Source organism: Petromyzon marinus, chromosome 12, assembly GCF_048934315.1.
Source record: "Petromyzon marinus isolate PM22_M1 ecotype Great Lakes invasive population chromosome 12, UKy_Petmar_22M1.pri1.0, whole genome shotgun sequence".
In the NCBI taxonomy this organism is placed as follows: Eukaryota; Metazoa; Chordata; class Hyperoartia; order Petromyzontiformes; family Petromyzontidae; genus Petromyzon; species Petromyzon marinus.
Window position 1 is genome coordinate 8,048,749 of NC_133678.1, and position 144,179 is coordinate 8,192,927.

Here is a 144,179-nt window from a genome sequence, read left to right on the forward strand (position 1 = left end):
TGTTTTATACACCTTAATCACATCACTATTTAAAAGTTATATACATCCACTTTTATCACAGCTTATTCCATTCTCAGTTATATATATAGGTATATTTTTTGCCCAAGAATATTCAGGTCCGTAACTTAAAATTGTTCCATAAAATGTAGGAATACAGTTCACAAAATGACAAACTCATTATGGGTGGACCACAGTGAGTCTATGTTATGTTACAATCCTGGCTGAGGAGAATGGAAACTTGAGTACACCTCTGATTGTAAGTTGGCATACGGTCCACATGACATCACCCGTAATAATGACAGCTCCACCCACGCATTACATCGGGTTTTAAGAATTGCTTGGACTTGTCCAGACGGTTTCACTTGCTTCTCAATTACCGTAATGCATGAATTGTCTGTACATGTACTCAGAATTTAGCACAATTGGCTAATCATGCGTGACACATTCTTTGTTCTAAAATGAAACATTTAAGACAAGCAATAAGTAGCTCAATTTCAGAATGGAACGGATCACAGCTAAAATAGCATGTAAAGCGACTCTATCTCGTCGAAAGAATGTGCACACATAAATACATGTGTTTTTGCTAACTGTTGGATGGCCACATTTTAAATGGCTTATCATGGTCATAAGCAATGACTGGACATTCACATTCAGTCGTATAACCCCAAAATGATTACACAGATTATTTCTAAAATTCTGCCTGCCATAATTACCTTCCATTGCTTTTTCCAACACCATATTGCACATACAGCCCATTACAGGATTGTACTTTCCCATTACCTCTTTGTAAATTTGGGCAGGGCCATAATTTTGGCACAACTGGTGAAAAAAGTTGCTTAATCTTTAAGAAAATGTCATGTCTAATTATCAGCGAACTGGTGTCACAATACTACTGTTCACATTAACTTTAGTTTTATGTACCCCATTAAGTCGCTGGGCGGGTAGAGCAGTGTGCACACTATCCACATGGCCAGCGAGCAGAGAGTTCTAACGGTTGGAGTCCCACGCAACTGCTAATGGAAGAGCCTCGTCCTCGAGGGCCTGCGCTGGTATGGTGTTGGGGGACCCCTCTGCATTGTTTTACCACTACACATGTCCTGATGCCAAACGCTTCATTGTTATTTACGTTAGTTGTTTGGGTTCTGCTTTTTATAAAATGTGGCGTACGTATTTAAATGCTAAGTTATAGTTAAAACGAACACAACTTTTAATCTTTGCGCATATAACGTATAGCAAAATATATTGATGCCCTTTCATTAGAGAAGTGTCTATAACTGTGGGATATCAATGCTCCATTATTGAGTCATGTATTATACAGAAGCTATTGCAAGACAGTTTATATATATGTACTTGGGGAGCCACAGGCTTCACCCAGTGTCTCTGCGTTAATCCCACCCCGAGCATGACATTTCCTTTGTGAAGGTATTAGTGCCATCAGACAAATACACTTCATAATCCTTCTCTACTGCTGAACTTTGCAAATGTTATGCATAATCTCAGAATGTGATATTTCATGCTTAGATGCACTTTGGCCACCACTATCTCCCCCATCGCCAAAATAGATTCCTGTGATCGTTTCGTTCGATTGTTTTTTTTTTCAAATACGCAATTAAAGGAAATTATTGTTTTAATGCGCATGGAAAGTATCAACGCATGCTCTCTATAAGTATCGTCTTATCAGAAATCGTACTGCATAACGCGCAAGCTCACACTCCCCTGTTAGCTGCTGCACACTACGAGCACAAACAGACACACGATTTTGTAATTATCAGCACACGCTTGTCACGCACATTACTTGAAGTTTAACAGCATTCTGTAACATGCCGTACACATTTCCAGAGACCTAAGGCTTGTGTCATAATGTCAAAGGTTGCAGTGTGTGTATTCAATAGAGCTCATCATTGCTAAAATAATTCACGGCATCACTTCTTTCCATCTGGTCTGGAGAATACAGTGTGATACATTTATATAAACCCCACTGATATCCAATGACCCACTTTATTTCTCAACAGGCGATTGCATATGGCGATATTGATGGCTCTATATCTTACAGAGGAGATTGTTAAGATATTTAATAAGTGTGTGGGGCGCCAAGGGGATGAGACGTTACCTCGCTTGCCTGACACGCAAGAGCTTGTGGGTTCAATCCTGACCTTGATGTCTGTATGTTTGAAGTGTTCACGTTCCTTCTCCCCGTGTTCGCATAGCTTTTTGTCTTGTCCGGGTCCTCCGGGTTTGTTCTCCACTTTAGAAACATGTTTTTAGAATAGTCGGCTGCTACCATGAATTCCAACATATTATGATGATGATGATAAGCCACTTCGATGAGCTATCATGTGTGGCCTGGTCGTCTCTCAGTAGAAAAAAAAATACCTGTTAATAATATAGGTGATTTTTTTTAGTGCAGTGTTAAGATTTGTGGGAGACGTGCAAGAGGCTTTGAATCGTGCTTCTGGGATTAAAACCACATTCTGTTAGGGAGCCAATACGGAGAGAGAAATCGTCGCGCGGCGGAATATTCACCGCAGAGCACACCCTGCGATTAGACGCGGCTAAGCCGATCAAACATTGAGACGGACAGGCCTGGCCGTGCCTGAGTTAACCCAGAGCAAAACTCACGTGGCTTACGACAGCCCTGTGGCTGGAATAAGCCTTAAAACAGTCGGTTCGTGCGTTGTGAATTTGAACACAGCGCGACGTCGCATATCCGACTCGCGGAGGACCGAGATATGCAGGTCGATCTGCGTGTAGGTCGGATAAGTGAACATCGATATGTGAACATCAGCACAATAACGATCCGTTCGTGTGCAGGTACTAGACGGAGTGCCACGTCGCATGATTGTGGAAGATGGTCGCGGCTTAGGGAGGTCTTCATCCAACAGTGGCTTTACCTTTGCTGACAACAACTATTACATCACAAACAATGACCATGAAACCGTGCACAAGTGCTGTACTGGTAGTTGGCGGTTCATTGGTCACGGCAGATATAATGATGGTCGGATGGGCGATCGCTGTTCTGTAAAGGTTGTGGATTTTATTAACACGGGTCTTAGCTGCTACTACTACAATAGCCAAGACCTCCGATTAGCACGGTTGGCTACGTACGGTGCAAAAGAAGTTCAATATACATTTTAAAAAAATCTTCTTCTGCATCTACTTCTTTATGACTGATCAGTGAGCACTGAACGCACGGTTACTAATTTTCAAGATGAATTAAACAGAGGAACTGTATGTTATGCGACTACAGTACTACCAGTGTTACTCATGCATCTTGTTCGGCCCCTTTGGCAATCCACTGCTGGATGTGAAGCTCCCCTCCCCCCATACGGCGTGTCGATCATTCTCCACTCTGCTGGTCATTGTTATTTGACTTGGGGGGAGGTAGGCAGGGAGTTTCCTGGAAGCCGTTCAGGATATCGCTCGCCACTGACGTTAGCCGTGATCGAAAATCGTCGAACTCAAGTCGCCAAGTTCAGAGCGCAGTACGCAAACACGATGGACCACTACTCCGTTGAACTAAGTACTTCAGCGAACGCTGTAATTTGTAATACAGCCGTATTATTAACAATTAAAACATATATACGTTGAGTAACACATACGTATCGAAAAATATGACTTTGTTTCTAAGATATCACTTTGTAAAAAACAATGGAATATTTACAGGGGATGAGTTTCAGCGTAATCTGTCATTGTATTCCTTGCCCCGAGAGTAATTACCCTGATGGAACCTAGTGGAGCGGTGTAGGTGTAAGCCGTGCGATGTACGTATGTGTATATCTTGAACTTCTTTCGCACCGTACGTAGCCGACCGTGCTAATCGGAGGTTGTGGATGGGAAGGGGTCTCAGAAGCGGACAAGCTCTCCCGAGAGAGCACGCTCGAACTCGACGGGTTGTCGGGGTTCGCTAGACGGGACGCAAGGGAACGCAAACACATTCATCACGAAAAGCCCCTGCCACATACGGCACGTGGGCTCGGAATGTCGCGAGGTGTAGAGAGAAGAGATGGATTTATTAGTGCCGGGAAGAAAAGAAAGAAAGCGCCCGGTGTGAACTGTTAAAATAGTCGTGGAGCTACAGTGAGGGTAAAAAAGTATTTGATCCCCTGCTGATTTTGTACGTTTTGCCCACTGACAAAGAAATGATCAGTCTAGAATTTTAATGGTAGGTTTATTTGAACAGCGAGAGACAGAATAACAAAAACAAATTTCAGAAAAACGCATGTCAAAAATGTTATAAATTGATTTGCATTTTAATGAGGGAAATAAGTATTTGACCCCCTCTCAATCAGAAAGATTTCTGGCTCCCAGGTGTCTTTTATACAGGTAACGAGCTGAGATTAGGAGCACACTCTTAAAGGGAGTGATCCTAATCTCAGCTTGTTACCTGTATAAAAGACACCTGTCCACAGAAGCAATCAATCAATCAGATTCTAAACTCTCCACCATGACCAAGACCAAAGAGCTCTCCAAGGATGTCAGGGACAAGATTGTAGACCTACACAAGGCTGGAATGGGCTACAAGACCATTACCAAGCAGCTTGGTGAGAAGGTGACAACAGTTGGTACGATTATTCGCAAATGGAAGAAACACAAAAGAACTGTCAATCTCATGAGAACGGTGAGGAATCAGCCCAGAGCTACACGGGAGGATTTTGTCAATGAGTTCAAGGCAGCTGGGACCATAGTCACCAAGAAAACAATTGGTAACACACTTAATGACTTGGAGAAGATCTGCAAAGAGGAGTGGGACAAAATCCCTCCTGAGATGTGTGCAAACCTGGTGGCCAACTACAAGAAACGTCTGACCTCTGTGATTGCCAACAAGGGTTTTGCCACCAAGTACTAAGTCATGTTTCGCAGAGGGGTCAAATACTTATTTCCCTCATTAAAATGCAAATCAATTCATAACATTTTTGACATGCGTTTTTCTGGATTTTTGTTGTTGTTATTCTGTCTCTCACTGTTCAAATAAACCTAACATTAAAATTATAGACTGATAATTTCTTTGTCAGTGGGCAAACGTACAAAATCAGCAGGGGATCAAATACTTTTTTCCCTCACTGTTAAAGAGGACAAACGAAATCTGGATGCGCGTTCGTAACAAAAATTACAGCTGCCTTAGGTTGTAGGTACGTGTGGGTTTTTGTTGTTGTTTATTGACGGCACGCAATGCAGATTGTTACCTTTAATCTTGCTAACACTGTGAGTTGTATCGTCACAATCTGTTTCGTGTTTGTCGAGTTGTTTTTCGGCGTCGGCTTTAAACCCCGCTGGCACTTTGCTCTTCTCTCAAAACTTTCACCTCGGCCGCCAACGTTCCGCCCGTGGTCAATGTTGTCATCGCCACATTAGGGGGGGTATCCTGCAAACAGGGAGTTGTCTCTCGTTTAATCTCGATTCTCTGTGCGTAGCTCGCCCCCCCCCCCTCCCCCGTGTCCATGAGTCAGTGTCTGTGCCGTGCCTGCCCGCAAACTGGTGGAGGCACACCTCGTGGATGGGATTCGTGAGGGCCCCCGCACTCTCCACGTCTCTCACCGACCCCACCCACACCCCATGTGTGGCATGACTTCACGAGCTTGTGGCAGCAACATCATCATCAGCAGCACCTCAGTGGATTTCATCCGCGAGTTTTTAAATAAATAAAATAACCCCCTCTCCCCCCCCCCTCTCCCCCTCCAACGTAAAGGGCCGGACTTGGCTCCACAGCACAAAGTGGGAGGAGAGGTAAAGACAGCGATTCTTGACGGCTGCCCCTATCTGCATCCCCCCCCCACCCCCCATATCATTCTGTGCTCACCTTTAGCTCAGTGCGTTTGCGGGGTTTTTTTTTTGCTTTTCTTCTCATTATTATTGGCACATCTGCAAGGCGAGTTGTTAAAAGGGTTTACAAATCGTCCCCTTCAGTGCGGGCAAGGGAGAGAGGAGGTTGGGTTCACTTGGCCTCGCTGGCCCTCTGCGACGATGACTATGAACCGGCTGGAAGAGTTTGCCTTTAGGCAGCACCTGGTGGCCATGCGCAGTGGCACGCTGACCACTCAAGATCGCTCCGTGTCCAGCAGTCGCATGGAGGCGCTGGGGAACGGCACGAGGAGCAAGGGCGAATGTGTCCAGCAGCAGCAGAGCAACGGCAGTTCTCTCCGGCAAGTCTCGTTCAACTCGGCACGATTATGTCTGTCTCCGAGTGTCAGCTTTGTAAAGTGTTGCGTTTGCTACAGCTTACACACACACACATACACGCCTTGGCACAGGCAGTGAAAAATGCTGTGTTCCTAGTGACAGCTTTGTAAAGTGTTGCGTTTGCTACACCTTAGACACACACACATGCCTCGGCACAGCCAGTGGAAAATGTTGTGTTCCTTGTGTTAGGATAATAGGGATTTCCCCTTTCTAGTAATAAAACAGATGTTAAGATATTCTTGGTTCTTTCGGTAAAGTCACATAGAAGGGAAACAATAAAATAATACAAATAAAAAACAATAAAATTCTCACGACTGCAACACAAGCAATCATCATCAGGTGTGAAAACCACAGCAAAAAATATTTTTTTCAAATTTTCTTGCTGTTGTTTTCACACCTGATGATGATTGCTTGTGTTGCAGTCGAAACGTCGTGATAATTTTATTGTTTTATATTTTTATTATTTTATTATTTCCCTTCTACATGACTTTACCGAAAGAACCAAGAATATGAATCCCTGCAGTCACGAAAGCTTTAAATCAAAATTTAGATGTCAAGATGTTAAAACACCAAACTGAAACCTTTGCAAGGAATCATGTCTGCATTAACCACATACACATGTGGTGAAAATGCAAACAAAACAACATTATCTGACAGAATGTGCATTGTCTTTGAAACAGATTCCTTGTGTTCGCTTTGTAAAGTGTTGCGTTTGCTACACCTCAGACACAAACGCGCCTCGGCACAGCCAGTGGACAAGGTTGTCTTCCTCGTGACAGCTTTGTAAAGTGTTGCGTTTGCTACACCTTAGACACAAACGCGCCTCGGCACAGCCAGTGGACAAGGTTGTCTTCCTCGTGACAGCTTTGTAAAGTGTTGCGTTTGCTACACGTCACACACACGAGCACACCAAGTCACGCGGTGTTGTGGATCGGCATTTGTTCAACGCTGCCTCTGCTGATGAGACCCAAGGGGGTTGAAACTGACCCAGAGCTTTGCTTGCTCGAACAAATGCTGTGGGAAAATATTGGTCTCGAAAATTCGATGTTTAGCCCCTGGGCTAAACATATATTTTATTCATATTGTGGAGACAAAGAACAGATGTCAGCTTATATATAGCATTTAAATGTTCGTCTATTGTTATTCCATCCAACCCTCTAGGCTGCCACTTCTACTGATATATTATTCATTTGTTTGTGGTTCATGTTTTGTTCGTGACTAGCATTTCAAAAGTAGATGTAATCTTTAAAGAATGAGAAATGCAGAAACAGTTTCAAAAGAATAGGCACTGGCGTTATTTTCTTTAAACTGTACTTTAAAATAAAACACTCCAATAGCCTTTTTATTCATTCACTGCTCAAAGAAGCCATCCCATGCGTGTTTGTTTGACCATACTTCACCACGCTGATCACTGCGGGCTGGTGAAGAGGGGGGTTCTAAATACAGCACTGGTTCAGATATCACTCGCCACTGATGTTAGCCGTGGGCGCGAGTACACAACTCAGGTCGCTCGGTTTTTAGCGCATTACGCTAACTGCTGTGCCACCTCTCACTCTCTCGTAAGCATTTTAAAATACTCTCAAGAAATTAAATGATTGCTGTGAATGTCATATTCCAGTGTTCACTCATTTTCAGAGGGAGGCCACTTTCGTCGATAAGGCATCATCAGTGTGAGGGCCGCCACACACATTTGACACCATTGGGGGTTTGCCAACACGACGATGGGGGTGGTAAAAACTAGATTCGAAGCTTTCGTGACTGCAGGAATTATTACTCTTTGGTTCTTTCGGTAAAGTCACGTAGAAAGAAATTAAATTAAATAATAATAGAATACGACGTTTCGATTGCATTATAATATAAAACGACGTTTCGATTGCATTATATTTCAAAGTTCACTCTGTTTTCTCATTCATTTGTACCTGATGATGATTGCTCGTGTTGCAATCGAAACGTCGTATTATATTAATATTTATTTATTTTATTTCTACGTGACTTTACCGAAAGAACCAAAGAGTGATGGGGGGGGGGATGGTGTTTTCACTTTTTGTTTATTATCGGGGGCCGCACGCCAGGGGCCCACTAGAGGCCAGCAGGGGCCACAGTGACCCGCGGACCTTGCGACGAAGAACGCCGCAATTCAATGAACATTGAATCGCGGTGGTTGAACATCCACACTGGTATCGGACACTAACGCTATTCCGTGTTGACATGGAAGGCTGCGAAGAGTTAATTTAGCAGCCACTCCCAAATTACACTTATTACTGTGAGACATTTTTTTAGATCAACATTTTTTTTTTAACGTGGCTTGCCAGCCTAACTCTTTGGTAATTTCACAAGTCAGATTTGAGCATGTGGTTTATCAGCCGCGTAAAGTGTATGGTAAACGCCTGTAACGTACCTCGCAACAATAGACCGTGACGCACACATTTTCCAATCAAATGCCACCGACCAATATCTCCTTAGTTGTGCCCGATCTCATCCAGTCTTGGAAACTACGCAGGCTTGTGGCCTGGGGAGTGTCTCGGAGTTGGAGTCGTGGGCTGAAAAGTGGGCAGTAAATGGTCGTACAAAAATGTATAGAATCAACATGTCCAAATATGTTAGTGTCACTTCCTCTCAATTGCATGGCCATTCTCTGACGATTCTGGTTTCCAGCCACAGGCAGCCACTCATTAATGGAATCGGTCAAACATCCCAACGCGGGACTCTCGTGCAAATCAGTCTTGAGAGTCGGTAAAGCTCTCCCAGATACATTAAGGGCAGGGCTATTATAAGCAGTAAAGTACTATAATTAATTTAGAAAAAGCAAAAAAACTGGTTTTAATAATATCATTAGACCTTTGCCAGTACCAAAACGTAATAATAGGGTTTTTCCCCTTTTTTCTGGCAACAAACCTGAAACATTTTTACAAGGATTCATGTCTGCATTAACCACAATACCTGCAGTCAAACTGCAAACAAAAAACATACTATGATAATATATTATGGTTTTAATAAGTTGCGGAACTGTCTGATACATCTTTCGCTGTGTTTTTATGTCCATTGTTTTGTGGAACGATTTGGTCAAAATTATAAACTGAAAGCTACATTTAAAAAAAAAACAATATTTGATTAGCATTATTATAGGTGCAAATTACTGCGTTCATTTAGGATTAACGAATTCACCTTTAGTCTCGTGCAGTGTACCGATCAGATCCCATATTACTTATTAATCCAAAATGTGGGTGGGTCATACAAGTCTCACCGGTACCGTAATTAATTCAAGGTAAATGGCTTACCGCTTCCATCGGGGTGTGAACGAATTGTGGCCATGCGGCACGCGATAATGACAATGGGGGAGGGGGGGGTGTCAACAACAAACTAGTAGTCGCGAGATCAGATGCCACATTACAAGTCTGCATGTGAGTGGTGACTCAAGTTTCCCCCGATGCCGTCATTGTCAAAGTTGAATGCCACTGTCGGTGGTGCCACGACCGATGTTCATTGCCCTCGCCGTTCGCAACACGCGACCGCTCGATGCCGAGGCTGCGTGAATTGCGCGGTATTTGTCGGTGTTCTCCGGCGAGCGAGCGTCTCCGTGCGTGTCCGTGCGCGTAAAGCAGGCAGGATTCTCTGGAGGCGTGTACCAGCCTGCTTCAGCACGAAGTCCAGCGCTGCGAGGACCTACTCAAGCGCGCTGACACGTACCTACAGGCTGTGAGTCACGCACGTCACGATCGGTATCTTCGATTAGCACGTCTAGGCGAACAGCCTTCGTCCATGGAGAATGGGACATTTCGTGGAGAGTCTGCATGGTGCCGTGCCACGCGCACGTTATAAAGGTGCAGCACTGCAAATAGTTTGCTCGCGCCTCTACTAGATGGGACCTCTAGAGAGGGGAGTTTGGCCTACTCTTCCACGAGGTTGGAGTTCCCACACTTTACCCAATCACACCCAACTTGCAAATTGTCCAATTGTGTCGTACACATGTATACTGCCGGGTGTTCTATTTTATTCCAATATTGCTGTTCGCACCATCAAGTGAGAAAAATCACCCTTTCAGAAGACTTTCAGAGTGCTGGATAACCTATTTGTCTGAGGACTAACGGAAGCAGATATCAAAGGACTACTTCTTAGATCCCTGCAAGTGACACCTTTTATCCACGCACTAGGGGATGCAGGATTCTTTGCGATGCAATGATATTTGTCGCATGGCAGCCAAACCGATGTCTTTTAAACTATCGGAGTTGGATTTTTCAAAATTAAACGACATTTAACAAAGAAATAAATAGAAACGACTGCTTTTTTATGCGAGTGAAGTCATCGGATATTGGGCTGAGGCCGTCACCTCGCAACACTTATAAACTTACTTTAATCACAAATGACTAACTGGGTTTGAGCCTGGGATCGCAGCAGTGCTAGGCTCAGTGTTCTTCACGCCTAAGCCACCTTTGCGACCTCAAAACCAATAAAGTCTTAAAATGGGGCATTACGTAAGCAGCTGCAAGCCCACTGACTCGCCCGTGTCTCAGTGCATTCTATTGGAACTGTCTCACCTGCTTTAAAACCAGGGGTGTAACCCTCCATCAATTCACTCACATCGCTGCCCATACATGCCTGGAGGCTAGTCACTGGCCACAGGTGCATAGAAGCGGGTTATAGATAGGTTTGACGCGATATACAACTTTAATTACAGTATCCACTCTTGTATTGTGTAGTTTTTGTGATTTGCTGTGCACCCAGTTCAAATAAAGGTTACTTAAACGTTCATAAACTGCAGTTCACTTCACATATACCTGTTATATGTCTTATGTTGAAGTCCGTTACGCTTGCAATTGCACGTACTACTAATAAATTAACTCTGAAAACGTATTGAACCAAGCACTTTTTTTCAGGAATAATAGCTATTTACATCATTCATTCGAGATTCTTTGGTTCTTTCGGTAAAGTCACGTAGAATGAGAAGAAAATAATAAAATGAAACAATAACATTCTCACGACGTTTCGGCCACAACACAAGTAGCCTTCTTCAGGTGGAGGAACAAAACTGTCGGGACGACAGAGGTTTAATGAACGTTGCTAAGATTCGTGGCGTCTTTTTAAGCTGGTTGAGAGAAGTGAGGCACCTTGACAAAGGGGTTTACGTGTCAAACAGGAGAATTTATCATTGAAATAGCTGGGGGATTAGCTTGTGACTGGTCACAGAAATGGCTATGTTAAAGTCAAAGCCTACACATCCACAGAGGCACCTAGTACAAATCAAACATGAGAATTTAGCATTGAAATAACTGAGGGATTAGCTTGTGACTGGTCAACGAAATAGCTATGTTAAAGTCAAAGCCTACACATCTACAGAGGCACCTAGTACAAATCAAACAGGAGAATTTAGCATTGAAATAGCTGAGTGGTTAGCTTGTGACTGGTCACAGAAATGGCTATGTTAAAGTCAAAGCCTACACATCCACAGAGGCACCTTGTATAAATCAAACATGAGAATTTAGCATTGAAATAACTGAGGGATTAGCTTGTGACTTGTCATAGAAATAGCTATGTTAAAGTCAAAGCCTACACATCCACAGAGGCACCTAGTACAAATCAAACAGGAGAATTTAGCATTGAAATAACTGAGGGATTAGCTTGTGACTTGTCATGGAAATAGCTATGTTAAAGTCAAAGCCTACACATCCACAGATGCACCTAGTACATGGACGCCAAAGGGGGCTGCAACCACTCGACTATCATATAGTAAACCGATGTGAAAAACCCAAGTCTTAATTACATCAATATAATAAATGTACTCAATATATTCTTCAATAAGCAGAGCTATTAACGGCAACTGGGTATACACTACACTATATAATGAATACCATATAGTAAACAGATAAAAAAAAATATATAAACGACCTCAATGTTATCAATAAACTCTATATTCTCCAATCAGCTGAGCTACCAACAATAAGTCGTTATATATCACGATGCTATATGGCGAAAAAATGGGTGGATTCTTACCCTCCACGTCAGCACCACCGACAGCTACGAGCCCCGTTCAGACGGACGAGTCCATCCATGGTCGGAACAGAGGAGGGAGGAGAGAAACAGCTGCGAGGCGCTGTTATAATCATGTTATAAACCATACCATTAACCGTGGTGTGATAAGTATTAAGAGTCAATGCCAGCGAAAGAACTGCGGTCTGAAGGTCACGATAAAACACAATTAATTAAGAACCGAAATGGTTTAAAACATCTTTCCAATGGTTACTAAGCCAGAATCCATCCTCTCGGTTGAAATTGTCTCTGTGCTTGTATATGTGGATGGCCTCATGAACGAATCTCTCATGGTAGCCGGTTGGCTTGCAAAGAACCTCTGTCTTGGATAAGTCTATGTCACGTGAGCCCACTGAATTATAACAGTGATCTGCCACGGCAGAGGAGTTCATTCTACCGTGTTTCAAGTCTGCTTTATGTTCGCGGATGCGGTCCGAGATATGTGGTTTGGTTTCTCCAATGTAGCTACTACCACAGAGGCACTTTAGTTTGTAAATGCCCGGGTACTGTATGTCTGGAACAGCATCTTTTACAGATGGAACCAGATCACGGATTTTATGTACTGTGTTGAATCGGACCTGGATCTTGTGTTTATTCAGGATTTTGGAGATCTTTTTAGTGACCCCTGCAATGTCGGGTAAGGTGATGGTTTTGAGTGGCTCCACAAGAGGATCCTTCTTCATGACTGGAGTGATGGCTTTGCGGATTGTGTAGTCGGAGTAACCATTAGCCCTGAGAGCCTGGTGTACGTGTTTGAGTTCACTGGTAATGTGTTCCTGGTCGGAAATGCATTGGGCTCGATGGTATAGAGTCTTGATGAGGGAGTTCTTCTGGGATGGATGGTGGTGGGAATCCGGTTTCAAGTAAGCATCTGTATGGGTAGCTTAACTGTAGACAGAGTGGCTCTTTGAAGCATCAGGTCTCCTTTTGATTAAGACATCCAAAAAGGGTAGCTTGCCATCTCTTTCGACCTCCATGGTAAATCTGATGGCTGGGTGTATGGAATTGATGTGGTCGCGGAATTGGCCTAGAGCAGGCTGGCCATGTGGCCAGATGACAAAAGTGTCACCCACGTACCTCTTCCATAAGGTCGGGCGTAAGGTGGCAGTCTGGATGGCGTCAGTTTCAAATTTTTCCATGAATACGTTGACTACAACCGGAGACAGGGGGGAGCCCATTGGGGTGCCCTCAGTCTGTTTGTAGAAAGTTCCATTCCAGATGAAGTATGTGTTGGTTAAGCAATGTCTCACCAGGGGGGGGTACATCAGTATGCAGTCCTTGATGAACCAGGTCTTCAATGATAGCGATGGTGTCAGGTACTGGAACTTTGGTGAACAAGGACACCACATCAATTCCATACACCCAGCCATCAGATTTACTATGGATGTCGAAAAAGATGGCAAGCTAACCTTTTTTGGATGTCTTAATCAAAAGGAGACCTGATGGTTCAATGAGCCACTCTGTCTACAGGAAAGCTACCCATACAGATGCTTACTTGAAACCGGATTCCCACTACCATCCATCCCAGAAGAACTCCCTCATCAAGACTCTATACCATCGAGCCCAATACATTTCCGACCAGGAACACATTACCAGTGAACTCAACCACGTACACCAGGCTCTCAGGGCTAAAGGTTACTCCGACTACACAATCCGCAAAGCCATCACTCCAGTCATGAAGAAGGATCCTCTTGTGGAGCCACTCAAAACCATCACCTTACCCTACATTGCAGGGGTCACTAAAAAGATCTCCAAAATCCTGAATAAACACAAGATCCAGGTCCGATTCAACACAGTACATAAAATCCGTGATCTGGTACCATCTGTAAAAGATGCTGTTCCAGACATACAGTACCCAGGCGTTTACAAACTAAAGTGCCTCTGTGGTAGTAGCTACATTGGAGAAACCAAACCACATATTTCGGACCGCATCCGCGAACATAAAACAGACTTGAAACACGGTAGAACGAACTCCTCTGCCGTGGCAGATCACTGTTATAATTCAGTGGGCTCACATGACATTGACTTCTCCAAGACGGAGGTTCTTTGCAAGCCAACCGGCTACCATGAGAGATTCGTTCATGAGGCCATCCACATATAAAAGCACAGAGACAATTTCAACCGAGAGGAGGGATTCTGGCTTAGTAACCATTGGAAAGATGTTTTAAACCATTTCGGTTCTTAATTAATTGTATTTTATGGTGACCTTCAGACCGCAGCTCTTTCGCTGGCATTGACTCTTAATACTTCTCACACCACGGTTAATGGTATGGTTTATAACATGATTATAACAGCGCCTCGCAGCTGTTTCTCTCCTCCCTCCTCTGTTCCGACCATGGATGGACTCGTCCGTCTGAACGAGGCTTGTAGCTGTCCGTGGTGCTGACGTGGAGGGTAAGAATCCACCCATTTTTTTCGCCATATAGCATCGTGATATATAACGACTTGTTGTTGGTAGCTCAGCTGATTGGAGAATATATAGAGTTTATTGATAGCATTGAGGTAGTTTATATATTTTTTTTATCTGTTTACGATATGGTATTCATTATATAGTGTAGTGTATACCCAGTTGCTGTTAATAGCTCTGCTTATTGAAGAATATATTGAGTACATTTATTATATTGATGTAATTTAGACTCAGGTTTTTTTCACATCGGTTTACTGTATGATATTTGAGTTGTTGCAACGCCCTTTTGGCATCCATGCACTAGGTGCCTCTGTGGATGTGTAGGCTTTGACTTTAACATAGCTATTTCGTTGACCAGTCACAAGCTAATCCCTCAGTTATTTCAATGCTAAATTCTCATGTTTGATTTGTACTAGGTGCCTCTGTGGATGTGTAGGTTTTAACTTTAACATAGCTATCTCTGTGACCAGTCACAAGCTAATCCCCCAGCTATTTCAATGATAAATTATCCTGTTTGATATGTAAACCCCTTTGTCAAGGTGCCTCACTTCTCTCAACCAGCTAAAAAAAGGCGCTACGAATCTTAGCAGCGTTCATTAAAGCTCTGTCGTCCCGACAGTTTTGTTCCTTCACCTGAAGAAGGCTACTTGTGTTGTGGCCGAAACGTCGTGAGAATTGTATTGTTTTATTTTATTATTTTATTCTCATTCTACGTGACTTTACCGAAAGAACCAAAGAAGATGAATCCTTGCAGTCACGAAAGCTTCAAATCAAAATTCATTCGAGAGTTTATTATTTCATCCACATTATGCGGGGAAATACGATAATTAAGAAAAAAATATATAAATGAGCAAAACAACTTACGGGTGCCAAAATAAGCACGGAGATGCACGCTCAGAATTACATTGAGAGACATAACAAGGGGAACACGTGGATGAGAGGACGTACGCAAGTTCATGACGTCAATTCAAGTTTGTAAGTTGACCTGGAACAGGGCGCGTCGCTCGTTGGGATGGTGGTCGATGGTGAAGAATATTTGTAGTGTTTATAAAGACGAATAAACTTCTTAGGAGGTTGAATAAAGGTGTCAGTTTTTTGTACCAGTTAAAAGGGTAAAACCTATTACTATGTCTTGTTACTGGCAAAAGGAGGTCTCATAATGTAAATGCTCACCCCGAGCCCTCAATACTCTGATAGTGCACTGTTTTTGAGTTGTACGCCTTTTTGCGTTTTCTGGTCCAACACCAGTGGAGACTAGGCTCTAAAGAAAGCCGTCTCGGGTGTGGACCAATCAAATTCAAGGACAGTGCATATTATTATCAGAGTTGTCTTTTTGTTTGCATTTTGACTGCTTGTGTTGTGGTTATTGCAGACATGATGCCTTGAATAAAGGTGTCAGTTTTTTGTACCAGTTAAAAGGGTAAAACCTATTACTATATCTTGTTACTGGCAAAGGAGGTCTCATAATGTAAATGCTCACCCCGAGCCCTCAATACTCTGATAGTGTGCTGTTTTTTGAGTTGCACGCCTTTTGGCTTCTTCTGGTCCAACACCAATGGAGACTAAAGGGCTCTAAAGAAAACTGTCTCGGGTGTGGACCAATCAAATTCAAGGACAGTGCATATTATTATCAGAGTTGTCTTTTTTGTTTGCATTTTGACTGCTTGTGTTGCGGTTATTGCAGACATGATGCCTTGAATAAAGGTGTCAGTTTTTTGTGCCAGTTAAAAGGGTAAAACCTATTACTATAGGTTACACTCTGTTTATTGTAATTCTTTCCTTATACAGTCCTCAACACACAGAGGGGAATCCGCTCCCCTCACCCGATACCCTAAGGAGGTACAGCCTCCGGACTCAGCGTAACCTACACACAGGTCTCCTTGATACCTAAGGAGGTACAGCCTCCTACCTTGGCGGGACTTACACGTCTACCGCTATTCTAGCCTAAGGAGGTACAGCCTCCTACCTTGGCTGGACTTACACGTCTACCGCTATCCTAACCTAAGGAGGTACAGCCTCCCATATTGGCGGGACTTACACGTCTACCGCTATTCTAGCCTAAGGAGGTACAGCCTCCTACCTTGGCGGGACTTACACGTCTACCGCTATCCTAGCCTAAGGAGGTACAGACTCCTATATTGGCGGGACTTACACGTCTACCGCTATCCTAGCCTAAGGAGGTACAGCCTCCTATATTGGCGGGACTTACACGTCTACCGCTATCCTAGCCTAAGGAGGTACAGACTCCTATATTGGCGGGACTTACACGTCTACCGCTATCCTAGCCTAAGGAGGTACAGCCTCCTATATTGGCGGGACTTACACGTCTACCGCTATTCTAGAGTCCTCCGGCTGGGACCTAGGGGAGGCTATCTGACCCACCGCTGGCCCGGTGGGCCCTGACCACTGGATACCCGAGCCTTAGCCCTCAGAAGGGCTGGACGGCTGGTCCAGGGTCCTAGCTAGTCTTCAGCCCGGGCTTCGGTCTTCGTGTAGGGAGAGAACTCCCCGAGCTCTGCGCGGTCACCCTGCTTATACTCGTTTGTGGCCAGGTGTAACCAATCCCACATTCCCACGTGGAACTGTGTGATTGGTTCTTACCAAACCGTGGCTACGATCCACTTCACCTCGTCTGACCCCAACCGTTATGTACCCAGAGGTAACGCTGCACTGCCCCTTTTATACCTGGTGGCAATGCAGGTTATCGAACAGTGCGTAGTTAACACCTCTACATATTGATGGGAGTAGAAAAGCCCCCCAAAAGAAATTGGCCACACGTTCCAGTCGGACGAACCCAACAAGGAGATTTGATGCGAGAAGATCAGCTGAGGTGCAGGCGCTCTCTGAATTAATGATTACATCACGGGATTGTTTGGAGGCCTTCATCCAGCAGGGCGTTGACCATGGCTGACGATGACGGTTGTGAAAATGAGCAATTACCACGTAAAAAAATATTGTTGCTAAACGGACATTACAATGATGAAGAATAGGCGTTAACCTTTCTGGCAATCAAACAGGAGGCGGTAAGATGTTCAAACACCAAACAGATACCTGTTTCGATGTAAAGCTTTCGTGACTGCAGGGATTCATCTTCTTTGGTTATTTCGGTAAAGTCACGTAGAATGAGAATAAAATAATAAATTAATAAAATAAAATAACAATTAAATTATCACGACGTTTCGGCCACAACACAAAGTGGCCTTCATCAGGTGAAGGGACGAGACTGTCTCGAGGACAGCGCTGGAGCGAACACAGCGCTGTCCTCCAGACAGTCTCGTCCCTTCACCTGATGAAGGCCACTTGTGTTGTGGCCGAAACTGTGTTCGCTCCAGCGCTGTCCTCGAGACAGTCTCGTCCCTTCACCTGATGAAGGCCACTTGTGTTGTGGCCGAAATGTCGTGAGAATTTTATTGTGTTATTTTATTTGATTATTTTTTTATTTTATTCTCATTCTACGTGACTTTACCGAAAGAACCAAAGAAGATAGATACCTGTTGCATAGCATTACGCCTGCATTAAACACACCGTACTTGCGGCAAGCACATGCAAATAAACATGGTCTGATTATAAAATCTTCACACCTGTTGTTTTGCCAGAAAGGGCAAATAAAGCCGATTCTTCTCTTTTCATCATTTCCACCACTGGCAAAAAGGTCCCACAAGATATTACAATTGCCACGCGCCGTTCACCGTAGCGACACATCACAATGTCTCGTGACCCCTCCGAGCCGCGTGGTAACGCCCACGTGTTTTTCTCGCCCGCGGTGTTTTCCGCTGTCGGCGTGCGTGCAGGACATTCGGCGCATGGAGACGGGCCACCAGCCGTGGCACATGGCCGAGACGGACGAGTGCCTCTGGGAGGCGGAGCAGCTCGTGCAGAGCCTCTACCAGGAGGCGCACGTGCTCACCGAACGGCAGCACCCGCACTCCGAGTGCCTGAAGGCCAGGTAGCGGCCAGCCGGGCGCACTCTTGCCACTCCGGCACATTCGCACTCTATCTCTCTCTCTCTCTCATCACACACAGACCGTTGGGGCAAGTGCTGTTAGCGAGTAGCACCTATGAAGGCCGGCCGGCACCACGCCCGGCCTCTTTTGTCCCCATAGTGGCGATGTTTATACACCGCACCAGGTGCTCATTTGAGGCCAAGTCGACCACCGGGGAGGCCCATGACCGGTTCAGATAATAGTCAGAGGCGTTGGCCTTGAGCAGGAATCGAACTCGGGACGTCGGGTATGTAGCGCAGCGCGCAAACCGCTGCGGGGACGCTCTCTCACACGCACGTGTGATCACGTACGTGCCCTCGCAGCCGCACGCACGTCCATGCAAGCGCACAATTACGACAGCAGCCACAATTTACCACCAAGTCACTGCCTTTTCACCACAATGCTTGCGACAGGCTGCGCGCCCTTTTGAGGCCACGTGAAGTGTTGAAGGCTCGCTGGCAGATGCATCACGTTGTGCTCCCCACTGTGCCAGTGGCGTGCACGTGTTGGTTTTTCATGCAGTCATTGTTGACTGGGCTGGCTTCATCAAATCACTGCGCTTAAAATCTCACGGTGGTGAGAGGTTATGAGTGCTTGAGTTCGATTCCGACCCTGATACCTGCATATTCGGAATTTTGCATGTTTTCCCCGTGGTCACGTGGATTTTTCTCCAGGTCCTCCGGTTTTTCCCTCCACATTCAGAAACGTGCGTTTAGACTATTTGGCTGCTATGAATTTCCACATTTCCTATATTTTTAACCTGATGACGATTGCTTGTGTTGCGATCGAAACGTCATGATATTGTTATTTTTTATTATTATTTGTTCTGTCTACGTGGCTTTACCGAAAGACCCAAAGAATATGAATTTCCACATGATAAACCACTTCGCGGAGCTATTTGTGGCCAGGTCGATTCTGAAAAATAGCAAAAAGCTCAGAGGGCTTTACCTGGTAACATACGTACAAGGTGCTTCAAAAAAACTGTTAACACTTACATGCGACTATCGTTTGTAATGGAAAAAAAGAACGGATAATACTACACTGTAACATGATAACAAATGTAATGTTAATAGTTTCTAAAAAGTCAAAGAGTCTCCCACTTGCTCGCCACCGTTGCCAACGCGTGGCCTGGAATCTCCTCCATGTGACCTCCAGAGCCCCCCGAGGCAGCAGCACATTTCACGTGGTATCCTTGCAACATTCTCAGAAGCGCCATTGGAAACCTCATTTGCCAGTAACAAAATATGGCAAATGAGGTTTCCAATGGTGTAAATGCTTACCCCGAGCTCTCATACTCTGATGGTGCGTTGCCTTTGAGTTGTGCGCCGTTTAGCGTCTTCTGGTCCAACACCACGTGAGACGAGGCTCTAAAGAAAGCTGTCTCGGGTGTGGACCAATCAATTTCAAGGACAGTGCATACATACATACATTATCAGAGTTGTTGTTTTTTGCTTCCGTTCCGACCGCAGGTATTGTGGTCAATGTAAACATGACTCCTTGTAAAAAAAAAAGGTGTCAGTTTTGTTGCCAGATAAAAGGGTAAAAAAAAACCAATTCTCATATTCTCAGAAGCGGTTTTAAAAAAACTAAATTCGACGCGTCTCAAGCCGGTTGCCCGCCGGGCGCTCTGACCCTCCGATCCGCACCAAGCCGCGGCGTGCGAACTCCCGCGTGCGCCCGCAGGATCGCCAGCCTGCGTGGAGAGCTGCAGGTGCTGCAGGAGCACCGCGCGCGCCTGCAGCCCCAGAACGGCGCGCGGAGCCCCATGAAGCAGCGCGAGGCCATCCTGTACACGGGGCAGCGTTTCAAGGGCAAGGGCGGGCAGCGGGTGGCGGGCGAGTCAGAAACCATGCAGTTCATCACGGAGCTGCTCGCCTGGGTGGAGCGCAGCGAGGTGACCGCCTGCAGCACGCCGTGTTCGGCCAGCCGGGTTTCTGTTACATTGCATTTATGGCTTTTATTTTGGTGATTTCTAAAACGTTTTTTTTTTGGTATGGCCATGTTTTTGTTTATTGTAGTACGGAGTTAGACTGATGGCCTGAATCTAAGTTTTATTGTTGTTGTTGTTGACGTTTGAGTTGCATCCCGCTGGGATTTTTGCACACAGCGTTGGTGTGCGGTGCTATTTCAGGAATATTTTGATGTTTTTTTTCCTGGATTTTCTGTTTGCACAGTCACGCATAGTCACTTTAAGATGTTTTCTTGTTCATGTTTTTTTGTTTGTTTGTTTTTTTGCGATTGCACCCGATTCAAGAGCCGAATGGCTCACAGGGCTATACCAAAATAAATGAAACTATGAACTTGTTTGTTTGTTCGAGACGGGAGACGAAGGCAGCGCCGTTTCCACGATTTGACAAACTTTTGTGTTTAAAACTTTTTTTTGCCATATCCCGTTAACACTGAGAACTCCATGACAAAACCGTCTGTCCATTAGGGAGCCGGTGGAGCTACGCACTTTTTTAAATCTTGATTGAAAACTCATTTCTTTGTTATTGCTTTTTGTGTGTGTTTAGTTTGTTGTCCTTCCTCCGCACCTGCGATTAGCACGGTTGGCTGCGTACGGTGTGAAAAAAAGTTCAACATACACACACGCGTTGTTATTTTTACGCTTGTTTACGCATGAGAGCCTGGCTGCGTGTCAAGACCATTTTTAAAGAGAGCCCAGCCCAGTTGTTTATATTTTTGTTTTGCATGAGAGGGTGGTGAAGTTGTCGCTATGTTTAATTGAGTAATTTACAAGTAATATGTCAGCATTGGGACACTTGAACCTTATGGCGCTACCCCGGGATGCCATAGTACCCCGGCTCTCGCATAATGTCCGTGATGCAGTCATGTTTAGTCTGTTGATGGTCGGCGATGCGGCAATCGACTCATCTCGACGAGCCGTACACGATGCACCACCACGGTGCGTACGAGCGTTCGCGGTTTCAGCACAATCGTCCTCGCTGCGTTTCGACATCGCGGAGTAGCACCACCGATTTCGGATCGGTGGTGCTAACTCCCCAGTCGAGGAGTTAAGTAACACCCCTGGGAAAAAAATAGTGTCCCAGAAATAAAATATTTAATTTGCCACGGCCAGTTTGTATTATTCGGTACCCCGCCATATAGGATAATTTGTCCGATACTGGGTTACGGGGGGGGGGGGGGGTGGTGGAGGGTTTGTTGGAGAGAAATCAAACTCCACACAGGAAGGGGCCCGAATTTCGGGTCGAAGCGAGAGCCGCGAGTGTCCCCACTGTGAACTCTGCTGCCTCACGTGGTCATAAAGTGCCATCACGTTGATTATTTGTGTGCAAACAAGTCCCCCCCCCGTACCCACCGGTACCCACCTCCCCTTCCTTCAGGAGAGGCATTGCACCTGTGGAAATCCATCGAATTTATGACCTGAAGCCTCATTAAGCGTTGTCCTCCACCATCTAGTCATTTTTGACCTTATCCATGTCACCGAATTCTCCTGATGACGATTGCTTGCATTGCGATCGAAACGTCGTAATTTGTTTTATTTTCTTTGAACCTATCTACGTGACTTTACCGAAAGACCCAAGAATATAATGAAAGATACATTGCAAATCTAAGCAGTAGCAATGTATGCTACCCTAGTATTGGCCACTGTTTTGTTTGACTCGGTTGAAGATGATAAGTTGTAAATAAATAATTATCAAACCTTCTTCCCCTTGTTATTTCTGGTCAGCATACGCGCTCACCTAACGCTATATGACGCATCTATCTCAGATGCTGTGACGGATTGACAGACAGGGCTGACAAATGGAAGTTTCACATATATAGAAGGATTATTTTCACCCTTGCAGTCCACACGTCGTCCGATTGGCTGAGCATTCTGGTGGTGTGTCTGTGATGTGTGCAGGTTCACATTGAGAATATCAGGTGGGGGGATAGCAAGGCAACTGTGGAATCTCAGTTCCAGAGCCACACGGATCTGCACAATATGATCGAAGTCATCGGAGAGCGGGTGGAGGAAGCCAAACTTCTCGAGGTACGGTTTGAATGTTGTATCCCAACTCTACAACCAGTTACTGACAGCAACCCCACCTATGCATCTGGGAGAAAAAAAAAAGCATTGCTTCAACTTTCTGAGTATTCTCAGACTTGCGAGGGTTTATGTATGATATGAAAAACAATGGAATTTGACCTTGCTTATTTTATTCAGGCCCAGCACACAAAAGCAAGAATATTTTTTTGTTTCTTTGAACTGCCCGTTTTATGCCAATCCTGTCTGTGACCTTGGAACAATGTTCACGTCCACTAAAACAGCTGAAACATGTCATCTGCCATGGGGCCGTCCATAAATGACGTCACGCGATTTTGGACGATTTTTGACCCCCCCCCCTCCCGTCACACGGCGTCACAAAAAGTCAGACCCCCCCCTCAAATATGACGTCACAAAGCTCTGCCCCCCCCAAAAAAAATATAAAACATGCTTCAAATCGCTTTAAACTATTGTCATTGTAGTGCGTATTTAATGTGGCGCTGCACTCTGATGTTGCAGGAGAAAACATTTATTAAAAGGTATATTTAATTAAGTAGAACGTGTTGTCTATATTTATTTAAAGTTGCGCATTTTGATGTGACGTCACATTTCTCAACCCCCACCCCCTCGTCACACATCGTCACAAATGTCTGACCCCACCCCCCACCCCAGGTGTGTGACGTCATTTATGGACTAAGACAATTGGTTTAAAAATGTGAACGCTTGCAAACTATTAGAAAAAAGCGGAAATGTGTCCAAATGTATGCAGAGGTTTGTACTTTGAATTACACTGATAGGCACAACGATGCAATAGAGGTTTCTTTGGGGGTTAGATCACATAGCGCAAGAGCGCAAAAGCGTGCTCACCACATCCACGCCTCTATATAAGGAACGGAACAGTTAGACTTCTCCACAAATCTGGCTGTCGCCTGATGAAGCTAGTTGTAATCACTGGCGAAGCGTCGTACTCAGTTTGTAAATGTTGTGGCTTGGCTCTCCAACACACCGGTTAGTGCTGTACTAGTGACGAATTGGCCACGTTCTGTTTACGTGACAACCCTTACTAGTTGGCCGTGTCGGGTGGTGGCGGGTTTTAACGACACACTTATATATTTACACGATTTAACCGGAAAAAAACCCTCTATTACGGATGATATTGGTCGCGAAAGCCTACATGTTAAAAAGATGCAAAGTTGGATCAATGAGCCAATGCAGTAAGAGACTTCAGAATGACTCCAGGCAAGAGTCATCGCTCAAAGATATTGTGTTCAGTGGCCAAGATCAGTAATGGAACGGCAGTCATTGACGAGAATTGTACTTGAGAGGATGACCACTACAAAGAGAGAGCAAATAAGATCGACACACGCACGGGAGTGAGATGGATTGTGGCATCTCGAGGTTGTGAGAGACAATTACAGTGTTTGGAGGTCGTCATCCAGCAGTGGATAAACAATGGTTGATTATGGAAATGATATTTATATAAAAAAAACTGCCCATCAGGCCCTTTGCATATGTCATAGATGGTCACCCACTACTTTGTGAACTAACAAGTCATCGAGTTTCTGGGTAGTAGCTAAAGTGGTGCGTGTGTGCAGCGGTAGTGGAGTTGGTTAGCACGCCGCGCTACGAACCCGGCGACCCGAGTTCGATTCTCGCTCACGGCCGATAACAGTGACGATTATCCGAATTGGTCCTGGGCTTCCCCTAGGTCGACTCAGCCTCAAGTGAGTACCTAGTGCGGTGTGTAAACATCACCACTGGGGAGACAAAGGCGTCCAGGCGTGGTGCTGGCCACCCACCCCCTCGTTTGCCGTGCCAGCCTTCATAGGTGCTCGCTAACAGGACTTGCCCCAACAGTCTGTTACAGGCTACACGGGGGATCTTTGTCTTTGTTTGTCCGTTATCTGTTGTTTCAGGCATCTGTGCCCCAGTCTTACAGACGCAAGTACCAAGAGGCACTCCAGGCACTGATCTCCAAATACTCCAGCTTGACGGTGGGACCTCTTCATGTGTTTTCATTTCTGTTGAGCTGACGCTCACACCTTCTTTGTGTTTTATTTTATTGGGTGCAATTGTGAACAAGAGCCGTATCATCTAAACGGCATAAATGTTGGGTTCACTGCAGCTCAATGACTGGGTCCTGCATGGCGCGTGGTGTCCGTTTTGATCCGTACGGTAGAACGAACACCACCTGGGTCCTTGTTTCTTGGTAGCAATTGAGAGTAGGGTTCAAGTGTTGCTGGCCCGTTGACCCCCCTCCACCAGGCGCACTTGAGCAGTGCGATGGAGGTGTAACGCTGCACATGACCTCATCTGAAAGCATCCGAAAACTCAGAACAGATCGTGCTCAGGCGTGAGCCACTCGGCCAAGGGTGGGGTGACCAGCGTTTTTGTTCTACCTCCCACTACGCCCTGCCTTACATCTCTGTCGTGTCATCACCTATCGCTCTCATAAAGGGTTGCGATATCACGCAGAGCGATGTTTTGCAGTCATGCAGAAGTACTGCACTCTGCACTGGAATCTCAATGAACCGATATTATTACAATTGTACTTAAAATGACAGTTTATGCAGTGTGATACTGTACTATTTTGGATAGACAAAACATCAAAGACATGTTTTATGTGGTTCATTAATGTATTAAGTACACTTAAACGGTGCAATTTCAGATTTAGTGAAAATTGACTCATAACAAGAGACAATTATACCCACTTTGACTTATGAAGAAAAAGAGCTTAGCTTCTTGTTGAGAGTGCTTTCACCAGGTGTGACTGATATGTTTCCATGGAAATTAATCTGCGTTTAAAGATGATGAACTGGTGACACCCGAACACTTTTACATTCAAAACATTGGCTCTGTCTTTAGCTACGCGGTTTTGCTTTCTGGAAGAATATATGCAATTAATAAGGTGTGGCCCTGCCTCATTAAGTAAATTAAAATTCAATTTCCAAGTGCAATGGTCTTTCTTTGTACTCGTTGGTAATTCACGATACAGAATTTGATGTCGATATTGGTTATCCAACTGAACATTGCAACATTTTTTTCCATGTTTGCTGTTAAGGAGACCGAACAGTAGAACGAAACAAATCGTTGCATCCCACAAATGTCTCCAATCAGATTTCCCGGGCATGCGCCCGATCTAGTCAGCCACCCATCCGAGCCAGCACAGTGCTTGCATGGGTGACTCTCATGCACAGGAGGTTACCATCGGCTGCTGCAGGACCCTTTGGTGGGGTGCAGAGGTCACAGTGCGCCCAAATCCCCTGTCAGCGTTGGACAACTATGGTCCCGTGTCTATGCTCCCCGCCGTAACCAACCCGCGGTGACGAGCGTGCTGAAGTATGGTCATTTAAAACAGGGGTCCCCAACCGCCGGGCCACGGACCGGTACCGGTCCGTGGCCTGTTAGGAACCGGGCCGCACTGCAGCAGGAGGTGAGAGCGGTGAGTCCGCACGTGGTCCGCCCCATTATTTTATTATTTACCACTTCCGTCCGCGCCTCTTTCCCGCACTGCGCACTCGTCTCAGTCACAGTGTTGGCATAAAGCCCACAAGCTCTAACCCCTAGTAGCCAAGATGAGTAAAAAACAAACGTCGCTGGAGAGCTTCTTTGAAAAGGGGGAAAGACCCAATGATGGTCCGTGAAAAAATTGTCTTCCACGAAACCGTTCGCTGGTGCCAAAAAGGTTGGGGACCGCTGATTTAAAATAATAGCCCCCGCCGTGACCTGCGTAGCTTTGGGAGGCCCTCATCCGGCAGCGGCCGTGCATGCACCACCAGGCGACAGCAAAGTTGCGCAATGACTCACCTCTGGTGCCGTAACGAGCCGCCTGCATTTTTGCAGGACATCTCAACGAGCTACATGAAGGATGTGAGCAAGCTGAACGACTTCGTCGGCCGCGCCACCGCCGAGCTGATCTGGCTCAACCAACACGAGGAGCGCGAGATCGCCTATGACTGGAGCGACCACAGCCTGCCCAATCTCGCTGCCAAGAAGGACTCCCACTCTGTGAGTGGCCCCGATGCGCGCGGCATCGTGGTTGTCCTGGGTGTAGAGCCGTGATGGGGGCAACTTGTGGCCCACGGAGACCCTCGCGGTGGCTTGTTTTAAGTGTGTGTGTCGAACTTCTTTCGCGCCGTGCGCAGCCAGCCCTGCTAATCGGAGATGCGGAGGAAGGACGACAAACTAAAAACTAAAAAGCATTTCTAAAGAAATTAATTTTTTATCTAGATTTTAAAGCGCATAGGTCCAGTGGCTTTCTAATATCAGAAGGAAGAGCATTCGACACTTTAATATATTTGCGCAATCTAACAAAAAAAACCCCTCTATTATGGATAAAAATATATTGTTAGATATTTGTCAATGACGCATCGGGTTCCCTCATCCGTGTTACTGCTTCAACGGCGTTGTGCATATTGTGTTGAACTTCTTTCGCGCCGCACGTCGCCAGCCGTGCCGATCGGGAGGTGTGCGGAGTTGACGCTGTGATGTGCGTATCGAACCCGGTTAGGAGCTGCTCAAGGAGATGGAGAGGAAGGAGATAACCATCAACCGCATCCAGGGTCTGGGCAACCAGATGCTGCAGAACAACCACCCTGCCGTAGACAGCATCGAGGTGCCGCCATCTACCACCACCACTCGCCCAGCCTCCGCTGCACTGCAGCCACCACACACACACACAAAGACAAAGATCCCCCGTGTAGCCTTAACAGACTGTAGGGGCAAGTGCTGTTAGCGAGCACCTATGAAGGCCGGAACGGTACACGAGGGGGTGGGTGGCCAGCACCACGCCCGACCGCCTTTGTCTCCCCAGTGGCAATGTTTACACACCGCACCAGGTACTCATTTGAGGCTGAGTCGACCTAGGGGAGGCCCGGGACCGGTTCAGATAATCGTCACTGGTGTTGGCCGTGAGCGGGAATCGAACCCGGGTCGCCAGGTTCATAGCGCAGCGTAGCGCTAACCGCTACACTACCGCTCCCCACAACACCAGACACACACACACAGACAGACACACAGACAGACACACACACACAGATACACACAGACAGCCTGAACCACGGCACGGCCCTGTAGCGTGACCTGGTTTAAAAGGAGAGAGGGGGGGATACAAACACTTTGGGGACACACGACACAGTCAACGTCAACGACGCTTCAACTTAATGTTAAACACTGAACGGAATCGGCAATGCTGTGATCTGCTTTATTCTATAGTGGTGTGTATTTTGCCCTAGCTCGCACCCCCTGGGTGCATGAGGAACGGGTGTACGTGGTCACGGGTATTGGCTGAACTGGCGAACCTTGATGGAAAAACCCACCGTTGGTGTTTATATTGTAGCAGCAGTTTTGACCTGACTCTGAGAATTGAGAATGGCGGCCGAACCTTCATGAGGAGGGTGGGAGGTGGGGGAGGTGAGGGGGGTAGCTCTCCCCTCTCCAGCCCCCCCCCCCCCCAGAACCCCCCAGGGCTGCCACTGCGTGAATGGAGGGGATGCATGTAGAGTAAGGCTAACCATCTGGGTGCACGTGATCAACCTGCCGTCCTTTGGTGGGGCAATTTCCCGAAACTCATGGACAATAGAGAACCGCATCGATGGGCGGTTGAAGCCCAATTTGTGGATTGAGCTCGAAAGTTTGACGCAGGCAAGGCAAATGCCGGACACCGATATTTTATCATTCACTCGGTGACCGATGTGGTTGCAAATATCTGAGATTGGTCCGATTGACCTGTAGGAGGCACAGACCATGCGCTCCTGTCGATGCCATAGCCCACTCACGTGGCCTGGAGGTTCGCTGTGATCAGTGTTGTGGCCGGTGGTGTGTGTGCGGCCGTGCGTACGCGATGTGCTGCTGGTCAATGTTGTAAGCAGCGCAACCAAGGGGAACACTTTCGTATTAGCACGCTGCGACACCCGGCGAACCGAGTTCGGTTCCCGTTCATGGCCAACACCAGTGACGATTATATCACTCGGTCCTGGGCCTGGCTGAGGTCCAACTCAGCCTTAAATGAGTTCCTGGTGCTGTGCGGAAACATCGCCACTGGGGAGACAGAGGTGGCTGGGTGTGGTGTTGGCCACCCACCCCCTCGTGCGCCGTTGCCGGCCTTCATAGGTGCTCGCTAACAGCACTTGCCCCAACAGTCTGCTCAGGCTATACGGGGTTGGGGGGGGGTGTCTTTGCTGTTATGTGTCAGTATATATTTGTGTGTGTGGTTGTGCAGGCGTTCATGGGCGCTCTTCAGACCCAGTGGAGTTGGCTGTTGCAGCTCAGGCAATGTATCGAGGTGCATCTTCAAGAGAACACGACATATCAGCAGGTAAGAGCCAGCATCGAAGTGTGCCATTGTAACAGTAAAAATACGTAGAATAACAGTGTTCATTTAGTCCAATTCTGGATGAAGGCATCGTCATGCCGAATCGATCCTGAGGATTATTTGACCATACTTCACCACACTGGTCAGTGCGGGTTGGTGGTAGGGCAGGGAGGGAAGCTCATGATGAGATCATGTGTCACTCACGACTGATGTTAGCCATGCCCAGCAATCAATTACGTAATTTTAGATACCCGATTTACATAACTGTAATTGGGTATCTTAAATGCACGAATTCAAGCATCAGTTGTTTTTGAATGATGTTACTGAGCAGCGTCCACTTTTGAGTTCACGTCTCTCTGCTGAATCAGCTCTTTCACGCGAAAGCCAAGTACGTGCCTTCTGTTTAGTTGTGCGTGGCTAATGAAGCAGTGGCTAATGCACTCTGCACTATGAACCCAGTCACATGGGCACCATTTCCAGCCACGGCGAACATCAGTGGCGGGCGATATCTCAAACGGTTCTGACCCATGCCTCACCACTCTTCACCAACCACCCATTGACCCCCCCCCCCCCCCCCATGACTAACACACAAAGAGGAGGTTTTCATCCAGCAGTGGATCTACAAAGGCTGTAAATAATTAATTATCATACTGCACATTATAGACGACTAACACATTGCTTATTCTTTGGGTCTTTCGTTAAAGCCACGTAGATATAAAAAAATATAAAAAATATAAATAATTGTTATTTTTATTATTTTATAAAAATAATCATTATTATTTTTTCTATCTACGTGGCTTTACCGAAAGACCCAAAGAATATTCATTCCTGCAGTCACGAAAGCTTCAAGTCAAGGTTTACATTGCTTTCTTATTAACAGAGAAGCAATCTGCACACAAATGACAATTATTATACACTATTTGGGCTTAGTTCCTACAATTGTCACACTTACTGAACGCAAAGCCACGTGTGCATTCTCATTTGCGTACCAGGCGTACTGAAATGTACCGAGTGGATAACTCTCCATGCCCGAGCGGAGTTGAATGAAAACCCAACGGCCTGTGCTTGACAAGGCTATGTATGACCTCCGGTCGCTCCAACGATTTTCGTTTAGGAAATAATATTCATGCCGTTCATCGGATGGGCTCTTACCACCTTGTCATTACAATAGTGCTCCCGTGTGTGCTGCTGATCCTGCCTTGGGATGGCAGTTCTTTAGCGATGCCAAGGAAGCAGAGCTGTTCCTCAAGAGGCAGCACGAGGTCATTCGCCAGAAGTACACGTGCGACAAGCACGCAAGCCTGGAGCACGTGGAGCAGCTGCTGCAGAATCTGGCGGTGAGAGCAAGAGCAGCAGAGAGACATTTTTCACGACACAAATTCACATCGAGCGACACGAAAAGGGCCGCTTGCTGACAGAACAAGCCGCGGAAAAAAATGTTTTCGTTCGTTTTTGTTCCCCCAGTTACATTTCAATGGACCCACAACTACATAGGGTGCCGTGGTGGCAAGATGTTAACTCCCTCCCCTCGTATGCAGGAGGTCGTGCGTTTGATCCCCACCCGGACGCCTGTATTTTTGGAGTTTGCGTGTTCTCCCTGTGGTCGTGTGCTAAAGATTTACACATTATATGCCACTTTTCTTGAGCTATCATTTGTGGTCAAGTCAATTCTGAAAAAAAGAGCTATATAGCTCAGTGAGCCTTACCTAGTAAAAAAATATATATTTACCGTTGTTTAGTAAATTGCCCAGATTGCGCTGACTCACGTCAGTGCCCCGATATCAAGCATTTCGTGTGGGTAATGGGGGTGAGACGACCATACTTCACCACGATGACCAGGGAGGGCTGGTTAAGGCAATGAGCATATCTGTTAGAGAACAGCACGGTACGAAGCAATCTCTTTTGCTTCACTAACCCTCCGCTACACACAAAGTGACCCTTGCAGCCACCTCTACCACCTGGTAGTACAGCGCGGCGGCCACCCATCCCTAAGCGGCAACGCAGCAATCGACCCTTCACAGCTGCTGAGATCTGCCGAGGGACTCATTCCGTGGCGCTTCGTTCGCAGGCTCGCTGCTCACGTGCAGTTTGGCCGGCCCCCTCTTCCACGTCGCGGAGCCTCTCGCGTTCTGCTGTTGTTTGTTTGTCGCCACAGGAGGAGAGAGACTCCTACATGAATTACAGACAAACGGTGGCCAACGTCGCCGGCCGAGCCAAAACCATCGTCCAGCTGAAGCCGCGTCACCCAGACCACCCCGTGCACAGCGCCCTGCCCATCAAGGCCCTGTGCGAATACAAACTCGACGAGGTAGGGGTGAGGGGGTGGGGACTCATCCTCTGGCCACGTTTTTTCCCACCTGAATAAGCCGTGAAGCTACACGGTGGGGGGGGGGGGGGGGGGGGTTCCCTCGCTGTCCAGCGGGGGCGGGCCCGTGTACGTTCACGTAATAAATCCCTGACACGTATGTCTCTGTGAGTTTATATTCGATGTGAATTCGAGATCGCGAGCGCTGAGGTTGCAACTTCTGTTGGTCGTGCGGACGCCATGCGGTTCCGCAACTTTGGCCAAGTATGAAACGGTGTGGAACTGTGTGTGTGTGAAACTAGAAGGGAGAAAGAAGGGAAGGCAGGTGAGGATGGGTGGCTGGGGGGGGAGTCGGGAGCGGGGGGGGGGTCCCGAAGATGCTCCCAGCTCATCACAATTGGTATTGAAAGAGACCAGCCATCTGATACCAGACCAGAAAGAGTGTACGTATGTATGCGTATAGATTCAAGCAAATGAACATTGATTGTGCTCATCATGCAATATAGGCTCAGAGGAGCATTTTGCGCAATTTCATCACCGTAGCTGCGTATACAGGGGCTCATCATTGTACTGGCTACAGTTGTTGGGTTCAAAGCGGAATGATGGACAAACACATTTAATTCGATCATTATTGCAGTATAATTATAATGCTTTGAAAAAAACACATTGCAATTCAGCCGTCTGTCGCTTAATTACTCGGGGTCAGGTCATGCTCTTTCAAAAAGCAAACCTGCATGTTGAGGAGGATACAGCGCGCCCTCTATTTGCGTTGTTTCACTGCAACATCGCCAACGCATTCGGGAACGTAAATCGATTTACAAGGCGTTGATTCGCATACACCGTTGTTTTGGGAGATTTAAAGGAGAGATCGCAGTACAGTCGAACTCGCGCTTAACGCGAATTTACGTAACGCGAATTTGAAAGAGCGTGTTAGATTACCGTATTTTCCCGCATATAACCCGCGGGGTATACCACTTTTTACAAAGAAAACAAGACCCTGCGGGGTATATAGAGGTGCGGGCTATCTGAAATTTGTTTTACACAAAACGCAATTTTGGCGGGGTATATGCGTAGGCGGGCTATATACGGGGAAAATACGGAAATTTACAGTTATTGATGGCATGCGCGCGCTATTGTTAAAATAACGGGGCCCCAGCGCGTTGACCCTGGTGTACGGAACGCGCTTGCGAGCTCATCGTTAGTCAGGCGGCAAAGTTGGGTGGCGATGCCTGAGCTGCAGTACAACCAACACAAGCGCGGCCAGCAGCAGCATCCACTTCTCGCGCCCCATTTTGAAGATCTTGCCCGCGTGAACTTTGTCTTGTGCACACGTTGTGCCGACTGATATGTCCGGTAAGCATCTGAAATAGGCTATTTAGTAAAGGTTTGTCACGTGAACAAAACATGCCAATTAGTTATGACTTCAGCGCATCGGTGCGATGGCGAGCAAACCCACAATGTTTACGATCGAGTGTGACGTTCCGTCGGCGATTACAACCAGCTTCATCAGTGTGCGATCGGCTTCAAATTGTTATTACTATCCGCTTATTGTTGTTTGTTGTTGTTTACATTGCTTCAGATGATGATTGCCCCCGGCGATCAGTGCATTCTGATGGACAACTCTCGCCGCGTCACCTGGAGGGTGATCGGGCCGGGCGGTCGCGAGATCTCGCCCCTGTCACTGTGCTTCATGATCCCGCCCATCAACAAGGATGCTCTGGAGATGGCGAACAGGTACAGGAAGCTACAAAGATTTCACCCCCCCCCCCCCCCCCTCCGTGTAGCCTGAGACTGTAGGGGGCAAGCGCTTTTAGCGAGCATCTGTGAAGGTCGGCACGGCACGCGAGGGGGTGGGTGGCCTGCACCACGAGTGGCGATGTTTACACCTTTGACCAGCTACTCATTTGAGGCCGAGTCAGAATCAGAACCTTTATATTTAGACTGCAAGGAATCCGATGACTTATGATGCTCTTTTTCACAGATGTCCAGTAGGGGCTCCTTGAACTCTTGTGGGCTGCTTGCAATAGCAAGCATTGTGCAAACAAAAGCAACAGTCCTGCTGCAGTGTACTGTTGAAGATCACTCAAGTTGCATGCTTAAAAAAGAGTACAAGGAATATATTACCATAATTACCCCACAGTTACAATTATTTAGTAATGGATGATACCATTATTGACGCACGATTGAAGTTCATTGACATTTTATAAAGCTCCGTGGCACATTATTGATTTGAAGCTTTCGTGACTGCAGGAATCCATACTCTTTGGTTCACGTAGGTAGAAAAATATATATCACGACGTTTCAATCTTCATGCGGAAAAAATAATCCAGCAGTGGAACTGCTGAACCAGGAAGAGCATAGCGAGAGAGCTGTTACAACAAGAAGTTATATATGTTGGTGAAAGGCAAGCAGGCGGGGTCTGAGCTGGAAAGGAATTCCATCCCCGCACGCAAGCACGTCAGTTGTGTTAATGGGGGAGATTAAGGAAAGAGAGATTAGGGAGAGAGGCACATTGCAATAATACCTTATAATGACATCTCATCAAGGTGCTGTTATTACACAGCTGGATTGTGAGAGACAGTGCCAGCTTGCGACACAACCGCACTCTACAATAACTGGCGCCAAACTGTGCCACGCCCTCCCGCATGGCCTTGTGGGAGCCTCGGTACCAATATAGTTATTTTATTTTTTCTTACAATTCCTTTCCGATGAAGCAAGTGTACGATGACGCACACGTACGTCATCAGAACGGGAAAGGGTTAATCATAATTCTATGTCTGAGCAAACCCTCTTTGTCGATTGATTAAATTGTATTGTGCAGGATTGACCACCTCTACGAAGGCATCCTCACTCTGTGGTGCCAAGTAACCATCAGCCTCAAGTGTCTGCTGTACTGGCGCTACATGCTGAGAGACATGGGCAAGATCTACTCGTGGAGCGTGCAGAAGGTGCGTTCACAGTTCCCTCTCAGGGGCTTTGACCTCACAGTGGACAGTAAAGATGCTGTGACGTCATTCACAAGGGTAGGCCGTTATGCGTCAGAATCGTGGTTCAAACTTTGCCAGGTTGGGATTCTACGCAGCAATCATCAAAACTTGGTAGGACCCTCCTAAAACAGAATATTGAAATTTCCCTGGGTAAAAAGCCTTATAATAATCATTAAACAAAAACAGTAAATACGTTTCATTCACGTCGACAGCCTTGAATTCGCGTGAGTGTTGCTTGCTTGTTTTTTATACTTTGCACTCCTATCGTGTTTTTGAATTGTCTGTGGTAACTTTCTGACCTCCTGCCCCCTACTGGACATCCCGGAAAAAGAGCGTCATAGCTCATCGGGTTCTTCCTCTAGTATAAATAAATAATCTGATTCCGGTTTCTGTTACGCATCTCGACCGCAGATGCCGTCGCACAACGAGTACTGCCAGCTCATCGCGAGCCTCGAGTCGCACTACGAGAACTTCGTCAAGTTCAGCCAGGACGCCCAGATGTTTGACATCAACGACATCAACCAGATCAAGGTGGAGTTCGGTCAGGCGCTCAAGTACGCGAGCGACGTGGACCCGCAGACGTGCGTGTCGCAGACGGCGCAGCGCCAAACGGTGCCAGGTGCGTCCATGCTCGCCTTCGTGTCGTCGTCACGGTGGAGCTCCGCGTTATCCTCGCAGCGGATTTTGGCTGCTCGCCATCGGGCAAAGGCCGTCGCCGCGTCGCGCGCTTTCAGATGCGCTTCTGCGGCCGTCTGGAACGCTCTTCCTTCTGATATTAGGAAGATGCTGTAGCAATGCACATTTAAATCTAGATTGAAAACTAATTTCTTTATTTGAACTGTTTGTTGCGTTTAGTCCGTTGTCCTTCCCTCGCGCCTCTGATTAGCACGGTTGGCTACGTACGGTGTGAAAGAAGTTCAACATGCACACACACACACACGTTTCGTCGCAGGTTTACAACACTTTATATATTTAAATGTGGAGACAACGTGTAAATGCTCCCCAACAATGCATGATGAGTTTGTACACAAATATTGCTTTTTTTGCGTAGAAAATTGCCCCATTGCTTAGGTGGAGTGTGCTTGCCAATAACACTGGGTGATCCACAATACAGGTTTTATGGGTTAGATCACGTAAATAACCCAAAGAAACCTGTATTATGGATATTGGTCGCGAAAGCGTAGGTGTTAAACTAACATTGGGTTTCTCGGCAGCATTCGTTTAAGAAATCTGGCTCCGCTGATGGGATTCAAAATGTCAAACTGGTCAAGAATTTGCTTGCTTCAACCGACGCTGCTGGTTAATATTGGTTTGGAAAGCTAATTGGCTGACGGGCTAAAAGTGCTTCAATCCAGCAACTCTAAATGACTGACACAACACAGGGAGGCCTTCAGCCAGCAGTGGATTCATTTAGAGCATGTTGACCAAATAGGGGGGAGGGGGGGTGGGTGGTGGAACTGGGGGGGGGGGGGTGTTAGGGCTGGACAGATATCACTTGCCACCTATGTTAGTCCCAGCCAGGAATCAAACTCAGGTCACCAGCAGAGAACCTGCACCACCGTCTTCCACTGTGGATTGTCTCCTGGCACTCATCTTCCCACATGACATACACTCACGAATGGAGTTGGCCAAATTTACCAAAGTGCAGGACCCTCCTGAAAATGAGTCTGGGGACTCAGAGAGACCTTTCTGGTTAAATAAATAATTAAACTGTAAACGGTAAAGGTGCAACCCCGAAATTACTTGCTCACACCGCCGCTGGCGGAAGGGCCTTCTTTAGTGGGCGCTCTAGACAGCCCCTCCAGGAGATGTTTGGCCTTCTCTTCCACGCTGACCAGATGTTTTGGAAGAGGTGTAAGCCCAAACTTCACGCCACCACACACGACCTGCAGATCGACCAACTGTCACGTACCCATTTCTACTGCTGCATGGGCAGAGGCAGGGAGATTTAAGAAACTTGCCCCTATTATTTAAACTAGCCCGCCGGGATATCCAATCAAACCAGCAACCTCTGGCTTGCAAGTCCCATGTGCTGACCATTACATCGTGGCACCATCCCTTGTATAAATGGTATTGTGTTATAAGAATTATTATTGAAGATGAAGGTCTAAGAGGTAGGAGTATTCCATGACCGTTGAGCCATCTCTGCTTGCAGTGCTGGTGACGGAGCCAACCAATACTCTGCCACCGCCACCTCCTCCGGCACCCCTGCGTGACATCGTCCCGGAGGTGCAGCTCCTGCTGCAGCATTTGCAGCGCATAGAGGAGACGGTCGGACAGCTGTCGAGCACGCCGCTGCCTGGCTACAACCTCTCCCGCGAGGTCGACGACAAGATGTCCCAGTACCAGGTTTGCCACCTCCCTGTCGATCGTCGCTCCGACTGCCCGTCCACTCCTCATCGGGCCCTGCCTCCTGCTTGAACTGCGTAAACAGGGCAACCATTTGGTCTTGTTACATGGCAAAAGCTTGGGCCAATTTTGATTCCTCTCGCCATTGACCATCTGGAAATCTAACAGGGTTCGTTTCGCAAAGATGCTACCACAGGTTACCAACTAGTAGATTGTGCAAGGATGGCAACACTGATCGTGTAATAGAACAGATCAATAGACCTCAAATGTTGTCTTGTTCATGTTAACAAATACTGCTGGGCTGCCACATGTTATTGGTGAGTGTTCTTCCTCATACAGTAACTAACCTGCGATCAAAACCGATCCGGATTTAGCTTGTGCAAACAAATGCTGCTGGATAATATTGGCTTGGAAAGGGTGTACGCTTATGGCCGAAGAAAATGTCATTCATATTTATTTATTTTGTAAGAAGTCGAGAACTGACACTTCCCAACATCCGTTGCTTCGGACATTTGTGAAAAAACTACTGGACGTCTGTAAAAAAAAAAAAAACGGGTACAAATACATATTCTGATTCTTATTTGTTTCGCGCCAGAACGTGTGCTCCGAGGTGGAGGTGGCGCGCTCCAGGCTGGAGCGCCTGTACCAGTACCCGCCCGACTCGCTGGGCTATTCAGAGCTCAGCAGTGCCAGCCAGAGGCTGGAACAGTTGATGCGCCTTCTGGAGAAATGCCACCAGCAGTGGGTGTCACTTCGCACGTCGCGCGAGTCCACACGCACACACGCGGGCCACGGGGCGGCAGGGGCCCGGCTAGAGTGGGGCAATTGCTGCAAAAAACCTGAGCCAGTGCCGATTTAAAGCTTTTCGTGACTGCAAGGATTCATCTCACTTTGGTTCTTTCGGTAAAAGTCACATTGAAGCTCTGTCGTCCCGACAGTTTTGTTCCTTCACCTGAAGAAGGCTACTTGTGTTGTGGCCGAAACGTCGTGAGAATTTTATTGTCTTTTTTATTTTATTATTTTATTCTCATTTTTCTACGTGACTTTTCCGAAAGAACCAAAGAACTGAGCCAGTGCCGAATGTGATTACTAAGGCTATCATTTTGCTGTGGTAATTTTTAGTAAAATTCACGGCCGAGGAGCAGGAAAAACCCCATCAGGGAAAGGTCACGGAGGGACCCCCACCCCCACCCCAATACACGGCATTTTAGATAGGGGGGGGGGCGAGGAAGCGCCATCTCCACGATTTCACAAACTTTCTTTAAATTTACCTTACGCGTTAACACCGTGACCTCCATGTCACAATCGCCTGCCCATTAGAAGCCACTGGATCTATGCAATTTTAAATCGTTATTGAAAACTGATTTCTTTGGAACTGCTTTTTGGTGTTTAGTTTGCTGTCCTTTCCACGCACCTCTGATTAGCACGGTTGGCTACGTACAGCTCAAAAGAAGTTTGACATACATATATACATACATATATACATACATACATATGGCCATCAGCATTTATATGATGCCATGGTGACGAGGTGTCAACTACCTCTCCTGGTATACAGGCGATTGTGGGTTCGATCCCGATTCTGACACCTGTAAGTTTGGAGTTTCCATGTTCTCCTCGTGGTCGTGTGGATTTTGCACCCGGTCCTCCGCTTTTTTCCCTGCACGTTTAGAAACGTGTTTGGAATCGTGCACAGATGTCACATAGGTAGGTTTATATCAGCATGTGTGTCTGACACGTGCGCGCGTGATGCGGTACTGTGTTCTTACGCCAGACTCAAGGGACTGGAGGGGCTGGTTCGCTGCCTGGGGGAGGTGGAATCGCAGGTGGAGCTGTTTGAAGGCCGCCTTGTGGAGAGCGTCTGTGTCCCCGTCAGCCACCCCGGCATTCAGTCGCACGTCACCCTGCTCAAGGTGCCGCCACTGGCCCCGGGCTTTCCCCTCTGATGCGTACTCACGGCGACAACAAAAACAACAACCCACCGCACGCGTCAGTAGAGCTGCCGTTTGTCACAGAGATGTATAATTTGCCTGCCGCTTCTGGAAGTGGCCCTTCTTCAGAGCAAACGAGAGAAAGCGGAGAGATTCGACTGGGAAGTGCTACCCTCCGCCCGCGTGTATGTTCAACAATCACTTGATGATTATTTCAGAAGCAGTTTTATGATGTCTTCTTCTGCGGGTCGTTCCCGAATGGTGGTGGAAGCAATTGCTCTCATGATGTGATGCCAATAGCACAATCGGTTGGGGGGGGGGGGGGGGTGGAAATAAATACAAATAAATGCCAATGTTCTGAAATAAAAAAAAAACAGTGATGTTTCTTCACGACGACGGAGACAGAGCAGCCTTTTTTTCCAATGCTATGACAACCACCAGAGAAATGCCGCGTTACAGTCGAGACGCACGAAACACGCAGAGCACTGCGGACTCACGCGTGATGACAGACGCACCCACCCACGGGCGTTTCTCCCGCGCGCAGCAATGGGTCTCCGAGGTGGAGCAGAAGGGCTGGCTGCTGCAGCGCCTGCAGGAGGAGCTGCAGAAGGCCGGGGACTTGTTGGGCGGCGGCGGCGGCGGCGGCGGCGGCTGCGGGTGGCCTTCTAAGCAGGGCTCGCACCGCGGTGGCCAGGAGCTGGGCCGACACGTGCGCAGGGCCGAAGAGCTGACCCAACGTTGGCACATGCTCCACGAGCAGATGGGAGTCAGGTGAGGCCACGCCAACCAACATTGGAGGTGGCTCGCAGCTGGCTGTCAGCGTAAGGCGGAGTTTGGTGGGGGGGGGGAGGGGAATTTCCCTACCCGCCTCCAACCCCCCCCCCGCCTCCAACCCCCACCCCCCCAAACTGGACACCTTCATGATTTTTTTCAGTAGTTTACAATTAAGATTAAAAAAAATTGCATTAATTGTATTCACCCGCGATTGCGAATGTGAGGCACAAAGCGAACCCCCTGCCACCCTGCCCAAGTATTGAAGTCAAACTCCGCCTATGGCTATCAGGGGAAAACGCATTTGCGTAACTAGTCGCTTTTGCTCTGGTTTGTATCTCCAAGTGTTAGGGAGCCCTTGTAACAATTGGATAGTTTTAAATGGGTTGTATCCAGGGCCGGATCAAGGCGTGGGGGCTTTAGGGGCTGTAGCCCAGGGGTCTCCGCCAGCTTGGAGGGCCTCCAGAGATGAAGTGAAAAGTTTTTTCATTTGTGAATGCTGAATTTTATTTGTTGTTAGCCTTGTAAAAAAGAAATAAATTGTATTTTTCTTTGACTTTGTTTTCCTTTTTACAAATATAACTGGGGGTCTCACAGTACCCCTGGGTGTGTCTCATGGGGTGTGTCCTGCATGGCAACGCAGCATTACCCCGCAAAGTTGGTTAACATTGGGTAATCTTTGTGAGATTCGTAGCGCCCCCTCGTTGCGGACAGATGGATTGATGGACAGACAGAGCTAATGCATGGACGCTTTCAACCTTAGATGAAAAAACATAAAAAAATGCACTGCTGATGAAAATAACGCCTCTTACCTGATAGCCGAATAGAAAAATTACTTGAGTTATTAATTCCACGATCAGAAATTCGAACGACTGTCATATTGTAAAAAAAAAATAGCAGCGACCATTCAATTGACAGAAAACAACAATGTGTTCGCTCAAACACGGGGAAACTCTCCGCATAAGCGGTCCGCGATAAACAAAAACAAACTCTTTGGTTATTTCGGTAAAGTCACGTAGGTAGAAAAATGTAACGAAACAATGAATAATACATCACGACGTTTCGATCGCAACACAAGCGGTCGTCCTCAGGCGCGACAAAAATAACCCAGCAGTGGAACTGCTGAACCAGCGCAAATCACAAAACATATTTTTTCCGGACGCCTAAAAAAACCCCACTTTGCCGCACCACCAAATTCGGCAAAACCTCGTCGCGAAATCTCCCTCCGCCTCTCCCCAGGCTGCGGGACATGGAGCGCCTGAGCGCGCGGCTCCTGCCCACCTTCCAGGACAGGCAGCGCTCGCTGAGCCGCTGGCTCGACGATGCGTCGGCCCGCAGCGACCGCCTGCAGCTGCCGGCCGCTGCGAGCGACGCGGCCTCGCTGGACGAGCGCATCCGGCAGCAGACGGTAGGAGCGGCGGGGGAAGCGTTCGCTGGAGGGGAGGGAAGGTGTGGGGACCGACCCCACCAGTTGACCCCACCAGTTGACCCCACCACCCCGTCCCGCCCCCCCCCCCCCTACGCCGAGCGTCGGTGGCGGCGCTCGGTGTGACTTAGGGCCCCCAATCGGCTCAAGGGGTCCCGGATTAATGGCAGAAGATAGGGGGGGGGGGGTGGGGGGTGGGGTGGGCCCATCAAATATCAGCTTTATGTTACAGTCCTTATAAACGTAGCAAGATAATTAACTTAAACGAGGCCATTAATCTCTCTCATCTCTCACGTGTCCCCAGCTCTGTTCTCTCATGCCATGTCTCCATTGTGATCTACATTTTCACGCACCTCACAACATCTACTTTCTCTCGCCTCTGTATGTATTTTTGTTTCCGCCGTCTTTCTACGGTTTTTGTAAATTGAAAAGGGGGCGGCCTCCAAAATCTATCTTGCTCGAGGTCCTCACTGCTCCAGCACCACCGCTGTGTGCCGCGTGGAAGGTAACCTTCGTACCCAGTCAACATTCCGTCGCCGATGACCAAGCCGCTCGGAATGCACCCCAATCTCATCGGCATGTCGGAAGCTGAGCGGGATCGAGCTCGCTCGGTGCTTCGATGGGTGACCACCGTGCTAACAAGAGGTTGTTGCAGGCCGCCGCGTGGCTATTTGGCGCTCAGCAGCAGCCAGTGCAACAAAATGCATTGTTGTACTGTACTCTCTATGCTCCCGCGTCTAAGCTTCCTCGCTGTATTAAATCGGCACTGACCACGTGGAGAAGTGTGGTTAAATAATCCCCACGACCTGCACAGCGTAAGTACATAGGCACTCATCCAGCAGTGGATTAACAAATGGATTGTACGATTAGAATTCAACGTAAACTCACGGTTCTATTTGCTGACGATTTGTAATAGTTACAGCACATGCGCTGAGTGAACAACCAATGGTGCTTTGAGAGGTGAGGGTTCACGCTGACAAAATAGCGTGTAAGCGTTTGATTTAGAACTCGAGGTTTCGTGAAGAAGTCACAGTCGTCGATTTGTGTTGGTATCCTTCTGCTGCGTTGACGCGTGGCGTGTTAACGGAACGACGCGAATGTTCCCCCGTCAGGCGCTGGTGAGTGATCTGGAACGCAACAAAGCCAAAGTGGATGAATTGCACACGTTCTCAGAAGACTGCATCAAGTCTATCAAGGTAATGCATCCCGTTTTTGTGTTGCATTCGAATCGTTAAGAGCGCCCAACCCGCGGTCGATTTCATCGTTCAATTTGGCCGCTCTGCACGTAATCGTTACGTTTTACTTTGCCACACCAACTATTTCGTTGATAACATTTCAATAAATGTTCTACGACTATAAGAAAAGTGTAATCACAACCATTGCTGCAGTTATCGTGGTGTTATCAGTAGTTATTCTTTAAAATTATTATGAATGTATGCAATGATTGTACACGAATCACAGCAGGATGCTGAATTGCTGAGATTTTTTATATGGTGTGATAAATTTATTATTTTTGCTGCTCGCCTTGAATGAGGGCTTTGTGGCGTGCTATTTCCTTAAAATCTGGGTTTAGTTTAACGTAGCAAAGAGTGCGGCAAATTGCTTCACGTAATGGCAAAGAGCTCAAGTTAATGCCGTGCCTGGACCATCCTCACGGCTGCTATCCACTGATTCGTCGCGGATTTGGTCACGAGTCATTACAAGCCCCCAGTACGCACTGGGATTGCTCACACTGTCCTTCTATGGATGTAATAAAAGAACTGACGTATTTATTTGACCATTCAATGACAGTCCGTTCTCCTATAATGTCACGTGTTTTCATAAGGCGAATTGGCTATAACTCAAACGAATGTATATGGGAACATTTTATAACACGGGTGCGAATTGGATATAACGCAATCGAGCAAACGTCACTACGTCGCGCGAGTAGGAATAAGCGGTTGCACGGCTGCCTGAGCATAGCATTGCACAAGGCGGGATGCTGCTGGATGCTTCTCGATGTTGCCCACGCCCCTCAGTCTCTGTTCAACCTGCATACGCATCTCACGCGCTATCGGGGACTGTGCTTTATCCTGTATTATATATTTTTCATTCATTATAACGCGATTTTTTCCATTGGGAACGCAACTACCGCGTTATAGGAGAACAGGCTGCGTTTTCTAAATGCACGACATGATTTAGCGAGCCTGGCGCAATTTTCGCGCGGCGCCTGGGTTCTCACCGACGCGTCTTCGGGGCTGCGCCGGCCCGGCGTGCCGCTCCGAGTGCAGGAGTATGAAGGCCACCTGGCCGCCTACCGTAACGTCGTGCAGAAGTTCCAGAACAAACACCTGGAGAAGCAGCACGAGTGCATGGCTGACACCATCGAGAAGGAGGTGGGACACCGATCGCATCTGATTTGCTATTTGTTGCCCCTTCCACCCCCCCACCCCACCACCAAATTCCATGGCTGTTGTGCAATTGAGAGTGTTTTTTGGGACTCTTGTTGTTGTTTTGCTGCCTTGCCCAAGCTTGCATTAATTTTATTTGGGTCTTTCGGTAAAGTAGATAGTGGTGTTGCGATCGAAACGTCGTAGTTTTTTGTTATTTTATTTGAACCTATCTACGTGACTTTACCGAAAAACCCAAAGAATACGAAATCCTGCAGTCACGAAAGCTTTAAGTCAAGATTCTTGCATTAATTGTTGAAAAATTGTCCGGAATTGATAAACGCTGGCAATTTGTACTTAGATACTTTTGTTTTTCAATGTTAGTGACTTGCTTACCTTCCCTATACTTTTGCACTCCCTATCGGTTTTTTGTGTATTGTGTTTGTTGTTGTTGTTGTAACTTTCTGACCACCGTGCCCCTCCTGCTGGACATCTGTGGGGGAAAAAACTCCGTAGCTCATTGGATTCCTCCTGCAGTCTAAAATAGAGATTCTCACTCTGATTGTGATGTGGGAAGAGATGATGGAGCAGTCTAAATCGAGATTCTCACTCTGATTGTGATGTGGGAAGAGATGATGGAGCAGTCTAAATAGAGATTCTCATTCTGATTGTGATGTGGGAAGAGATGATGGAGCAGTCTAAATCGAGATTCTCACTCTGATTGTGATGTGGGAAGAGATGATGGAGCAGTCTAAATGGAGATTTTCATTCTGATTGTGATGTGGGAAGAGATGATGGAGCAGTCTAAATAGAGATTCTCACTCTGATTGTGATGTGGGAAGAGATGATGGAGCAGTCTAAATAGAGATTCTCACTCTGATTGTGATGTGGGAAGAGATGATGGAGCAGTCTAAATCGAGATTCTCATTCTGATTGTGATGTGGGAAGAGATGATGGAGCAGTCTAAATCGAGATTCTCATTCTGATTGTGATGTGGGAAGAGATGATGGAGCAGTCTAAATAGAGATTCTCATTCTGATTGTGATGTGGGAAGAGATGATGGAGCAGTCTAAATGGAGATTCTCACTCTGATTGTGATGTGGGAAGAGATAATGGAGCAGTCTAAATAGAGATTCTCACTCTGATTGTGATGTGGGAAGAGATGATGAAGCAGTCTAAATAGAGATTCTCACTCTGATTGTGATGTGGGAAGAGATGATGGAGCAGGCCCATAATGTCGGGGTTGGGTTGGATGGAGGGGGCAGGACCCCCCCCCCACCTTTCCATCTTCCAAATTTTTTTAGCGTTGCAATTGTATTGTGCACTCCCCCCGTGCTATTGTATGCCCCCCTCCCTCGCCCCTTTCTAAACAGTATTGTGAACATGTCACATCAGTGAATTTTGACGAATCAGTTTTGGGGAGGAAATGTTCCTTTTGTTTCAGTGATCCAACATGTGTATTCATATCCTGTATGTATGCATGTTGAACTTCTTTGGCACAGTACGTAGCCAACCGTGCTAATCGGAGGTGCGGGGGGAAGGACAACAATCTAAACATAAAAAGCAGTTATAAAGAAATTCGTTTTCTATCTAGATTATTTTAAAGTGCATAGCTCCAGTGGTGTCCTAATGTCGGAAGGAAGAGCGTTCCAGACGGCAGCAGAAGCGCATTTGAAAGTTGGTCAAAAATAATATCCTATACTTGTATATGGCAGCAATATGTTCAGGAGCTAAATGCCAATGTCGAGGTCTGCTTGCCACAATGAGAGGGCTTCATGAAAGAGTTTGTGTCGTGTTGCTGTTCCTCCCCCTCCTCCTCCGTTGAAGCAGCGCAGACTATAGTGGTTTAATATACGGTCGATAATTTGGGTTAAGTGGCCACAATCACACTACTGTGGCTTGTGTCTTTAATTTTCCATTCATGAAGGAGATGTGGACTCTGGATGTTCTGATGTAGCCGATGGTTCCGCCATTGTGTTCTGGGACAAATGCCAAAGCCAGGAGGTGTGATGATATGGGTGACGCAGTAGCGCATGGCAAAATCTCGAGAGAAGAAAAGCCCAACAAGCAGGCGAGCCTGGAAAAGCACACTTGGATTCCCTCTCCATTCTCTCTGCTCGTGCGATGAATATCCGGCGTGCCGTCTTGTTACCTCCCTGCCCCCTTCTCCCACCTCTTCCCGACGACAGTACAAGGACATATTCAATCGCTATAATGAGCTGCTCAACGCCAGTGCTCAGCAGCTGCTGGTTACTCGGAGGAAGATCAACGAGACCGACCAGGAGGTGAGGAGCAGCCGTCCATTGCTCACATTTCCCTTTTAACCCTTTCCCCTTCCGAGACGTCTGCAAGTTGAAGGGTCTGTGTGTGTGTCCCGTTTACCGCTGAATCTCGGAACGCGCAAGCGGCTCGCGTGAATTGTATTTAGAGCGCCATGGCGCCATTGTTTTTAAAGGGCATCAAACCCACCGCGGAGAACTGTAGTGACACGACCGCGCTCTACGATAGCTGCTGCCAAACTGTAACACACGCCCTCCCGCATAGCCTTGTGGGAGCCTCGGTATGTCTTCAAACCTGAAGACGTACCGATAAAGTTATTACGTCCCATGAACGTCATCAGAACGGAATCGGAAGAAAAACTGATGATGTACTCGTACGTCATGAGAATGGGAAAGAGTTAAGTGCACAGCTCTTCGCCATCGTTATGTGAATGATGGCGTAGCTGGCCATCGCGACACTGCTGTAGAGCTATGACAATAGCAGTTGGTCTAATTTTCACTCTTAACAATGTCGTATTCTCATATTATGAAATCTGTTGGTTGAAACAATGCTCCTCTATGAAGACGTTTAATTGGCGTTCTCTACACAGTAGAGACTGGACGTAGGCACGACCCCTTTGGGAGCAAGGCCAGCTGTGCTTCCCTTCAGAAGTCGAGCGCTTGTGTCAGCAGTTCCCCATTACCTTCCCCTACCAGTTTCATGTAACAACACACTGCTTATACCAAAAGTGTGCGTGTGTAAGGTGTGCTCACATCCAGCTTCTACTGCATTGACATTCACTTTACGCTTGACAGTGTTTGCATGCTTTTGTGACCGTTCGTCAGCATGCCGTAATTGCATGTTTTTCAAAAGGGTCTTGTTCGATTACATTCACAGGCAAAAATGCGGCCTGATGTTCGTTACTGCCTGTGTTCAGAATCAGCTTTGTTCAACGGTAGTTCGGTGGACTCGGTCGATAATGCCTCCTTTCTGGGCACTGTGCCATCAGCCCATCACCCCTGTGAGATGCGGTGTTAGAGCCTTGGGGCAGAGCTGAAAAATGAAGGTTCTTCCCTGGTCTCGAGGGGGCTTCGCATTCAGAATATTGATGATCTCAACCTGGTCAGTGATGACTGCACAATAAACGTGTGCCTGGGGTAGACTGCATTGATCTGGAATGGGGCTCTGTGCCCCTCCACTGCCGTTAGGCTCATTGTACACCGACCATGAATTGCCCTTGGAACTGGAACTGAACACTCCACATTCTCTACGCATGGATAAACATTTTTGGAAGAAAAAAATCCCATAAAAATAAAGCACGTGCGTTCAATTCCCCACAACCACAAACAAATTAAACGTGATTCATAACGTGAATATATATAGGATAGGGGAAAACAAACACATTTAAATTCGAATTAATTGTGTCGAAAATGAACGAACCGTCATCAACAAGGCGATGGTTTGCAACCTGCACGTGGATCAGAAATGATTACGGCATTTGGAATGAAAGTTGAAAAGTCTGCAGAGAAGAATGGGGAAATCCACACTTGAAATTACGCTGCGAGGCAGAAAGTGGAACGCATGGATTAGAGAACATGCACAGGTTAAAGTCGTAATGCAAGCTGTTGAGAGAAGTAAGTGGCCCTGGGCAGGACATGTCACTGGACGGGATGATGATCGATGGACGTGATTGATCGCAGAGTCGCAGTCAGTGCAGGGAAGGCACCAGAGACGATAGCCGCCGTGGAGATGGAGGGATGAGAACAGCGCACGTGCAGGAGTGTAGACAGATCACGGGATAGCCAGAGCATGGGGAGGCCTTCACCCAGCAGTGGAACGATCATGGCTCATGACGACGACAATAATGATGAACAACTTAAAAAAAGGCAGCCCGTGATGGTCTTTGGAAGCCATCACCTATCGCCCTGTCCGTTCTTCCCTACAGTTCTTCCTCAAGGCCAAAGAGGCTGAGATCTTCCTCAAGGAGATGCTCGACTCCCTGCTCAGGAAGTACGGCTGTGACAAGTGCATGAGCTTCTCTCGCCTGGAGGTGCTGGTGCGCGAGGCGGAGGTGAGGTCACACGCAGAGCCATTTGGGACGACAAATAACAGCCAGGGCTTCATTCCTCACTGAAACATCGCTGGGTCGCCAGTGAGACTGGGAGCGGGCGTGTGACAAGTAGCCGCAGCCATAGCAAGAGAGCTATACTTGACGTGGTGTACCGGTGACCCATACAGAAATTAAGCCTTGATAAGACCCTTTATTTTGATGAGGTGAGAGCTCATTAAGGCTATAGGTATCTTTTAAAATCGGGACCTGTGTTAATAGATGAATAAAGCCATTGTACGAAAATAGATCAGTGGAAGGCAAAATGCAAAAACGAACTCTCAGCTTATAAGCAAAAAAAAGAGATTGAAAGAGTTAATAGCATGACCACACACACACTCACACTCGCAGCGTGTGTGCTGTGACGCCAGGGCGAGGGGGAGAAGATAGCGAGGGAGCGCCACTCCGTGGACTCGCTGCAGAAGCAGAGCAAGACCCCCAAGCACCAGGACGCCGTGGACAGGTAGAGGTCACGCACGCACGGCAGGGCGAGCGAATGGGCGCGAGCACCACCGCCCACCCGCCGGCTGCCCCCCCCCCCTCCCCCCCCCACACACTCGTTGCGCCGACGCCGATGCTGACGCCGCTGTGCGCCGCAGGATCGAGCGGCTGTACCAGCAGATCCAGGAGGCGTGGAGGCAGGTGGAGCTGAATCTGCAGAGCTTGCTGGCCTGGCACCAGCTGCAGAAGGCGGTGGCCACCATCTCCGGGTGGACCCTGCCCACGGTACATTGCGTGTCAGCGTTTGTGGCGCACAGAATCAGGTGTATACAGTCACAGGCAATTATCCGTTTCACGGTAAAAAAAAAAAAAAAGACCTCGGTTTTGTTTTCGGGTTTGTACCGCACGTTGTTCGTCTTCATGTCCGACGTTTCGTTCCGCATGCTGGGAGCTTCTTCAGAAACTATAATTGATCCACTCGCTTTTTATCCCCATAATAGTAATAATTGCAGCATCGCAACATGCCGCACAGCACTCGCTCACTCTCAAAAAAGAGAGAGAGAGAGAGAGAAGCTCAGAGGCATGAGAAGCCACAGACAAGTGGGACAGGCAGCCCCACGCGGTGAGCCGGTACCAAACGCCACCCAAGTTCTGACGTCCTCCACATATAAAGGTGTCATCAGACAACTAATGAGTTTGAGAGGAAAGCGGAGCTCCTCGGGCAGTGGTGGCCAACCCGGTAACCGACCTACAGCCAAAGAGGACCAAAGAGGACCCATGAGTTCTGCTGAAGAGCCACGTGTATATGACAGCACGGCACGGGAGACGTTTGTTATTCTTTGCTACTGCGATAGTGCGTTCTACGTTAGACCCCTTCGACAGAGCCGCTACGTGGCGGATTGAAGAGCCGCATACGGCTCGGGTGAAGCCGTGCTGGCCACCGCTGACCTGGAGGATCAATTCAAGCCGACTTGTGATGGACAGCCGTCCCCATTGCCGAGGACTGCCGCTCCCGGCGGAACGGAAATGTTTATTGAACTCGGTGGCGTGGCACTCGAGTGACCGAGCCATTTGGATATTATTGACCTGAGATTGCAAACACAAGAAGAGTGAAAACACAACGGGGTCACCAGTGCCGGATGAAGCTAGCGCGGGGCCCGTGGCATATGTTATAAAGGGCCCCTAAATAAATACATAAACACGTAAATATTACAACACACAAATGTATTACTTGCATCGTAAAGTAATTGTATTTTTTTTTCATTTGCTATACAACCAGATAATACGACAAATCGCTAAGCTTAAACACCCAGTCGTTCATGAAAGTTGAAGGCAGCATAGTACTATAGTAATAGAGCAAGTGCAGAATCACTGAACCGGAATCGATAGCTTGAAAGCATTTAGCGCGGGGCCCTTGAAAGTGCGGGGCCCGTAGCTACTACTACATATGTGTAGTAGCTACTTGTGCTACTACGATAATCCGGTAACTGGGGGTCAGAGTAGTAAATTATAAAATATTCTACGAGAGCAGTACTGTACTGCCGATGTGTTGGTGGTTGTGCCGTAGAGCTCTGTGGAGTGGTGGACCAGTGCGGTTCACGCACAGCGAGTTCGATTCCCGCTCACTGTCAACATCAGTGACGATTACCTGAACCGGTTCTCCACTTGGTCGACTCAGCTTCAAACGAGTACCTGGTGCGCTGTGTGAGCATCGCCACTCGGGAGACAAAGGTGGCCGCGTGTGGTGCTGGCCACCCACCCACTCGCGTGCCGCTCCTGACCTTCATAGGTGCTCGCAAACAGCACTTGCCCCAACGGCCTGTTCAGACTACAAGGGGGATATTTGCTGCACAGCTCTCCGATGGAGCCGCTCGATTCAGTTCCTCATGAAGCCCACAGCACGGGGAAAGAAACGTGAGACATCACGCCGAGCAACACGCGGTACGAAACGCGCGCGTGCGTGCGTGCGTGCGCTTAGATCAAGACGCTGCGTAAGGAGGAGCTGGACGGGGCCATACAGAACCTCGACTCCCAGTACAACACCCTCGTGAGCAAGAGCCACGGGTCAGATATCATTCTTCCGGACGACTGCGCGCAGTCGGAGGGCGATGTCAGGGGCTGCAAGCAGCACTACCACATGCTTCTCACCCGCCTCACGCAAGGTGAGTTCGCAGTGTCTCGCACAGGGATTCGCGTGGTTCTGCTGCTCCAGGTACTGTGCTGTTGCTGCCAGCGTTCAGCTCGACTTGACTGAACCATCTTGTCAGTGAGTTCGCGAAGCTTTTTGAGCGTTCCTCGCGCAGCCAGTGGTACTCATTTTCATTGATCCCGGAGGGTTTACTGGCTTTGTCAACTCTGGCCAGGATTGCTGTACGTACTGGATGGCCCCAAAGACAGGAACTGAGGGTCGTTTATTTTTTATTTTAACAAATCATATAGGGTTGTTTAATTTATTTTAACAAATGCTCAAACTGACTTCCGTTAATATTTAGGCGTGCATGAATTCTATTTTGATATTAATTTATAACTGTTTTTGATGAATACAGGTGTAATCTTTGAACAGTCATCAAATGTGTTTTGCCTCACGTCAGTAAATTTTCTTTACATTTTTAAACGTTGCCGTGAAAAGGAAAAATAAAAAGGTGATATTAATAATTATGACAAGCAAAATATGAACTTAAAGAATGAACAAGTAAAATGTTTTAATTGCCAGTGTTAAAATAAATATAAGCCTGTGTGTCCTGACTTTTTGGCAACCCTGTATATGATGACCAAATCGCGTGCATTGCGCCCCATCAGGTTGAGCCTGACAACTGCTAGGATCGGTGACCGCTGTGTGCCAACGGGATGTTACCGAGAGCTGTAGGGCCATGTAGTGGGCAGTGCGAAGGTAGTGCAGACAAACCCATTGTTGTACTGTGCGTCTATGCTGCCCGCCTTCGCCAATCCTCACTGTCGAAGGTGGTGAAGTATTGTCAAATAATCCACCATCTAGAAGTGGATTGACAAAAGGGCTGTACATGCGCAGATACTGGTAGTGTAGGTGCCAATGCTGATGACGATGACGATGCTGGCGACGTTAGTGGTGGTGCCGATGGCAACGCCGGCGGCAACGCTGGCGCTAATTGCCGGTGATGCAATTAGCAACCAGGTTTTTTGAAACCTCGACGCCCATGGCAAGGGAGTTTTGCGACATTTGTGCAATCCACCAACCCTCACCTCCACAGTGCTGAATTAGAGGCGCGCGCCACTGCCGTCTGGCTATGTACGTGTGTACCTTGAACTTCGTTCGCACCGTACGTAGCCAGCCGTGGCTAGCGGATCAGGAAGTTTGCGCGAGGAGGAGCCGGAATGTCGCCGTGCAGGAGCTAGACTCCCAGTACGGCATCTTCGTGAGCGAGAGCCACGGGTCGGACTTCTGGGGGAGAGTATGACGAGTATGGGGGGGGGGGGGTCTTTGCTTTCTGGGCTTTGGCGAGCAGTGTGCCGCGAGGAGGAGCTGTGTCACGACAGCCTCTCTCGGCTGCGGGAGTTCATGCGCCTGGCGGACGGATTCCGCGATCAGATCCTGCAGCGGGTGCGCGCCCCGTTGGAGCACAACGCGGCCCAGGACATCTCCACGCGCATCTTCGAGCAGGAGGTGACCTCGCCGACCCGTGCCACTGGGAGCTAGACACTTTCTTAGAGACGTGGATCGAAAGCTCGTTCCTTTAGCGTTCGGTCGGCTCGCCGTGCTCACGGCGCATCTCACTAAGCCGCCGTCCCACCGCTCCATTCTGGACGGCGACGATTTACCGTCGCGATCCGCGCAAAGCGAAGCCGCACCACGACCCAGCGGCTTCGCACGCCTCCGATCGTCGCGGTCGGCTACGTACGGCGCGAAAGAAGTTCGGCATTCATACCCCCTGCTCGTGCGCGACCCCGCCCGTGTTGTCGCCCCCCAACCCACCCCCCACCCTCCATTGCCACGTGCCCAGAGACTCGACTGCGAAGTTCGCAACCTGCGGGACACGGCGCTGCGCGTGGGGGCAGCCTGCGTGGAGGAGCACGACCAGCCCTCGTCCTGCCCCCTCCTGCCCGGCCTGGAGGCCGACCTGGCCGAGGCCTCGCGCCAACTCGACCTCGTCGTCAGCCTCTCCGCCGACTGCCGCGACGAGTGGGTTCCCCCCTCCTCGTCACGGTCGGCAGTTCCAGCGCGTCCGAATGCTGGCAACCTGGTGGAACGGTCACACGCTGGCTGCATCTTTCCGCCGCAGCGGTTTGAAATAACGGTCGATTAATATTAATAATAATCATCATCATCATGACAATTGACATTTATAAGGCGCAATTTATACAGGGATCTCAGTGTGCCATGCACGGAGTTAGGAAATATAAATACTGCATTAGACTCCATGTTCACCAAGCGGCGTACGTACGTACGTATGTTGAACTTCTTTCGCACCGTACGTAGCCAACCGTGCTAGATCGGAGGCACGGGGGAAGGGATCGGTGCGGGGGGAAGGAATTTCCTTCCTCATTCCCCCACAGTGTGAACGGGTAGAACAACAGTCAGTCGTTTGGCGGGTTGCGTGCAATGGGGTTGAGTGTAAGTGTTCCCACCTCTTACAAGGCACCCGGCCAGCTTGGAAGGGTAGGGCAAACACCCTCTCGTTGGCCTCTATCGAGCTCCAACCAGCGGAGGCGATTCCGCCAGGCAGTGGCGTGAGCAAGCAATTGCAGAGCTGCGCCTTAGCTTGCTCGGTAGCTTTCGGGGCTGAAATGCCAATCGACGCCTCTGTCTTTTGCGCGCGCGTTCTCATTGCGTGTCCTGCGTGCACGCGTCTTCACGTGCACGCGTTTGCGTGCGTCCAGCCTCAAGTGCCTCGAGGTGTTGGTGAAGGGCTGCCAGGAGGCAGAGGAGGTGGTGGGGACACTGGAGAGCGAGCTGCTCAAGTCCGACGTGGTGCCGGGCGACCGCGATGAGGCCGACCGCATGCGCTCCTGCCTGCAGGTCGCCTGGCTATGCCTCCTCTTCAACTTGCATTCCCCACGGTCACTCGCAGTGGCTTTTGGCCGACCATTGAACAAAGACGGTTACCGCATCGCTCGCTTTCAGACGCGCTTCTGCGGCCGTCTGGAATGCTCTTCCTTACGCTCGTAGGAAGCCACTTTTAAAACTAGAATGAAAACTAATTCATTTATAACAGATTTTTGTGTTTAGTTTGTTGTCCTTCCCCGCACCTCCGATTGGCACGGTTGGCTACGTACGGTGTGAAAGAAGTTCAACATACGTACATATATCACCAGCAGCAGCAGCCATGCTCAATCCACCGCTGGATGAAGGCCTCCTCAAGCTGCCACAACCTCTCACGAGCCTGCAATACAACATCCAGAACCTGTCCATGAACTGATTTCACTGCCCCATCTTCTCGGGTTGGAGTCCTGTGGGATGAGTGCCATTCCTTGGCTGCCACTCCATTATTGTTCTTGAACATCAGCCCGAATCCCATCTCACGACATGTTCCCCCCCGGGCCCAACAGTTTAGAATCTTGTCATGAACCTGCGCGTGTTATCTAATCCATGTGCTTCAACTATTTGTCTCTCAATGTGTGCATCGATTGTGTTCATGTGTTCATCTATTACGTGTGTGCACTTCTAGTAACTGATAGCATCACACTCCATGGGAGGCAAATTAATTGGTTCACTCCTGATTCGAGATTGTATGCATTTTAAACGTTTAGCAGAATACTTTGTTTACATATATGATTTAGAACTTTAGGCCTTGCCAAAATAATTAAATCAATCAACCTCCAGCCAGTATTTTAAATTGTTGGTTTTATACTTTCATAGCTAGATGCATAGACGCGCCAATAATTGCGCCCTATTTGAGCTTTCTAATCCTTCCAGAGCAGGATTCAAATGTCCATGGGGATGATGGCGCAGTTATCCCAGCGACCTAAGTTAAATTCCCGGTGACGGCTAACATCAGTGGGCAAGTCATATCTGATCCGGTCTTCAACCCCCCCACCCCCCTCACCCACCTGAATTGGCTAGCATGGCGAAGTGAATTATAAATAGCCCCCGTGACCAACAAAACGGAGTCAGAATATTTCTACTGGAGGATTCCGATGCGCTGTAAAACTCTCCTTTCACAGATGTGCGGTAGGGGCGGGTCAGAACGCTACAAAAAACGGACGTTACGAAAACACGATGATAGTGCAATCTGTAGGAAAGGTAAACAAATAACAAAAAAAATACAATATTTTTTTTTATTTTACCAGGTAAAGCCCACTGAGTTATTAGCTCCTTTTTCAGAGGCGACCTGGCCACAAATGAGACCTCAACTAAGCGGCTTATCACGTGCAAATTTACAGCAGCCAAATAATCCACCGAGCAATGCATTGACGAAGGGAGGCCGCGCGCCAGCTGTCAGCTCCGTAACCCACCCACCTCCTCCTCCTCCCGCCGCTCGCAGCAGAGGCAGAGCGAGTTGGCGAAGGATTCGGCATTCGCGCGCCTGGAGCGCGAACTGCAGGCCGCCAGGGAGGTGAATGAGCGCCTGGCGCGCCACCACGGGGAACGCGACGCCAATGTGGAGCGCTGCCGTGAGCACGTGGAGCAGCTGCTGGAGCGCTGGAGGAGCGTACGGCACCACGTGGACGGACGGTGAGCGGCCCCCCTTCGCCCCTTTGTTGTTGACGTCGTCGCTCGTGGAGGGGGGGCTCGGGAATGGCGCGTTGCGGTGCGCTGTCCGTCGTGCAAAGCGGGCTGCTGATGCCGAGTTTGGCGGTTCGCGCACGAGTACAGTACAACAAATAACAAACAAAAAAATGTAACTCAATAAATCACGCTACCCTGAAGAGGAGAAATGATGAATGTCCCTTCTTCGTGCCAGAGAGATCTCGAAGAGGTGGCATTTCAGACAATGGCCCTTCTTCGTAGCAGAGAAGTCTCTTATTTAAAAAAAAAACACAAAGATCTCTCTCCTATGAAAACCCATTACCCTTCTTCAAAGTAAAATTTCCGAATGGGGCATCTTGTTGTTGTTGCTGCTGCTATTAGCCGGTAACTTTTCACTGTGGGCTAAAGCCCCCGCCTCCCCAACCCACCCCCCCCCGCCCCCCCTAGTTTTATTCTGTGACTCCCTCTCCGTCGTCGTTGCTGCTGTCCCAGCCGTGGCCTCCGAACTCTTTGACCGCTGTCTCTTTCCACTGTCCACCTCTGCGTCTTCTTACCTTCTCTCGGCACCCGAGACTCTGGCAAATGTCTTGTGCGTGCGTATGTTTAACTTCTTTCGCACCGCACGTAGCCACCCGTGCTAACCGGAGGTGCTGGGGGAAGGACAACAGACGGAACATAAAAAGCAGTTCTAAAGAAATTAGCCTTCTATCTAGATTATTTAAAAGTGCATAGCTCCAGCGGCTTCCTAATATCAGAAGGAAGAGCGTTCCAGACGGCCGCCGAAGCGCATCTGAAAAGAGCGCGATGCCGGCTGACCGTCTTCTAAAGAACTCCCCAGCGGTTCTAAACAACTCCCCCACAGGCTGGGGTGCTGCCCCCGTCATTACAAATCGCGTGCGGTTCTCTACCCATTTGCCAGCCGTGTGGGCTAGCCAACGGCGTCCTTTTCTCTGCATGCCGAGCGGGCAGGCAGGTGGGTGGGTGGGGAACGGGGCGGGGTGAGTGACCGATTGCTTTGTGCTGCACGCAGCCTGGGACAGCTGGCGGAGCTGGGCCCGCTGCTGCACAGCTACGCCCAGAGCTCGGGGAGCCTGACACGCTGGCTGGACGACGCAGCGCGTCGCCACGAAGCCCTGCAGGGAACCCTGCACGTCGACGATGGCCATGATCTCAAGGTGATTCGCCCGTCGTTCGATCATTTTGGCCATTCGTTCAGGTCGTTCCATCGGTCATGACGTTCTGTGCAGGATGTTGCTGTGGTGTAACGGTAACAGTTAGCACAAAAGGTTAGAAGAATCCCCGCGTAGCCCTGACAGACTGTTGGAGCCAGTGCTGCGAGCAGCGCCTAGGGGGTGGGTGGCCAGCAACCACGCCCGGCCGCCTTTGTCTCCCCAGTGGCGATGTGTCCACACAGCACAGGACCGAGTGATATAATCGTCACTGGCGTTGGCCATGAACGGGAACCGAACTCGGTTCGCCGGGTGTCGCAGCGTGCTAATACGAAAGTGTTCCCCTTGGTTGCGCTGCTTACAACATTGACCAGCAGCACATCGCGTACGCACGGCCGCACACACACCACCGGCCACTACACTGATCACACCACACCAGGTACTAATTTGAGGCTGAGCCGACCTACGGGAGGCCCAGGACCAGTTCAGATAATCATCACTGATGTTGGCCGTGAGCGGCAATCGAACTCTGGTCGCTGAGTTTGTATTGCAGCGCGTTAACCGTTGTACTACCGCACCCCACACACAAACACATGCAGCAGCAGCAGCAGCAGCATGCGCATCGTGAACGCAGCACAAACGTGCGTGCAATTGTTGGCGTACCGTTCAATACGTTTGCTCGAATGAATGTATGAGCACGTAGCCTTCAAAGGCACGTCATGACTTGTTAAGCCATTTTAAAATACGGGGAGGACAACAGCACGGTGGTGAGCGTGCTTCAGGCGGTGCTGCCTCTACCGGTGGATCCACTAGCGGCAGTTGAAACGACGATTTCTTAAATCTCACCCCCCCCACTTCCCTCCGTCCACCCAGCAGTGTTCATGGGTTGGCAAAGTAGGGGGCACAGGTGGTGCATCGGCCAGTCATCTCAGTCGACACGTGGCATCTGGGTCTGCCACGCGACCTCCTGCCCGCGGGCGTTCGACACTTCACGTGGCCTTAACGTGCACCTAGCCTGGCACAAGCGCCGTGGTGACGTCACCGCCACTTAGTGGCGAATGGCGGTTTTTGTTTTGATTTTTGTTCATGAGTATAACCGTAATCAGTGCTTGGCAGGTCTGGGGGTGGCAGGGCAAAGTGCACGGCACTCCTACTTCTTCCAAGACATCTGGCCGGTGTATATGTATGTACGCTGAACTTATTTTGCATCGTACGCGGCCAACTCTGCGAATCGGAGTGTGGAAGAGTAGGCCAAAAATACCCTCGAGCGGGAAGCTCTTGAGCTCCCTCTTGCGGAGGCCCTTCCACCAGCAGCCGCGTGAACGGGAAATCGCAGCGCTGCACCTTTGAGCTTGGATGGTTGCCATACGTGATCTCGTTTTTGTTTCAGAACCTCATATTGGACATTCAGAGCAAACAGCAGATGATGGACGAATGTCAGAAGAGCTGCGAGCAGTCCTGCTCTGACCTCAAGGTAATTGACACCCGGCCTCAGACCAGGGTTGCACTCTGCGCACATGCGTCACCATATGGCGGTCCAGTGGCCCGGTTTACCGGTTCCCTTGTAACACATTCATGATCTGAGTGACAGTCCCACATGATTCCAGTGACTCCGGTTACATCGATTCCCATTATTGATACTCGCCTCAAGGCTCTGAACACGATCGACTAAAGCACATAATAGGTGGCCATGAGACGCACCTGGTTTATCGGCAGTCTTCTGGGATGAGTAAGTCGTTATTTGCGGTGCTGCCGGTGTATTTGTAGCAGACAGTGTGCTTCGAATGATGAATGAACGTCGTAATCACGTGGCAGACCCTCTTGTGTTGGAGGTACAAGTACTGGTGCTTCCAACTTGCAGGAGTTCTTGCAGCTCCCTTCTCTTGTTGACCTGTGTTGTCTCGAATCCTGTCATTCATTTGTCGTTTCCCCATTATTTTTTTGCCCGGGTGAAATGTTGCTTGGCGAGCACTTTCGAGTGCTTCGTGATACTCTCGCGTTCAAGCGCTGAGCACTTTCAAATCCTGACCGTAATAGTTAAGACGACGTGAACAGCGTGTACATCACCAGATGATGTGAACAACGTGTACATCACCAGACAACGTGAACAACGTGTACATCACCAGACAATGTGAACAACGTGTACATCACCAGACAACGTGAACAACGTGTACATCACCAGACGATGTGAACAACGTGTACATCACCAGACAATGTGCACAACGTGTACATCACCAGACAATGTGAACAACGTGTACATCACCAGACAATGTGCACAACGTGTACATCACCAGACGATGTGAACAACGTGTACATCACCAGACGATGTGAACAACGTGTACATCACCAGACGATGTGAACAACGTGTACATCACCAGACAACGTGAACAACGTGTACATCACCAGACGATGTGAACAACGTGTACATCACCAGACGATGTGAACAACGTGTACATCACCAGACAACGTGAACAACGTGTACATCACCAGACAACGTGAACAACGTGTACATCACCAGACAACGTGAACAGCGTGTACATCACCAGACAACGTGAACAACGTGTACATCACCAGACAACGTGAACAGCGTGTACATCACCAGACGATGTGAACAACGTGTACATCACCAGACAACGTGAACAGCGTGTACATCACCAGACAACGTGAACAGCGTGTACATCACCAGACGATGTGAACAACGTGTACATCACCAGACGATGTGAACAACGTGTACATCACCAGACGATGTGAACAACGTGTACATCACCAGACAACGTGAACAACGTGTACATCACCAGACAACGTGAACAACGTGTACATCACCAGACGATGTGAACAACGTGTACATCACCAGACAACGTGAACAACGTGTACATCACCAGACGATGTGAACAACGTGTACATCACCAGACGATGTGAACAACGTGTACATCACCAGACAACGTGAACAGCGTGTACATCACCAGACGATGTGAACAACGTGTACATCACCAGACAACACGAACAACGTGTACATCACCAGACGATGTGAACAACGTGTACATCACCAGACAATGTGAACAGCGTGTACATCACCAGACAACGTGAACAGCGTGTACATCACCAGACGATGTGAACAGCGTGTACATCACCAGACAACGTGAACAACGTGTACATCACCAGACAACGTGAACAACGTGTACATCACCAGACAACGTGAACAACGTGTACATCACGAGCTGGCGCTGGACATGCATGCCATTCCTCGTAACCCTTTCAGTATTTTTGCTCATTCTTTTTTTGTTGTGAGCACTTTCATTTTCATCTTTACTGAGCAGCTTTTACAAAACCACCCGTTCTTAGTTTCTTCAAAAAAACAAAAACATTGGCAGGCTGCGGTGTGCACAAAATTCCTTGGCACGTGTCATGACGTGTACTGCAAGATCCAGTTGCATTGGATTCCGGTTCACGGATGAATACATTATAAGGTCACACTCATTTCACACAAAGTGCTTGGCACAAATGAACCAAATACCTTGCTGATGTCGTCAAGAATCATGAACCATCACGCCAACTCCAGTCATCCTATTGGCTAACCATCGAACAAAGACGGTCACTGCATCGCGCATTTTGAGAAGCGCTTCTGCGGCCGTCTGGAACGCTCTTCCTTCCCAATATTATGAAGCCACTGGAGCTATGCAATTTCAAATCTAGATTGAATACTCTTTTATTTGGAACTGTTTTTTTGTGTTTAGCACAGTTAGCTACGTGATAAGTTGAACGCACATACGTGCATTCGATGAGTGACGTTAATGTTGGTTTATTTTTTCTGGCAGGACTACGAGGTGCTGCTTCTGACCTACAGGACGCTCGTTGAAAAGTTCCAGCCCAACTTCTACCGCCGGAACAAGATCTCCTCCCCCTCCGATCGCATCACGCAGGATGTGAGCGTGGTCCTTTTTTTTGTTAATCAAACACCGCCGGGTTATTACCAATTCAGCAGAAGTTCTTCTTCGAAGGCCCAGGGACCCTGCCATAGGAATGTGGAATGTCTGTCACCGGTTCAGGACTTAACAAACATGGTCAACGCTTTCGTGACTGCAGTGATTCATATTCTTGGTTCTTTCGGTAAAGTCACGTTGAAGGGAAACAATAACATAATATAAAATATATAAAACAATAAAATTATCACGACGTTTCGACTGCAACACAAGCAGTCATCATCAGGTGTGAAAACCAACGGCAAGAACATTTGAAAGAAGTGGCGGATTGTATTTATTTATTTTTAAACGTTAGCACCACGGAGAGCGATTTGACAGTTTGTTTAGATGGACGAGTCCATCTATGTTCGGAAAAGAGGAGGGGGGAGACGAAAAATGTATGTATGCTGTCGTGAGAATTTTCTGGTTTTATATATATATTATTATTTTATTGTTTCCCTTCAACGTGACTTTACCGAAAGAACCGAGAATATGGTCAACGCTTTTTTCAGATTGGTCCTGTGACCATCCGGCGGTCATTTAAACATGGGGATGCTTTGAGTTAAAATACGAGCTTGGTGAAATAAACATTTTGAAAGGGGTTCGTAATTCGGCCCGGATCACTCGAGGATAGGCAATACATCAATAATGGGCGAAGTATCCTCCTTCCAAACGAGAAACGGTTCATTATTAGAGGGCATCTCCTGACCTGGAGTGCAGACACAGCCAGGTAATGAAGTGATTAGGTAATTGTTGATTGCTGGCGAGAGACAACTATTGTGACAGATGCCTGATACGGCACGATTCAAATCATCATCTTCATCATATTACGATTGATGTACGAAAACATTGTAGTTTTTATCGTCATATTACTATTGAGCTATTCAAAGATGCGTGTCCACTATTCTGCTTTTAACGAGAGAATCCGAAGCAGTCCAAGCACTCGACACATTCCACAACAACACTGCTCTAAGAAGGAAAAACATCTGTTCTAATTGCCATAATAGAGGTTTTTTTGGGTTAGATCGCGTAAATATATAAATGTGTCGTTAAAACCCGCCACCACCCGACACAGCCAACTAGTAAGGGTTGTCACGTAAACAGGTGGACTTCTCTACAAATCTGGCCGTCGCCTGATGAAGCTAGTTGTAATTACTGGCGAAACGTCGTACTCAGATTGTAAATGTTGTGGCTTGGCTCTCCAACACACCGGCGTGCTGTACTCGTGACGAATTGGCACGTTCCGTTTAATTGACAACCCTCACTAGTTGGCTGTGTCGGGTGGTGGCGGGTTTAACGACACAACATTTATATATTTACGCGATCTAACCCAAAAAAACTCTATTATGGATGATATTGGTCGCGAAAGCCTAACGTGTTAAACGAATTGCAATAAGGTAGGGTCATTGTCTGAAATGTCACCAATTATAAATGCTTTCCTCTGTAGGGCAGTGGTGTTGCGAAATGTGTTCGTGGTTGTGCATCGCTTGACACGTTCCCCAGTGTCCACGGACACGGTGGCGAGACATGGCGCCAATTACGATGACTTAAACGTTTCGTGTGCTGTACACAAGCGTGACCGACGTACAAACGTAATGAAGCGTGTAACGTCTGTGTTTGCATTGCAGTACATCAACCTACGCACCCGCTATAACGAGTTGCTGGCGACCACAAACCAGGCCTTGCAATTTGAGGTAAGGCTTGTTTTGCACTTTGTCAGATGCGATTTTTAAATGCACGATGAGAGAGCTGGCACCGTGTCCCAAACACACCGCTCAAAATCCACCGCCTAGATCGGTGTTTCATATCTATATAAATAATGCTAGCAGCGTGGAAGAGGAGGCCACGTACGATCTTGGCAAAGCCCTCACTCGTGAAGGCCCTTCCACCAGCAATAACGTTAGCAGCCCATTCGGCTTCATCGGAATTCAAGGCTGTACCTTCACATTTTCATGAATGCAAGGCTGTGCCTTTACTCTTTAAATAATCATACTAATAATTCAAACATGTCAACCGTCTGATGGACACGCGCTTGTGCTCGCAGTTCCTGGCAGAGGCGCACGAGCTGGAGGAAGGTCTGAAGAGTGTGCAGGAGACGCTGAGGAGGGCGGCCACTGAGAAGCCAGGCAGCCTGGTTCGCCTCGACCAGCTGCTGCTCGACATGGCCGTGTGTTGTTCACACCGCTCGGCACCGCACCGCACACACCGTGAACACACCGGCTGCTCTTCGTGGCTCTGTGTTGTTCACACCGCTCGGCACCGCACCACACCGCTCGGCACCGCACCACACCGTGAACACAGCCGGGGACGCATGCGCCGTGCCTTACCATATTGCGACTCAGTTTGCAGTGAGCGTGCAGCAACCGACGCCACTTAAGCACTCGGCAATACGACTACCGCATAGGGGTTTATTTATTATTATTATTTTTGCGGTCGTGGCCGTCTATCTCTGCGATGTGTTTTTTATAATGCGCCGCGTGTTGTTTGTCAAGATGTCTGACGTTTCGCTCCACGTGCTGGGAGCCTCTTCGAGAGCTGGGAGCTTCAGTTAACGATGGGTCGTGTGCATTGCGATTGAGCATCTTACGAGCCTCAAGATTAGTGTCACCCTGGGGTTAGCCAGAATCTGAGTCTCTTCTTCCAGCAAAAGGGGTGGCGGAACGTCGGACATCGTGCCGAACAAGCCGGAGAACAACCAGAGAACACTAACGGAGAGCTTGAAACGGCATATGTTGGGTTAAAACGAAACTTGTCTATTCTGATTTAACCAGGTAAGGCCCACTGAGCTACATAGCTCTTTTGTCAGAAGCGACTTGGCTACAAATGATAGCTGAACGAAGTGGCCTATCACGTGGAAATTTGTAGCAGCCAAATACTCTAAACGCATGATGTTGATTTTAAATGTGGAGGGAAAAACCGGAGGACCCGATGGATGAAAAATCCACGCGACCACGGGGAGAGAGAGACGTGCAAACTCCAAATATACAGCAGGTGTCAGGATCAGGATCGCACCCACAAACCTCTTGTATACCAGGCGAGGTAGATAGCACCTCGCCACGGTGGCGCATAAGGGGGTGACGACAGCGAGGGTTGTGTGCGTGCCTTAGGTGGTGCATCAGCGTCTGCAGGAGACCAAACCCCGCGTGGGACTGCTGCCCGGCCGAGCCAAGAGCAAGGACCAACAGGAGAAGGCCCACAGGTGAAAGCTTCGCTCCACCGCGCTTTAGTTACTACATCTATCGCCATGGTCCACCCTAAACCGCATCCGTAAAAACCATGGCAGATGCGGATACTTGATGCACAAATTGATTTTTTTTTAACTTTCCAATGTGCGACCGTGGTCATCCAGTTTCAGTTTTCAGTTTTCATTTATTTTGGTATAGCCCTGTGAGCCATTCGGCTCTTGAATCGGGTGCAACCACAACAAACAAAAACCAAAAACATGAACAAGAAAAACATCTTAAAGAGACTATGTGACTGTGCAAACAGAAAATCCAGGAAAAAACAGTAATATATTCCTGAAAAAGCACCGTACTCCAACGCTGTGTGCAAAAATCCCAGTGGGATGCAAGTCAAACAACAACTACAAGACAACTTAGATTAGAACGGAGAATGCAATGCCCGATCCACAAATACAAACGAGACAGCTCCTGAAACGATTATCTGGCTTGACCACCTGAATGTGAAATTGTAGCTGTTGCTCTGCATCTACATCAGCCGTACGACAAGAATACATTTTTAAGAAACGATATTTATTGTTGGAGGCGGCCGGTTAGCTCAGGGGTCAGAGCACTGAGGTGCTGGGTTTTAATCAAGGCAGCCGTAGGGTCACGACGATGCCGGGTTCTCAAGAGAAGGGAGCCGCCGGTGTGAGCTTTGCCATCAACGGCCGAACAAAGTGTGCACCAGAAGCCGCTCGAAAGGATCTCAGATTTTTTTTAGTTTTTAACACAAGAAGGGTTTTTACTCTGGTCTGCGAAAAATCCGCACGGATACTTCGTCTCGAGACGTGACGCTGATAGCGCCACGTGGGGTAACATTCGGGAAACAAATAGAAACATTGATGTTGCAGTTAGTGCTCGCAGCACGTGCTTGAATAATAATGCCGCTGAGCTATCGTCACACCGCCAGCGCCAATAATGTGTTGTTGCCTTGGGCCATTGCCATTTCATGCAGTTTTACTTTTGTGGATTTATTTTGTGTGTTGATAGATATTTTTTTTTCTCAAACAGAATTTTAAAGGCATTCCCTCGCTGTCTGTGTTCGCTGTCCATCCTTATAAGCATAGGTGGGCGGAGACATGAGCGTGAGCTTATTGAAATTCACAAGGGCTTATATTTGTATGTTTCTTTTGCAGCGCTACTGACATTACATGTTTGTGTGACCCTACAAAAACACATTAAGACTTTGAGGCTATATTAAATGTCCTGTTGGCTGACACATCTTACCTTGAAACACACCGATGTCTTGACTACATCCTGTCATTATTTTCTCGTGACATTTTTTCATATGTATCTGTCAAAGGAGACAAATATATATTTGGCAGTTTAACAATTAAGGTAATTGTGCAAATTTGGTCAGGCCACTTAGTCAACGAGGCTAGGACAACTCAGCCTTAAATAAGTACCTGGTGCTCTATGTGAACACAAGCAATGGGCTCACCATAGTGGCCAGGCATCGTGCTGGCCTCACCACCCATTTGTTCGCTAACACTTGCCCCAACAGTCCATGAAGGCTAAGGGGGATCTTTGTCTTTGTATCTATTGAACATGTAGTGTAGCGGTTAGTGGTAGTGTAGCGGTTAGCACGCTGCGCTATGAACCTGGCGACCCGCGTTCAATTCCCGCTGACGGCCAACACCAGTGATGCTTATCTGAAGTGGTCCTGGACCTCCCCCTAGATCGACTCATCCTCAAATGAGTACCTGGTGCAGTGTGTAAACATCGCGACTGGGGAGACAAAGGCGGTCAGGCGTGATGTTGGTCACTCAACCCTTTATGTGCCGGTCCGGCCTTCATAAGTGGTCGCTAACAGCAATTGACCCCAACAGTCTGTTGAGGCTATACGTGGAATCTTTGTCTTGTATATATGGACATGAACGTGTGTGTGTGTGTGCGCACGTGTTTGCTGCACGTGAGGGGTATTTGCCTTTGTGCGTATCTGTTTGCATATATGTGTCATATATGGAGACATGTCCGCATGTGTATTTGTGAATGCACCTCACCGTTTGCTGTACGCGTGTGTCGCAGCCCGTGACTGTCTTTGTAATTTTTACTTAAAACTTTCGTGACTGCATGAATTCATATTCTTTGGTTCTTTCGGTAAAATCACGTAGATAGAAAATTTTTTTTAAAAACAAAGTGAATTAAAATTTTTTTTAACAAAATAGATTTTTAAATATTTTTAAAATATCATTATTTTTATATCTACGTGACTTTACCGAAAGAACCAAAGAACATGTCTTTGCCATTTACCCCATGTGTCTATGTGTGGGCTCGCGCAGACTCCAGCAGCTGCATGCAGAACTCTTGGTTCAGTGGGAGCGCCAGTCGGGAGGGCTGCAGGGCCACCAGGTGATCCAGCGCCTGCAGGATGACATTCGCACCGTCACCAGCTGGAACGAGCACTCGGTGAGACGCCCTTCGGCTGCCCACTTTCGACGTCGCTTCGCAATGAATGTAAACGCGTCTCCGACGTGTTTACCGGGGTTGGACTGTGTGTCGTTCGGCACGATGTCCAACGTTTCGTTCCAGGTGCCCGGGTGCAAAAATGTCGGAGGTCATGCCAAAAAGCACGCGGTAGCAACTTAATGACGCATCGGAGAGCTTGACAGCGAAACCATAAAAAAAAATCGGTAGGATAACTATAAATCTCATGGATATTTTAGGTTACAAGGGTAATTTGTGCTTAGAATCACGGTTTTTTTTTTAAATACATTACTGGATGAGGACCCTCCCTATGCCATGTAGGCTTTCGAGGTTATTTGAACACACTTGACCGTGCCGGTCAGTGAGGGTCAGTAAAGGTGGAGAGCATAGACACGGAGGTGCAGAAGTACGGTACAACAATGGGTGTTGCAACACTGCTCCCTGCGGCTCACCACGTAGCGCTGTAACACCGATGTCAGCCTTCCTGTGTGTAGAGCGTCACCCACCCAAGCACAATCCTGGCCCATCCCCGCTTGAGTTTCTGAGATCTGGTGAGATCGGGTGCATTTTGGGTGAATTTTTTGTTATGATTGTTGAACTTCTTTCGCACTGTACGTAGCCAACCATGCTCATCGGAGGTGCGGGGGAAGGTTTACTAAATGGTCCGTAGCTTGTGTTGCATGGCCACAATCACAAAACTATGGTTTGTCTCTTATGTATATCCATGTCTCTATGGGTCTCTACAGTATGTGTCTCTATTAGTCTATATCACCACGTGTATCTGTGTATCGCTATGCACCTGTGTATATCTCTGTGGGTCGATGTGTGTCCCTATGGGTTTAGTATATGGTCCACAGTTTCATTTGCACGGCCACAATTGCATTACCGTGGCTATCCCACTAAGACTGTTCGAACAGGAGGCCACTTAACCTGCGCCTGTCAGTTTTAATGTTTAATGAGTGGCGTCGTGACGTCATGGCGATGATGATTGATGACGACGTAGCTGAAGTTGGTCCCGGAGCACGAGCAGTCGCGCGTCATGGCCTCGCTGGAGAAGCATCTGGCCGAGTTCACGGCGGCGGCGCAAGCGGGCGGCTGGGTGGGAGTGGGCGAGCGCTTCAAGGTGGAGAAGGAGGCCGAGACGGCGCGCCAGCACTACCAGGCGCTGCTCAGCAAACTCCGCCGAGGTACCGCCCCCCCCCCCTCCCCTCCACCCTCCCCCCGCCCTGCGCGGTGTGCGACTGTCATCATCTGCGGATGTTCACACGTACGATCTCTTGACGTATCCGTCGGGTGCCTCGGTTGATGCCGAGCGAGTCGGGTGTGCGACGTTGCGATGCGCGGCTCTTTACCGTTCGACTCTGCCCGCCCAGAGTCCGAAGAGGAGCAGCGTCTGCAGGAGCTCGTGAGGCAGCTGAGCAGGAATCGGCAGAAGATGGAGGACTTTGAGAGACTCATTGTCCAGAAGATCCACGTGCCCGTCACTCGCTGCTCGGAAAATGCCCAGCGAATCTCAGAGTTGCAGGTGTGGCCTCGTGACCGTGAGCCCTCGGTCTGATTGCAGCGGCGTGGTACGCTTGCCGTTGCCAAGCCGAGACTTAAGGCTCATTTGTTGTTGCGCACGTATGCCTAAGGAAATATATCTCTTGTACCTATTATACCCAACCCCTTTTCATGTTTTTAGTTTCCTGTTGAAGGGTCTAGGTACGCTGGTTACATTTGGACGCTTTATAAATATACATTGTTCTGTGCTCATATTTACATGAGTGCGAAAATTGGCAACGACTGTATGACCCGCTTTGCCAGAGCTGCAGGTGTGTAGTTCAGCACATGCACTATCCTGTAACGCTAATACCCTGGTCTCATGTAATGTTATTATAGGCGAAAGTGTTAAATATCTGTGAACTTTTGCAGTTGAAAGTTCCACACCTTAAATACTCAGTTTGTTCCTGACCTTCTACCCAGAATTAATTCATGTTCTAAATCTATTCTCATCTCCCAACTACAAAAAAAACAAGAGGAATGGGAAGAAGTCTTTACACTTGTTTAAAACCCCACAATAAGATGAGCACGGTGAAACGCGTGTTGCTCAGAGTTGTATTCTACTGTAGTCAAGGGTTGTAGGGTGTTACATGAATCATCATCGATACGATAGATCCCAGGTTTCTTATGGTCAAGATTGAGCACCCACTCCCTGCCAATGAAAATTACTCGAGTAAGTGCTGTGACTGAAATACCGATTCACAGAGGGATACACGTGAAACGTACTGCGGTTGTTGGTCGCTGTAGATTGTACGCCATTCTCATCTGCTTCTGATGTATGCCCGAAGAGGACAATTACCGCTGACACACAGAGGCTGAGGTGGCAGGATGTAGCCAGTCATGGTTCTCAATGAAATCTCTAAGTTATGGGGGGCACACGTGCAGTTTCACAGAAAAATAGCGCAGAGCAGAAAACCGTACCTGTCAAACAAACACAACAACGATGTGTAGGATTCACTCAGCCTTTGTGCATTACCAAAATCAACTCAGCAGTACCCGCAGAAGTACATTGTTTATCATCTTATCTTGGGCCACCATCAAAAATAAATGTACGTTGTATGGACGTTGAACTTCTTTCTTTCGCACCGTGCGTAGCCAACCGGCCACTCACCACTCACCACTCACCACCACTCACCACTCACGTGGCAGTACAGCACTGACAAAGCCGCGTCCACACTGACGACACTCGTGACGCCCGCGTTGCGCCGCTGCGTTTTGCGACCCGCAGAGGGCCCACCAGGACGTGGAGGGTTTGCGAGCATCGCTGGAGGACGTGCGCTCCCTGGGTCTCGGGGGCCCCGGCGCCGCTTCCCTGGCCCCGGAGCTGGGCGCTGCCTCCCAGAGGCTCCACCAGATCCTGAACCTCTCGTCGCACGCCACTTCAGAGTGAGTCTCTTCACTCGAAAAACAAAAAAACTTTTTTTTTTTACGTTTTACCAATTGAGGCACCGCTGAGCTGTACAGCTCTTTTTTTTTTTCAGAAGAGACCCGGCTGTCACAAATGATTGTCTCAACGACGTGGCTTATCGCGCGGAAACGTATCGCGGCCAAATGCTGTAAACGCGCGTTGATTCAAAATGTGGAGAGAAAAAAAAGCCGAAGGAAAAATTCACGTGACCACTGGGAGAGAGGCGTGCAAACTCCAAATATAGAGACGTCATGGTCGGGATCGAACCCACGACCTCCTTTATACCAGGTGAGGTCGTTGACATCTCGCCACCGTGGCAAGATGTCAACTAGGTGCCCTGCTGGTTCAGGGCCTTCCTCAAGATAAGAAAAGATGAGCTCACTCCGGCTTAGGGACTTCAAACTGTGCAGCTCGGCATCCGCTGCGTGGTTATGATTGGAGTTGGGTGGGGAGGGTAATGCACCAGATAGTCTCGTGGTCATTTATAAGTAAAACTGGAATAAATTATGAAAGTAATGCAGGTAGTTTTTTTTTCATGAAATCCACACCGAGTCTCAAGACTGTTGTTTGTTTCGGAAGTGTCTAGATTCTGGCGTTTGGCCAACTTTGATTATGAACAGCATACTCGGAGAACACACACACACACACACAACACTAAAAACCCAGCCAGAGATCACTCTCCCCTGTGCTAAACAGAGTTGATGGACGAACGAATAAGCCCCTGGGATCTTGACTCAAAACCAATCCGGACACCCTCATGAGATCAGCCAAATGCACAGTCACCACTGGCCTGGTTGGCAACGGCAGCCACCGCTCACCTTGCAGAAAATGGGGGAGGGGGGGCAAGGGGGGGGGGTTAAAGTTGGGGGGGTGTCAGCGCTCGCCTGATGGAAACTTGGAAGCGCCGGTCACTCGAGGTGCCTTCCCACCCACCTCCTGTCCGTGGCAGGGTGCAGGCCCTGCACGCGGCCCTGCAGGACGCGGAGAGCCTGGAGCCGCGCCTCGCGGAGCAGGAGCACAAGCTGGCGGAGGAGAGCGTCGCGCCCGGGGACGTGCCCTCCATCCTCAACGCGCTGGACCGCCTCAAGGTAAGGGGTTGGTTGGGGGGGGGCCCTCCTCCTCCTCCTGCGGTGCTAGCCGTCTCGGGAGAATTTCCTCTCATGCCGTGGAGCTAACTGGGCCGCGCCGAGGCCGTGCCGGGCCAACCCAACCCCGGCACGGCTCGGTTTGTTTTCCACCGCAGATTACCGGGCCGCGCCGCTGAAAGTCGCACGTGGCGAACGAGCCGATTAACCCCGCACCCCTGGCCCTGCTTGGCCCGAGCCAGATTCAAGGCGCTGAATAAATTACGTTTAGATAAGAAAAAATATTTTGCACCCCCTGCCCCTTTTTTCCATTCCCCCCCCCCGCCCCCCATATAAACTTTCATATCCCTGCTCCTCGTGTTCCCCAACTGGTTGCGGCAGTGAGTCCAGTTTTCCCCCTTCACTGGGCCCTGTCGCATCAAGCTCGGGACTGCTGTTCGCAGGAATTTCTGTTCCCCCCTCCCACCCCCCCTCCGTTTGGTGATCGGATCGGCGCTTTGCATCGGGCTCGCGTGGAGTTGCAAAGAAAAAGATTAGGAGATGTTTTGTGAGGCCAGCATTTCACAGTTTAGTTCTGATTTGGTTCGACAAAGAGCCAATAGAAAACCACACGTACTGTGAGGGACACGCGCTGGCACGGGTTGGCTGTGCCAGTGGGAAAGCATTGCAAAAGCGGGGTTGACCAGCAGCTCCTGCGGTTTCACCCACAACAACCGTACAGAAGTGCTGGCATTTATTTTCACGCAAAATTACGACCCATAACCACACAGCGTGGCTATTGACGTTCACACTCCCGTTGTCAGTGGTGCTACTTTGTCAGCAGAGAGCGGTGCAGCATAGGCCGGTGTTGTACCATACCGTGCTCCAAGGCCTATGCTCCCTCCGCAACTCCGCCAAACCCGAAACAAGGGCGGCTCGCGTTTGCTCGCCGAGCGGCGGTTGCATCACGTCGCCCACCCGTCCGTCCACGTGGATCGCAGGACATGGAGCACAGGATGCACCAGGAGAAGGAGGGCTTCCCGCGGCTGGAGGGGCACGTGCGGGAGGCGCGCGCCGCCAACGACGAGCTCATGCACGCGTGCGGCCAGCGAGACCCCAACCCGGACGCTGTGCGGGAGCGCGCCGACGACTTCCAGCGCCGCTGGGCTGCCATGCGCGCCCAGATCGACAGCAGGTGCGGCGCGGGCACGCGGACGCTCGCGCGCGGCGCGGTGCCGTAGGCACAGCCGTCGGGCCCGCAACGTGTCGGCCTCGGTCTGGCGTGGCGCGTGCCTGAGAAGGCCCGGTGCAGGCGGTGGGCCCCGGCGTGCGTTGTTCCGTGCCCGATGTTCGCCAGGCGGTGCCCGTTGCGAGCGCTAAGGGAAATCCTGAGCTCGCTCGTGCGCTTCGACGTCAATGTGGCTCGCAGTGAAAGTGTTCAGCTGCAACTCCGTGGGGCTTGCAAGCTTTGGCTGGGGGACGATTGAGCCCGAGCCAGTGGTGTGCGGTGGCACCCGGTCAGATCGGCAGTAAGCTCCACCTCGGGTGTTCTGATAGCGGCACTCTGGAGCTCGCTCTTGTGAATGCCCTTCCACCAGCAGTGGCGTGAGTTAGCAATTGCAGGGCTGCTCCTTTGCCTTTCACCCCTTTATCATCTCCGCTTGCTCTCGCAACTCACGTCACACGTGTCTGTATGTTGAACTTCTTCCGCGCCGTGCGTAGGCAACCGTGCTAATTGGAGGTGCGGGGGAAGGACAACAAATTGATAGGCAAATAAAAATCAGTTCTCAAGGAATGAGTTTTCAATGAATGAACATGACCTGTGGACGCTGTGTCGTGGTGGACCTGCACACGTCTGGCCCTTCCGCTCTCGTCCACAGGAGGCAAAGCCTGGAGCAGATGCGCGGCATCCTGCAGTCGTTCCGTGGTAGCCACGAGGAGCTGAACCGCTGGCTGGACGAGAGCTCCATCTGGCAGGAGAAGATCCAGCACATGAAGCCTGACAACTGTCAGGTCATCAACGACACCATTGAGCAGCTCAAGGTGTTGTGAACATTTCCTCCGCTGCATGATCTTAATGTCATTTGGAACGTGTGAGGTGCAACGTTTTTTTTTTATGTAATCCAAAGTCTGCGCTCCCCTGCCTTCACTGTGCTACTAACCCGGCCACCCGTGTTGGATTCCCGGCCATGGCTAACATCGGAACCAGTTTCTAAACCGCTGCAAGCAACCAGCACGTGAGAGTATGGTCACGTGACCCCACTACGACGCGCACAGCATATACTTCCGTGCACGTTTCCTAAAGACCGTGACGCTGCCACGTTTCAGAAATTCCTGCCGAAGATCGAAGAGAATGAATTGAAGTTGAATAAGTGCAAGGAGCTATCGGAGCAGTTTGCGGCCACTCTGAAGGTAAACTTGGCTCGCACGACACCGGTGTGCCGTGGTGGCGAGATGTTCATTAACTCACCTGGCATGCAGGAGGCTGTGGGTTTGATCCTGACGCCTGTATATTTGGAGTTTGCGTATATCTCCCTGTGGTCCCGTGGATTTTTCTCCGGGTCCTCCGGAAGGGTCTAGGGAGCACCTCTTGAGGGGATTATTGGCCTAATTGCCACGAATTTGCAAACTCCAATTAATTTATTAGGGTTTCCGAGTTTGACTGTGCTTACAAAAATGACCTTGCATTTTCCTAAGCTAACATTGCAACGAAATTAGCATGTCCTTGAAGGTCCTCATATGATTTACTGCAATTTTTTTTCAGCCTCAGGAAATGCCCAGCTGTCCGGCCATGTGATTGGTGCATACCGTGGGTTGCAGGATCAGTGGCGGTTTCTGGCTTTTGTTTCCCTCAGGACCATGATGTGCTCCTCATGAGCTTCAGGAGAGTGGCAGGCGGCCAAGATCTTCAAGGCCGAAGGGAGAAGCCCGCCAATGACATCATCAAGCAGGTGGGATGTTACATCATCCGGCACATTCACTTTTGGGACATTTTTAAAAGCCTATTCACGGCAACCGTCACTGGGAAATAATATCGATGTGTTTTTTGAGCCTCTGCTTTCAAATCGGCACACGTGTGAGCTGTTGCACGATAACACAGTCATAGCTTACCCGCAGTTCGTTTAATGTTGTTTAAGTTGTCGAGAGAGCTAAAAACTCTGTGTGTTCGCGATGCAGTATGTGGACATCTACACCCGCTTCACATCTATGAAGACGACGATCTACGAATATCTGAAATTCCTCAACGGAATAATTTTACCGCTCCGTGCCGATGAGGTTGGTTGGATGTCTGAATAAAAACGCGTCGTTTCTCTCCGATTAAGGTTTGTGTCAAACCCATTGTAAGCGGGTCGTGCGTTGTACCCCGCAGTCACCGCCAACACAATTAGGGCTTCTCATTAATCGTCATTCTCCGGTGGGGTTTCGCTTGCATTTCTTCGTGTACAACTATTATTAATACAATTGGGTACCTTTTAATTTCACTCCCAATATCAAGTTATTGACATGAATCGTTTTCACAGCAGTTTATTACACTTGCACAGAATATTCGTTTGACAGCTCATTTCCAGTCCGTTGCAAACGTAGCCGGTGCAGAGGCGAACTTCCGCTGACGCGAAGGCGATCGCGTAAACGCGCCCCCCCCCCCCCCCCCGACCCGGGGACTTTTGTGCGCTCCCCTCAGTTTCTGAAGGAGGCTGGAGAGATCGAGACGTCGCTGCGGTCCCGGAAGGAGGCGATCGGCCGCAAGTACGCCTGTGACCGCACGGCCAGCGTGGCTCGCCTCGAGAGCCTGCTGGAAGACTGCAAGGCAAGGGCCCGGGGGGAGGACACGGCGCTCACCCCGCACCGCTCGCGCAATTCCCCCGCCGGCTCTCGACCTCCTCGCGATTTCTTGACGCCAACGCTCAAACGCCTTGTTGTGTTGTCTCCCGTCGTGTGCGCTTTCCGCTTCCTCCAAAGGAGGAGCAGAGAAACGTCCCCGATAGGGAACTGCAGAGGCGCTTTAACGCATTAGCGGAGAGGGCCAAGGTTCCAGCTGAGCACGAGGCGGTGTCCCGGTAAGGAATTGCACCGCCACGACTCCGTTTTTCGGTATCAACCTTCGCTCTGTCATTCTCATCGACGTGCGTTTGGCATCCCCGCGGCAAGCGTAAGCCGAGCTGCGACGAACGCGCTTGTGTCCCTGCGCGTGTGTGCGAATCTTCTCCCGCGTGATCTTGCGCGAGGCAGCATCAAGCTGCTCTTTGCCGAAATCCCCAAGCAGCTGCAGGAGACACTGGGCAGCCTGCAGGGTGCCCTTGCCTGGCAGCGCGTCAGGAAAGACATCACCGTCATCCAGGCCTGGAACCTCGACTCGGTGGGTGCAGCCACCCTGCCCTGAATGCCCTCTTAAGGTGTGGCGATGCGGGGGCAACTAGTGGTGAATGGTACAATGCCTTCATTGTCCGATGGAAATTACTCCTGGTGTTGTTCGTGCGGTTCATCATTAATCACCTGCCCCTTGACTGCTTCGGCTGTGGTGGCGCCTATGATCCCGCTGCTGTCAACGTCCTCCACTGTTGCCGCGTATTTGTGTGGTTATCTGCATATTAAATTGGATAATAGGATACATCTTCCACCACCTTTGGGTGACCATTCCAATTTGCGGAAAGGTATGCATAATAGGATTACTTCACGCTGATGAGAGACCACTTCTGGATGCATCAGCTGCAGATAAAAGTAGATAATGGTATTTATTTCCGAGTGACTCCTCGCATCAACGGAAAGGTGCCGACGATAGACCCCTGATGCTCGGATAGTGGGCCTTTCACACGGATCGATTGAGAGTGCGAATAAAAGTAGCCGTGGATAACGAAAAAATCTCAACACGTCTCGTCAACATCATCGCCCTCGAGAGAGGAGGAAATAACAAGATAGGAGGCGTCGCGAGCAATGTCGAGAGAGAGAGATCTTCTGCATAGTAGAGCGAGAGGGACGGAGGGTAGCACGGCGATAACCGGCAAAACACCGCTGCGTCCGTCCGACATCAGTTCAAGAAGATGTCGAGCCAGGAGCGGGAGGAGCGCATGTCCGGCCTGCGCGGCCACCACGAGGAGTTCCGGCGCGCGGGGCAGCGGGCGGGCAGCGTGGGGGTCCCCGAGTGGACGTCCGTGCAGGCGGACGTGGAGGCTTGCGAGCGCCGCTACCGGGAGCTGCAGGAGAGGCTGCGCTTGGGTCAGTGGTGGCGCCAACCCCCCCTCACCCTCCCCCCCGCCTACACCCCCGGTGGGGCTGCTCACTGCTGTGGCGGACCCTGGCCCCAGAAAGTCACTCACAGTGTGGCGCACGTTGCTTGTCACTTCACAACCAAGGTTGAATGCACCATTGGAACCTCCTTTGCCAGTAGCGAAATATGATCATTAGTTTTTTACCCTTTTAGCTGGCAACAAAACTGACACCTTTTTTTTACAAGCAGTCATGTTGGCATTGACCACAATACCTGCGGTCGGAATGCAAACAAAAAACATAACTATGATAATGTATTGGCACTGTCCTTGAAATTGATTGGTCCACACCCGAGACAGCTTTCCTTAGAGACTTTTGGCGTCATCTGGTCCAACACCCACGTGAGACTAGACACCACGTGAGACTAGGCACCACGTGAGACTAGGCACCACGTGAGACTAGGCACCACGTGAGACTAGGCACCACGTGAGACTAGGCACCATGTGAGACTAGGCACCACGTGAGACTAGACACCACGTGAGACTAGGCACCACGTGAGACTAGGCACCACGTGAGACTAGGCACCACGTGAGACTAGGCACCACGTGAGACTAGGCACCACGTGAGACTAGGCACCGCGTGAGACTAGGCACCACGTGAGACTAGGCACCACGTGAGACTAGGCACCACGTGAGACTAGGCACCACGTGAGACTAGGCACCACGTGAGACTAGGCACCATGTGAGACTAGGCACCACGTGAGACTAGGCACCATGTGAGACTAGGCGCCGCGTGAGACTAGGCGCCGCGTGAGACTAGACACCGCGTGAGACTAGGCACCACATGAGACTAGGCACCACGTGAGACTAGGCACCACGTGAGACTAGGCACCACGTGAGACTAGGCACCACGTGAGACTAGGCACCACGTGAGACTAGGCACCGCGTGAGACTAGGCACCGCGTGAGACTAGGCACCGCGTGAGACTAGGCACCGCGTGAGACTAGACACCACGTGAGACTAGGCTCTAAGGAAAGCTGTCTCGGGTGTGGACCAATCAATTTCAAGGACAGTGCCAATACATTATCAGAGTTATGTTTTTTGTTTGCATTCCGACCGCAGGTATTGTGGTCGGAATGCAAACATGACTCCTTGTAAAAAAAGGTGTCAGTTTTGTTGCCAGATAAAAGGGTAAAAAAACAATTATTATTATTATAAAAGTGTTGTTAAATCCGGCGCCACCTGACACACCCAATTAGTAAGGTTTGTCACGAAAACAGAACATGCCAATTCTAGTTCAACCACAACCAAGGTTGAATGTGTGAACGCGTTCACTTCCCCCCCCCCCCCCGCTCAGTCTGTAAGAGGGGGTTGGGGTTGGTGGGAGGGCGGTCATGGTAACTAATGTAAAGTTGACCCAACATTAATGCATTTTCTTTCATCAATTTGACTTACCATAAAGGACTTACCGGACATAAGTCTTAGAGATGATAACGAGCGCCAAAAGGATTCATAATTTACAGAGACGTCGTTGCGTGTGACATCATCTCGCAACCTTACGTGCCTTCCGCCGCGTCATGTCACCTTATCGTTTCTTACCTTTCCCACCTCACCACTTGCATTCTTTAATTGCCCTGCCATTTGGTCCTTTTTTTTTTAAGTGGTAATATCCATGTTGTCATTGTGCTTCAAATGAATGTTAATCTGTTGCTTAGCATTAAGTCAAAATTCTGATACCTTCTGACGTTTTTACTCATGCCTTGCTAACTACAGCGGAAACAAATCGAGGTTACCTAACTCAAACAAATACTACCGGTAGACATTAACGTGGCAAGCCTTTAAGCCAGTCTATTACACATTATATATGTATTGAAAATTGATCAAAGCCCTTTTTGGCTTTTTCGAAAATGAAATACGCTGTGAACATTCCATTGAGTGCATGCAATACTCGCACGCTGTGTGTTTTGTTTTTTGAAGAATCGGAGCAGAATGCCATGTGCAAGAAGACGGTGGGCAACCTGCAGTCCATGGGGTCACGCATGGACACGTGCAGAGAGAGGATCTCGCTCATCATCCGAAAGATCTTCCACAGCAACCCGGCCGTGGAGAACGCGCAGAGAATTCGTGAAATCCAGGTGTGTGTGTGTGTGTGTTGTCCAACAGTATGAATAGAGGTGTTAACCTAAAGTCAATTGATCGAATTATTCAGTTACCTGGCATCAGCCGAGTGATTCTTGACAGCAGCCGCTAGAATGAGGCTTTGTTGGTGCCGATCCAAGAACAGGCTTGGCTAACATGACTCTTTAGGTTCTTGCGGGGCTGTGCTGTACAGCTTTTCGGCGTTGTACCGCTTATTATTTGCTACGATGGCCAACACTTCTACATTCCGGAAGCCTCTTCCGGAACGCAGTCGTGCCCAACGACACGCGACGTATAAAACCCTGACAAACACACCGGAGATAATTTTTCGAGAGCTGCTCGAGTGAGGTGTTGTCAGATGCCCGTGCAACGACCACAGAAAATGTACGGCGCTGCAATCCGGCGTGACGGAACCATGCGAAGGGGGTAGGGGAATGAGGGGGAACGGGGGCACCGCGCAGCGACCAGGCTCGCTCAACGATCCCGGCCCTCCACTCGCTCTGCAGGATCTCCGCCGTGAGGCCGAGCAGGCGAAGGTGGACTACCAGCGGATGAAACAGGAGTGCCTGGCGGTGATGGCGGCCGCTCACCAGGTGGAGGGGCGCTCCTCCATGAACGAGCTGCTGCAGGCCAACCAGAGGAAGGTGGACGAGGCGTGTGGCCTTGCAGCCGTCGCCACGGACGTGTGAGTTCCCGTTGGAGCGGTGGTTCACCCCTGACCCTTCCCCCACCGGGTGTGACATGCGGAACCCCCTCAGGGCGACGCGCGACATGTCTGTGGAGTACGCGAGATGATTCACGGAACGTTTATCCATATTAACCATAAATATACGGCACCTGCTTCACATTGGACATCTCGCCAACGGTGGCGAGATGTTAGCTATCTCGCCTGGTATGCAGGAGGTCGTGGGTTCAATCCCGACCCTGACACCTGTTGTATATGGTGGTACCCCGGCTCTCGCATAATGTCGGCGATGCAGTCATTTTTAGTCTGTTGATGGTCGGCGATGCGGCAATCGACTCATCTCGGCGAGCCGTACACGATGCACCACCACGGTGCGTACGAGCGTTCAGGGTTTCAGCGCGATCGTCCTCGCTGCGTTTCGATATCGCGGAGTAGCACCACCGATTTCGGATCGATTGGTACCCCAGCCGAGGAGTTAAGTAACACCCCTGGAAAAAATAGTGTCCCAGAAATAAATTATTTAATAGCTTCGGCCATTTTGTATAATTTGGTACCCCGGGGTACCGCCATAAGGATCAGTTGGAGTTTGCATGTTTGATCACGTTTAGAAACGTGTTTTAGAGCATTGGCTGCTATACATTCGCACACGATAAGCCACTTTGCTGAGCTATCATTTGTGGCCAGGTCGCTTCAGAAAAAGAGCTGTACAGCACAGTGGGCCTTACCTATTAAAATGAAAATAGTAGTTTAAATAGTTTTTAATTTTAAATAGTTTGAAAATTAGAAGGCCATTTATGTGGGCGTCATGGGTGGTCCATATTTACAAAATGTGCTTAAATGGGCAGAACCAAATAGCGACATTGCCCCCTGCTGTAATAATACTGCTGACTCTAATCGTCTGTGAAACACTGCGCCTTCATGATAGCCTTGCGCTGTCAGTATGGCACGAATACCAAATGTTCCAACGATTCATTATGTTTGTTTTACGATTTTCTGTTCGTGTTTCCGACACGTGGTACATTCCAAACAATAACCACACTGCCCATCGTTACAGGTCTACGCTTCGTTGTTGACAGAGCTTATTGTTGGCATTTCAAAGAGTTGGCCGTTTGTTCCCACGAACGTTTTATGTGAATTGTTTTTGTTTTATTGGCCCAGGTTCCAGAAGATAGACTTTGTCGTAAAGAACACGGAGCGAGCAGAGTCCCAAGTGAAGGATTACGAGAGGAGACTGTGTGAAGAGGAATTGCGTGCATGCGACGCCAACGGCATCAAGACTCAAATCAACCACATCAAGGTACAATCACACCAGCCTAGCTTTTCACTGTACGTAAAGTTTTATTTTCAAAACTATGCCCTGGATAATTTTTGTTTTAAATGTCTTGTCATTAAAATAAAGCCGATTTTTAGTTTGTTTGTTTTTACTACTTGATTGCCACTTGATTGCTATCAATGATTAGGGCACCACATTATGAGCCCGGAGACCTGAGTTCAATCTCTGGCCATGGCTAACATCAGGGGTGAATGATATCAGAATTGTGGTCCCTGTGCCCCTCTCCACCCTCACCACTGCACACCGAGCAGCATGGTAAAGTGTGGTCAAACATCCCCCACGATCAACATGGTGTGCAGAGGCAAGGCCTTCGTGGCAGCAGTAGACTCTAAAACATTATATCAGTAGATAAACTGGAAAACTCTTTAGAAGCCTTCATAAGTTTCCCAATGTTATTCCTATTGTACTATTGGCATGATGTCAAGAGGTGAAGGTTCCGTTTAAAATTCATGCAAAGCAATGCATTACCCCATTTTATAGATATAATTGTGGAAGTAAATATCATAGGACTACTGCAGAGATCCCTTGAAGTGACCTATTTTATCCATACTCGAAGGTGATGCACTTTCCCACACATCCTACACAGGAAAACTTTGCCAAATTAAACATCTTATTTATTTGAGAGATTTTTGTTCAGTCATTGGTGATGGGAATGAGACTTTGTTAATTGTGGGTGACTACCCAGATTCAAACTCAGGCTCTTAACATTGGTGGCCCAAAGCTCTGATTCCTGAAAAACGTCAGTGCCTAATTTTTCATGAAATTTAAAAGTTTATAAAGCTGCTGTTGTTTTCTTATGTTGATATTAGCCTGCTGGGAAAAGGCCTCCCCCATTTTCTTATATTCTTTCCTTTCCTCAGTTGTTCCTGGCCAGAAGTGACCTCTGACCTCTGTGATATTTTCTCACCGACATATCTTCCACTGTCTTCCTCTGCTTCTATTGCCATCTCTTGGTGTTTATGTGGACACAGTACGTAGCCAACCGTGCTTATCGGAGGTGAGGGGGAAAGGACAACAAACTTAGCACAAAAAGCAGTTCTAAAGAAACGAGTTTTCGATCTAGATTTAAAAGTGCACAGCTCCAGTGGCTTCCTAATACCAAAAGGAAGAGGCGTTCCAGACGGCCGCAGATCTGCACTCCGTAGTCACTCCGCTTTAAACCACTCGTCAACACTTTTTCTTACTTGGGCACTGGGCGGCCCTTCAAACGTAAGGGTCTCCGGGCACCTCTCCTACCCACGTGTTTCCGTCATGTACTAATAACCCGACGCCCATCGCTGCAGCACCTGGAGAGGCAGGCGGCCGAGAACCAGTGGGCCTTCCAGGAGCTGGAGCGGCAAGTGGAGGCGGCACGCTCCTCCAACGACAAGATGCACGCGGCGCACGGCGAGCGCGACGGCAATCTGGAGCGCTACGGGGGCAGGGCCGACGACATGGTCAAGCGCTGGCGCCAAGTGCGCGCGCACGGCGTAGAGTGGTGGGTGTCTACGATTGAGAGGGCAGGGTCCCGCAAAGCCGTTGCCGGGTTTTTGCCGCCGGCACAGGCTGTGGCTGGGTATGTGCGCGTTGAACTTCTTTCGCACCGTACGTAGCCAAGTCTGCTGATCGGAGGTGCGGGGGAAGGACGATAATCTAACACACGCAAAAAAAAAAGCAAGGCTGCTCGACTCCTTCTTCCCGCAGGATGAGTGCCTAGGATGATGGGGTGAGTGCCCGTTGAAATTGCAGGTCGATTTGATCTCCCCGTGTGGCAGCTGAAACGACGGGTAGACCAGAGTCAGCCCACCGGCAGGTTGCGTGTGGTGGGATAAAGTGTGGGTACTCTGACACGCACGCTTCCAAGACATCTGGCGAGCGTGAAAGGGTTGGAAAACTTACCCGAGAGAGGGGTCCCATCGAGCTCCGTCTACTGGTGGCTTCCTTCCCCCCGTACCCGCCGATGAGCACGGTTGACCACGTACAGTGCGAAAATAAAGTTCAACGTACGTACAGTGGCTGCACCTTTACCTCGATGGAGGTTCTCTCGGCATCTGTGCACCGGTTCATGAGAGCAGAGATCCCCCCAAATGCCGAGCTTAAGTGAGAACGTTAGGCCTCTTGACGCTTAGTGGTGCAGTCATTGACGTTCAATCACTTGACACGTTGCCGGTTGGGTGTTTCTTGCTAATGCTTTGAGAGCCTGGGCAATCATTGCACTACTGTCAATAACACTGCCTCGGAAAATATACAGAGTGTATAATAAGGGGACGTTTTGAGCAATGGTAGTGTTATTGATAAACGTGTTTAGTTATTTGTTCTTTGTGCACCAATGTCAAGGCAGTATCACTCTGAGGTTGTTTTAGAAGGCCTCTGTTACCAACACCGTTGCTCCATGCCGCATAGGCAGAGTTTTGTTTGATGTGAAAATTTTGGGGCGGAAGGGTTGGCAAGCAATGGTCCGCAAATTGCCCGATGAACCCTGTGACCTCAGTTCGATTCCCGGCCACGGCTAACCCCAGTGGCGAGTGATATCTGCACCGATTCTGGGCTCCCTCTTCACCCTCCCGTAATGACCAACGTGGTGAAGTATGGTCAAACAGTCCACAGCACCGAAAAGGCTTGAGGAGGCCTTCATCAGGCGGAGCACTGACAAAGGCCCTTATTATGAATTATGAATGGCCTTTACATTTGATTATGTGAGATAACTCAATGTATTCCTGTTTTAACTGGACAAGAATTGGTGAAAAAAAAGTTTTATAATGGACTGAATCGGTCAAAATCTCTTCGATTGATAACCTGATTTAATCATGGGTGGCCGCCTGAATTCAACCCCATCGCTGCCATGAACGCTTACTCGCCAATATCTCAACCGCTGAGCTCCCTGAGCCACCGGGCTGCATCCCGGTCAAGGGTCAGCGAGCGACGGAGTTGCCGTGCGCCTCGCTCTGTCTTGCAGCCTCAAGCCGCTGGAGTCCACGCTGCAGTCCATGTCCAACTACGAGCAGTCTCATGTGAGCCTGCGCCGCTGGTACGACGACGTGATCGCTCAGCTCGAGCAGCTCAAGAGCATCAAGGGAGACGACGACCACGAGCTCAAGATGGCCATCGCCCGCTTGGAGGTGCCCGTCACGGCCGCCGTTCCGTCCTTGCCGTTGCTCGATGCAGCAGAGTGCAGCCTCGGTGTTGAGCGTGTGCGGAGTTAACTGGATCGGCCCTTTTCATTTTGGCCGTAGTCTTAGTCAATCGGCGACGGCCCGTGGAAATCTCTCCGCGTCGTAGTCCGTGGATCCTATCGCGCTGTTCTCAGTCTAGTTCACGAGAGCTGTAAACATTTCAATCCAGTCTCTTGGAGTGAGGGGTGCGCACAGCTCGGCCGATCGGCGAGCTCAGTAAATATCTTTCCATCGTATATATCCAATTACCCATTTTTGTCTACTCCTTTGCTGCACTATAGTGTCTAGCAGCTTTGCTGAATGATCTTAGTCGCTGTTTTTATTCAGACGAGTTCACTTTGTCTCATCATTGTTAATCTTGCTGTGGTGTTTGGCGAGTATTTACAGTAATTGTCATGCCTCTGTGCGTGGCAATCTTCCTTCGCCCGTAGACATTGTTGACCGGTGAGTAGATGATAATGATGATGACCACGAGTGGCCGAACATTCCACCTACAAAATCAACACTGGACGTCGCGATGGGTACTGCTAAGCGGGGGCAGCCATCCCTGCCAAGTGTGCCGCCCACAAAGCGTCCTGTTTGTTTGCCCCTCTTTGCGTGCCTTTTCAGAAACTTGTGGAAGAGATTGAAAAGAACAACCGCAGCCTCGGCGACTGCCAGAATTATGCTGAGCAGGTCACAGAGACACTGAAGGTAAGCCCCAGGAGTTTGAGGTCCTCATACGCCACGTTCCTCTGTCAGCCACACTGTCAGCAAACAAACGTTTCCGAGCTTAGGCTTTTTTGGTCCTCGGCCCTCAGATCTGGAACGCTCTCGGCCTGAAGAACTGTGCCTGACGACTGAGATTCTCCCATTTAGAGAGAAACTAAAAACCTATTTCCTATGATATGTTAGATAAACTAAAAAGTTCTATTTATTGATTTTTTACATATATTTTCTGTACGGCGTCCTGAAGCCCCTTGTTGGGTCAAATGCGCCTTAAGGCGCCACAGTATGCAGGAGGTTGTGGGTCCGAACCCGTCTCTCACACCTCTATATTTGGAGTTTGCATGTTTCTCTCCCTATGGTCACGTGGATTTTTCTCTGGGTCTTCAGGTTTTTCCCTCCACATTTAAAATCAACGTGCGTTTAGATTATTTGGCCGATATAAATTTACACCCGATAAGCCACTTCGTTGGGTGATCATTTGTGGCTAGGTCGCTTGTGATAAAGACCTATATAGCTCAAGTGGGCCTTACCTGGTAAAATAGTCTTCATAAGTGGAAATTAGATATTGTACCCACGTGTATGCATGATGGCGGTGCTTACCAGTTTCCATTTCAGATTAATTATGTTTTAGTTATACGCTTGTTAACGCAAATTTTGTTTGCGTTCTCTCAGGCTTACGAAACAATTCTGCGCAAGTACCGAGTGCTGCTGACCAAGGATTATGGCTACAACTTGCCACCGCAGAAGAACTTGGTGTACGACGGCCTCCTGAAGGAGGTGAGAGACGGACACAATGATGGCGGCACAAGTTGACCTTAATGCAGACCAAGGACAACAATGCGTTGGCTTGAAGGTCGCGTCCGTGATTCCTTTGCACTTGATTTACGGAGCCCAATGGCATTGGCTCTAAAGTTATCTTGCTGGGAATAAAAAAAATAAGTGTTCTCATGCTCAAATGAATGCTGGACAGCTCTCATCTCCATTGGTGGTCTTGAACCGGCGGTGTAAAGTGAAGTCCGTTCGCCTATAATGCGTGTTTTCATAACGCGAATTGGATATAACGCGATGTATGTATTTGGAACGCAACGCCAGCGTTATGTGGGAACAGGCTGAATTTTATTCCTATGGTGGGGAACAGTCGGCATTTAGGAACGTGTCATTCTTGACCATATTTCACCACACTGGCCAGTGCTGGTTGGTGTCCACGACCAGTTCACATATCACTCGCCACGGACGTTGGCAATGGCTGGGAATCAAACTCAAGTTTGCCGGGCTCAAAGCACGATGCGCTAACCACTGCACCGCCGCTCCACCCCGATGATAATTATGTTACGCTTGTCGTCTGATGCGCAGTGCAACGTCAATCTAATAAGAGTAGGCCGTGTGTGCCGGCGTCACGATACAAATTTACCAAAATTATCACTTGCTCGCCAATTGCTCAATTGGGCAAAATCCACATAGAATCGCCCCCTCTCCTGCCTACTGGCAATCTCATGCCATCTTGCAGGCTGGTGCTGTGTATATCTTGTACTGCAGAGGGACAGCTGCCACTATATGTATGTTGAATTTATTTCACAACGTACGCGACCAACCGTGCAAATCAGAGATGCGGGGGGGAATGATAACAAACTAAACACAAAAAGCAGTTCAAAATTTGTTTTCAATCTAGATTTAAAAGTGCATAGCTCCAGTGGCTTCCTAATATCGGAAGAAACAGCGTTCTAGAAAGCCGCAAAAGCGGATCCGAAAGCGCATGATGCACTGACCGTCTTTGTTTGATGTCTAGCAGCCAAAAGCCGCTGTGAGGATGACCGGGAAGTTTGTGTGATGGTTTATGCTCCTTGACGAGATCGGCGAAGTACTGGGGGGGTCCCCTTCGATAGCCTTCAAGCAGGGCATCGGAATTCTTGACAGTACGAGCGACGTGAAGGCAATTTGAGCCTCCGAGGCACTTTGGCGAGCGCCCTCTCTGCATGCAAATCCCTATCCCTCGTGTGGAATACCCTTGGGCTGACCTCTGCCGCGCGTGCGTTTTAATCACGCCCCCTCGTTTCCCAGTACATGGAGCTGCAGGCTCGTCTCAAGGATCTGGGCGGCGTGATCCACGACCTGCAGGGGAAGCTGCAGGCCAAACTCACGTTCCGCGTGCACCACATCCTCCGCAAGGTCCTCGTCATGGTCGACGGCATCGAGATGCCCCTGATGGACGCCTTCGACCAGGGCCACATCTCCAAGGAGAAGTTCGCCGAGCTCGTCTCCTGGCAGGGAGAGAAGCAGGAGCTGGAGCTCATCAGCGAGGGATGCCAGATCTATTCGGCAGATGGCATCAACTACCAGGCCACGGCCTTCTAAGGCCTTTGGGCCTCGCTGCTAAAAGGCGCCCGGCACTACAGGGCACTCCTGGGCAGTGGGTGGCACTGCTGACTGAGCTGCTCTGTAGGACGATGGCTGATCACGTGGTGTAGCAGGGAGATAAAAGTTCACCATAACTGGGATAGCCTCTAGAGAAGTGGTTTTTCAATCGTTCTTAATCCAGGAACTTCTGTACTGCCAACCCTCACTTTTTTTTTCACAGACCACCATGCACCAATAGCATCTCTTTCGAAAAGACAAAATACTCAAAATCACCGTATGTACAACAGTTCCACAGACCGATTCTCACAGCCTTGCGGACCACCAGTGATTCACGGACCACTGGTTAGGAACCACTTCTGGTGAGGATGCAAGGTTTCGTGTAACAATAACAGTGCTCTCTGTTTACTCAGGACGGACAGCCTCAACGAGCATGAGGATTATTTTCCGGAGGATCCTGCTGCATTGGGATTGCTTGGCCAATTGCATTAATGTGTGTTTGGCTTCACGCGGGCGGTGGACGCCAATCCATAGGGAAATTCCAGCATTCGATGGGATAACAATTAAAAATTCTGCACAGATCGATTCATTCCACTTGCTGCACTACCATCTCCTGGTCACCTCGCAGCTCAGTGGGTTTGGAAATGTCACAAAGTTCGTGTGATCTGCCAACCACCACCTTCCAAAGTGCCGGACTACAGGCTTGTGCCACCGCACCTGGCTTTAGAAGATAGAGTGCACGTGCTTGATCTGCTTATGGCTCAATGATACGAGCAATGCTGCCTGGTAGATACAATATTGTTTAAACCCGCGGGCTTATGGTGAAAGCAGTCGAGAAACTATAGTGATATTGTTGTGTGGAAGGAGATGGACGCTCAATGGAAGTAGAAAGAATAGTATTTTGAATGCCACAGTAGTATTTCCCGCACCTCCGATTAGCACGGTTGGTTACGTACGGTGCGAAAGAAGTTCAACATACATACATACGTAGTATTTGTCACGGGACGCATGGGAAAGCTCTTGTTTATTGGTTATACGACACCATGCTCTCCTTCTTTGGTGCTTCTGCAAACCGTAGCAAAGGGTTATCACTTGAGGTTTAATCAAACTTAGCGAAGGATTTTATCCGACACACAGGCAGAAACGTAGAAGATAATGCTGGATTCATATATGCTAAGTGTATGCTTTTATTGAGGTGTTTATCGCTGCTTTGAGCATTTTAGGGGATACGCTATTTCTTATAAAACGTTTGGTATGAAAGCAAAGTAGTCAAGCTCTAAAATTACACCCTTTAATTTGTATTGTTTTACTGGCTTCGGTTTTAAAAAGAAATAAAGCAACGCCTCACTGTGTTACTTTAAACGGCTTCTTCGTAAATGGTACAACAAATGACAGTCGTGTAAGCAAAAAATACGTTCCAGACAATAAAAGCACAAGACAAAATCGTGGCATACTTTGCACGTCAGGATGACATGTTTTTTTCTGTATATATTTTGTACACGGCGTATGAACAATGTAAACGGAGCTGAGAAATGCGGCCTTTTAATTTTAGGCAGGAGCAGGAAAAGACAACTTGTTTGCTAGTTTCATTGTTATCAGGAGTCGTCAGCCTTTGTGCACGAGGGACTTATACTGACAGCGTGCATTTTTCTGACGAATGGGGTTTTCTCGTTGGCTGCAAAAAAATGATTGCATTTGGTTCAACAAAACACAAATAATGGCATTTCCAGTCAAAATTAACCCATTCTTATTTTAACAGATAACGGTTAATTTACAAAAGCTGCCATTAATGTTATATCAGAAACTGGGAAGCAGTTGGAAAAATTTCAATATCTGAATTGCACCTCCCAACATTTCTTCGTCGAAATATGTATTTGCTGATATGTGTTTGCTAAAGCCATCCTGGAAACTCCAAAGCAGTAAAATATGTATTTTTTTATTACTGTCATTTTGCAGCACAAATTGACAATCATTTTCCCTCCGCTGCATTGAACATCGACGTACGACATCAAAGGCAACCCCAATAAAATCGTAAAGACAAGTGCCGACTATTTGCAAACCAGGTATCCTGTTTAATATTCAGATAAGGCTCGGGGCTGACGTCTAATTGTTGGTGGCAAGCTGTGAAATGCCAATCCGGTGCACGGACAGCGAATAGCTGAGGGTTGGGTCTGCATATTGCAGCCTGGTGCCGAGTCTAGAGTTTACCGTTAGCTTTCACACCCAAAACCCAAGAGTGCTGTACAGAGCCAGGGGTGGTGGGCTGGGGGGAAAGGCTTCTTGCCTCTGCTGTCTGGCTACATACAGTGCGAAAGAAGTTCGACGTGGATACGTCTGGCCTCAGTGCACCATCGCGGGATTTAGCCCCGAGCATCATCAGTACGAGCTGTGTTGCTCAAGCAGTGCCAGCACGACAACAACAAAAAAAATCATGGCGTGGGAAACAGGACAGTCTCCCCACGCGAGCCACTCTTGTTGAGTAAAAAAAAAGAAAATCACGACGAACGACGTCAACCCTGGCCGACCGAACGTCGAGCCAACGATCTTCCGGCCTCCAGAGGAGCAACTCAGGCCACCGTGACGGGACCAAAGGACCGTGAGAAATACGGCGCGGCAGGTAGAGACGTTTCGCGATGAGCACTTGGCTGCCCCACGTGGAAAACTGCCCGATGACTGCACAACGAATACGGCCGTTATAATGACCGTCACAAAACAATGACGGATTAGAGCCACTTTGAAATACGCTGCTGAATTAGTGCCCCTCAGGCCCAGCGGTGGGGGTTGTTTGGCCATACTTCACCATGACTAGTGATGGGGGGGGGGGGTGGAGGTTGGGGGGAGGCAGGACCGGTAATGACATCACTTGTAACTGATGTCAGCCATGGCCAGGTTGTTATTCATGCGAAATACATTGCATGAATAACAACAAAAAACGGTAAAATGAAAATAAAATGAAACTGTACACACTGCCTTCTGATGAGTGCAAATAACTAACCATATAAACCTGTAGGTCAAAAGGTTAAAATGTGGGGATCGGATGGTGTGGCAAGAGACCCAGGCAGAGAATTGCGCTGTGGGAGGAGGGGGGGGCGTGTGACCTCGGACAACTGTAAACTCATTAGCTCTGCTTAATAAGTGCCCTCAAATTGCGAGTTTAAAAAACGCAAGGAAGGGATGGGGGAAAAAAGGCCCTAATAGAAACAAATGTACGAATAATACACGACCGTTAAATCAAGGGGGAATTAAAATTCATTATTTGTACAAACTATGAATCTGTAGATATGAACGAAGATGCACATGTAGTGGAGCGGTGGTGCAGTGGTTAGCACACGCAGTGGTTAGTGGTGCAGTGGTTAGCACACTGCACCACCACAGTTAACACATTGCACACTGCACTTGGATACCCGGTGACCTGATGTGGAGGACCCTGAGGAAAATCCACGCGTCCACGGGCAGAACATGCACACTCCAAATATAGTCGGGATCAAACCCACGACCTCCTGTATACCGGGCGAGGAATTTAACATATTACCACCGTGGCACCCCACAGGCCTGATTGCTAATGAGACCTTAAAGACTGAAATCGGCCAAGATGTTGCCTGCCTAAATATAACATTTTAGTCCCCGAAGGTCCAGAATTCAATTAAAAAATGTTTTGTACATGGAGAGAAGGCCTTCCTGTGAGTCGTTAGTTCATTGCACTCCCTCCTCCTGCACATCCACTCTGCATAAGGGCCTCCCAACACATTGTGGGCCACAAGGGACGTTTGATCATACTTCACACGCTGATCTGTGTGGGTTCGTGCAGGATGGTCGTGGGGGGGAGTGACCTTTGTGCACGGTGGTCACCCATGATTAGTTTACGAGATCTGACAGGATCGGGTGCATTCCACGTGGTTTGGTCATAACGAGCTTTTTTTTCTTCCTTGTATACAATTTGAAATCTGCAAGAACGTGGAGCCAAGTCTCCAAATGTCCCACTCCACATCCGAGATGCACTCCCTCATCCATTGGCTATAGCTTGAACAAACTAGTGGCTGATGGGAAAAGCGTCTGCATTTTGCAGAGAGCTTTCGTTTTCGTGTTGCAAAAAAGTGGATTCCCTGAGCGGCAGGTAGGTCCTGAGGGACGCTTGGCATGGCGTTGGCAGGGGATAGGTTCTCTGGGGACGATGATTCCTGGGTGCAAATGATGGATATGAGTGCTGGGAACGAGCGCTGCTGCTCAAGAATGTGACACGGGTGTGCCGGCCGCAGCGGGCTCCGGCGTGGTGAATGCGGTGCTTTATGTCTCGGTCTCTCCACACACACGAACGCACACACACCGGTAAACCTATCACACGCACACACACATGGATAAACCTGGCTATCACACACACACACACTCACGGGTAAAACCTATCACACACACACACATGGATAAACCTGGTGCACACATATACACACACGGGTAAACCTATCTCACACACACACACACATGGATACACCTGGCACACACACACTCACGGGTAAAACCTATCACACACACACATGGATAAACCTGGTGCACACACATACACACACGGGTAAACCTATCTCACACACACACACATGGATACACCTGGCACACACACACTCACGGGTAAAACCTATCACACACACACACATGGATAAACCTGGCGCACACACATACACACACGGGTAAACCTATCTCACACACACACACATGGATACACCTGGCACACACACACGGGTAAACCGATCTAACCCAAAAATAACTCCATTAAGCCTACGTGTTAAGCACACATGGATAAACCTGGCGCACACACACACGGATAAACCTGGCTCAAACACACACAGATAATCCTGGTTCACACACACACACGGGTAAACCTGGCTCAAACACATGGGTAAACCCGGCTCAAAGACACGGGTAAACCTGGCTTACACACACGGATAAACCTGGCTCAAACACACGGGTAAACCTGGTTCACACACACACACGGGTAAACCTGGCTCCACCACACGAATAAGCCTGGCTCAAACACACGGATAGACCTGGCTCAAACACACGGATAAACCTGGCTCAAACACACGGATAAACCTGGCTCAAACACACGATTAAGCCTGGCTCAAACACACGGATAAACCTGGCTCACACACACGGATAAACCTGGCTCAAACACACGGATAAACCTGGCTCAAACACACGGATAAACCTGGCTCACACACACGGATAAACCTGGCTCAAACACACGGGTAAACCTGGTTCACACACACACACACACGGGTAAACCTGGCTCAAACACACGGGTAAACCTGGCTCAAACACACGGGTAAACCTGGCTCAAACACACACGGGTAAACCTGGCTGAAACACACACGGATAAACCTGGCTCAAACACACGGGTAAACCTGGCTCAAACACACGGATAAACCTGGCTCAAACACACATGGATAAACCTGGCTCAAACACACGGATAAACCTGGCTCAAACACACACGGGTAAACCTGGCTCAAACACACGGATAAACCTGGCTCAAACACACGGGTAAACCTGGCTCAAACACACGGATAAACCTGGCTCAAACACACATGGATAAACCTGGCTCAAACACACGGATAAACCTGGCTCAAACACACGGATAAACCTGGCTCAAACACACACGGGTAAACCTGGCTCAAACACACGGATAAACCTGGCTCACACACATGGATAAACCTGGCTCAAACACACGGGTAAACCTGGCTCAAACACACGGGTAAACCTGGCTCACACACACGGATAAACCTGGCTCAAACACACGGGTAAACCTGGCTCAAACACACGGATAAACCTGGCTCAAACACACATGGATAAACCTGGCTCAAACACACGGATAAACCTGGCTCAAACACACACGGGTAAACCTGGCTCAAACACACGGATAAACCTGGCTCAAACACACGGGTAAACCTGGCTCAAACACACGGATAAACCTGGCTCAAACACACATGGATAAACCTGGCTCAAACACACGGATAAACCTGGCTCAAACACACGGATAAACCTGGCTCAAACACACACGGGTAAACCTGGCTCAAACACACGGATAAACCTGGCTCACACACATGGATAAACCTGGCTCAAACACACGGGTAAACCTGGCTCAAACACACGGGTAAACCTGGCTCACACACACGGATAAACCTGGCTCACACACACGGGTAAACCTGGCTCAAACACACGGATAAACCTGGCTCAAACACACAGATAAACCTGGCTCAAACACACGGATAAACCTGGCTCACACACACACAGATAAACCTGGCTCAAACACACACGGATAGACCTGGCTCAAACACACGGGTAAACCTGGCTCAAACACACACGGATAAACCTGGCTCAAACACACGGATAAATCTGGTTCACACACACACATGGATAATCCTGGTTCACACACACACACGGGTAAAACTGGCTCAAACACACGGATAAACCAGGCTCACGGGCCACGTTTTACACCGTTAATACAAAAACCAATGTAAGCCGACTGCAGCGTGCATCGCATGACTATTGTGGCAGTTTCAATCCACGCGGCGGCGGATGAATCCCATGGTAGCCAAGAGCTTCAATGCATTGGTATCGTCATCATCATCAGCCATGATCAATCCACTGCTGGATGAAGGCTTCCCCCAAGCCGTTGCCATCTCTCATGGTTCTGCCATGTAACGGTGTTGGTAAATACGTGCCAGACGCGTTATCTATGGTAAAAAATCACGTACCAGCGAGCGACACTCGGTTATGGATACGTGCAAATGATGATGCGAGTACGCACGCTCATATCAGCGTGCTGGACCCTCGACAAGCGGGAACGCTTGCTCACTCCATAGAATGGTGTTATCTTGACAGCTATCCACAACAATAGATGCCAATGTGTTGCACCGAATGTTGAGGTGAACGTGGTGGTGACTATGGACTTTGGCGGAGGCAAGAAGCGGCTCGAGAACACCATCCAGGTGACAGCGAACCGCGCAAACATTCTGGCCTCTAAGGAAATGTTGTTGTTGTTCATGCCACGTGCTGTTAAATAAAGGCAATCATTGTATGTATTCAATTGACTGTTTCGGGAAAAGTATGTATACATTTCTTCAATCAGTGATGGATTATTTTGGGATTGTGCCACAATTGCACCTGAACTTGTGCAACTGAATACACCTTTGCAGCTTGATTCGTGATTCGGGTAGTCCAGCTTGATTCGTGATTTTGAAGCGTTATCTTGACTGCATTAATTCCAGGTGTGCATAATGAGGCTGGCCAATTCAATGTGAAGAAACCACTCTGTATCTTCTTGGACTCGTGCAAATTACCCGCACCTTGCATTGCAGGTTTTTTTTATGTAGCGTCCACATCATGGTGGCCAGTAACACCCAATGCCATCATCTTTGGTTAAATGACCGTATCATGTGAACTCACGTCTGTTGACTGTCTGAAAATAATTGCTGGATCTACCAATTATGCTGGATCTACAAAGTACCAAGTAGGAATGGTACATTCATTGCTGTTAAGAGGCGAGTTACGTTTTTGCCACTTTCACCAACCTCTTATTATTATTATTGTCCAGCGTGGTATGGTCAATATACCCCAATGACGGCACACCTAAACCCACAGATATGAGCCTCCGCTACGTGGATTGTTCGCAAAACGACGATTCGGTGAGGCTTTCATCCGGCAGTGGATTCACAATGGCTGATGAAGAAGATGATGATGGTGGTGGTGGTGGTTAAATCACGGCGATCATCTTATTATTTCACGACCTACGTAGCGCAAACCCGTGGCAGCCTTTTGACCAGAGACCATTTTGGGGGGAGGGGGGGGGGGGATGAAATCGGGCAAAGTGTTGAGAAGCACCCCGCTCGCACGCCGCTGTGTGACTTGCGCTCGCGGGTTTGGGCACCGCGGGCATGTTGGCCGGGTGGCAGGGGGAGGGTGGGCGAGCGTTGTGGGTGTTTGTTTAGCCAGTGGAGAGTCTCACGGCCCCGGAGGGAAGTGGAGGAGGGGGGTGGGGGGGGGAGAAGGGCGTGCATCGGTGGTTCCCCGGTCCTTTGGGGGTCCCAGCTGCACCGCACAGAGCTGTGCCCTCGGCCGTTGAAGAGGTCCCGCGTTGGCCGAGCAGAGAGGTGCGCAGCGACCGGGAGTTGCGCCTGCGGCCGGCGGCTCACGAAGCGGTGAGTGCTCGCCCGTTCGTCGCCAACTCCCTTTCTTTTCGTTCGTTTTGTCTCGTCAACGAAGCAACACGTACCGTGCCCTGCACACCGGGTGCTTAGCGCGTATCGCGAAACTCGGGTTATTGTTAATGCGATGGCGCCTTTTGGGTGGCAGATTTGTGCCCGCCACAAAAGAGGCGCCGACGTTTTGTTAAGCAAAAAAAGATATTTGGCGTGAGCAAAATAAAAACATTGCGGATTTAAATAATAAGTTAATGTTTTGTGGGCATTTGCTATGTTGCAGAGAACTGCTGTCAGCCACAGTCCGCAACATATATATATACGTTTTAAAGATTTTGAGTTGTTTTAAACGGCCTTCCTTGCATATATTCCATAGCCAACTGACTATGGTGATCGACAAGTAATTGTAGACATCTCTGTGAGGGAAAGTGGACCTCAGCAACCACCGTGGAAAATTGATGCTTCCTTCATTCCAGGCAATACCATCATGAATTGCATATCTTTGTTGTTTTTAGATACAAATTAGATGTAATGATTTAAGTTATTTGCATTGCGTAGGGGGGGGGGGGGGCATTGCTAAATTGTAATACATTTACTACTTAGCTACATTCAATAATTCAAGGAAGCCTTGCAGTCTTTTTGGTGTCATTTTCTCCAATTGATTTGCAGAGGTTGAGACAAGGAGCAGCTCAAACCTGGCAGATTATTCCATGACTGTAGTGGATTAATGTTCGGTAATAGTATATATATTTATTTCATGAGTGTAAATGAAAACACATTTCATGAAAGTAATTTTTTAGACCTTGTTGTGGCAGAATATTCGCTCGACGTGCATTTATTTTCTACTCGACATCCGCTGGATTTTTGTTTACAAATATTTTCTCTAGAAATTAATTTTCATATTAGCATTACTAAATGCTAATATTAACTGTGCTCCTTGTTGAGTCCATAATCAGAATATTTTATTTCTACTTGAGGAATCCGATGAGCTATAAAGCTCTTATTCAGATTCGTTTACAGCAATATTGTGGCGCCAACATACTAAATACGTGTCAATTAATGTGTTTATTTAGTCGGGGTGTTTTTCCCCCCGCAGTCTCTTCTTGACAAGGAGGCTCTTTGTGAGGGCAGAGCAGCGCCCCCTGTGAAGTGGGAGAACGAGCCTCACTCGAGTTGGGGAAGCTCATCCTCTGTTAATTACCCTGGCTGGCCTGTACTGTTATTTTAAAGCCAAAATTGCTACATTCTTAAAATATATATTTAATTATTAATGGTCCCGGCCTGTTGGGAGTGCAATATTGCTTGATAGCGATTTAGTTAATAGGTGTCTTCTGTTTCATTAGAATATATAATACAGTAGTTTAAAATGTGGAAGAATAATGCAGTACTGTATTAATGATGAAGTTACAAAAACTATCAATGTAAATGTGTTGACAGTTTAGTTTCGATTATGTAGTTTGTCCGAGTGCTGCATGGATAGAGTGTGAGGTTTGCCATGGGAAGCTTGCAATTTAAAACCCCAGGCATGGGTTGGCCCACCCTTCTATGCTTTTGGAAATTTTTATTTTGATCATGAAAAGCAACGTGCAGATGCGCATTAACAAGAACGTTCGCAATCAATGCAACATTACCTGCCATGACATACGGATCGGTGGAACAAAAGCTGAAAAGTGTGCAAAGAAGCAAGGAGAAATACGTGCTGTGAACTACTACTACTACTGAGACAGGGAAATGAACACATCACATCGCAAATGCAAATTAGAGTCATTATATTCAGGGGGGCTTGACGAGAACAAATCGCTCGAATGGTTGATGGCCGAGGAATGAGAACGGTGAAGGAATGGCAGCCATAGGAGGGAACAATGCTCCGATAGGAGAACCCCCGTGGAGATGGAGCGATGAGAGGAGTTTATGTCCAGGTGTGAGATAGGTCGTGGCATAATAGAGCCGTGAGAAATTGTAATCACATTTTTTTTTACTAATTTAGATTTTACCAGGTAAGGTCCGCTGAGCTACATAGCTGTTTTCAGAAGCCACATGTCCACAAATGATAGCCCAACGAAGGGGCTTAGCACGTGGAAATGTATAGCAGCATAATACTCTAAACGCATGTTGTTTCTAAATGTAAAGGGAAAACCCAAGGACCTGGAGAAAAATCCACGCAACCACGGGGGAGAACACGCTAGCTCCAAATATAAAGGCGTCAGGGTCGGGATCGAACCCACTAACATCCTGCATATCTGGCGAGGCAGATAACATCTCACCACCGCGGCGAGAGGTTATCTGAAGGCCTTTATCTAACACTGGATAGCAGTGAATAGAACAATGTGCGTCTGTGTGTCAGTCGGTGGCAGTGATATCGTGGTCAGGACAGTGCCCAACCAATCCCGTCGACCTGCGTTCGATTCTTAGCCACTGATCGCATCAGTGGCGAGTTGTTATCAGAGCTGTCCTCCCCGTACACAAAAAAAACTTACATCAGCACTGGGTGGGGAGACAAAAGTGGCACACGGGCATGGTTCTCGCCAACCCCAGCCGCTGTTTCCAACGTGCCAGCCTGAAGATTGCTTGCCCCTGGCAGTCGGTCGAGCGGCTCTGTGTGGTGGAACTCTGTCTCCGCGTTGCAGATCAGAATGACAGGCTGGGCTCCAGCCATCCTGGCCGTGTGTGCCCTGCTGTCGGTGCAGCAACGCGTTGTCACGTCACAAGACTACAGCACAGGTACTCGCACCAGCACTGCATGTCCCACACGCGGCGGGGGGGGGGTGAGACATGTTATGGCAATGCATGAATGAATAACTAGTGGTGAGCGAGGAGCAATTTAAACGCCCATCGTTAACACTGCCTAAAGAAATAGAAAATACATGGGAGGCATTTTGATTTAAAACTTTCGTGACTGCAGGAATTCATATTCTTGTTTCTTTCGGTAAAGTCACGTAGATAGAAAATAAAAAATAACATTTAACTTACCGAAAGAACCAAGAATATGCATACATAGTAGGCAGGTGTTTGTTTTGAACAATTGATTTTCTTCACAGCATAGAGAAGCGCCATTGCTCTCCGTCGATACACCGACAGATGCACATGTTGAGGGAGGGATGGTTAGCGCACAAAGCCCGCGACCCGCATTCGATTGGCAGCCATGGTTGACATCAGTGGCAAGTGATATCAGAACCAGTCCTGCCTCCACCCTCTCTCCCTGCAACATCAAACAAAGACGGCCACCTCATCGCGCGCTTTCAGAAGCGCTTCTGCGGCCGTCTGGAACGCTCTTCCTTCCGATATTAGGAAGCCACTGGAGCTTTGCACTTTTAAATCATCTAGACTGAAAACTCATTTATCTTGAGAATGTTGTTTGTGTTTAGTTTGTTGTCTTTCCCCCGCACCTCCGATTAGGACGGTTGGCTACGTACGGTCCGACAGAAGTTCAATGTACACACACACACACATACCAACCCATACTCACTGGCCTGGTGAAACACGATGATCTAAAACAAGAATTACCAAGATGGCATTCAGAGACCTTCATCCATTGGTTGATTCAAAATCCCTGGAATGTATATATATGAATGTATATATATGAATGTCTATATGAATGCATATATATGAATGTATATATGAATGTGTATATATGAATGTATATATGAATGTGTATATATGAATGTATATATATGAATGCATATATGAATGTGTATATATTAATGTATATATTAATGTATATATATATGAATGTATATATGAATGTGTATATATGAATGTATATATTAATGTATATATATGAATGTATATATATGAATGTATATATATATGAATGTGTATATATGAATGTATATATATGAATATATATGGAGGCATGTCGATGAAGAAGCTTGCCCATTGTCTTTCTCACATCGGCTTGGCTGGGATTACACCCCTGCAGCTCTGCATTGCGAAAGACGCATGCATACGAATAAGTGTTCCTGACTGTTGCAGCGCGATATTGCCCGATGACAGTGGAGTTCAATGACCTTCTCCATTTTATTATATTTGTATCTTCCGGTGAAAGGATTCAACGTAAATCAATTTACCTCTCTGTACCTCTGCATTGGATGATGCTGCGGTGCAATGATGACCACGGTGGACTTGCAATCTAAAAGGCCCCTCGGCTCGATGCCACCTCCTAGGCGTGGCAGTTGAAACAATGACGAAAGTTTCTTGAATCCTGCCCCCTCTGCTCACCCCGCGGTATAAATGTACGTGTGTACGTTGAACTTCTTTCACACCGTACGTAGTCGGCCGTGCTCATCGGGAGGTGCGGGATGGTGGGGGGGAGGCGCGGGATGGCTACGCGACCATTTGTTGATCAGCAGGTCGTGTTTGGGTAAAGTGTGGGTAGGCCCACCTCTTCCAAGACGTCATCCCCAGCCTAGAGAGTGTATGCCAAAGCCTCGAGAGAGCGGCTCTCTGTCGCTCCCTCTGGTGGCGGTAATTCCACCGGGCAGTTTCGCGAGCAGGAAATTGCACGGCTGCACCTTTATATATATTAAAAATGTTTACCTCTTCATCGCAGTCTATCCCACAGAGGAGACACGTATTATTCCAGGAAACCATGAGCCGCTGAATCCGTTTGCATGCTGTTCTCTGTTTAACAAGGAGACTTTCGCGACCGATATTATTCGTAATAAACCCTCCACCACCCGACACAGCCAGGAAGGTTCGTCACGTAAACTAACGCGCCATTACGTCACTACTACGGCCCACCGGTGTGTTGGAGAGTAAATCGCCCGATGATGCTGGATGTAATTACCAGCGAAACGTCGTACTCAAATTTCAAATGTTGTGGATTTACTCTCCAACACACCCGTGGGCTGAAGTAGTAACGAATTGGCGCGTTGTGTACGTGACAAACCCTACTGGCTGTGTCGGGTGGTGGAGGGTTACGACGCATTTATACTTACGCGATCTAACCCCCAAGAACCTTGACGATGAATGCTGCTCTCTGTTTGCACGTTCGCTTGTGGTGCTGTTGCTGTTACCTTCGGCGCCGCATCGCAGATGGTGACAGCTCGGGACTCGGCGTTGGCTCCGGGGGTGAGGAGCGCCCGTACCCCCCTGTGGACTGGCACGAGAGAGGGAGCCCAGACCCCAATGCGGAGAGGGTACCTGCAGGTATTGCGAAACACGGAGCGGTCAGTTTTAGATGTGCACAGAGGGAAACACCCACTGCGGTGTTTTGGGAGCGAAATGCCGTCAGTATGGTGGGCAGCCTTCATTAAACGTGCAGTAGTCCGGCGTGGGGTGTAGTGCGGTGCCAGTGGTGGCAGCCGGTGTGGATAATTAACAATTATAGCCCTTTGACAGGAAAGGCAATGATGTAAATAGGGTATCAGATGTCTCGACGGAGCCTCGACATACCAAATGCTGCACATTGTTCACAAATATGTATACAATATAAAAGTGACTACGTGTGTGGACTTTGAATTGCTGATGACAGAAATGCATCTTTTTGAAAAATATGAGAGCAGTTTTTGGTGGAACACAAGATTATGGCATTGGAGTGTTTTTTTTTGTCAAGAGCCATAACTCTTTGTCCACTGTAAAACGGAGCGGCTCAGAAGGCGCCAGAACGACTTTCCACTTGCAGAAGCCGAGCCGTGCCGATGATGCCACACGCAACGCATATGTCGGTGACGGAGTGACGCCACGTCCGCGGCACGGCGTATTCACGGACACGCAGTGAAAGCGTCGATGACTCCTCTCAGCCAGCCCTGCTTGGGCACGAGAGGCAACACTCAGATTGCCTCACGAGCCCAGAGTTTTACGGCCCCGTTCTGGCTCGGGCACGGCAAAATTTCGCCAGTGTGAAAAAACGTTCGTAGAGCAAGGGCCCCCGCGTTGGCTCAGCTCGGATGTGCCAGTGGGGAAAAAAGCGGCACTATTCCTCCTCCCTCCTCCCCCCCCCTCCTCCCTCGTCCTTTCTTCCCTCTCCTCCTCACCCTCAACAGGCGGCCTGTGCAAGGACGTGCCGATGGACCTCGTGTTCATGCTGGACGGCTCGCGGAGCGTGCTGGCGCCCAACTTCGAGAAGGTGAAGGACTTCGTCGTGCAGCTCATCGACGCGTTCGACGTGGGGCCCTCTGCCACGCACGTGTCCGTCGTCCAGTACAGCAGCCGGGTCGAGGTCGCCTTCCCGCTCGACGCCCACCAGACGAAGGAGGCGCTCAAGCAGGCGGTGCGCGCCGTCGCCTACGTGGGCGAGGGCACCGTCACGGGCGGGGCCCTGCGGCACCTGACGGAGCGCGCCTTCGGCGAGGCCGGGGGCGCCCGCATCGGCGCCCACCGCGTCGCCGTCGTGGTGACGGACGGGCGCTCGGCGGACAGCGTGCGGGAGGCCGCCGGAGCCGCGCACGCCGCCGGCGTCACCGTGTTCGCCGTGGGCGTCACGGACAGCGTGGACGACGCGGAGCTGCGGGCCATCGCCTCGGAGCCGTCCGAGACCCACGTGCACCACGTGGACAACTTCGGTCTCCTGGACGAGCTGCAGCTGCGTCTGGCCCGGCAGATATGCGAGGGAAACGTGTGCGGAGGCACCGTCGGGCGGCAGAACGCGCCAGGCAAGCGCGGCCCGGCCTCCCAGAGCGTGCAGGCGCCCACTGAAATAAGACGCCCGAATCGTGATTTCATTGTCTGACTTTTGAAACGGCATTTACCGTATGCCAAGCGCACCCCCATAACGCGGTTTATGATGCACAGACATTTGATCCGCCAGAGTGTTCCACATGCATAACCACAGCCTCAGCAGGGTTCTTGTTATTGGCTTAACCCGAGTCTAGAAATTCACCTGGCTTAGAGCTTTTGAACTGAAAATAGCTCAGGTTGGGTTCACAGTATTTCTTAAATGCACTACTGCGTAGATGTTCGTGGTCGTGCTGCACGTGACTTCAATGAGTTTTCAGGATGTAAGGCGTGTTGTTCAGTACTACGTCCGAAGTTTCGCTCCATGTCCTTGGGGCTTGACCTACTTTCCTTTATTCCTGAAGAAACTACAAGCACACGGAACGAAACGTCAGATATTATTCTGAAACAACGCCGGTACAACCCGAGAATACATCAGCGAGCCATATATTGTAGCACAACAGTAAAAACCTACATGTGTAAAGCAATATATAATTATAACACCAAAACAGAATCATTTACCCCATCACAGATGAAAGGCTCACATAGTGAACGCTTCAATAGACTTCCAATCATCATAATCATGATCATCCTGAGCCAATTCCAGGGTTCCCTTACTCAGATCCTTTAGACCACTGGGAAGGAACTTCTCAAAGGAGTAATGAGAGCTGTGAGTGGACACTTATAGACTTGCCTGCCAGCCAGAGAAAGAAATTATTGTTTTCTCATACAGGCTTTCTTATACAGGCTCCATGAGCTTTGAATTGCATTTATATATCACTGTGAAACAATCTGCCTGGTGATGAACAGGGGTTGTGATATAACTTCAAAGCTTCAGGAGTCTTGGTGAGGGTTTCATTAGATGTGTCCCACACCCCAGCAGAGGTAACCGGTTAGGAGAGGCACACAGGCTGTGTATTTATTTGTGTTCCGCAGAAAATTGTGATATAAATCTATAAACCACGTCTAATATTATTCTCATGCGTGCACGTACATACGATTGCTTAACTTCAACAACTTGAAAAATTACATCGTGCCAACAGCACAAGTAAACGAAACTCATCACACGTCTCGTTAACACTGCCTTATACCAGAAAAAATACGAATACTTATCATTAATGTAATTATAAAGCATCATCAATATACCGTGCAGTTTATGTACGATATATTTTTGTCTGTTAAAAGACAATATTAGGAAAATCTTGCATTACTGTTTCTGTCATTATTAATCATTGACAGCCCTTTGTCATTTTACCACTGGATGAAGGCCTCCACACGCTGGCCATACTTCACCGCGCTGGTCAGTGCAAAGCCAAGTCGCCAGGTTTACAATGAGTGCAGTGTGCCAACCACTGTGCCACTGCTCCACTCAATCTCCAGTTACCGTTGGATATTCATAATCATACAATGTAATTAAAAAAAAGTTTTGGCTGGCTGGCTGGCTATTTACATGATGATATCCCACAGCATTGAATCGCGCCAAACAGCGTGGTTAGTGCGTGATGATGTCACGCCTCCAAATCCACCCCGGCCGTGTCTCCCACACAAATGCACAGACAGTGATCGTCATAGATCCTGGCTGGCTGCTGACAGGGCTCCTCTCCACCCCAACAGTAACTCTGTTGTTGTTGTTGCTCGGTGCCGTTGCCACCGAAAACTAACTGGGTAACTGGCTAAACGGGATTTTCCGTCGAACAAATGAACATTGAATTCGAATGAAATGGCAGAAGAAATTTAAAAGGCATATTATAGATAGCGACACTGAAGAAAGTGGGAGTAATGGATACACAAGATAGGGTTCATTTAAAATTGCTAACTTTTGCATTTGTAGTCCTAGTAATGCAATTATTTCGCCGCAGTTCTTTAAACCACACAATAACTCTATTATTTTATATTCTTTGGGTCTTTCGGTAAAGCCACTCCCTTTTCCTGATGACGACTGCTTCTGTTACGATCGAAACGTCGTAGTTTTTCGTCATCTTCTATGAACCAATCTACAGGTGTACGTGACTTTACCGAAAGACCCAAAGAAAATGAATTCCTGCAGTCACGAAAGCTTTCAGTCAAGACAATAACTATATTATCTTGGCATTTCATAAAAATCGCATGACTTGTAGTGCTCCGAGCACAACATTTGAGCAGCGGACAAGTGCTGTGGCAAGTGTCGTTCACTTGCTTGCGCGCGTTTGTCTTTTAAATGCCATCGGTCAGCATTGTCTGCTCCCCTCTGCCACCGCACCGCACCGCCACACACGCACACACACATACACGCGCGCACACACGCGCACACACACATACACACGCATACACACACACGCGCACACATACACGCGCGCACACGCACGCACACATACACACACACACACGCACACATACACACACACACGGACACACACATACACACACACATACACACACACACGCACACGCGCGCACACGCACCAGGCTTCGACCTGCTGGAGGATTTCAACCACCTGACGGCGCCGCAGCTGCCCGTGGTGGACGGCACGAGGCCCGAGGTGCAAGCCCTGCGGCTGGGCCCCGACACCGACCTGAAGCAGCCGACGAGGTGACCCCCTCGACGTGCCCCGATACTCTGTGCTGTAATGAGAGTGGAGGGAAGATAAAGGCGCAGCCCTGCAATTACCCCCCCACCCACCCCTGCTCAGTTGGCCAAACATCCCAATGTATGTATGTTGAACTTCTTTCGCAGCGAACGTAGCCAACCGTGCCAACCAGAGTGGTACTGAAAACAATTAAGCCCGAGAAGAGACTCATTGACGCTCTCCTGGACAATGTTGTGCAACGATTCCTTACATAAAAGCCTCACCCAGTCTCCACAATCGTTTTCTGCAAGCTTCTGCCTCTTGAGATGATTGACCAGCTAATTTTAGAGAGAAAAAAAATATCAATCTTGATTTGAAGCTTTCGTGACTGCAGGAATCCATACTTTTTGGTTATTTCGGTAAAAGTCAAGTAGGTAGAAAAATATAATAATAATAATAAATAATACATCACGACGTTTAAATCGCAACAAATACTTGCGTGCGGGGATGGAATTCCTTTCCAGCTCAGACCCCGCCTGCTTGCCCTTCGCCAACATATATAACCTCTTGTTGTAACAGCTCTCTCGCTGTGTTCCTCTTAGTTCAGCAGTTCCACTGCTTGATTATTTTTATCCGCCTGAGGACGACCGCTTGTGTTGCGATCGAAACGTCGAGATATTTTATTTATTATTATTCTACCTATGTGACTTTAACGAAAGAACCAAAGAGTCTTAAAAAATAATTAAGCACGCGGGAAGAAAATATCCCACGAGAAATGACAAACAGGTAAAAAGTGTAAAGCGAAGGAAATTCATATCCAGTACAAACACGGCCACTACCCTCCCCCCCCCCACCGCTCCCCACTCAAAAAAAAATTGTACCAGCTGCTGGAACTACATCAAACTTAACCCGGCCCTGCTCACCATCGCCACGCAGGAACTTCCACCCCAATGGCCTTCCCACGGACTTCTCCATCATCTCGACGTTCCGCATGCTGGAGGAGACGCGGGAGCAGGCGTGGGACCTGTGGGTGATGCGCGACTCGGCGGGCAAGGAGCTGACCGGGGTGCGCCTCTACGGGGAGGCCAACTCTGTCGAGTTCTTCTCGGCGGACCCGGACGGCGCCGTGCATCGCGCCGCCTTCCAGGCCGGCTCCGAGAAGCTCTTCGACGGCCAGTGGCACAAGCTGGCGCTCAGCGTGGGCGAGGGTCAGGCGACGCTGCTGGTCGACTGCCAGCAGGTGTCGCGAGCCGAGCTGCGGCCGCGCGTCGCAGTGGGCGCGCAGGGCTCGACCACGGTGGCGCAGAGCATCAAGGACGACTCCACGGTCAAGGTACGGCCAATGGGAGAGGCGCGGAGAGGAGGTGAAGGCGCAGCCCTGCAAGTGCCACCACCTTCACCCCCCCTGCCCCCAGGGATGCAACGACCTATTTCACACAACAATATGTAGGCATACTCTTTGGTTCTATTGGGTAAAGTCACGTAGGTAAAAAATAAAATAACAAAAATCACGACGTTTCGACCACAACACAAGTGGCCTTCATCAGGTGAAGGGACCAACCTGTCCAACGCTGTCCTGTCCTCCGGACAGGCTGGTCCCTTCACCTGATGAAGGCCACTTGTGTTGTGGTCGAAACGTCGTGATTTTTGTTATTTTATTTTTTACCTACGTGACTTTACCCAATAGAACCAAAGAGTATGGATCCTTGCAGTCACGAAAGCTTTAAATCTAGAATAGAATATGTAGGCTATAACTATATATATTTTAGTTGCACCGTGTATTGGGTTTAGAGGAAGACAATCTCGCAGTGACAGTATTAACAAAAACAATATTTAAAGGTACAATACTACTCACAATTAAGTTAACACGCGACTTTCTTTCACGTCGGCCCCATGGGTCTAGGATTTACTCAAAGGGGGATCGCGCTACTTTATGCTGCTCCATTGATGTAATCTTCAGATTCTTTAATCGGGCATGGCAGACCGCAGGTAATTTTGATGATTTTGTTTTTCCCAAAATGTTATTTTTTAATGGACTACTTAGTTTAACACGTAGGCTTTCGCGACCGATATCATCCATAATAGAGGTTTATGGATTAGATATCGTAAATATATAAATGTGTCGTTAAAACCCGCCACCACCCGACACAGCCAACTAGTAAGGGTTGTCACGTAAACAGAACGTGGCCAATTCGTTACTAGTACAGCACACCGGTGTGTTGGAGAGCCAAGCCACAACATTTACAATCTGAGTACTCAAGTTTGGGGCTTGGCTCTCCAACACACCGGTGTGCTGTACTAGCGACGAATTGGCCACGTTCTGTTTACGTAACAACCCTTACTAGTTGGCTGTGTCAAGTGGTGGCGGGTTTTAACGACACATTTAGATATGTACGCGATCTAACCCAAAAAACCTCTATTATATTTGTTGATTCTGGCCCTCTCATGTGGCTGCCTGGGCCCCAATGCGTCGCATGACGCTGCATACCTTTCCCTGCACCTCCACGCGAGGGAGCTCTCGAGAGAGTGTGGTGCAGATATCACTCGTCAGCGAGATGTCAACTGCCCCGCCTGGTATACATGAGGTCGTGGGTTCGATCCCGACCCTTACACCTGTATATATGGAGTTTGTATGTTCTCCCTGTGCTCGCGTGAATGTTTCTCCGGGTTCTCCAGGTTTTTCCCCTCCACATTTAAAAACATGCTTTTAAGAGTATGTCCCTGTTATAATTATAATATATATTGGGGGGGGGGGGACACATCCCCCCCCCCCCAATATTCAAATGTGCTCAAAATGTACCCCCCAATATATTGCTATAAAATATATTTCTGTTTATATGATTGTGGTTATGATTGTACTTTATTAATCCCTAATCTCTACCATTACATACAATGAAACAAGAAAAAGTAAAAAAAGAAAATACAGAGCAATATAATACAATACACTAATAGACATTATTGTAAACAATGAATAGGAAATGGCAGGAAATTAGTTTCCAAATTTAGATTTTTTTTCTGGGGGGACCCCCTGGAAGATTTGGTCCCCCCCCTCCAATGTTGACTTCATGGCTACGGCCTTGATATAAATGTCAACATCACACGCCACTTCGTTGAGCAATAATTTGTGGTCAGGTCGCTTCTGAAAAAGCTTTCTACTTCAGTGGGCCTTAACCACTAAAATGAAAAGTTGAGTTTAGAGTGCCCCTCTTGAGGGATTTTTTTGTTCGACTCTTCCACGTAGGCCACATGTATTGGAAGAGGTGAAAGTGCCCACGCTTTATCCCACCGCATGCAACCTGCCCATCGACTCATTGTGGTTTTCCCATTCATAGTGATGGCTTATAACGTGCCCATTATTTCGAATGCTGTGCCCAGACATCGAACCAGCGAGCTCTGGATTGCAAAGCTGCCTTCACGTTACAACACAACGGCAGAATCCCTCCGAAGTAGAAATTTTGAACGACGGCACAAATTTCGTGTACAGAATTCAGGAGAGCGGTGGCGTAGTTTGTGGTCAGAGCGAGCCAAGTTCCATTCCCGGCCATAAACCCAACGTTGCTGGCGAGTGGACTTTGTGAACCGAGTCATTGACGGTCCCACCTTCAGCAAACGTGCGCTGTCCAGCGTGTTGAAGTTTGCTTTGGCAACCCCCACCCCCCGGCCCACCCCGTGGCCGACACGGTGTGGAGAGACCTTAATCCGGCAGTTACTTGACAAGGGGCCATAAATTAAAAACCTCGTCACAGGTACAAGTGGCGATGCTGTACGAGGCAACTACTGTATATGAACGTAAGCGCTACGACATGCCATGCGTGCGACGATTCAGACATCACAACGTTGATGATGGTGATGATTGAATGCCCCATAATGTGTGAAAATCGTTGGACGCAGCAGCTAGTGGGAAGGGGAGGTCACGTGATGATTTGAAAGAGTGGAGAGATGGGAATATTGGTGATTATAATCTTGAGAGAAAGAACTATGGTACTTTAGTCTGCAGCAGAATAGAGGAAGTAAAGGACTATTAGATGCTCACATAGCCTTGTGGACAAGGTCAGCTGGCTAGCACAGCAGTACAGTATACGTGCTTTAGTCATTATATGCATGTTAAACTTCTTCCCCACCGTACGTTGCCAACCGTGCTAATCAGAGGTGCGGGGGAAGGACAACAAACTAAACAAAAAAGCATATCTAATGAAATGAGTTTCATTCAAGATCTTAAAGTACATAGCTCCAGTGACGTCCTAATATCGGAAGAGCATTCCAGACGGCCGCAGAAGCGCATCTGAAAGCGCAGGATGCGGTGACCGTCCTTGTTCGATGGCTAGCCAGGATGATCGGAGTAAATTGGATGTGATATTGCATGTTTTTCTTTTATTTTATCACACTCTCCACCGTAAGAGTTCATGGCGTGCAAAAATAACCTCTTTCAAACTCCATGTTTACTGCATCCACTTCATATCCATGACCGCACAGTCCCAGGTTTCAGTAGTCGTGACTATATTTGTCTTGTGAGCTTCATCTCATGAAATCTAAACCAAGTTACAATTCTATTACCATTTCTCTGCATCGGATTCATATTTACTTAGAGAGTCTCATTTGCAAGATATTGAAATGGTGGCTGGCATTCTGAGCCCGATTATGACGAGTTTGGCTCATATTGAATTTTATCATCATAACAAAATTTAGAATTTAATCCAAAATGATGTTGGACTGCTTTGCATTTTCAATCATCATAAGCCACTGTTGGTTGAAGGCCTGCTAAAGCCATGACAGTTATAGGGTGTATTTGACCATACTTATCCATGCTAGTGTCTGTGGGTTGGTAAAAGGGTGAAGTTGCCCACGTCAGTTTACCAATCACTCGCCACTGATATCAGAGTTAGATTATTTATTTGATTGAATTTAATGCTTTTTTCAACACAACCTGCACTTAAAAAAAAATACACTCTGTTACTTTTTACAATAATGTATTACTGCATGCGGTACCTCTCAAATTTGCGGTATTTGCAAATACGTCTGAATGTGTGCCTTGAACTAACAATCACATCCACGTGTGTGAGTCTGTCCGCTGTGCAGATTGACATCCAGCAGTTGCAGATTTACTGTGATGCGGAGAAGGCAGCGACTGACACGTGCTGTGAGCTGCCCTCTGTGGTGAGAGAGTCAGCCACCAACCTAGACTCATCCCAGCCTCGACGCATCAGCGAAAAAATACACACATTCAGCTTAATAGAAAAAAAAACACGCTCTATCGCAGTACTGTGCAATGTCACGTATACAACTCACCGGGGACTAAGAAATAAGCCGACATGTTCCTCCCCCCCCCACCCATTGTCACTGCCACGTTCGAGCGGCGAGTCCAAGTGCTCTCTTTGGTTCCCTGATCACGGGGATGTTAGAGACTCGCTGTGTCAATCGCGCGTTTTCTTACACGCTGTCTCGCCCTGCCCTCTGATACTCATCGTTGGGGGGGGGGGGGAACGATTTTATATAACAAATAACAGATACGCGGATATGTGAAAATATCGGGTATTTGAACGTGTAAAGAAAATGACAGTAACACAACGTGCAAATACTGCACAATTGGTGAGGGTGGATACTCACCGGTCGGATATGCGACCGTGAAGCTGCTGTAACCTTAAACAAATATATATAAGCACATGTAGAACTTTCAAATGCAAATTACAATTTACCCAGCTGAAGTTTTGTTACTGAAGTTTGATGGTAATTATTCACGAGGCCGCAATCTCAAACATCACAGTGGTTCATTGTTTCCCTAAGACCTTGACATGACCTCCACTCAAACATGTGCGCCAGTTGACTATAACGTCCTTTAATCTTTGCCGTAAAAAAATAAGTAAATGATAAAAAATACTGCTTCCTGCCAAAAACATACTGTCTATGCGTCATCTGCCTATTCTAATTTAGCTTATATAAGTATAGTATGTACTTTATATAGACATCTCCAAGAAACACACTACGACCATTGTTCAGCAACACATCGTAATAATGTGATTGCGCCACTCATGCTCATTTTGAAAAGTGTGAATTTTAATTTGTATCTGTCTTTTGTTTGCGGTCTCATGCGACACAGGATGACGATCGGGTAAGTTTTTTTCATATCCTGTATTTAAACTGCTTTAAAATATATATAATATTATGCAAGGCAATCAGTAAACTGTTATACGGCAGATTAAACATCCACTAGAACGTAGCTTTCACAAGGGTGTGTGCTGGTGGCTTACTCTGCTGACTCCCTGTTTCATTCAAATCGCCCTTTGAGACTCACTTATTTTTAATGGCCTTGTTTTGCGGCTGAATGTTATTGCCATGAGCCTGCGTGTGTCTCTTTGTCTTGTACAGCGCCTTGTGATATTTGAGTGAAAGGCGCTTTAGAAGTGTAAAATATTATTGAAACAACAAGGTGTAGACACTACGGATGTATGTCAAAGCAAATAGAAGCAGAGCTCCATTCTGTCTCCTCATATACATAGGTAAATCATAATAATAATAATATTGGCTTTCTATACAAATATCCAGCAGCATTTGATTAAGCAAGCAAACTCTCGACTGGCTTCAATTGTCTGGGTCCCGTCAGCAGAGTCAGGCTTTTTAAACAAACGCTTCCTTGTTTGCCAGATATTATGAGCAACAGGACTCCCATCTAATCCATCGGATCCTATTCAAGGCAAAAACAGCAATGGCGTCACATTTCTGCCCAGTACTTCATTAGGATGTGTTCCGCAATTGGGGCAAAAACGTTAAGTCAAACGATGTCCGATGGAGAATAAGACATAGGTGCCACTCGCAAATGTACAAAACGTCCCATCATTCCCGCTCGCACATCGTTGGGTGGCACGGTGGCAAGATGTTAACTACCTCCCCTGGTGTACAATAGGTCGTGGATTCAATCCCAACCCTGACGCATGTATATTTGAAGTTTGCACGTTCTCCCCGTGGTCGCTTGGATTTTTCTATGGGTCCTCCGGTAATTCCCTCCACATTTAGATTCCGCATGTGTTTAGGGTATTTGGGCGTTATAAATGTCCACGTGATGATGAGCCACTTCGTAGCGCTATCTGCATAGCTCATTGGACCTTACAGCTGGTAAAATAAATCGCAGTATCTTCTTTGGTTCTTTCGGTAAAGTCACGTAGAATGAGAATAAAATAATAAATTGATAAAATAAAAAAACAGAATAATATTCTCTCTTCTATTTTATCAATTTATTATTTTATTCTCATTCTACGTGACTTTACCGAAAGAACCAAAGAAGATGAATCCTTGCAGTCACGAAAGCTTTAAATCGAAATTAAATCGCAGTATATTTTTGTTAGTTTCGTTCGCACCGATCGTGACCCTCTCGCCGGCGTCGCGCGCGCACGCACGCTCTCCGCCAGTGTTCGTCGGTGCTGGGAGTGACGCTGTCGCCACCGGAGTCGCTCACGCTGGGATACGAGCCCGAAGACGAGGACAGCAGTGACGGCGACTGCGCTTGCTCCTACGGAGACTCGGGCCTACCGGGGACGCCCGGCACTCAGGTGGGCAACGTTCATTTTTGTTGCAGAATCAGAACGGGAGGTTCGTTTCCCGCCGAGTAAAAAAAGCCACATTGAGCCAGGCAGCTCTGTTTCAACGGTGGGGGGGGGGGGGGGGGGGGGACTCGGCCAGCGGACAACTTCAGAGCGATCCACATTTACAGATTCCCCCAAAAAAATCAAGCTTAAAATAACGGCAATTGTGTTCATCTTCTTGGTTCTTTTGGTAAAGTCACGTAGAAGGGAAATAATAAAATCATGAAAATAAAACATGATAAAATTCTCACGACGTTTCGGCCACAACACAAGTAGCCTTCCTCAGGTGAAGAAACAGAACCGTCGGAAAGACAGCGCTCCAATGAACACTGCTAAGCTTGGCAGCGTCTTTTAAGCTGGGTGGGAGGAGCAGAGCGCCTTGATAAAGGAGTTTACATATCAACAGAAGCATTTAGCATTGAAGTAGCTGTGTTAATGTGAGAGATTAGCAGAATGTTAAAGTCAGAAATTAGCATATATATTAAATGTATATGAAATATATATTTTATTATTTTGTTGTTTCCCTTCAACGTGACTTTACCGAAAGAACTAAGAATACAGTTCATATCGTTAATTTATGGAAATGTCTATTGCATACTCTTTCATTTTATATTTCTACCTACGTGACGTTACCGAAAGAACCAAAGAGTATGGATTCCTGCAGTCACGAAAGCTTCAAATCAAGATTGTCTGTTGCATATGTAGATATACATATTCAGCACACGTGACACAGTCGCCGAGAGGAGGGGAAAACGAATCATCATCAATTATCTTGAGGTAGGAAGGACAAGAGATGTTAAAGGGCATGGAGAGCCCCATCTCGGCATTCAGTCCTGGGTTCAGCATAGGATTCAATGCTTACTCTTTGGGTCTTTCGGTAAAGTCATGTAGATACAGTAGAAAAATAAAAATGATAATATTTTTTCACCTGAGGACGATTGCTTGTGTTGCGATCGAAACGTCGTGATTTTTTTTATATATTTTTTTCTATCTGCGTGACTTTACCGAAAGACCCAAAGAGGAGGAATTCCTGCAGTCACGAACGCTTTGATTCAAGGTGCAATGCTTGTACTGCAATAACACATGGGCGCTTCCTTTGTCTTGGTGCGTGTGTGTGTGTGCGTGCATCATCACAGGGAGAGAAAGGGTGGGCGGGGGAAACTGGCGACGTGGGGAGGGCCGGCAAGATGGTGAGTTTCGCTCAGGCTTCCACTCCGTTTGCCTTTCAAATGTAGCCACAGCATCGTGAAAAACATTTGGCAGCTGGGGCCAGTCGGGTCCGTGGGGGGGGGGGGGGGGCTTGTCTCGTGATGACCCACTTGAGAAAAAAAATGGGAAAATTAAAAATCCCCCCCCCAAAAAAAACAATGCTTGCACGGTTTAAAGGTTTACAAACTATTACATCCGAGACTGGACAAAGTATGGTGTCGCGATGGTGGCTGTTTGTCGCTGGAAGTAACGCAGATGGGACCTCCGCACCCCACAAGCACACTCACTCACCGTCCGTCACCAATCAAAAGCACCTCCTCAGGTAACGCGGTCGCCATTCTGGTAAGAGGTGTCGACAGTCGATGGACTAATTGAGCCTACAAATCAAATTCATATGAGAGGAGACGACGCGACACTCTGTCACTGTTTTTGTTCTTCTGTTTTGGATGCAGGGCCTGCACGGGGCCCCAGGAATCACAGGGCGAGGAGGAGAGCCAGGGCTCTTGGTGAGGAGGAGGCTTATACACTTCAATGGCATTGGAAACTATTCTTTGAAAGAACGAGCCACGGAAAATAAAACCAAATTGTGTTTAGGTTTTTTCTATTTCTTTAAATTTGAATACTGTTTATTGGACTCTATGCAGTAATAGTGTCCACGCCATGGAGAGTGGAACGATCCACAGCCCGTCTCCCCCCACCTATTGGAGATGAAACGACTTTCTGTGAATGGTAGCACCTCTGTTGGCTCCAGATGTGTGTATGTTATAACACCTGATGATGATTGCTTGTGGTGCAGTCGAAACGTCATGAGAATTGTATTGTTTTATGTTTTTATTATTTTATTGTTTCCCTTCTACGTGACTTTACCGAAAGAACCAAGAATATGAATCCCTGCAGTCACGAAAGCTTTAAATCAAAATTTATGTTTAACCTCTTTCGCACCGTACGTAGCCAAACGTACTAATCGGAGGTGCGAGGGAAGGACAACAAACTAAACACAAAAAGCAATTCTAAAGAAATACATTTTCAATCTAGATTTAAAAGTGCATAGCTCCAGTGGCTTCCTAATATCGGAAGGAAGAGCGTTCCAGACGGCCGCGGAAGCGCATATGAAAGCTCACGAAGCAGTGACCGTTTTTTTTCGATGGTTAGCCAAAAGCGGATGCCAAAATGACCCGTTGCATGATGGTTCATGCTCCTTGACGTGATAAATGAGGTATTGTGGTTCATTTGTGGCAAGAACATTGTGTGTAATGAGTGATGTGTATCCCCATTACGTGCGGGGTACATGTATTAAAATGTGTCGATGTATCTGTCGTGAATGCAAGAATTGATATCGATCAAAGAATTGTTCCACATACTTAAGAGATCGTATTATTTTAAAATTTTGCTTTTAGAGCGATAAGAGGAAATGAAGCAATAATCTGCAACAAAAAATAGCTGCAGAGAAATTAAAAAGTATCTTAGCATCTCATGCGATTTTGTTTCGTAATGTTACGCTGTATCATGCTTAAAACTCACAAGGATATGTGAACAAAAGTGGAAACGACACATTTGTATTTTACGCGATCTAACCCCAAATTTTTTTTTTATTATGAACAAAAATGGAATAGATCATTCGGTTGAAATCCACGTATGTGCTGTTTTGTGTGGGTAGTGAATTAAAAGTTGTTGATAGTGGAGGTGACCGGCTGGCTCAGAGGTCAGAGCACAGTGAGCCGACAGCCGCCTGTGATTAAACTCAGCGCGATTACAAATGACTGTACACACACAAACCACCACATTGAATTTTATTTGCTTTTAACAAGGCTAAATTCTAGCTCTTTGAGAATTCCAAATGTTGCTTTACTGTCTCACGATGCAATTAAATACTCTCCGTAGAAAGGCGGATGGAAAGGCGTCGCCTCCTCGTGTTGTTGTCACCTGAAGAGATTTCAGAAGGAGTTCTACGACAGCTTCTTCCACAGACTGAACGCACCGCTCTGCGGAGTTGCGAATTAGGCGTGACACCGCCGACCGCACAGTTTGGGATAACATTGTGCGAACAAAGGCAAACATAGAAGAATAAGAATTCCGTCGATGGTGATGGGGCGTGGTGTTTGTTTATATGCACAGGGGGTGCCGGGAGACAAAGGAGAGAAGGGCAGCCCCGGACTGTTGGGGCCTCGGGTGGGTGCAGTACAACCTCGCAGTGCATCCACTCTCATCACGAACACCTCGAGAGGTTTCCAATGGTGTAAATGCTTAACCCCGAGCTCTCATACTCTGATGGTGCATTGTCTTTGAGTTGTGCGCCTTTTGGCGTCATCTGGTCCAACACCACGTGAGACTAGGCTCTAAGGAAAGCTGTCTTGGGTGTGGACCAATCAATTTCAAGGACAGTGCCACATACATTATCAGAGTTGTTGTTTTTTGTTTGCATTCCGACCGCAGGTATTGTGGTCAATGCAAACATGACTCCTTGTAAAAAAAGGTGTCAGTTTTGTTGCCAGATAAAAGGGTCAAAAAAACAATTATCACCTCGAGAGGACTCTAATAAAACGGTCGCCTCTCCTTACCCAAGGCTGTACAACATCTGCCATGTAACTCGGGTCGTTTATTATTGTTGCATCGGTAGGGGGTCAAAAAAATGATTGCCATAACAACACCAACAGCACCATGTATCATTTATTGATGTTGTGCCACTGCTCATGTTTGTTTACTTCGCCTTAGCTGTGCTCCCCTGCTTTGCCATGGCCACAGTTGTGTTGAGACGTGAAAGGTTGTTATTGTTTCCACGCTTTCTATTAACTCACTCTGGTCTGTTGTTGTCGTTGTATCCTCAAATCTTGTAACTCAATTTTAACCCACTTCCCAATGTGGTATCGACTGCAAACTTGGTATATGTATGTAATACTGATGACAATACTATATTCTATCATAAAACAAAATGAAAACAATCTTTTTTTATATCTTATGTTTCGGCTTGAGTCTAATTGTCCACGCTGAACTGATGTTGGCTGTAAATCTCCACGGTCCCTTACGTTGTGGCAAGCTTCAGGGCCACTTCCTGGAGTCGTGGAGTTCTTCCATTACTAGTACGGTACATTTCATTAAAGCGTGTTTTTTTTAAATATTACATATTTGTGTGTGTGTGCTGTGTCTTGCTCAGGGAGAACTGGGACCTTACGGCAACACAGGGCCCCAGGGGCACGGTGGCGTCAAGGCAAGTGTTGGCTGGCCCAGAAGCACAATCTTTATAGTAGAGCTGAGCTATCCAATTACTCCACTGATTCAATCATTGGGGGGGAAAAAAGTTCGTGTGCCCGCGGACTGGAGGTGATGATGGGCGAGGCTTGGTGACATCATCAACAACATGAGCCACGCCAATCTGGGCATGGTACTTAGAAGGGTTCCTGCCTTTGGAAAGCGGCTACCTTGATATTTAAGTTTTTTTTTTGTCAAGTACATCAACTTAATCAAGAAATATTCCCTAGAGACCGATTGCAAATGTATACTTTGACATTGCTAAGCATATGCAGGAAGATTGTTGCTAATATAAGATCATTCCTGGTTGAACAATAGCAGCACTTGTTAAATTTGACCCTGTTTTATGTATGGTGAACTTCTTTCGCAGTGTACGTAGCCAACCGTGCTATTCGGAGGTGCGGAATATCACCGTCATGAACATGCATTCGTTTATAAATGTTACAGACGTTTAACTGATGGGTTCTTTTGTTTTTCTAGGGCTTCATGGGGTCCCCAGGCCAAGTGGGATTGCCTGGTCGCAAAGGAGACAAGGTGGACACCCAAATACATCAAGATGATTCATCACCCCACACACGTCACTTTGCCGCCACTTGGCACCACACCTGGAACAGCGGTGCTGCTGCTCACCCATTGGAGGCCCTAAGCAGAAATTAACTTTGGGGGCCTTCCCCTTTAAATTCATAAAATTCTAGCGAGAGGACAGACGAGATGTAGATACGATAAATGATCCTCATGGCGGTAACCCGGGGTACCAAATAATACAGAATGGCCGAGGCAAATTAAATATTTTATTTCTGGGACACTATTTTTTTCCCAGGGGTGTTACTTAACTCCGCGACTGGGGTTACCGATCGATCCGAAATCGGTGGTGCTACTCCGCGATGTCGAAACGCAGCGAGGGCGATCGCGCTGAAACCCTGAACGCTCGTACGCACCGTGGTGGTGCATCGTGTACGGCTCGTCGAGATGAGTCGATTGCCGCATCGCCGACCATCAACAGACTAAAGTTGACTGCATCACGGACATTGTGCGAGAGCCAAGGTACTATGGTACCCCGGGGTAACGCCATAAGGTTCATATATAGATGTATTGAGATCAGACACATGTCAACAAAAATACAGATTTAGTGAAATGAGAGATGTGGGCTACGGATGAGACAAAGTTGACAGAAATCGATTGGATTTATATGGTCATTAGCTCGTTGTGTTTATTAAGATTTTAATTTGAGCTGATCCATGGTGCGCCCAGATTTTTTCATGAATCCAGAGCCACTTGAGCCTCTTTGCTGGGTTTACTCATTGTGCCTTACGCCATAGCCGAGCGAACATCCATATGGACACAGCCAACCTAACGTCACTCGCACGCAATGTATAGCGAACACAGTGTTGCAACTTACATTTACAGAATAACCAAGAGCAATAAAACCATAAGTGCACTGTGTACGATCGTCTTGTTTTTCTACTGATTACAAATTTAATGGGGAAAACCCCAGCTTTACTGTGCAATCCTCAATCTCAAACACGCACACATACAAAGTGCATCCCTTAAAAAGGCGCTGTTCACATGCATGTTTTTATTTTTCAGGGAGATATTGGATCATCCGGAGATTATGGCATTCCTGGATTTTTTGGAGTAAAGGTGAGAGACTGGAGATTCGTAAAACATAAACAAGAGGTGATGCTTTTCAATGACTGTGAATTTTTTTTTAAGTTGAGAACACCTAATAATTATCGTTGCAAGGTGCACAGAATGCTGATACTTGGTGTACGACGTGTTACGCATGCGCACAGGGCTTCAGGGGTAACATCGGCAAGCAAGGACCGAGGGGCATATTTGGACCGCCGGTAATCCAGCTCACTGCATATCCCTAAAGCGCACACTAACTTTGTATCGTCGCTTCAAACTGTAAACAAAGAGAGTCGACTGCACGGTCCTCTCTTGTGAAGAGAGAAAAGGGTGATGGCAGTTAATCAGTTCCCGTGGCAGAGTGCCGGAGTTTTTGTGTTGGCAGATACCACCTGTTTGGGATCATTTACAAAAGGCAAAGATCCCCCGTATAGCCTTAACAGAGTGTTGGGAAAAGTGCTGTTAGCGAGTGGCACCTACGAAGGCCGGCACGGAATACGAGGAGCTCGGTGGCCAGCACCACACCTGGCCACCTCTGTCGTTGTGGAGCATATGATGATAATATATTATATTGTGCTTCAGACCATCACGATTAAGTATGGTCAAACAACCCAATGACTGGTAAACTGTGAGTAGCCTCTTGTCCAGCAGTGTTAGACAAGGGACTGTAAGTAATACAGTAAAACCTTGGATTGCGAGTAACTTGGTCTGCGAGTGTTTTGCAAGACGAGCAAAAATGTGTAAAGAAATATTCATTTGATAAACGAGCGAGGGTCTTGCAATACGAGTAGTACGTATACGCTTTGTCTGCCGAGCGTCACGTGATCACAACCGATATACGAGTGCTTTGGATTACAAACACGTTTCCGGAACGAATTATGCTCGCAATTCAAGGTTTTTACTGTAATTGTAACACAGAAACTATCAGAAATTATCAAGAAAACTGAATTTTTATTTTTAAACATGTTTCCCACCAACACTCTGCTGATACGCATTGGCGGGATCTGATTTGTCAACGAAGGCGATTAAAGGAGGTAAAGAGGGGAAGGTCGTTAGTATCATAAGTTGTCTATAAACCTATCACCAGGGCCATCCATAGGGCAGGGGGGGCGGGTAGTGTACAGGGCCTGGGGAAAATCACACCGAGTGGGCCCGCCCAACACCTTAACACTTACCTTTCCTATACTTTGCACTCCTATCGTGATTTTGTACTGTTTTGTTGTTGTAAACGTTCTCACCCGCCCCTACTGATTAGCACGTTTGGCATATATGGTGTGAAAGAAGTTCATCACACATTACTGGACATCTGTGAAAGACAGCTTCATAGCTCATTGGATGTCCTCCAGTATACTTAAAGATTCTGATTATGAAACTAAACCGTAAGTGTGACATCTGACACCGTGACGTCGAAGCGTGGGGACCCCCCCCCCCGCCGCCCCTCCAAAGCGCATGGCCCAGGGCAGTCTCCCCGATACCCCGCGGGGACGCCTCTGCCTCTCACTCTGCATTGCGCTTAAGATCCGTCTATGGGGTGCAGGTGACTCGCCTGAACGCTTTCGCCTCTGACATTGAGTGCAACGTGCGTGTCAACTAGGGTGTGGTTGGAGATGCAGGTATACCAGGAGAACCAGGACCAAAAGGACAACCAGTGAGTAAGACACCGGCGACGCGGACCCCGCCGTAGTGCCGCGTTCCACCGTGGACGACTATGGGGGTTCGCTCTGCCGTTCCTTCGCTAGTTCCAGTGGCCTCCTGTGAGTGATGTGATGGACACAGATTGGACGTGATTCGGTTTTTTTGAGGAGGTGGCACCAGGTTTATTTTAATCCCGTCAGATTCTGCACATCTGTTTTTTAATGTTACCAAGGTTTTAATCTTACCAATCTTACCAAGATTACTTTAAATAGCTGAGATTATATTGGCTGCATTGACGGTCCATCGCCTCCCACTTCCCGCGCCTCAAATTAGCACGGTTGGCTATGTACGGTGCGAACGAAGTTCATCATACATACATCACGGGAGGTAGGGTTGATACCAAAAATCAATTATTAAAACCATTTATTGGAAGCGATATCGACATTGCATCGATAACATATTTGCTCAACTTGTGTTAAAAACAATATCCTGTGTTTTTAGCTTAAAATGTTATTTAATGTTGCTAATATCACGCAAACAAACAATGGAATTTCACCTTGTCTTATGGTAAACGAATTAACCACACTTTTCTGCCACGTCCGTGACAAATTAACATTGACGCGAATTGTTGTGTTGCTTAGGGTTTGCCAGGACCAATTGGACCAATCGGAGTGAAAGGGAAAAAGGTAAGAATGCCTTTATTTATTACGTGTATTATAACTGTCAGTATCATATTATTAGACGAACTTTAGACGTGTTTTCATTGGCCAATGTGTTTCCTCAGCATACATAGTATGTGTTTAGTTATTTGGTCTATTGAGGCATTCTGACATTTCCCACAAATGTGGTATTGCATGTGACCTGTACATGTACATTTTATTGTTTGGTATAATTAAATTATGTATTTGTTCATTGTTTTGCACCTTAGAAACAACACAGCATGGCCAAAAATTGCCACTTCGGAAAAATGTCGGTGGAAACTCCACAATGCACACAGGAAGACATGAATCATACCAGTGTCAGATTCGGGTCTTATTGTTGTAGCAGGTGGAATTGTGAGGGTGTTTTGTCGTCAATGCAGGCTTCTCCGAGGTGTTGAATAACGCATGCCTTCTTGCCATTGCAGAGCATCAGGGGTGACCCAGGCATTCCAGGAATAGACGGAACTCATGGATTTGACGTAAGTTAATGTGACTTCATTATTAATGAATTAATGCTTATTTACGTTATGTCATTCTCTAAGCTTGCCTTTGCACTGGTGTCAGGATTATGCAAGTAGATACTATATGGATTTTTTTTTTACAAATGAGTTGCTGATACGCAGACGATTTATTTTGTGATACTTATTTGACGTGAAGAAAAGCCATCGCCTGAAATGTCACCTGTTATATATTTTTTTTCTTAAAGTAAACAGTGTTGTTGACGAATGTGTTGAGATTGTGTAGATATTTAGAGGTTGTCTTTTATCATAAACCTCATAATTTAAATTAGTAACTTAATTTATTTGTAATTACAGCCCAGATTCGTGATTAACTTTACCAGCCAAGTTTTTGGTCTTTATTAATTTCCACCCTCTCGCCCTATCTTCCTCTCCTTATGCCCCTACTTTCCCACTTGTTTCTTCCATCACAACCGTTTCCATTATGAGCGTCAATAATGTATGTACGTTGGTCTTCTTTCGCACCGTACGTAACCAACCGTGCGAATCGGAGGCACGTTTTCACTCCGCCCTCTCTTCCGTCCCTATAGCCCTTCCCAACGTGTCCCCTCTTCCTTTCCCATCTCTCCCTCCCCTTGACTTTGCTTTGTCTCACCCTTTCCCTACTTTACAGGGTGAGCAGGGGGACATGGGTCGACCTGGCTCAACTGGACCTGTCGGTGCCAAGGTCTGACCAAGCGGCGGTGCAGCCTTTTCTCTCCATGTCTCTCTCTCCTTGTAACCACCATCACCACCACTTGTGCCTCATTCAGTCACATCCCTTATACAGTGCCTCTCAGTCTGAGCTGCTTATCATTAGAAAAAAACACCCAATAAAACTAGAGCTATTCAACTAAACTATTTGTTATTTGACCAGCTAAAGCCCACTGAGCTACTTAGCTCTTTTTTCAGAAGCGACCTGGTCACAAATGATAGATTTAAAAAAAGTGGCTTATTGTGTGTAAACATGCAAACTCCAAATGTACAGGCATCATGAGGGTCGGGATTGAACCCACGACCTCCTGTATACCAAGCGAGGTAGTTAACATCTCGCCACCGCGGTGCCCCTAAATACATAAATAACATAACATTGACTTACATGCCTTGAATGGGTTGTATACTGTAAGTAATAGGGGAGCGTGGATGCATTAATACATTCACATAGATTCTCATGCTCAAAAATAACATCAACCATGATCAATCCACTGCTGGATGAAGGCCTCCCCGAGCCACCGGTCATTTCTTTTCGATGCCGCGATGCAGCAATCCACCTTGGCGCCTGCACACGAGGAGCTGATTTCCTCGCTCCACCTTCTCGGTGGACCGCACCTCAAGACGTGTTCCATTCCACGTCTCTCTCACACACGCTCACAATGCGTGCAACTAGTTGCACGCGTTTGAATCGACTGTTTATGATTTGTGCGAATGGCATGCTGCTATATTCGGGCTAACGAAGAGACACAGAAGGTACGGGATGAGGCGGAATATTTTATTTTGCAAAAAAAAACAAATGAGACGAGTGAAATGGGACAAAACTAACAACAAATGCCCCCCGGATTGTGCCCATGCATCAAGTCACCGATTCGTTACGCACCTCACAATGTGCACGTAACTTCTACTTTTTTTTCCTGCAGGGTGAAAAAGGCCATGTGGGCATTCCTGGGGCTCAGGGACCACAAGGAAAGCCTGTACGTGTCAACAGATGATATTTTTTCACACGCAGCATAAATATAAACCTCTATCAAACAACATCATCTTTCCGACGATATCACAGTTTACGCGCAACGTTTAAAATCATCGTCGACATATCGACACGCTGCACACCGCTGTCCTGCCACCCCACACTGTACATCTGTGTGAAAAAGAGCTTCACAGCTCATCGGATTCCTCCTCCTCCTCCAGCAGCCTAAATAAAGATTCCGATTCTGTGTGCGCCCCCCCCACCCGCCAGGGAATAAATGGCGAACGAGGAGAGGCCGGACTCCCGGGGCGCACTGGAGCCTACGGCTACCCTGGCATGCCCGTAAGCTCCTCCTGAAAGCCCTGTGCACGAACGAAGCACGTGCGGTCCTCTGCCCATCTTGCTCTCCACGTCCTGTGAAGCCGTCTGCTGCTGCTGCTGCTGCTTCTGCTACTGCTGCTGCACTAGTCCCGGATCAAAAGTTTTGCTCGTTAAAACGCGACCTCTGCCCTCCAGACGCGACCTCGCCTCCACCCAGGAGACGTTTTAACTCTTTGACTTTTATATTCTTGGTTCTTTCGGTAAAGTCACGTAGAAGGGAAACAATAAAATAATAAAAATATAAAACAGTAAAATTCTCAAGACGTTTCGACTGCAACACAAGCAATCATCGTCAGGTGTGAAAACCACAACAAGAAAATTTGAAAATAGTGGCGTTTTTTTTACGTTAGCACCAGGGATAGCGATTTGGCAGTTTGTTCAGATGGACGAGTCCATCTATGTTCGGAAAAGAGGAGGGGGGAGACGAAAATAATGGATGCGGTCTGAAAGCCACCTTAAGCGTGATCAATAAATTAAGACCCGAAATGGTTTATCAAACCCTTCCAATGATTGCTAAGCCAGAATCCATCTTCTCAGTTGAAATTGTCTCTGTGTTTGTATATGTGGATAGCCTCATGAACGAATCTCTCATGGTAGCCAGATGGCTTGCAAAGAACCTCTGTCTTGGAGAAGTCAATGTCATGTGAACCTACTGAATTATAACAGTGATCTGCCACGGCCGAGGTATTGGTCCTACCGTGTTTTATATTTTAATTATTTTTTAAATTATGCTTTTATTTTATTGTTTCCCTTCTACGTGACTTTACCGAAAGAACCAATAATATGAATCCTTGCAGTCACAAAAGCTTTAAATCAAAATTTATTTGACTTTTATTGGCCTTCAAAGGCGCTGGCCTAATGGCACGATTGTTGCACACCGATCCCCTTGGTGTTTTGGGACTTTGAAAATCTGCTCATAAACCATAATTTTGATTACAACTGCGTAGGCTTTCCCGGTTCCGCTGTAGAGCTCTCCCCGATGTGGTTTCAGGTCGTACCGCGTGTCGTTAGGCACGATGTCCGGCGATTCACCGCGCGTGTTGTGAGCCTTCTTATTGAGCTGAATTTAAGCAGCTCCCAGCAAGTGGCATTGCTTACCGGGTAAAATTTCGTTTCGCTCTGCAGGTGTAGTCAGTTGTAGTCATCAGCGCCGGCTTTGCTGTGCATACCCAATGACTCATCCCGGTTTTGCATCTACAGGGCGACATTGGAGAGGCTGGGAAGCAAGGACCCAAGGTGAGACTTTCGTTGCTCTACGGTAGTTCGTGCGGGAATGGAAGACAAAGTGTAAATATTGTTGAGAGGTGTCTGTGTGTGTGTAGAGAGAGAGAGAGAGGGGGAGCGGTGGCATAGCGGTCAGCGCTACGCTGCGCTCCGAACCTGGCGACCCGAGTTCGATTCCCGCTCACGGCCAACACCGGGCTCACAATTATCTGAACCGGTCCTGGGCCTCCCCTAGGTCGACTCAGCCTCAAATGAGTACCCAGTGTGATGTGTAAACATCGCCACTGGGGAGACGAAGGTGGCCGGGTGTGGAGTTGGCCACCCACCCCCTCGTGTGCTGTGCTGGCCTCCGTAGGTGCTCGCTAACAGCACTTACCCCGACAGTCTGTTAAGGTTCGATGGGGGATCTTTGTCTTATAGAGATAGACAAGTATTAAAGGGTCATCACGACGTTCAATGGACATTCCCTCTACAAAGCATTAATTTGGAGGGTATTAAATAACCGATCGTGTGAAGATTGACCTCTCCATCGTGCAACTCTGTACCCCGTTGGTTGTGATTATTCCAAACGTGGCATTGGCAATTCTTCACGAGATTTCATCCGCAAGATGACCTTTTAACGCGCCACATAATGCAGCAGTGATTACAATTTATTCTCACGCTCATGATACACCAATACCATGCCGGTAATAAATACACAACCCTTGAACATATTACAGTTGCTGTTGTTGCATGCATATGATATACAGAGCGAGGTATCCATGAAAGTATTATCCATTGTTAAATAATTATAACCAGACAGCAGAATGAACTCGGCCAATGCAACTGAACGCACAGACACACACACACACGCGCTTGGCGGTATGAAGATTGTACGCGTGAGTCTCGTCCCTATAAACGTCCACGCGTTCTCCGCAGCCTCCCCCCCCCCCCCCCCCCCAGTGCTAAATGCTTTCAAGCAATCAATTCCGGTTCAGTGATTCTGCACTTGCTCTATTACTATAGTACTATACCGCCTTTAACTTTTATGAACGAATGGGTGTTTAAGGTGAGCGATTCGTCGTTTTATCTGGCTGTATAGCAAATGAAAAAATACAATTACTTTACGATGCAAGTAAAAAATGTATGTGTTTTAATATTTACGTGTTTTTTTTTATTTAGGGCCCCTTTATAACACGTGCTACAGGCCCCACACTAGCTTAGTCCGGCACTGGTCCGTCGTCTTCCCCTCCCCCATGTTAATCCGCGTCTTGGGTGTCCGCACCTCGGCGTCTCGTGGAACGTCGTGCGTGCTCTACGCATTGCATCACCACTAAGCATTCTTCTAAATGCTTCTGTTATGCGCCGTTTGAAGATCACTCGAGATGCGTTTATTTTCTTTAGGAAACACCTTCACCTCGGTTACCGTGACCCCAACATTGAACCACGCAGGGGGAGCTGCTGTCTAAATATAATCACGTCGTGATAGATGATACCTTGATGTGTTGTGCATAACGGAGTCTGGTAACTTGGTAAACGTTGTCAACGACACCAATTTTTCTGCCACTTTTAGGGTGACATCGGCCCAGACGGACTTCCAGGATACGTTGGGATTAAGGTAACTTGCTCCATAAACAGGTACTTGAAATTATACATACATTTTTTTCTACTTTTCAATTCGGGCTATAATTGTGGGACATTTCTTAAAAGAGCAGCGTTGCGTTCTGAGCGTACGCGATTGAGCACAACAAAGCCCTCGTGTTTTACCAACAACTGCCGCTTCCGTTGTATCGAATTAGCGACGTTTAGAAGGGTGGATCAAGTTCACAGTCAAGAATATCCCTGCATATGCTTCCTCCCCACGGGGCGAGACATGCTCATGGGGTCATTTCCATAGATCGAGTGATTTGATTTAATCAGAATCCATTTCCCGGTCGTTAGCGCATCCCGAATGAGCCATTTTGCATTTAACTGTTTGATTAAATTATATCCTTGAGCAGATGGTTTAATGCGGCTCGACAGGAGCGAGCGGTGTAACGGCTCTGGAGAAGAGTACACACGAGGGGCCCGTTGACCACCACGTGAATCGTCGCTCGGGGCTATGAGAACTTTGCTAACCGGATGGTTGCGCGTGTCTGTCTGTCTGTGTGTGCGCGTGTGCGCGTGTGCCCGCCTCGGCATTTTTTCACAATCGCTTGGGACTTGACAGGGCGTCAAAGGCGTGAAGGCGAAGGCTGGGCAGGTAAGGTGATGGACCGCCTGCTTTCGTGGCACTGCCTTTGACGAAACGTTCGCTGCCACCGCGGCGCGCGTGCGGCGCCTGCTCCGACTTGCACTCGATGATTTCTGTCGGTCCACTCTCTCGCCGGCGTCGTTCGGTCACCTCCTCGTCAACCCTTTGCCGCTGCCACCGTGGTCATTGCCACGAGCTTGAGAGCTTGGGTGGATGCACGTCGAACCTCTTCCGCACCGTACGTAGGCGCGGGGGAAGGACGACGAACCAAACACAAAAGGGAGTTCTGAAGAAATTGGTTTTCAATAGAGATATCAATTTGCGTTATAGCTCTATATTTCCTCCTTGCTTCGTATTGCACGCCTTCGGAATTCCTTCCCATCGTCTCCTATCCTAAGTTTTAGAAGCTGTGCTCAATTAAATAAACGTATTGTCATCGGCTACACTATCGCCATTGTTCTCTGCTGCTGACCACTCCGCGTCAATGGCCTTTGGGGCCTGTGTTGAGCCAATGTGACAACAACAACGAGATCTACACTCTGGTATTCGTACACTGAATGTACACGTGTGTGCTTGATTCTGTGTGTGTGTTGTGCACTACGAAACGAGCGACCTGGGTTCGATTCCTGCTCACGGCCACAACCAGTGACGATTATCTGAAGCAGTCTTGGGCCTTCCCTCGGTCGACTCAACCTCAAATGAGTACCTGGTGCGGTGTGTAAACATCGCCGCTAGGGAGACAAATGCGGTCGGGCGTGGTGTTGGCCACCCACCCCCTAGTGTGCCGTGCCGACCTTCATAGGTGCTGCTCACTAACAGCACTTGCCCCAACAGTCTGCTAAGGCTACACGGGGGATCTTCGTCTGTGTCTGCTTGCAGCAAGGAAGCCAGGGAGACGTGGGTCCCATGGGCCACCCCGGCCATAGAGGATTCCCCGGGGCTCATGGGGGACAGGGCAAGGTGGGAATCAAGGGGGGCATTGGGGAGGCAGGCGTTCCCGGCTACGGCGGACCACCGGGCCGTCAGGTACGCTCGCACAACTCAATGCGCAACATCGATATACGGTGCTTTTTCTGGAAGACTTTTGCTGTTTTTTCCTGGATTTTTCTGTTGCGCGTAGTCACTTTAAGATGTTTTCTTGTTCGTGTTTTTGTTTGTTGCGGTTGCACCCGATTGAAGAGCCGAATGGCTCACAGGGCTATACCTAATAAATGAACTGAACTGAACACTTAATGTGGCCCATTGGGTTTGCGTTTGGTGCAACCGTCTCCACTTACAACGGAGTGGCAGCTTGAAGCAATGCTGCGGGCAAGTTTATTCAATCCTCCAGCCATCTGTCCACGCAGCAGCGCAAGTGGGTTCACCACAGTTAGCCGATCGGCAGGTCGCGTGCGGTGAGGCAAAGAGTGGGCGCTCACGTCCCTTCCAACGTGTATGGCCGGCGTGGAAGAGTAGGCCAAACTACCCTCGAGTGGGGCTGTCTTGAGCTCCCTCTAGTGGGAGCCATTCTGCCAGCAGTGAACAAGCAATTGCAGGGCTGCACCCGTACCATTGAGTCCAATTACCATTGCATCTAAAAGCCTTCATTGCCATTTTTTGCAGCTGAAAAACAGATGAAAGGACCGTGCATCAATATTAGACGCACGATGTCGGAAGGTTTTTTTTTTCATTATTGCGTGCAAATATTTAATCTCTCCATAAAAATGAGCAATGATCTTTCAGCAGTGAAGCTGTCTTTGGCTTTGCACGAGCAACTGAAGCCACCAACGAGTATCTAACGAAGCGGGACGTTCCGCGCCCTCGCACGCAAAACACAGGGCCCGCCGCTGTCAGGGGCGCACGTGATAGAGGTCTGCAAGCGTCTGGTGCTGGAGCAGATGTCGCTGTACAGCAACGCCATGCGGAGGAAGTGCGGCAGCGCCTGCCCGAGCGGGGAGAGCGCCGTCCTGGGGCCACCTGGGCCTCAAGGCATGCCGGGCCTACCAGGACCAGCGGTAATGTCGCACACGCCTCCGCTCACCGTCGCTCCGTCCTCCGCACAAGTGCTAAGATCCCTCGTACAGCCTTAGCAGACTGTTGGGGCAAGTGCCGTTCGCGAGCACCGGCACTGTGGCACACGAGGGGGTGAGTGGCCTGCACCACGCCCGACCGCCTTTGTCTCCCCAGTGGTGATGTTTTTACACACCGCACCAGGTACCCATTTGAGGCTCGGCCGACCTAGGGGAGACCCAGGACCAAGTTCAGATAATCGTCACTGGTGTTGGCCGTGAGAGGGAATCGAACTCGGGTCACCAGCTTCGTAGTGCGGCATGCACACCACTATACTACTGCTCCCCACTGCACACACACACACCGGCCCTGTATGTATCTCTACCTGGCGTGCCGCAAAGATTATCGTCTTTTGTTTTGATGTCTACTCTGACAGCTCTAGCTCGGCGAGGCGAACCGTGGGTTGAACTTGTTTCCTCGTGCAAGTATCTCGGCACGTGGCTTGATTCGCATATCAGCTTCAAACCGCATTTTAGAAAAATGTAATATGAGATAAAGAATGAAGATAGGATAGATTGTTATATAATCTTTTTTTATTGTTTCTCATTTTCTCTCTGTTACATCACTACCCTCGCTGCACAATTGCCAAATCACTTGGACAAACGGCACCAGATCAGTTCTCACGTGCACAATTCGACGTATGTATAAGAATGGATTCTAATCTGTGAATTGTAACAAGTCTTTGAGAGCCAGTGAAAGCACCGGTGGTCGAGTCGTGTCCATTACAGCGGACACTGTGTAATGTGTGAATCGTCTTTGCAGGGTTCTGTGGGTGCCCCAGGTCAGGATGGAGAAGCAGGCTTGCTTGGTGATCACGGGGAGCCAGGGGACAAAGGAGCCAAGGGCCCTACAGGTGGGCTCCTCTACAGTTGACGCGGTGTGCTTCTGCGCACTACAGAAGTAGGAAATGCCGGTGTCAAACATCTTATCCAACTGGTCTTGGTAGTGGGCTAAAACGTCTTGCCATCTTCCTCAGGGTTTGAGACAATGTCCCTTCTTCTTTATGGGCCTTTCGTCCAATCACGGTGGGTCGAGGAGTATCACATGATGGATTGAACATTTGTCAGACAGAGCAATGATGAGCTCAGATCTGGAGGCAAGTTGTCATCAACTTAAGTCAGAGAACCACTATCATCACAAAAATCCTCATAATCCAATTGTACTATATGCATCATGGAACAGAGATGTTTCAATTAAGCTTCCTCAAATAATAAAATGCATAACCCCAAAGGTGATGACACGGAACCATATTTAAGATACCTTAATTGTCTCTTCACTACACTAGCTGGTGCACTTCTTGCATTCATCAACCCAATATTATTTTTCATGCTCAAATCAGAATGAAGTAGAAACTAAATCGAATGCGACGGGTTTTATTGTGGTTACTGGTGACCAAGTTGAGCCTGCAATTAAGATGCTTTCTAACTCATCGGATGCCTCGAGTATGAATAAATATTCTGATTCTGAGAACGCAGCTTGAATCACAGGTGGCTGCTTTGTGTTCTGAGCCAGATACTCGGTGGTGTTGTCGGATCAGTGCGTAGGCACCGCATTGGCCATCTGAGGCTCACGGTCGCCAGAAATCCCACCCCTGCTTTTCGAAGCCTCGATCTGAAGCTCACGTATCACGGGGCGCATTACTTGCCCGAATCTGAGCCATTCCATTGCCCTGAGGAAGTTTAGCTGGCGTAGGGGACACCAACGGCGACACAAGGTGGATGCGGCAACCGCCTGCACGTGGTTTGCGATCTGCCAGTTGGCGGTGATGTTACGTGGTTTTCTCATATTAGTAAATGTCAAATGTCCTTGGCACACATGGCCTCTTTTTTAAGTAACGTCGCGACATTTTCGGTGTTCAATCTGGAAGTGGGCAGCGTGTATTTTTTTGTTAAATCACCCGCAGTATAAACTCTCTGAATGGCACAGAACAAATCCATGGCTCTTGCAAGAGAGAAATCAAATGCATATACATGCATCATTGACATGTAGAATATATATCGCGCCTTTACACCAGGGTATGGTTAGCTCATCCTTGCAGTAAAGGCTAAGGAGAGTCAACACCCGAATCAGTTGTAAAAACTCACGGCTGACGTATATTGTGCAGGAGAGCCTGGAGATCAAGGTGATTTTGGAGCCACTGGGGCATCTCTGATGGGACTCAATGGGCCTCCTGGGCCACCAGGTATGAATTTCTTCACGTGGCTGTGTTCCACTGCGTATGTTTTTTTTAGGCGGTTGTGCTGCATGGCTCTCCGTCTGTTACTGGCTCTACCGTGTGTGATGTTCTGCACGGTCCGACGAGTTGCTCCGTTTATTGGGAACTTTTTCACGACGTTCAGGAACTGCAAAAGCTCTCAGCAAATGCCCAACTCGTGGTTGATTTTGTCTTCAGGTCAGGTCGTCTCAGTAGAATGTGCGGTAAACAGCCTCCTCCACCTGACACAGCCAATTCATAAAGTCACGTGGACAAATGTGGCAACGTATTACTGCTGCAGCAGCAGCAGCAGCACTGTTGTGGTGGCCACAACACAAAACAAAACGTCTGGTGCCCAATTGTTAATTGTTGTTGTGGATTGCTCTTTAACACACTAGCGGTGCAACTGAATAATTGTATTCATGTGATCTGACCCCCAAAGAATCTATTGAGAATCATAACATCGGTCGCAAAAGCCTACGTGTTCAATGCCTTCCCCTGCCTCTTACTATGGGCGCCACAGTGGCAAGATGTTAAATACCTTGCCTGGTATACAGGAAGTCGTGGGTTCGAAACCGACCCTGACGCCTGTATAACTTGGAGTTTGCATCTTCTCCCCGTGGTCGCGTGGATTCTCCTCCGGGTCCGCCAGGTTTTTCCCTCCACATTTAGAATCAGATGCGTCAAGCTTATTGGGATGCTATACATTGCCAAGTGATAATCCACTTTGTTGAGCTATCGTTTGTGATAGCCAGTTCGCTTCTGAAAAAAAAAAATAGCTCTATAGCTCAGTGAAGCCTTACTCGGTCGAGTAAAAAAGAGTTTTAGTTCAGTTTTACAATCCCCTCTCGCCCGTTGTCCGACCCGCGTGCTCAAGGCGTTCCGGGAGTGCTCGGCTTGATTCGCGACGGGCAGCCCGGCCGCCCCGGACCTCGGGGACACAGGGGCCACGATGGGCTGCGTGGCTACGCCGGCCACATGGGGACGCCGGGCGTGTGCGACGCCAGCGACTGCAGCCAGCAGGTCTCCCGTAACGGGGTGCCCAACCGCACCGGGCCCAACATCGCCGGCTAGGCAGAGCGTGGGCGGAACACCGAGTGGCAAATGGACCCCGAGAGCAGACAGACCCCCGTTTGTTTCGGAGTGGCCCCTCCCTCGTTAGTCGCTACCCGCTGCAGCCGAGCACCAATTTGAGCGGGTGAAACCTGCAGGTATCAAGCGTGAATTGTTGAATACATCTCTGTAGTGTGAATATCTTGGCTTCCTTTTCAAGGAGGGGGGAGGGGGGGGGGGCGGCTGAACTGTCTTCAACCTGGCCTTGGCAGTGTGCAGGGATTATATGTAATCAATGATTGCATTCAGTGTTATTTGTTTATTTTTGTTTGTTACACAAGCTTACACGTGGCATTGTTTGCCGATGCAAAGTTAAGATATCAATCCTAAGAACCTGAATGTGGAAGAACGGTGGATAGTAGAACAATGTTATACAAATTCATTAAACTAGTGTATATGCGTACGACTGTGTATATCGTGGCATATATACAGTAAATCAAGAACAACATCACTCACAGCCACTGCTGGACATGGGTAGCATAACGTCCAGAATAGTTGAGAGCTTTCTGATTGTGATGTGATGAAGTCTATAAAAGAAATGATGATTTACAGTCAACATTCATTCAAGCCCTCATTATTATATTGCATGTTTTATGCATAGGCCACTGATCTTTCATGATCATATTTCTGTACTTGTCACCATATTTCTAGAAGAAGAAAAAAAACATTCTTTTATCACCCCGACCGTCACAGTAAGTTCAATGCACGCATTAATGTTTCGGTAGCATCACGTGCAGTTATACTCCAGCTGTAAATAACACTTGAAACGAACATAAAATGTGTACAATGTCGGTAAATTAAAAAAAAATGTTTAATAAAGATATGTACACACAGTGCAATGTGGTTGAGTACTCCACAAATAAAGTATGATTCCATTTTTGTAATTTGGTGTTGGGTTTAAAATGTTGCACGCAAGTTGTACAAATGGACGCAATGCAAGCTGAATTCACTGCCGCTCAAAGTTAAGTCAAAGTGATTTCTTGCTCAAATGAGCATTTGACGTGGTGCACATTTCCCGTTTACAGCCCCGAACCAGTGGCGGAAATTCCACATTCCTCGAATGGGCGGGTGATCCTATCCATGGGACAACCACTGTTTGAATTTCTCACAAAAGTGGTCATCATTTTTAATCGACTCCGGAGCGACGATGGGCTGAGTCAACCCCCACCCAGGTTTTGAGTTCACAACCGTCCGATTGCGAGCGACTCGCTCGATCACTGAGCCACCACCTGGCCGGACAGATTTGGTTGAATATACTTGGACTGTACGTATGTTCACTCTAAGTGAACGTTAGTGCAAAGGTTAGTGCGCTGTGCTACGAACCCGGCAACCCGAGTTCGATTCCTGCTCACGGTCAACACTGGTGACGATTATCTGAACCGGTCCTGGGCCTCCCCTAGGTAGACTCAGTCTCAAATGAGTACCTGGTGTGCTGTGTAAACATCACCACCGGTCGTGGTGTTGGCCATCCACCCCCTCGTGTGCTGTGCCGGGCTTCATTAGGTGCTTGCTAACAGCACTTGCCCCAACAGTCTGTTGAGGCTTTACGGGGGATCTTCGTGTACATCAACGCTGCACGGAATACGGTGTGTGCAGTGAATATAATGATGAATTTTATTGCAGAGCACTTGTTTAAATGTGAAGCTGAGTGTTCCAAAAGGTACGTTATAGCAGGGCATTTAACATTCTGAGATGCTAGTGTAATAAAAGCCAAAAATGTCGGTTTATGCAAACCGTGGATGTGTGCAGTGGTCCGTGTCATCTATAAACCAAATAAATGTTACCTTGCAAGCAAATGAAACAAATGCGATTTGTCAATGCCAGTGCTGAAACTGAACAGGATCATTTTTTTTTTACATTGGATAGTTAATTAAGAGAAAATTGGGCATGTATCAAGCCATAAGAGTCATTTCACAAACATCTACATAAATAAATGCCATGTCAATACAATTCGTATCACACTTGCGGCCCAAATGTGAAATGCCACAGTTGAGGTTTAACATAAAATTATCCAAATAAGCATAAAAATATACAAAAAAGAAGTGTATTTCTTATTTCCAAAAATCACAAACAGTTCTAATTGAATACACATATGATGTGTGTCCCGATCTCTCATGATTTCAAGTACATTTAAAGTTACGACCCAGTGCGCAATCATAGCACTCTAGTGACATTGTTGCGAGATCACCACCATCATCATCATCATCACGATCCATGGGCAGATAGCCCGTGGGTATCCACTGCACATTTCATCATTTTGTTTCCAGTTTCCTCTCCGTCTTGTGCCAATATGGTCAAGAAGTGCAACATCTTTCTGGCACCAAATCTCTTCTGTCGCCAAGACATTCTCTGTGAGGTCTTCCTCTCTTTCCCTGCTCCTTCCATTTTTCCAAACAACAAGACACTTTCAATGTTCCTGTTGGCGTCCATCCTACGTGTCTCCTATTAAATAGTGCCAGTTTCCTTCTCCTGCATCATCGTCAGGTCTTCTTCTAGGTGCGACCTTTTTCTTACTTCTACGTTGGTTACTCTCTGGCTCAAGTTTACATTTTTAGCAAGCCAATGAATGTAGCGATCTCACTGAAAAGACGCAAATAGAGACGAGCATAGAACCAAGGCACGTGGCATCCGGCCAACAGGGCACCACAACACGCGTCGGTCACTCGTTATGATCTAAAGAAAGGACACAAACGAAAGGAAGACAAGAGGGGAGAACATGAACAGACTTTAAATAACGTAAGCACGCAAATGCAGGGAAAGGAAAACAAATGAAGAGTGGTATGTATTGGGTGGGGAAAGAGAGTCAAACGCGTCGACAAAAAGCGGACCGACTCATCAGGCCCCAAGATGTTCAAGAGTGGATTTCTCGTGCGTCAGCTTTCAGCCAGTGCTCAAGTATTGCAGCGCACATGACCGCAACTGCTGAAAGATTTTCTCACTGACGGAGCCTTGGACTGGTGTCGAACCTGGGACACGAGAGGCTGTGTGTGTCATTTCATGAGCTGCTCTGCTTTGTTTTTTTTTGTGACCACATCTTGATTCAATGCCTCCCAACAAACATGGAACGTTGGACCAGCATTGGGCCAACGTTGGTCCAACGGTTGCAAGCAACTTGCCAATGTTAGACGTTGGTCTAACATTGGCAAGTTGAATGGGATGTTACTTCAATGGTAATAATTAACACATTGAGGTTTTATAATACTACTTAAAGTATAATGGGTGCCGCGGTGGCAAGATGTTAACTGCCTCGTGTGGTATGCAGGAGGTCACGCGTTCGATCCCAATGCCGACGCCTGTATATTTGTAGTTCCATTTCCATTGATTTTGGTATAGCCCTGTGAGCCATTCGGCTCTTGAATCGGGTGCAACCGCAACAAACAAAAAACAAAAACATGAACAAGAAAACATCTTAAAGTGACTATGTGACTGTGCAAACAGAAAATCCAGGAAAAAAACATCAAAATATTCCTAACAAAAGCACCGTACACCAACGCTGTGTGCAAAAATCCCAGTGGGATGCAAGTCAAACAGCAACAACAACAACCACAAGACAACTAAGATTAAGGCCATCAGTCTAACTCCGTACTACAATAAACAAAAACATGGCAAAACCAAAAAACTTTTCGAAATCACCAAAATAAAGCCATAAATGCAATGTAACAGTGATCGTAGGGACAACAGTGATCATAGTGACAACAGTGATCATAGGGACAACAGTGATCATAGGGACAACAGTGATCAACAGTGATCATAGGGACAACAGTGATCATAGGGACAACAGTGATCAACAGTGATCATAGGGACAACAGTGATCAACAGTGATCATAGGGATAACAGTGATCATAGGGACAACAGTGATCATAGGGACAACAGTGATCATAGGGACAACAGTGATCAACAATGATCATAGGGACAACAATGATCATAGGGACAACAGTGATCATCGGGACAACAGTGATCAACAATGATCATAGGGACAACAGTGATCATAGGAACAACAGTGATCAACAGTGATCATAGGGACAAGTTTGGAGTTTGCGTGTCTCTCTCCCTGTGGTCGCGTGGATTTTTCTCTGGGTCCTCTGGTTTTCCCTCCACGTTTAGAATCGCGATGCGTTTAGAGTACTGTTTTTGGATGCTATAAAATCCACGTGATAAATCACTTCGTTGAGCTATCAATTGTGGCCAGGTTGCTTACAAAAAAGAGCGATATAGCTCAGTCGGCCTTACCTGGTAAATAGAACTAGTTAATCTTCTTTGGTTCTTTCGGTAAAGTCACGTAGAATGAGAATAAAATAATAAATTGATAAAATAAAATAACACAATAATATTCTCACGACGTTTCGGCCACAACACAAGCGGCCTTCATCAGGTGAAGGGGCGAGACTGTCTTCACCTGATGAAGGCCGCTTGTGTTATGGCCGAAACGTCGTGAGAATATTATTGTGTTATTTTATTTTATCAATTTATTATTTTATTCTCATTCTACGTGACTTTACCGAAAGAACCAAAGAAGATGAATCATTACAGTCACGAAAGCTTTAAATAGAACTAGTTAATATTTAGCTATTCATTTACATCGGGAGTTAAAACATAGGTGTGTAAATGTGGTGCAATGCTCGAATTCATGTTTCAACCTCTGTTTATGAGCCTACATTTCCACGTTTGCACTTTGGACTTCTGATAGTGCTACCAGTAGAGCCTTGGCCACGTGAAGGAGTTAAAGGCGTTCCTAGATTTTGCTGGGAGTAACTTTAACCAATAGATATTCAAAAAGACTTCTGATACCAAAATGGCTGCTACGTTGAACAGGTGAATTCCCATTACAAATATTAAAAGGGTCTACTCGGCACAGCACCTAAAATAGTGCCCAACTTTCTTAAACACGGGGTACTCCCACTTTTCGTCCCATGGAACATTTAGTTATGAGTCATGAGTGACAGCTGGTTGAGTGGTGGCGCTGTGATTAGCACGCTGCGCTATATTTTAAGTGGTGTTGCCAGCTGTAAGCTCTTGATAGCGCACTCCAGGCCATGCTACCGGGTATTGATTGTTATATCACTAAACAGACTGCCACATTTTAATATACTGTACACTACTTAAAGAATATATAACAGGGCACTTATTTTTATGTATTTTTGGTAAGCCGTATAATCTTGGTGGCCTGGCAGCAGAAGGTTTCAACGAGAACTGTTTGGTTTGATCAATTAATGCGGTTGAATCAGAAATGATTTTGTTGGTTTGTATGACGAGGCTGTTGGTGGGATCTCTTTTTATTTTTCTATAGCTACCATCGTTAAGTAATTCTTGAATTTTGTTGTTATATTCTATTTTATCCATTATGACAGTGGCATTGCCCTTGTCGGCTGAGAGGATGACAATGTCATCCCTCTTTTTTAATTTATATAATTCAAAACGCTCATCTTTGCTGAGGTTGCTAGCTGGCATCTTAGCGTTTTTGAGGGTTGCAGCGATTTCAGATCTTGCTACGTCTGCAGCGATGTGACCCAGGCCCTTGAGAGCCACGTCTACTTGGGCAATGATATCATTAACTGGTATGTGTTTAGGTGTGACTGCAAAGTTTAGCTCTTTAGCTAAAACGGATTTCAGACCATCGGAAATAAAACTGTTACTGCGATTAATTATTATTTTATTAACACGTAGGCTTTCGTGACCAATATTATTCATAATAAAGGTTTTTTGGGTTAGATCGCGTTTATTTATAAATGTGTCGTAACCCTCCACCACCCGACACGGCCAATCAGCAAAAAAAGTGTCACGTTGACAAAAGACAAATAATTCACTACTTCAGCCCACCGGTGTGTTGAAGAGTTGCCCGATGATGCTGGAAGTATTTACCAGCGAAACGTCGTACTCAAACTGTAAATGTGGATTAACTCTTCAACACACCGGTGGGCTGAAGTAGTGAATTATTTGTCTTTTGTCAACGTGACACTTTTTTTGCTGATTGGCCGTGTCGGGTGGTGGAGGGTTACGAAACATTTATAAATAAACGCGATCTAACCCAAAAAAACCTTTATTATGAATATTATTTTATTGTTTCCCTTCTACGTGACTTTACCGAAAGAACCAAGCTTATGAATCCCTGCAGTCACGAAAGCTTTAAACCAAAATGTCATACCAACTTAAATAGGAACAGATGACTTAGCACCTTTATTGAATAATAAAAAGGTGCCCCAAAAACGCTTGAGAATGTAAGAATGTCCACATCAACTGTCTATGATTTTTTTTTATTGAAAAAAAACCGCCGACCATAGGCGGAGGGAGGGGGGGGGGCCTCCAGTCGGCTCCCCCCTACCCAAAAAGATTTTGAACGGCTCTGGTCGGGTGGCTGTGATCTGACAAACTCACGCGACAGGGCTGCATGGTGGTGGTTTAGAGGGGGTGGTGACCTGAGCGAAGCACAGAAGACAAAGCGACGGCGGAGAGAGAAGACTCCCCCCCCTCCCTCCCCCCAGGTGAGAAGCAGGCCAAGCGTGGTGAGGAGAGACGGCGAAACGGGCGACAAGAAATTCGGGCGAAATCATCTGGGACCGCGTCGGCGAGACGCTCTTGTCATTTTATTTGACACCGATATGACGCAATATGGGGCCGTCCATAAATGACGTCACGCACCTAGGGGGGAGGGGGGGGTCAGACATTTGTGACGATGTGTGACGAGGGGGGGGGGATTTGAGAAATGTGACGTCACATCAAAATGCGCAACTTTAAATAAATTAGACAACACGTTCTACTTAATTAAATATACTTTTTTTTAAATAAATGTTTTCTCCTACAACATCAGAGTGCAGCAGCGCCACATTAAATATTAAATACGCACTACAATGACAATAGTTTAAAGCGATTTGAAGCATGTTTTATTTTTTTGTGGGGGGGGGGGGGCAGAGCTTTGTGACGTCATATTCGAGGAGGGGGGGGTCTGACTTTTTATGACGCCGTGTGACGAGGTGGGGGGGGGTCAAAAAAACGTCCACAATCGCGTGACGTCATTTATGGCCGGCCCCGATCACCGCGGAGTGTTTAAACTGACCCGGCGTTGAACTGGAGTTGTCACGAACTCTCGTGCGTTATCGACGTACAGTCCTTTAGAACGTTGCCGTGTATTTTGTCACAGCTTGACTTGGCTGTGAAATCCTTTTTACTTTTTTGGCAGCCGTCTGTTTCCATGCTCCGAATCAATGAAATGTCACGTGGCGCAGAGCTGATGTCTTTTTTTTTGTTTGAATGTGTGCCGATGAAAGTCCACAGAAAGTCATTAGGACATCCTCTTTTTCTTCTTTCGGTGAAGTTAACGTAGGTAGACAAAATAATATGTCACGACGTTTCGGTCGCAACGCAAGCGGCCGTCTTCAGGTGAGAGAAGACGGTCGCTTGCGTAGCGCTCGACACGTCGTGTTGTATTATTGTTTCTACCCACGTGATTTTACCGAAAGAACCAAAGAGAATGGATTCCTGCAGTCACGAAAGCTTCAAGTCATTAGCACGGTCACATCGTCACCAGTGACATAATTCTCCACTCATCCACAATTTCATCCCGTTGTTGCCATGTTGTACGTGGATTGCAAGTGTCGTTTGTTTAACGAGGTGAGAATTCAAGAGACCGTCATACGTCACATATGCCAGAGTGACCCTGGGAGTGACCCTGGGCTAAACCGTGTACCTCTGCTACAAGTGATGAATGTACCCCACCTCTAGGCCACATCACCACCCCTGCCGCGGGATTAAAAATCCACTGTCGCAGAGCAGGTGCGCACCCCTTGTTGAAAATGGGATCGGGAGGGAGATATCACAGAACTAGTTCTGAGATCCCTTCAACCGTAGTCACCTGCTGAAGGGATCTTGAACGGGTTTACGAGAGGGTTACGTGCTAAAATCCACTTTTGTACCGCTATGCTCCTACGTCTATGCTCCCGTGTGTGTGTATGTTGAACTTCTATTGCACCGTACGTAGCCAACCATGCTAATCGCGCACTGACCAGCGTAGTGAAGTATGGGCAAATATTTTCCGCCACCCACGTGGTATGGGGAGGCACTCATCCAGCAGTGGATGTAAAATGGATGCCCAGGGCCGATTCACGGATCACTTGCCAATGATGTTAGGCATGGCTGGGAATTCAACTCGGATCAACTGGGTTTAAAGTACTCTGTACTAAGCACAGTATCACCACTCCAAGATAAATGCACAGTACTGCAGTCTACACACATATATAGACCGAAACGTTTATATCATCAACTTCTGGATGAAGACCTCCTTAAGTCGTCGCCATATCTAAGCGCTCTGAGATACTTCGATATGTAAAGCGCTATATAAAATAGAGGCTATTTATTTGTTTAATCTCACGTCTTGGTGATCTCATGGCTGCGTCTCTCGTCTACGTATGCGTGGCGAACTCATTTCGCACCGTACGTGACAGCCAACCTTGCCGAATCGTCCTCTTTGGTGTGAGCTCTCCTTCGGATGTCACTTTCTCCCATTGGTCTCAGCGACCGGCCATCGTCCCTTGTAGTGAAACGTCCCTGGCTAGACCGAGGGAACATTTCCCTAACAGTCAATTCGATATCTTGCAGATATTCTCTGATCCGTCTGTCGCCTCTTCCTGTCACGAGGTGTAATCCCAAATATGCGTTTCTCCAGGGGGCTTTCTTTTTTGTTGTTGTTGCACACGTGCAAGCCGCTTGCTCCGTCAGTTCTTTGTGTTAATGTCCATATTTTACTCGCAGGTAATACACACCGATATAGTTTGTTGATGGTTATTCTTCAGGGACACTGGTACGTCGCTTTTCATTGTTGATTTCAGCCTGCCAAAAGCACCCCAACTTCCGCTCGCCTGCTTTTTAACACCCTGATCCCGGTCCACATTGAATAACCGGCGTAGAAAATCTGATGAATGTTCCAGTGTAGTCCCTCCAGCAGATGTCTTTAATTGTCGAGGGAATCTTGAACTACAATTTGATTATTTTCATCATCATTTGCATTTGAGCCCCATTTTGTAGACTCCGTCATTCAATTCTTCAATAATTTCCTATAGCTAATCCCTCAGTTATTTCAATGCTAAATTATCCTGTTTGATTTGTACTAGGTGCCTCTGTGGATGTGTAGGCTTTGACTTTAACAATTAAATGCTCATTTTTATGCTAATTCCTTTGTCAAGGCGCTCTGTTTCTTCTCACACAGCTTAAAGGTCGCGGTCTGAGCTTGGCTGTGTTCGCTCCAGCGCTGTCCTCCAGACAGTCTCGTCCCTTCACCTGATGAAGGCCACTTGTGTTGTGGCCGAAACGTCGTGAGAATGTTATTGTGTTATTTTATTTTATTAATTTATAATTTTATTCTCATTCTACGTGACTTTACCGAAAGAACCAAAGAAGATCAATCCTTGCAGTCACGAAAGCTTTAAATCGAAATTTAATTTCCTATAGTTCACTCTCACTGGTTGTCACACTGTCATGAGCAAATTTGGGATTGGTTAACGCTGCTTAATGGTTTAATGGTAAGTGCTGGATTAAGATGGTGTAAACTGTGGATATCATCAATTGTTGGGACAAAATCAGGTGACTTACACATTTACGACATGTTTGCACGTAAGTGAACTACATCAATATTCTTCTGTTCAAAATTGGCGATAAAACCGACTCAACCAAATACAAACCCATTAGCCTCTGATTGGACATTCTGTATATTTATATTTTTTACGGGAACAAAATAATATAGAATGTAGAGGCAAACAAAGCACATGAGCAAGGTGAAAACTGTTCAGTACCACTGGATACACTCAGCGTTATCGGTCAAATTCTGGAAAAAGACTATACAGGTAGTCCCCGACTTACGATGGAGATGCATTACGACGACCCCATCGTAAGTCGAAAATATCGTAAGTCGGACCATCGTAAGTCGGGGACTCCCTGTAATACATATAAAATATCACTGTGCTCAGTACTTTTAGACTACGGTATTCAAAATATTGTATTGATTGAAAATTGATGCGAGACGAATACCTAAATAAAAACTATACAGTATTTGGGAATAATTAAAACGATTGATGAAAAATGGAAAAGCTGCACTGAGATTACACGAAAAAAGTAACTAAATGCATTCTGAGTGACCCGTAATTATTATTACAACGCTAAAAAAATTGAGCATTTATAAAAGCCCACATTTTTAATCAATTTTCTATTTTGAAATACAGTATGTAATTTCTTTATTACATATTATAATTTTTGGCACGTGTTTTTTTCTTCCTTCCTACATATATAAATGTACCGAACAGGCACGTTTTGTCTGCCGGGTTATAACCGCCAACGTATGACATAATTTAAAGCCGAAAATATTAAATTCAACAGTAATTATTTTTGTTTAGGGCTTCTCCATTTAGCGAACACGCAACACGGCGGGCACATTCCCACCGTTATTTATTTACTTATTATCCCTCCTCCTCCTCCCCCCCCCCCCAAAAAAAAAGAAGGCAGAGAGGGGCAAAGCAGTAAGGGGGACGCCCCCGTAGTAAGTGGGAGCGAATCAGTGGTGAGTACCGATAACAGCAGCCCGCAGAGCGCAGCAATATTTAACCCACTCTTATGCGGACCTTTCGACAATCTGCAGCCGGTTGCTTTTCCAGGAGGGGAACCCTCCACCCATAAAAGCGTGTAAAAAAAAAAACCCCAGAAAGCCCTCCCCTCCGCCCACCTCCCCAACTCACATCCACAGCGCACGACCTTCGAACACGTTGACCCCGAACCGCACAGGTGAGGATGGTCGCTCGCGTCTTCCCGTGCTCAACACCGCTGCCCTCTCCTGCCCCTCTGTCTCGCTCTCACCAGGTGCGGCGTGTGCTTCGCCGTGCGTGATGTTGTTGGTGATGATGGAGCGCGTGTGGCTTTTTGCTCGTGGGCGTGCTGCGCAGGGAGGTCGCTATGGTTTGTTGGCCAAGGTTTTTTGTTGTTGTCGTTGTCGTCGGGAGTCTACGATTTGGAATTATAATAATCCGAGAAACGCGCGCACAGTTTGCCGAGTAATCCCATAGCAACCGGTGTTGCTAATATCCAGCTCATAGCAGATGTTTCCACCGTGTGATAATAGCGTACGTGCGTGTGTGTTCGTGGTTAGACGGCGCTGTCAATGTCTACTTTAAAAGAGAAAATAAACGACTTGTGAAGTGGCAGAGCTTATTGGACAACGCTCTTCGTTTAAATGCTACCTAACGCCTCCCGAAAGATATGTTGGCAGTAGTGAATAATGCAAATATATGCGTAGGCAAGCCGCAAATAATAAAATTTAATAAAGCAATTTCAAAAACACCAAGCATCTATCAATACAATTACTAATATACTGTATGCAATTTGGTTTAACAATATTATCCATAAGAGTTTTTTTTGTTGTTAATGACTGGCGAAACGTCGTACTCGAATTGTAAATGTTGTGGGTTTACTTACCGGTGTGCTGTGCTAGTGACGAATTTGCACGTACTGTTGACGTGACAACCTTACTAATTGGCTGTGTCGGGTGGTGGCGGGTTTAACGACACATTTACATCCACGCGCACTAACTCAAACACCTCTGTCATGGACTGCATATACTTTACAGTTCTGTTGCAATCCCTGCTGTGTCGACCGTAGGGGCTTTTATTTTTTACGCCGATTACGAAGTCGTTAAGGGGTGCCTACCCACTCAGCAACTGCTGTTAGCCGGAGGTGGAAACAGACCTCTGCTGTAATACAGCTTTTTTGGGGGGGCTTAGATAGCGTAAATATATAGATGTTGTGTCGTTAAACCCGCCACCACCCGACACAGACAACTAGTAAGGGTTGTCACGTAAACAGAACGTGACAATTCGTCACTAGTACAGCACTAGTGTGTAGTGTATAGTAGTGTAGTGTATAGTGTAGTATACTAGTACAGCACGCCAGTGTGTAGTGTATAGTAGTGTAGTGCATAGTGTAGTATACTAGTACAGCACTAGTGTGTAGTGTATAGTAGTGTAGTGTATAGTGTAGTGTACTAGTACAGCACGCCGGTGTGTAGTGTATAGTAGTGTAGTGTATAGTGTAGTATTCTAGTACAGCACTAGTGTATAGTAGTGTATAGTAGTGTAGTGTATAGTGTAGTGTACTAGTACAGCACGCCGGTGTGTAGTGTATAATAGTGTAGTGTACTAGTACAGCACGCCGGTGTGTAGTGTATAGTAGTGTAGTGTATAGTGTAGTATACTAGTACAGCACTAGTGTGTAGTGTATAGTAGTGTAGTGTATAGTGTAGTGTACTAGTACAGCACGCCGGTGTGTAGTGTATAGTAGTGTAGTGTATAGTGTAGTGTACTAGTACAGCACGCCGGTGTGTAGTGTATAGTAGTGTAGTGTACAGTGTAGTGTACTAGTACAGCACTAGTGTATAGTAGTGTATAGTAGTGTAGTGTATAGTATAGTGTACTAGTACAGCACGCCGGTGTGTAGTGTATAGTAGTGTATAGTGTAGTGTATAGTAGTGTAGTGTATAGTGTAGTGTACTAGTACAGCACGCCGGTGTGTTGTGTATAGCAGTGTATAGTGTAGTGTATAGTAGTGTATAGTGTAGTGTATAGTAGTGTATAGTGTAGTGTACTAGTACAGCATGCCGGTGTGTAGTGTATAGTAGTGTATAGTGTAGTGTATAGTAGTGTGTAGTGTAGTGTATAGTAGTGTAGTGTATAGTGTAGTATACTAGTACAGCACTAGTGTGTAGTGTATAGTGTAGTGTATAGTAGTGTATAGTGTAGTGTATAGTGTAGTGTATAGTGTAGTATATAGTAGTGTAGTGTATAGTGTAGTGTATAGTAATGTATAGTGTAGTGTATAGTGTAGTGTATAGTAGTGTATAGTGTAGTGTATAGTAGTGTATAGTGTAGTGTATAGTGTAGTATATAGTAGTGTATAGTGTAGTGTATAGTAGTGTATAGTGTAGTGTATAGTGTAGTGTATAGTGTAGTGTATAGTGTATTGTATAGTGTAGTATATAGTAGTGTTGTGTATAGTGTAGTGTATAGTAGTGTATAGTGTAGTGTATAGTGTAGTGTATAGTGTAGTGTACTAGTACAGCACGCCGGCGTGTTGGAGAGCCAAGCCAAAACATTGACAGTCTGAGTACGACGTTTCGCCAGTAATTACAACCAGCTTCATCAGGGTGTTGATGGGTTTAACGACACATGTATATATTTACGCGATGTAACCCAACACAAACCTGTATTATGGATATTGGTTGCGAAAGCCGACGGTGTTAAACTGAACTCTGCTGGTTTCTCACTTGAGTGAGTGCTCTTGTCAGCGCTTTAAACGCCGATAATCATTACTGTCCTGCGTAGGGTGGGTTGGATTATATAATTCGACAAGAGTGAATAATTGTAAAATGTAATAATAATTAGCCTCAAATGAAAATAGTAATTTGCAAACACGGCAAATGGAAAAATTACTGGGCGTATGGCTTGATGCTTCATTTCAAACATTAACTCATTTTTGGCCATTATGCTCCAGACAATTAGTTTGGGGTTGCGTTTAAAATTATCTATAAATGTAAATTGTCCTTTGGTATTAGAAAAGTAAAATTACCGGGACACGTTCATAATATTTTTTTGAGAAAATTTCGGATCATCAAATTAAAGCAAACTCAACATTGCCAGCGCATATAACGAGTCGCTATGTTCTGTTAATCAGTAAGACTATAATAAAACAAAAGAACAGAACATTCCGTCCAGTTAATAGGCCCACTGTGCCTTACATACTATCACATTGCTCCAGTGCGCATATGCATTGCTGCATGAGAGTGTAGTCCTTATTTCCTGCTGGGAGTTTCCTGTAACAGATATGGTACGAGCAAGCAGCTCTTGAATGGCCCCAGTCACTCCTGAAACATCGCAACCATTTGAAAAATATCGCGCTTTGAGCTTCAGTGGCACAGTATCAGCGTGTACATTGTCAGTGAACTCCCACGTTTCTCGTCGCTAGGGGGGGGGGTGCATCCACAGTCAGAGAATTCCCTGTGGCTGTGTAAGTTGTACACATTGTACAGAGGAGGCTCTAGAGTCGAGAGCATTTTTAATCCTCTTGATGCCTCCCTCTCTCTCTCTCAGCAATTGCTGAGAGAGAGAGAGGGAGGCATCAAGAGGCAATTGCTGAGAGAGAGAGAGGCATCAAGAGGTAATTGCTGAGAGAGAGAGAGGAATTGCTCATGCCAACAGGAAAAGGCCAACGGTCAATAAATATTTTCCACTTTCGTGTGACGTTTATTGACCTGCAAGTAGGTTGTTGTTGTTGCTGTTAAGATACAAAGCAACGGTACTTTTACTTTTAGGGGCCGTCCATAAATGACGTCACGCACCTAGGGGGGGTGGGAGGGTCAGACATTTGTGACGATGTGTGACGAGGGGGGGGGGAGGGCGTGAGAAATGTGACGTCACATCAAAATGCGCAACTTTAAATAAATATAGTCAACGCGTTCTACTTCATTAAATAAACTTTTTTAATAAATGTTTTCTCCTACAACATCAGAGTGCAGCAGCGCCACATTAAATATTAAATACGCACTACAGTAACAATAGTT

At 47.6% G+C, this 144,179-nt stretch overlaps 3 protein-coding genes across 4 annotated transcripts in view; all 3 read left to right on the top strand.

Annotated features, from left to right (window-relative positions):
• Nucleotides 1–5,211: 5,211 nt before the first annotated feature.
• LOC116941597 (uncharacterized) lies at nucleotides 5,212–86,335 on the top strand. Its single transcript, XM_032952799.2, has 58 exons — nucleotides 5,212–6,144; nucleotides 9,784–9,873; nucleotides 18,400–18,554; nucleotides 20,275–20,485; nucleotides 22,457–22,585; nucleotides 24,496–24,573; nucleotides 26,423–26,587; nucleotides 27,090–27,194; nucleotides 28,800–28,895; nucleotides 30,104–30,229; nucleotides 31,048–31,200; nucleotides 32,777–32,931; nucleotides 34,019–34,145; nucleotides 34,596–34,803; nucleotides 36,340–36,533; nucleotides 37,129–37,274; nucleotides 38,308–38,446; nucleotides 39,009–39,235; nucleotides 40,475–40,643; nucleotides 41,774–41,857; nucleotides 42,932–43,036; nucleotides 45,220–45,315; nucleotides 47,235–47,360; nucleotides 47,768–47,859; nucleotides 47,996–48,122; nucleotides 49,816–49,999; nucleotides 51,320–51,477; nucleotides 51,815–51,993; nucleotides 52,692–52,830; nucleotides 54,296–54,486; nucleotides 55,532–55,676; nucleotides 57,061–57,144; nucleotides 59,486–59,593; nucleotides 61,258–61,323; nucleotides 61,674–61,796; nucleotides 62,737–62,828; nucleotides 65,133–65,259; nucleotides 66,281–66,464; nucleotides 66,651–66,802; nucleotides 68,048–68,205; nucleotides 69,177–69,315; nucleotides 70,293–70,486; nucleotides 71,172–71,334; nucleotides 71,620–71,703; nucleotides 72,147–72,242; nucleotides 72,469–72,567; nucleotides 72,974–73,099; nucleotides 73,252–73,349; nucleotides 73,522–73,648; nucleotides 74,322–74,505; nucleotides 76,473–76,630; nucleotides 77,141–77,319; nucleotides 78,478–78,616; nucleotides 79,936–80,129; nucleotides 81,588–81,750; nucleotides 82,414–82,497; nucleotides 83,185–83,289; nucleotides 84,571–86,335. The coding sequence occupies exons 1-58, from the start codon at nucleotides 5,962–5,964 to the stop codon at nucleotides 84,862–84,864; spliced, it is 8,202 nt and encodes a 2,733-aa protein (XP_032808690.2). The 5' UTR covers nucleotides 5,212–5,961; the 3' UTR covers nucleotides 84,865–86,335.
• Nucleotides 86,336–92,889: 6,554 nt separating this feature from the next.
• On the top strand, nucleotides 92,890–131,400 carry LOC116941596 (uncharacterized). Its single transcript, XM_076066703.1, has 30 exons — nucleotides 92,890–93,050; nucleotides 95,678–95,771; nucleotides 98,085–98,198; nucleotides 99,035–99,643; nucleotides 102,150–102,273; nucleotides 103,187–103,583; nucleotides 107,327–107,404; nucleotides 108,345–108,356; nucleotides 109,651–109,842; nucleotides 110,961–111,014; nucleotides 111,486–111,539; nucleotides 113,149–113,202; nucleotides 114,185–114,238; nucleotides 114,760–114,813; nucleotides 115,867–115,920; nucleotides 116,073–116,126; nucleotides 117,503–117,556; nucleotides 118,185–118,229; nucleotides 118,670–118,723; nucleotides 119,376–119,429; nucleotides 120,376–120,429; nucleotides 120,693–120,764; nucleotides 122,004–122,039; nucleotides 123,580–123,624; nucleotides 124,216–124,248; nucleotides 125,119–125,265; nucleotides 126,057–126,233; nucleotides 127,051–127,141; nucleotides 128,393–128,470; nucleotides 129,360–131,400. The coding sequence occupies exons 2-30, from the start codon at nucleotides 95,684–95,686 to the stop codon at nucleotides 129,554–129,556; spliced, it is 3,129 nt and encodes a 1,042-aa protein (XP_075922818.1). The 5' UTR covers nucleotides 92,890–93,050; nucleotides 95,678–95,683; the 3' UTR covers nucleotides 129,557–131,400.
• Nucleotides 131,401–139,983: 8,583 nt separating this feature from the next.
• GCNT2 (glucosaminyl (N-acetyl) transferase 2 (I blood group)) overlaps nucleotides 139,984–144,179 on the top strand; it is a 10,032-nt gene continuing 5,836 nt past the window's right edge. The window contains exon 1 of one of the 2 annotated variants that reach the window (XM_032952796.2): nucleotides 139,984–140,356. The gene's annotated coding sequence lies outside the window, so the exon portion shown is untranslated. Of the gene's footprint in view, nucleotides 140,432–144,179 lie in introns of both variants that reach the window. The other variant, XM_032952797.2, reaches the window with a different exon arrangement.

Bases quoted from the DNA above. Each gene is read 5' to 3' on its own strand.
- LOC116941596 (XM_076066703.1), top strand. From the start codon at position 95,684: ATGACAGGCTGGGCTCCAGCCATCCTGGCCGTGTGTGCCCTGCTGTCG. The intron at 114,239-114,759 runs GCAAGTGTTGGC...TTGTTTTTCTAG, and splicing joins AGGGGCACGGTGGCGTCAAG to GGCTTCATGGGGTCCCCAGG. The intron at 115,921-116,072 runs GTGAGAGACTGG...GCATGCGCACAG, and splicing joins CTGGATTTTTTGGAGTAAAG to GGCTTCAGGGGTAACATCGG.
- LOC116941597 (XM_032952799.2), top strand. From the start codon at position 5,962: ATGACTATGAACCGGCTGGAAGAGTTTGCCTTTAGGCAGCACCTGGTG. The intron at 37,275-38,307 runs GTGGGTGTCACT...TTCTTACGCCAG, and splicing joins CTGGAGAAATGCCACCAGCA to ACTCAAGGGACTGGAGGGGC. The intron at 38,447-39,008 runs GTGCCGCCACTG...TCCCGCGCGCAG, and splicing joins CGCACGTCACCCTGCTCAAG to CAATGGGTCTCCGAGGTGGA.